General features: G+C 47.8%; 5 protein-coding genes and 1 pseudogene across 6 annotated transcripts; 5 read left to right on the plus strand and 1 right to left on the minus strand.

Moving 5' to 3' along the window:
• Positions 1-30,943: 30,943 nt before the first annotated feature.
• Positions 30,944-31,354, plus strand: LOC120652061. The gene has a single exon (XM_039929760.1). The coding sequence runs from the start codon at positions 30,944-30,946 to the stop codon at positions 31,352-31,354; it is 411 nt and encodes a 136-aa protein (XP_039785694.1).
• Positions 31,355-35,181: 3,827 nt separating this feature from the next.
• On the plus strand, positions 35,182-37,210 carry LOC120675175 (anthocyanidin reductase ((2S)-flavan-3-ol-forming)-like). Its single transcript, XM_039956315.1, has 6 exons — positions 35,182-35,525; positions 35,679-35,845; positions 35,923-36,123; positions 36,207-36,366; positions 36,441-36,660; positions 36,762-37,210. Exons 1-6 carry the CDS (start codon positions 35,399-35,401, stop codon positions 36,907-36,909), a joined length of 1,023 nt encoding a protein of 340 aa, XP_039812249.1. The 5' UTR covers positions 35,182-35,398; the 3' UTR covers positions 36,910-37,210.
• An 11,085-nt stretch (positions 37,211-48,295) lies between these two features.
• On the plus strand, positions 48,296-52,865 carry LOC120675267 (annotated as a pseudogene).
• Positions 52,866-55,731: 2,866 nt separating this feature from the next.
• Positions 55,732-57,623, plus strand: LOC120675567 (anthocyanidin reductase ((2S)-flavan-3-ol-forming)-like). Its single transcript, XM_039956797.1, has 6 exons — positions 55,732-56,003; positions 56,083-56,249; positions 56,322-56,513; positions 56,666-56,843; positions 56,952-57,174; positions 57,261-57,623. The coding sequence occupies exons 1-6, from the start codon at positions 55,880-55,882 to the stop codon at positions 57,406-57,408; spliced, it is 1,032 nt and encodes a 343-aa protein (XP_039812731.1). The 5' UTR covers positions 55,732-55,879; the 3' UTR covers positions 57,409-57,623.
• A 147-nt stretch (positions 57,624-57,770) lies between these two features.
• LOC120675328 (calcium and calcium/calmodulin-dependent serine/threonine-protein kinase) lies at positions 57,771-61,953 on the minus strand. 2 transcript variants are annotated; one of them, XM_039956620.1, is made up of 8 exons: positions 61,811-61,953; positions 60,460-61,184; positions 60,321-60,375; positions 59,472-59,582; positions 59,145-59,377; positions 58,502-58,709; positions 58,306-58,365; positions 57,803-58,205 (listed from the first exon to the last, which is right to left on the minus strand). In XM_039956620.1, exons 2-8 carry the CDS (start codon positions 61,155-61,157, stop codon positions 58,026-58,028), a joined length of 1,545 nt encoding a protein of 514 aa, XP_039812554.1. In that variant the 5' UTR covers positions 61,158-61,184; positions 61,811-61,953; the 3' UTR covers positions 57,803-58,025. The 2 variants fall into 2 exon arrangements, with proteins under 2 accessions (XP_039812485.1, XP_039812554.1); XM_039956551.1 differs by having other exon boundaries at positions 57,771-58,205; positions 60,460-61,931.
• Positions 61,954-81,908: 19,955 nt separating this feature from the next.
• Positions 81,909-83,825, plus strand: LOC120675466 (anthocyanidin reductase ((2S)-flavan-3-ol-forming)-like). The gene is made up of 5 exons (XM_039956701.1): positions 81,909-82,259; positions 82,361-82,527; positions 82,659-82,859; positions 82,943-83,319; positions 83,415-83,825. Exons 1-5 carry the CDS (start codon positions 82,124-82,126, stop codon positions 83,560-83,562), a joined length of 1,029 nt encoding a protein of 342 aa, XP_039812635.1. The 5' UTR covers positions 81,909-82,123; the 3' UTR covers positions 83,563-83,825.
• Positions 83,826-136,256: the final 52,431 nt, after the last annotated feature.

Below are 136,256 nucleotides of genomic sequence, written 5' to 3' on the forward strand. Positions count from 1 at the left end.
GCACGACAGGGGTGAGTCACCAGAGCCTCCAGGCACCCGGGTGTTCAGCCGGGAGATTCGAACCGCGCCTTTTCCCCCGCGCTTCCGACAACCCAACACCCTCGTCAAATACTCGGGCAAGACTGATCCTGCAGTCTGGCTTAACGACTACCGCCTAGCATGCCAGCTAGGCGGCGCGACGGAGGACGCGGCCATCATCCGCAACCTTCCTCTCCATCTTGCTGACGCCACACGAACGTGGCTCGAGCACCTTCCTGCGGATCAGATCCACAACTGGGTCGATTTGGTCCACATCTTCGTGGGCAATTTCCAGGGCACGTATGTTCGCCCTGGGAACTCTTGGGACCTCAAAGGGTGTCGCCAAAAGCCCCGCGAGTCCCTGCGTGACTACGTGCGACGCTTCTCCAAGCAGTGCACCGAGCTCCCCAGCGTCACCCACGTCGAGGTCATTAACGCTTTCCTCGAGGGTACGACGTGCAGGAACTTGGTGCATGAGCTTGCGAGAAGCCGACCCGTTAACACCAATGAGTTGTTCGACGCTGCCACCAACTACGCCGCCGGCGAGGAAGCGGTTGGTGCCATCTTCGACGACAAATCGAGCAAGCGCAAAGACGATGCGCCCGCGGAGGGCGGCAGCGTCAAACCCAATGCCCCCGCCAAGAAACTGAAGAGGGGGAAGAAGGGAAAGAAGCCGGTCCCACCAAGCCAGCGCGGGTCAAGACAGGCAGGGGACTCCGAGGAGGCCTTTGCAGCTGCCCCAGACCGCAAGGGACCTCGAGGCCCCCCTCGAGGCGGTGGTGGCTAGTTCGACGACATGCTTAAGAAGCCGTGTCCTTACCACAAGGGCCCGGTCAACCATACCCTCGAGCAGTGCGAGATGCTCAAGAAATACTACAACCGCGTCGCGCATCGCGACGAGGACAAGAAGAAGGATGCTGGTGACAAAGGTGGAGATGACGAGTTCCCCCCAGTGGAGAACGCCTTCTTCATCTTTGGCGGAACAACGACGAATATGACTTCTCGGCAGCGCAAGCGTGAGCGCCGCGAAGTCTTTTCCGTTACCAAAGCCACGCCATCCTACCTCAACTGGTCGAAGGATACCATCGCCTTTGGCCGCGAGGACCACCCCGACTACGTCCCGCATCCGGGACGGTATCCGCTCGTTGTCGATCCCATCATCGGCAACACTCGCTTCTCCAAGGTGCTCATGGACGGAGGCAGCAGCCTCAACATCATGTACGCCCCTACCTTGGAGCTCATGGGGATCGGACTGGACAAGCTTCGCCCCAACAAGTCGCCATTCCATGGCGTTGCGCCGGGGAAGCGAGTCCAACCCCTCGGCCAGATCGATCTGCCTGTATGCTTCGGCACGGCCGCCAACTTCCGCAAGGAGGTTCTTACTTTCGAGGTGGTGGGATTTCGAGGGTCCTATCATGCCATCCTTGGTCGTCCTTGCTACGCCAAGTTTATGGCTGTCCCCAACTACACCTACCTCAAGCTCAAAATGCCGGGTCCGAAGGGCGTCATCACCATCGGCTCTTCGTTCGAGCACGCCTACGAGTGCGACGTCGAGTGCGTTGAGCGTGCGGATGCTCAAGCGGAGGATGAGGCCCTCGCAGCCACCCTCGACAAAATGGCGAGCGAGGCCTTAGACTCCACGCACCGACACGCCGGGAGCTTCGAGCCCGCCGAGGGTATCAAGAAAGTACCCCTCGACCCAAGCCACTCCGACGACAAGGTGTTGCAGATCGGCGCCACCCTCGATGACAAATAGGAAGTGGTGCTCGTCGATTTCCTCCGCGCCAACGCAGATATCTTTGCGTGGAGCCCCTCGGACATGCCTGGCATACCGAGGGAGGTCGCCGAGCACTCTCTTGATGTCCGACCCAACTCCAAGCCGGTGAAGCAGCGCCTAAGACGCTTCGACGAGCTCAAGCGCCGGGCAATCGGCGAGGAGTTGCAGAAACTTCTGGCGGCCGGATTCATCAAAGAGATATTCCATCCCGAGTGGCTAGCTAACCCAGTATTAGTGAAGAAAAAGAGTGGAAACTGGAGGATGTGTGTGGACTACACTAGTCTAAATAAGACATGTCCGAAGGTTCCCTTTCCCTTGCCACGAATTGATCAGATTGTAGATACTACTGCGGGATGTGAGCTCTTATCCTTTCTTGATGCTTACTCCGGTTACCACCAAATAAAGATGAAAGAGTCCGACCAGCTCGCGACTTCTTTTATCACACCTTTTGGCATGTACTGCTACGTTACGATGCCCTTTGGCCTCAGAAACGCCGGAGCTACCTATCAACGGTGTATGCTCCACGTTTTCGGTGACCATCTCGGGCGGAGCGTAGAGGCATATGTCGATGACATCGTTGTAAAATCCAGGAAGGCGGACGACCTGGTTGCCGATCTCAGGATCGCATTCGATTGCCTACGGGCCAAAGGGGTAAAACTTAACCCCGAGAAGTGCGTATTCGGGGTGCCTCGAGGCATGCTCTTGGGTTTCATCGTCTCCCAGCGGGGCATTGAACCCAACCCTGACAAAGTCTCGGCCATCACTCGGATGGGACCGATCCGAGACTTGAAGGGGGTACAGAGGGTCATGGGATGCCTAGCGTCCCTTAGCCGTTTCATCTCGCGTCTCGGTGAGAAAGGCTTACCCCTGTATCGACTCTTGAGGAAAACCGAGCACTTCACGTGGACCCCCGAAGCTCAAGAAGCCCTCGAAAGGCTGAAGGCATCGCTCACTCATGCTCCCATTCTTACGCCACCTACGGACGGCGAGCCCCTCTATCTGTACGTAGCTACGACGACCCAAGTGGTCAGCGCGGTGATCGTGGTTGAAAGACAAGAGGAGGGTCAGGCTCTGCCCGTCCAGCGGCCGGTGTACTATATCAGCGAGGTGTTGTCCGAAACCAAGACACGCTATCCGCAGATTCAGAAGCTGCTCTACACAGTAGTGCTAGCTCGACGCAAGTTGCGCCACTACTTCGAGGCTCACCCCGTCACCGTTGTCTCGTCTTTCCCCTTGGGAGAGATAGCCCGCAACCGGGAAGCCGAGGGTAGAATTGCCAAATGGTCTGTGGAGCTGATGGGAGAGACCCTCGCCTACGCCCCCCGCAGAGCGATCAAGTCCCAAATCTTGGCTGACTTCGTGGCTGAGTGGACGGACACTCAGCTACCCCCAGCACAAATCCAGGGCGAATGCTGGATTATGTACTTCGACGGGTCGGTGATGAAAACTGGCGCCGGTGCCGGCCTCCTATTCATCTCACCCCTCGGAGAACACATACGGTACGTGATCTGCTTGCATTTCCCTGCTTCGAACAATATGGCGGAGTATGAGGCCCTCCTCGGTGGCCTCCGCATCGCCATCGAGCTCGGCGTCAAATGCCTCGACGCGCGCGGTGACTCTCAGCTTGTCGTCGACCAAGTAATGAAAGAGTCCAGCTGTCACGACCCGAAGATGGAGGCATACTGCAACGCGGTGCGCCGCCTCGAAGACAAATTCGACGGTCTCGAGCTCAATCATGTCCCGCGCAAGTACAACGAGGATGCCGACGAACTGGCCAAGATAGCCTCGGGGCGGACCACTGTCCCCCCGAATATCTTCGCCCGCGACATCGCCAAGCCCTCCGCCGAATTCAAGGACCCGCCGGAGCCGGGCCCCTCGTCCACCGGGTCCCCCGGCGGGAACCCCCCGGCGGACGGGGTCGAGCCCATGGACATTGACTTTGGGACCACCTCTGCGGACGAGGCCGAAGCAATGGAAGTCGACGAGGCCCCCACCTCGCGAGACTGGCGCGTCCAGTACCTTGACTGGATGATTCGAGGGATCTTACCCTCGAACCGTGCTCAGGCACGGCGCCTCGCCAGGAGGGCCAAGTCCTTCGCTCTAATCGACAATGAGCTACACAGGCGCAGTCCCTCGGGCGTCTTGCAGCGATGCATCCCCCTCCCCGAGGGCAAGGAGCTGATCCGCGACATCCACGCTGGCATCTGCGGCCATCACGCCGCGCCACGTACCCTCGTGGGCAACGCGTTTCGGCAAGGATTTTACTGGCCCACCGCGGTCGCCGACGGCACCGACGTCGTGCGGACCTGCGAGGGTTGCCAGTTCTATGCTCGAAAAACACATCTTCCGGCTAATGCTCTGCAGACCATCCCCAACACGTGGCCGTTCGCCGTGTGGGGGCTGGACCTCGTCGGTCCGCTGAAGAAGGCGCCCGGGGGCTTCACCCACTTGCTGGTGGCGGTTGACAAGTTCTCCAAATGGATCGAGGCTCGACCCATCGGCAAGATCAAATCCGAGCAAGCAGTCCAATTCTTCACCGACATCGTCTTCAGGTTCGGGGTCCCGAACTCGATCATCACCGACAACGGCACCCAGTTCACAGGCAAGAAGTTCTTGGCGTTCTGTGACAGCTTCCACATACGTGTGGACTGGTCGGCTGTGGCACACCCACAGACGAATGGGCAAGTGGAGCGTGCCAATGGCATGATCCTCCAAGGACTAAAGCCAAGAATCTTCAACAAGCTGAACAAGTTCGACCGGAGGTGGCTCACGGAGCTACCCTCGATCATCTGGAGCCTGAGGACGACCCCGAGCAGAGCCACGGGCTTTTCTCCGTTCTTCCTGGTCCATGGTGCCGAGGCTATCCTCCCCACTGACTTGGAGTACGGATCGCCGAGGCTCAGGGCATATCAAGAGCAACGAAACCAGCGAGCTCGCGAAGACTCGCTGGACCAAGTGGACGAGGCTCGAGACATGGCGCTCCTCCACTCTGCGCGCTACCAGCAGTCCTTGCGAAGGTATCAAGCGCAGAGGGTCCGGCGCCGAGACCTCAACGAAGGGGACTTGGTGCTAAGGCTTCGACAAGACAACAGGGGCCGCCACAAGCTCTCACCTCCATGGGAAGGACCGTACATAACAATTTAATTTAATTAGTGGATTAGCTGAATTAGATTTGGTGCTTTAGAACACTGGTTTAGTATTACAATTTGAGTACTATTACAGACTTTTTCAAATAAAATAATTATACATTAGAATAGAATTATGACAGTACTTTATTGATATTGCAGTATAAGACAATAGAATTATGACAGTACCTATATTTTCACGCATCGATTTGGTATACGATATGTGCATTACTTAAATCATTGTTTTTTTATTTGGCGCACCACACAATAGCGCCAATGTCTTCGTCAGGATCAACCTATATTCCGTGGAGCAAGTGTAAAGCCACCGTACCCGAAGGAATTGATGTGCCAATGTGCTTCTGCGGTTCGTTATGCAAGTTCATGCAATCTGAGGTTTTAGGAGATGACTACGGCATGAGGTTCTTTATGTGTGAGAACTACGAATATGATCCACCTAAGCGATACAGCAAAGACCGGGCCAAGGTAGCAGGAGAACATATGCTATTTTTCTCTGTGACCTAACATTGAGTTATGATTCTAACTTGTGTTGGACAAAGTCTCCTCCGCCTCTTTGTGATTTTATGCAGTGGTTCGACACCGTGCAGTCGCAGCAGGCAAAGGACATTGTGGAACAAAAAGCAAGGTGGGCTGCAGAACGTTGGCGCCGAATGAAGCACGAGGAACAGCAAGAGGAGAAGCGCAAGAAAGAGCAAGAAGAGATCCGCAAGAGGATTGAGGAGGTGGATCGTAAGGCGGCGGCCGAACGTGAAGCTGACAGGGAGAGAAAGCGAGAGAGGGCACGCCGTGCGAAGGAAGCCGGGGCCGAAGCAATTAGGAAGGGCAAATATCCTAGGTGCATTCAGTAGAGTAGTACCATGTAATCCCGGCATTTTACATTCCATAAGGCATGGTAGGTTTAGATGCAACAAGAAATTATCTTGTCGCGTGCACATGCCACTGCAATTAGTTGTTTATGTTTTAAGTTGAGAGCTTAACTTTGTGTGTTGTAGCCTTTACCATTAATTTGTAGTTGTAGCTGGGAGTCTATGAAATCTTTTTCACTTGTCTTTAATATTTTAGGAGCTTTTCATGTCACTAGAATACTAAAAAACACACATTTTATTAATATAACGATAAGAATTAAAAACTAAGAAATACATCGGGGTCTGCTGCTAAAAAGCACACATTTTCATGTCACTAGAATACTAAAAAGCATTCGGAGACCTCACCCGCCGACGATGATGACGACTACACGCTCGAATAGCTCAAAATAGGAACCATAGTGTATCTAGCTGCGAATACGAGATCACAGGTTGCCACTGCTCAGCACAACGATCACGGGTTTCAAATAGCAGTGCTCTTCCACCATTTCAAATAGATGTGACAAGACGGCAACCACACCAGCTCACCTTCAAAGCAGTCTCTCTAGCGAGGACGACGGACCTGTCATTCTACAGCGAAGGTCTGTGGCGTGTAGTGGGGAAGGCGGCATCTAGGCGCGATCGACCGAGCGGCAGCAATGCAGTGCTGTGAGTCTGCATGCACAGAGATGCATCGAGTAGTCATTTCGAGCATCGAATCTAGCCTTTTCAGTGTTAGGTCAGCTAGCCTCTTCACTGTGTTGTCATGTAGGTTTTTTAGGTGCATTTACACTCCACACTCTGGGTATTAGACCTTTGTGCGCCTATAAATACTCCCAAGTTTGTGAACTCCCAGCACAACTCAAACACCAAACCTCATTGTATACCCAATGTCTGGAGGTGGGTCTAGCGGGAAGAATTACTATGGTTTTGAGAAAGGAAAAGGGGGAAGAAAGGGAGACCCCATAATTTGGGAGGGGCCTCTTGGACCTGATTCCTTTCCGGAACCAGTGTTTGAGTTTCCGCCACAGCACAAGAGTGAATTTACCAATAAAACTCCTCTTCGTCAATACGATAATCGTAGAGAACCGTGGCCAAAATGCAGACATGGTGCGGACTGCTTAGTGCAGATGTGCACCGACGGGATGGATGGCGGTCGGCGTTTCTTTAAATGTCCACACGCATGGGTAATACTCGGTTGTTTCATTTCTTTATCTTCAATGAGACACCTTACATGAAATTTGTTTTGCAGTCTTCCGATGCTCCAGAAAACTGTGGTTTTACTAAGTGGGTAGATCCTGCACCAATTGATTCTGTTCAGGAGTTCATCGAGTACCTCCAGATAAAAATCTTTGATCTGGAATGCAAGGTGAACCATTACGAGGAAGTGAGCGAGGGTAACAAAAACGACGAAGTTGATGATACCAGCAATGCAGCCGGTTCACAGGATGAACCATGCACTATTCCTTACTGCAACTGCCCTTGTCACAAGAAGAAGGGCCCTGCGCCTCCGGCACCACCGCCTGCACCACCTGCAATGGGTGGATACTGCGGAGAAGGCTCAACGCAGTTTGCTACGTGGGGGTACGGCTACTAGGACTTCCCTAGTGCTAGTGACATGCTGCATCGCTGTGTTTGTTCTGTTTTTTTTTAAATTACCTAAGGCATGTTAGGTTAGTCCAGAATCTGTTTACCGTAGTTTGTAATGGTTTCTGACATGCCACTGCATGTGTGATGTGTTTTTCATTATCGTTGTATTATGATGTAAAATTTGGTGGTTCACATTACGTAATGCATTTCTTAGTTCTTATTTCTTATTTGTGTGATGTTTATTTGTAATGAGATAGCTGTGGACCACTTATTTATAGACTTCAACGTTCGTCACTGATCACTCTCGTATTTTTCATTACATACAATAGATGGTATGTTTATACTTCGATGCTCCATTACGACTAAGTACGATTCAAACTCGACATTATGTACATGTCCAGTGAATGCAAGTTAGGTACGAGACATACAAACAAGCATAATACAACATTAACAATGCTAAATGCGAATACATCTTAAACCGATGAACATCATATGTTATAGATCATGGCATGAAATCATCTAGGTCGTCATCCCAGTTGACAGATGGTGGTGCTGCAAGTGGTGTAGTATGGCTCGACGAACCTCTTGGCTTTCCCTTTCTCTCTTTTCTGGATCTACGTTCATGTACAGGGGGAGGAACATCATGTGTTGGAGGCCATGGTTTGGGGGGCATGAAGTCATCCATGTCGTCATCCCAGTTAACACAAGTTTGTGCTGCAGGTGGTGCAACATGACTTGACGAACCTCTTGCCTTTCCCTTTGTCTCCTTTCTGATTCTAGGTTCATGTACAGGGGGAGGAACATCATGTGTTGGAGGCCATGGTTTGAGGGGCATGAAGTCATCCATGTCGTCATCCCAGTTAACACAAGTTGGTGGTTGAGGTGCTGAAGCATGACTCGACGAACCTCCGGGCATCTGTTCTTGCGCAGGCCAAGTACTATCACCCGAAGATTTTATCCGCCTCCTTCGTCTAGTTTGCGGCATAAGTCCACCACCGAAGATACATACCAATTTACGGAAATTTGGTATCGTTTTGTTAATCAACTCCGTGTCCTCGGGGTAATCCTAACATATAATTAAAAAACAATGTTACTGTTTCATAAATATGGATTCGAAATGACGGACGGGATTAGAACTGAATGAGAGTTACCTTAATGTGCATCTCATACACCTCTGGCCGCATCCATATCTTACAAAAACTTTGTAAGAATCCAATGATATTAGGATGATTTGCTAGTTCACATACTCTCATGTATATCTTCCGACGTTCTAGCAGGTGTCCCATTACATCTTACGTCGTAATACCTCGAAATAATGTGAAATCTTTAAACTCTACTACTTTGGACAACACCATCTCTATCGTACCATCCGCTAACGGATCCAACTTCTTATTGATAACAAGATGGGTCATGATATCAAGTATTATACTAGATTTTTCTTCGGTCCATGAAAATCCTCCACAATTTGAGGCAGTCATTGCCTTATGCTGCAATATCAATAAGGTACTGTCATAATTCTATTCTAATGTATAATTATTTTATTTGAAAAAGTCTGTAATAGTACTCAAATTATAATACTAAACCAGTGTTCTAAAGCACCAAATCTAATTCAGCTAATCCACTAATTAAATTAAATTGTTATACAATATCAATGGATTCATACGGAAGTTACCTGTAGATCAGGAGTACGCAATTCGGCAGAGCTTCGCCGCTTTTCTTCTCCTCACCCCTCTCTTTTTTCCTGAATTTTTAGGCTCAAATGACAAAGAGAATGGCGGCGAATGGCGGCCAAGGCTTAAATAGAAGGGAAGGCCCCTGTCGCCCCCCCAACGGGTGACAGGCCCCTGTCGCCCCTGGGGTGGGCGACAGGGGCCTGTCGCCCGTTGGGGGGGCGACAGGCCCCCTCTTTTTTTTTTCTCCAGGGACTTTGTTGCAAATTTGAAGAAGAAAAAAAATTACATTTGAGCCCTGTCGCCCCCCATAGGGGGCCGGGGTATATTTTTTAAATTTTCGAAAACGGACATATATTTTTGAAATTTTAATTTTTTTTAAATATAAAAAAGAAAAAACCGCTGCCAGCTTCCCTAGCCGATGCTTCCTTCAAAGCCCATCAGTTGGCCCATGACCAATAGCTCAGCTCTTTTCTCACTGTTTGTTTACTGACACAAAACAGTTGACGGGCTTTTATTATTTTTAATATTTTCTTAATCATTTTTTACAAAAATAATAACCCAATTTTTTTTTACAGAAATAGCCCCCGGCGCCCTGGGCGGGGGCGCCAGATCCTATTTGCAAATGGGTCCAATTCAAAACAGTAAACTTGTAAAATCGATATAAATTCGTAGAAAAATTAGAAAAATGCAAATCCAAATGTTCTGAGTTTGTAGTGAATAGATATACAATTTTTGTTACATGGACTTTTCTATTTGACCACTGGTTTTTGAGTTATTTAAAATGCAAGTTAAATACACCCTAAATTATTTGGTCCAGTTGTGCTTAACTAAAAATTATCAAACTTTTTCTATAGATTTTAGAGACTAAATAAAGGCTAATGTAAAGGTTTCAGCCCTTAGAACATAGTATATCTATTGGAATAAACAATACACCTAAATTAAGCATATTTAAATATCTATTTTTAATACTAATCTAGGAGCAAGTACTGGGTCTACATATTTTACACAAGGCTAGATGCATAACATGTAGTTCACTGGCAAAAGGTGACATGCAGATAGTAAGTGTAACTTGAGTTCTAATTTAGGGTGTATTTAACTTGCATTTTAAATAACTCCAGTGGTCAAATACAAAAGTCCATGTAACAAAAATTGTAGATCTATTCACTATAAACTCAGAACATTTAGATTTGAATTTTTTTATTTTTCTACGAATTTATATCGATTTTACAAGTTTACTATTTTGAATCGGACCCATTTGCAAATAAAATTTTTGCAAATAGATCCTGACGCCATGGGCGGGGGCGCCAGGGCCAGGGGGCTATTTCTGTAAAAAAAATTTGACTATTATTTTTATAAAAAATGATTAAAAAATATTAAAAATAAAAAGCCCAGTTGACGAGCCCTGGCCGTTCGAGCCCACGCGGCCCGGCGAAACGCACCACGGATCCAGGTAGGCTGGTCGGGGAGGCAACGCGTCTGGTTGCGTGGGCTCGATGGACCGAGGCGCGCCGCGCCGCGATGTGAAATGGACCGTGCGCGTGGCCCGCCGGCGATTGGCGGCGATTTTTTTATTTTTATATTTTCATTTTTTATAAAAATATATTTTCGTTTTCGAAATTTACAAGAATATACCCCGGCCGCCCAGCTGCCAGGCAGCCGGCACCTGGTCGCCCCGCTGCCGGGCGGCAGGGGCTTATCTGTAAAAATTTTCGTAAAAAAATTGCGTTCCGGTCCCTGGAGGACCGGTCGCCCGGCAGCGGGGCGGCCGGTCCAGGCTAGCTGGTTCTTCAATATTTCCAGAGGACGGAAAGAGCTCGTGTTTCATCTGCCTGCTGGTTTGATCGTGACAGGCTCACTGCTCTCTCTCTCCACCGAGCAAATCCGCACCTACTCTCCTTTTTCCACGCCAAGCACAGCAGAGCAATCAATTAGCAGCAGCTCTCTCTCTCTTCTCTCTCATGCATGCACACTCACGCACTGGCAAAAGCTCTCTCTTCTCTCTCACTCATGCACACTCATGCATGCACACTCATGCACACTCTCTTCTCTCCCGTCTAGGAAGAACTCGTGTTTCATCTGCCTGCTGGTCTGATCGTGACAGTGAGGAACAGAGGTGGCGGCGGCTTGAGAGGAGGCACATGGCGTGAGGAGCAGGAGCCCAGGCTGCTGGCGGTGGTGTGGTTGGGGAAAAAGAAATAACTGGGGGCATTAAAGAGGAGCTCTGGCTGCTACTTGTGCTATGTGCCAGTGCGTGAGTGTGCATGCATGCATGAGAGAGAAGAGAGAGAGAGCTGCTGCTACTAATTGATTGCTCTGCTGTGTTTGGCGTGGAAAAAGGAGAGCATGTGCTGATTTGCTCGGTGGAGAGAGAGCAGTGAGCCTGTCACAATCAGACCAGCAGGCAGATGAAACACGAGCTCTTCCCGTCCTCTGAAAATATTGAAGAACCAGCTAGCCTGGACCGGCAGCCCAGCTGCCGGGCGACCGGTCCTTTAGGGACCGGAACGCAATTTTTTTACAAAAATTTTTACAGATAAGTCCCTGTCGCCCGGCAGCGGGGCAACCAGGTGCCGGCCGCCCAGCAGCTGAGCGGCCGCGGTATATTTCTGTAAATTTCGAAAATGAAAATATATTTTTGTAAAAAACAAAAATAAAAAAATAAAAAACCCGCTTGCTCAGAGCAAGCGTGGAGCGGTCCGAGGGGTACAGGTAGAGTAGGGGAGGAATGGTCCGGCAGGCACATGCCTCCGCCGCTGGCAAGTTGTTGAGATTACTTGTTAAAAAGCTTGCAAATAATAGTTAAGTACTTATAGTGTGATGAAGCATTAGCAAGAGATGTAGAGAATGTGTTTACCTGAGGCCCTTATCCAGTCCTGAAGGCACACTAGAGCTTCCACAGTTTCTGGTGTCATTCGACTTCGAAAATCTGAAAGTAATCTTGACCCTGTACTGAACGCAGATTCAGATGCCACGGTGGATGCAGGAACTGCTAATATATCTCTCACCATACGACTTAGTGTAGGGTATTCAGCTGAATTCATTTGCCACCATGCGAGGATATTGAACTGATCACTTCGACGAATTGGTACCTTTGACAAGTATGACTCCAGTTCCAAAGAAGCCTCACCTCCAGATTGGGCTCTAACTGTAACATGTCGGTCCCAAGTAGCCAAAGGATAGGATCATGATCAGTGGCTACCATTTCAACATCAACCCCTTGTGACATAGGATCTGAACCATTACCATTCAATTTGAGGTATTCATTGAACAGCCCTTGGATCACATTTTTTATTTTAGTGATCATTCCTATAGCTTCATTCCCAAACTCTAGATCAAATCGAAACTCAAGGTAATTGAGCTTGAATTGGGGGTCTAAAACCACAGGAATACACAGATCTAGCCATGATACCTTCCAGTACTTGTCAAATTTTGTCTTCATGTATTTCAGCATAGTGCGCATCTCAGATTCCTCTTCAAAGGTCTGCTGATCCAAGGTCAACTTCACTTTCAACATTTCATGAAGGTACAAGTTAGCAGTAGGGTACTTTGTGCCTGATATCACATTGGTAGCTTGACACCTTAAGCAGCCTACAAACAGTGGCAGCATTGTCCCATTCCTCATGTGATGGGTTGAAGGTGTAGTTTGGATCTTGAATGGCCAAAGAGTTAAACACCAGACGAAATTCTTTTGCTGTATCAAGCATCATGTAGGTGGAATTCCAGCGAGTGCTGACATCAAGTGTTGGACGTTTTCCAGATGAGATGCCTAGTTGTGCAACAATTTCTTCAAACTTTTCCTTTCTAGCTGGGGAGCTTCAGATGTATTTTACAGACTCACGTATCTTGCTGATAATTGGGTTGAGAAATTCCAGTCTCTGGGGAGCTTCGGATGTATTTTACAGACTCACGTATCTTGCTGATAATTGGGTTGAGAAATTCCAGTCCTGCTTGACAGGTCAAATTTGTGACATGAGCACCACAATGTTGGCAGAACAGCCTGCCACCACAAAATAACATATTCTTGTTCAGCAAATGGGCCTTTAACAGCTTCATCATTGCACCATTGTTGGATGCATTGTCAAGAGTCACAGCAAAGAGTTTATCTTCAATATTCCACTCCCTTATGAACTTCACCATGGTATTGAACATAGCAACACCAGTGTGGGGCGTCTCCATGGCTGTAAATTTCACTATTCTCTTTTGTGGCTTCCAGTCATCATCAACAAAGTGAGCTGTGATGCAGATGTAGCCCACCATCCTATTTGACGTCCATAGGTCTGTTGTCAAAGACACCTTGGATTTACACTTCTTGAAAAATACTTGCAGATCCCTTTTCTCCTTCACAAATTCTTTCAGACAATCATTGTGTATTGTTTTTCTACTGACCATCTTGAAGTTTGGATTTAGACTCGAAACAAACCTTCTAAACCCAACATATTCCACCAGTGAGAATGGTAACTCATGTAACAAAATCATCATCATGAGTTCGAAACGAGATTGAGCTTGATTGAAAGTCCAAGTCCCTAATGCAACTCCATCAGGGGTCATGATAGAGGCATTTAATTTACCAACAACTCTAACAGCCTTCTTCCTTTCAATGCATCTCTTCAAGTGCTTACGCAGAGAGCTTGTTCCATGTTTGCGCTCAGCACAAATATTCCTTGCACAATGTTTGCATTTAGCTGCGACTACGAGTCCATCAACACGGATAGGATCATATTCTTTCCATACTTTGGACAGAAACTTTCTCCCTAGCTCAGAAAATGAGCCCATGTCAACTCCTTGTTCCCCATCAAAATAGACTTGTTCATCCTCTTCCTACTCATCTTCTTCTTCCTCTTCCTCTTCATCAGAGCTATCGTCTTCTTCATCCTCTTCTTCATAGTCAGCATCTTCTTCTTCTTCTTCATCTCGCATTTCAATATCATGGTATGATGATGAAAGAATGACATAAGAGTTAGCTAGGTAGTAGCATATGCTCTCAGCAACCTGACAATAAGTAATTAAAATATGGCATCGCAGAATCATGTTGCAAATAAAATTTAATTTCCTTTTTAGTGAAATTAATTTATATGTTTAGGACAGTAGTACAATTACACAACATGGTACAATTATTGATAGTGATGACTGATGAGAATGGGAAGGAGACTTTCCAATCAAAAATGAAAAATATGGCATCGCAGAATCATGTTGCAAAATGCAAATACAATTTAATTTCATGTTTAGTGAAATTAATTTATATGTTTGGGACAGTGGTACAATTACACAACAGGGTACAATTATTGATGGTGATGAGAATGGGAAGGAGACTTTCCAATCAAAAATAAAAAATATGGCATCGCAGAATCATGTTGCAAAATGCAAATACAATTTAATTTAGACTAAAAATGCTTACCAAGAAAGGCTTTGCAATTGTATACTGATGAAGGAGATAACACTGGTGGTGCTTGTACTGGAAACTTTGTTGTCCTTGACCCTGTTACCTTGGTTATCAATGATAAGAGACGCCCTTGGGACCCTTCTTGAGCTTCTCCTTCCTCTTCCATGTTTCTGATACATGTACGTTTAAATAATAGATAAGAATGCATCAAAATGAAAAAACATATTGTAGCCAAATTCACAGTTAAGCATAAACTAAGTAAAATAGCTGCAGCCTCCAGCCTATTCACACATATAGCAGCGCAAAATTTGGAACTAAAAAATATTTTTTTAAAAGGAGAAGCAATACGCACATATAAGCTATCTGCCATGCACATAGCGAATAGAAAAGTACATATATAAAAGAAAAGGCAGAACTGCTTAATAGTAACATACTGCTAATTATTTCCTTGTGCCAAAATAAGTAGATGAGATAAACACCATAAAATACGATAACAGCATAAGATAAATATTACAATCTGCATTGATGCTAGATGCAATCACAATGCGAATAGTGTCCATACAGTAGAGGGTAATAAATAAAATGTTTCAGTACCCTCGCGAGTGCACATTGGGCAGTGCTATGTGTAACATTAGATGACATTCTCAGTCTGCTAGCTTGAGCAATGCAGCGAGACCTAGGTACGGAAGGAAAAAGGGTAGGGACCAGGGTGTGGCTAGCCGACTCCTGACTAGGATTAGTATCGCCGACTAGTAAGCATGAGAGCAACGTAGATTTTTTTAAAGTATATATTGCATTAAAGAGATAATAAAAACAACAAACAAATGCATAAAAGACAGTATATAATACGATTATCATCCCTGCGCAAAAGTGCAAAGCCTCTTTTTTTATATAACAGTGCAAAGCCTCTTGGCTAAACTAAACAGTGATGGCAATGGCAATGGCAAGTGCAGACCTCTGCACAGCAATCGGCAATGGGGCTTAGCCTCCTCGTGAACTCCTGCTATTGGGCTTGGCCACATCTGCTGGGCTACATGCTTGGCTGGCTTAGCCTACTTGATTAATCTATCAATAGCAGGATATACGGTTCATTTTCTTGGCTTCTTCGGATGGCACCGGCATAAAGACTCTAGTGCAGACTGCAGAGCCGTCCATGGCCAACGAACAGAACGAACTGGACAGAGAAGAAGAGGTGGGTATCGACTCAAGGTTAGCTGGGGCGCGCAGCTGCCCCATCATGCCGTAGGGGTGGCTCCGCCTCTAGATCTAACCTACGACCGCTCTGCTCCAGATTTGAGACAAATCGCAAAACTACATCGTTGGGGACACACCGCGCTCTTGTTCTTGCGCTAGAACAAGAAGGGGACCCAATCATAGATAACCTAGAACAAGAACAAGAAGGAACCAGAAAGGGAGAAAGGAAACGGTACCTGGAAATCCGGAGCAGGAAGGCGAAGGCGAAGTCGAGGTGAAGAGTAGATGCCGCTGGGGGAGTGGCGGCTCGTCGGCAGGAAGGCGAAGCCGGCGGCGGCGCGTGGCGCTTCTGTCGCGACCTTGCGGCTCGGGACTGCGGGAGACTAGTAGACTACTGGGAGAGGAAGGAGGACGAGGGATGGTCGACCCGTCTTACCCGATGGGTCAAGGGTCCGGCTCTATTGGCCCATTAACTGTTTGAGGCCAATCCATGCGGCCCATTAACCTCGTTTTCATGGGTTGGGCCAATTTTCCAATGGGGCGACCCGGACCATTCCCATCGCTACATGCCGCCGCCGGCAAAGTAGGGGATGGGATGGCAGGTGAGGTCTGGCGGCCTACTCGTAGTGAAGGAGGGGATATTATGGGAGGCATTGGGTGAGTTCGTCAGGTGTATGCCGTCGACAACAAAGTAGGGGAAGGGATGGAAGGCGTGATCTAGAAAGCTGCTGATAGCGATGGAGGAGAACTGGACAATGGAGGGGGCTAGGGGGCCAAGCACCCCCTATAAACCAAAACTTTACACTAAAAAGTTTAAAATTCAAATAAAATTTAAAAATTTTGCACTATTGGACCCCCCTAAAAATGAAATTTTCGAGTTTCTGGCTCCGCCACTAAAAGGGAGGCGTGGGTTGGCAGTAGAGCAGGTAAGGGAAAGGGAGGCATTGTCCGATGAGCGTGGGTTATCGGTGGGCGGCGCTCAAGTGGAGGCATGTGGCTAGCAGGGAGAGAAGTAGGGGGAGAGAAAGAGTGGAGAAGGTGCTAGTAAGTGGGCCCTATATAGTAGAGGTGCCACATAGAATATCTTGGCACACCACATAATTTTAACGGGTTGTGTTCATACCCGTTTAGACCTAGATGACACAGAAACGTTAAGGTAGCCCAAAATGCATTTCATAACTTGGGGGACCTATAACTTGTAAATTGCTATATGTACATACATGCATAAATATATATTATACATACGGCATAAATGTGACACCTCAGATGTCAGTACCCTTAAACACCATCACTGTACCTCACTAAACTTAAAAAAAAAAGGGGGGAAATTTATTCATAAAGAAGGAGTCAAATAAAAGTCAAAGTGAATAAAAGAAATTAAAGGAGAAAGGAAAAAGAATGAAAAGCTACTCAAATTTCAAGTCAAAAAGATGCACAAAATTTTTGTTGGCTCATGAAAGATACTTCAATTTACATGTGCTCAATTGAACTTCAGCCAAAAATCAATCAAAAACAGAATAAAACCAAAGTCCTTTTGTGCAAGATTGCAAATTTACAAACAGTTCAAAATGTGAGTTTCAAATGAAAATTTGCATAACACGAAAGTTGTAGATCTTGAAAAGTTATGCAAGATTGGTACTCAACACTTTTTCATTTGAGCCCTCAAAATAGGAGATATTTTTAGATTACCGATAGGTCCCTGGATTTTCAGAAATCACAAATAGGCCCTCACCTTCATCTCTCTCTCCTCCCGTTACTCTGTTTCGCGCCGCCCGCCGTACGCCGCCGGTGGACTTCGTACGCCGCCGGTGGACTTCGTCCACCGCGCGCCCGCGGCCAAATGGACCCGGGGGAAACTCCTCAGCGCCACCTGGCCCGCCCCTTGGCACCTCCTCACGCGCACACGCGTCCCAGACGCCTCCCCGAGCCGTCACGCCACCCCCGCCATGCGCAGCGCCGCCCGCTCGCCCACTAGCCCGCCGTCGAGCCGCCCAAGGCCAAATCGACTGCCCCCAGTCGCTACTTCCCTCGCCCAGGAGCTCCTTGGCCTATAAGAACCCCCAGAGCTCCACCATCGCGCGCCTTCTCCTCTTTCTTCCTCCTCCCGCCGCTCCGCCATGGCCGGCGAGATCTAGCTCGCGCGGACCGGCCACCACAGCCCTACATTGTCCCATCCAACCACCGCAGCAGCTTCTCCACCTTCCAGTTGAGCTCCACGCGCGCGGAATCGAGCCCAATCCCTCTCCCGACGCCGTTCCCCTTCTGCGCCGCCACCGGCGAGCTCGGGCTCACCGCGGACCGGCCAGCCCAGAGGGAGTCCGTGCACAACAGCTACCCCAGGCGCATCCTCAAGCTCACGCGGTGCTCGTGCGCGCCCTGTTCCCCTACCCCGAGCCCTCCTTCACCTCCAACGCCGACGAACCGAACAACCGCTCCGCCATTGACGCCGACGAGCCCGATTCCGTGCGCCAAACACTCGAACGCCGACCAGGGTAGGTGTTTCTCGATCCTAACTCACCCACGTGCCTCCCCGTGGCAGCCCCGGTAAGCCCTACCTAGCAGAACACCACCGGCAAGATGCCACGACGGAGAAGGCCGGCGAAGGGCCCGGTTGTAATTTCTTTTTTTCGTTTAAGGGTGTTTTTGCAAGTATTCCAGTGTATACCAGTGAACTTCTAAAATACAGAACAAATTATAGAAAAATCATAAAAATGCAAACTCAATGGATCTGGAATCCTTGTAACAAGATCTACAAATTTTGTAACAGTCACATCTGCAGGAACTCAACCAATTTTAATCTGGGAAAAAGACTAAGAAAACCACCTTATGCATGTTCAGGAAGTTCTACTCAGCAAATGACCTTGATTTTTGGATATGTAATCACTAATGGAATATTAAGATCACAGTAAAAATATGACACCCAACCAAAATAGATATCATGTTGGAACAATCAAGATTCTCTAATTTGTTGCTAGCTTTCTCGATTTAATACTGGAAAATATGCGCATGATCTTGCTCTGGAATTTTTACTGCATGCACGTGCAACTGAAACCCTGTTAATATATAAATTTCAGATTTATTAGAGTTCATTTGCTATATACCATGATTTATGCTTGTTTAATCAACTTAATTCTTCATATATAGTTCTTATGCTCAGAAAAATCTATGTTTATTTCTGAAGTCTCTTTTTAGCTCTATGTTCCTGTCTAAAAATTTTGAGATGCAGTTAATGAGTTTTGCTTTGGTGAATAATCATGCTTAGCATCTTATGGTTAGTTTTACCATTTTTGTTCTGAGTAAAATACACCATATCTGATCTTGATATTTTGACATATTCTTGTGTAGAGTATGATCTGTCTTTAATAAAAAGTTCACATGCTTTACTGGTCATTTGAACTGTGAGAAATTTATGCTAACTTATGTTAAATTAATTGCATAACTAATATATCTGGTGGTTATAAAGCTCGTTAATTTTTATGGAGTATGTTTAGCTCATTAATAGGCTCTGGTAAAAATTTGAGAACCATATCCCTAGTAAAACTTTCTGTAGAATTAATCTTTGTAAATGGCTTGCTGTTTTTATTCTTTTTGTCACCTCTGCTGTATAAGTGTATAAAATCTGGAAAAATTTCAGTACTGAGTTTATGCTATAAAGTTGCTCTCGTAAAATTTGTAGCACCAGAACCCATGTAAAACGTTCAGAACAAAAAGATGAAGTAGCTAGGGTGATCTACTTACATGAATGGTTATGGTTTTTGCTTTATGGTTAATTGCTGAAATTTGTACCATGAATGCTTAAGTTGGATCTGTGTTACTTGAGTTTTTTACCACTAGCTCATGAGTAGAGTTGTTATTATGAAATAATGAAAGCATGCTATGGGTTAAATTTGAGAAGGAAAACCAAAACCGTCACTCCTTCATGAAGAAACATAATTGTGGTTACTACTCTATAAACGACTGCCCATGAAATGAAATGTTGAAATCATCACTAAATTAACTTTTGTTGAACTACAACTTTATCGTGAAGGAAAGAAATCGTTAACCATGGATAACTCATAAATTTTGCATTGCATATAGAAACGGGTAATCTCGCGAACGGGGACTACGAATTGGTGCCCGCGGACTCTCGTGTGGATCAGGAGGTCAATTTGAATTGTGCTAACTTGTCTAAAGACCTGGGCCAAGCCCCAGAGGCTTTTCTGCCTGACAGTGCCCAAGAAGGCAAGCCCCGGTGCATTATGCCTTATTTTCCAAGTTATTATTCATTTATCTATTTATGATGTATTGTAATAGTTTCTTTCTGCATTTAAGTTTTCTAGGCGTTGATCGAAAACCTTAGACACATGATCCCTAGGAACCTATGTGTGATACCGGATCTTTTATTCGACTAGTTGCCATGCTAAATAGGTACGGTAGAAGTCGAGTGGTTTCCTGCCTCTCGCGAGCAAATAGGAGTTGTACTGACTTTAAATTCCTGTTGAAATGTAAGGACAACGGGCGGGGTTGTGTAGTTGTGATGCCCCGCTGGTGTAGTCAAAAATGGCTAAGGTCGCGGTGTATGGCTCATTTCGTTAAGCGTTTGAAAGTACTAGCCACATATCGAGAAATATGGTAATCGGAAAGCTTAAGTATCTGATTGGACCGGCGAGTGGAACGATCTCGCATCCTCCTGGTAGAAGTAGGGTTTATATTTTGTCGCGACGTGCAGGTGCAGAGTGGTCGGACTCTGTAGTCGGGGAGGGTGCCCCGGATCCACGGACTGGAAAGAAAGGGGAACTGTAGCGTGGGCGGGAGCGAAGTCGATCCCCATGCGTGTGGTCTAGGTTCCCCTGGCCAGGTTGAAATTCGATTCGGAATCGTCCGCCTCTCACGGCAAGAGATTGCTTAAAGTTTTCGGTCACATAGAGTAACAAGTGGAACATGATGATGATAATACTACTGGCTGATTAAATGGTTGCTCTACCATATTTGTGTAGAGTTAGTTGCAAATTTAGAATGGTTAATCCAACTAGAACATGGCTAAGTAAAACCTGAAAGTAAGGATCAACATTTAGTGGTATTTTGGCAAAACAAACCCCACCAACCAAAAAGCCTTGCATGTCTAGTTATCGGACTATGTTATGTCCGGAGACGGGTCAGTCTTGCTGAGTATTAGTATACTCAGCCTTGCTTGTGGCACTGTTTTTCAGGTACTAACTTTGAAGATCTCTTCGCGAGTCTTACTTGGCCGTGCACCTTGCCTCCGGGTTGGTCTGTTGAGTGGGATGGTCCTTCAGCTGGTGTTGATCACCCTCCCGCTGAGTGACGCTTTCGTACGGGTTTATCGATGCGTCACATATTTCGCTAGTTATCTTTTAATGCTTCCGCTGAACAATGAAACTTGAATAATTTGAGTAGATGGAACTCTGTAGTACTTTACTATTCTGAACATGGTTTGTAATAAATTTTCCTTTCCGCTGCAAACTCTGAGATGTTTGAAATGTTCTGTGTTGTAATCTCTGGGCTCACCTTCGTGTGAGTGTTGTCTGCTGATCCTGGAATAGCGTGGCTTTATCGAGGCTTCACTCGAGGAACTACCGGTGAGTGCCAATTTGGGTCAGAGTTGCTTAGCAACAAATATCAGTACACCCGGGCCCAGTAGTTTTGGGTGGTTCCGCCACAACTGGCATCAGAGCTCGCAGACAGCCTACCAGAGATGACAGCCTCGGTTTTCAAAACAACAAATTAAAACTTGACTTCAAAACTACTAAAGTTTTCTTTGAAAGAGTTTAGGATCTCCAAGGACAAGTTTAGGACGTAAAGCCCTAGGGGATCTTATGGGTATAATCAGGTGGCTTATATTGTATGGCTAACTTCCAGCACATTACTTTTCAGTATTTAAATTCTGCAACTACATCGTCGCCGCGGAGGTATGCTTACTCAGTCAGCTGAGAGAGTCTGACCTTCCCGTCGGTGATGCAGGCCGAACGCTGGAGCTCAAGCAGTGGCCTACTTGAGCTGCTGCCCATATACCAACTTCGGTTGAATATATGGGGAGTAATGGTTCGAAATTGGAATTCAATTCCCCGTCAAAGACGGTACTCAGTCAATACGTTGTTTCGATGACGTATGCTTAACGTTGTCCATAAGGCGGTAATTGTATGGATGCCGGTTCTATAGTGATCGGTAATGTATGGGAACGCTTTCGTGAGTGTTGGCACGGAAGGTTCAACCTATATATTGTCAATTTTCTGCAGGTATGCTAACTCGAAATCGAATTCTAGGCTATCTAGCTATATCGAGTAACTATACAGTGAGAGACGTAATATGTATGCCACCAAAGTCATTGCGTAAGACCAAGGTTACTTGGCAATTCTTTTTCTTGGTGAGGACAGATAGGTTCTGCATTCATTCTCAAAAAGGGTAACAAAGAAATCTTCGATAGAAATTGCAATCAAATCAGCTAAAACCCTATCTTAAGGAGTATCAAGGTAGTTTGCAAATTGGTTTCCACGAATTTTAACCCTCTGTTAAATATTCAAATCAACTTGGGGTAGTAATACGAAATGATGTTTCCTAAGTTATCAAACTACTGTAAAAGTTTGAAATTTTTTGAAGCCTTCTAGTCTGGATTTTGTGATTTTATATCAACCCTGTGTAGAACCGTCAACTCTGAACAGTCTGTGCAAACTGAAAATTTTCGACCTTCCTAAGTTGTTCAAATGAAAAATCGTTCAATATGAAAGTTGTAGAAAACTAATTAATGAACTTACCATAAAAATTTGAATAATTGTAGACAACTAGTTTGAGAGTTATGGTCAAAATACACCCTCTCTGGACACCCAGTTTTTCTGGTTGACGTCACTCTGAAAACCTAAGCATATCACCCCCTTAGAGTCTGAATTGATCTTAGTGTTGACTAGATGAATTGTTCCTGGTTATCTTAGGGAGCTTGTGTAAATTTTTGAGAATTTGAAGCAAATTATCTATCGTTTTGGCAATTTCTTTCACTGTCCAGAGTTAGTAGTTCTTGTTACCATCAGCTGATCCATCAGTCTTTTGTTGGGACAGATGGAAGAGCTGCTGGTCGTTGACGCGCAGGGGCACGTGCACTCCGCTTACCTGCACTGGGACGGGTTTCCCCGCCATCTTTGGGAGCTTTTGAGTGCAGCCGGTTACCTCCAGCCACCGGTTTACGATGGCCACGGGTTTGTGGAGGACGGAGTTCGTCGCTGCAGTGTGACGATGGTGATCCCGCAGCACCCGCTCAACAGGTGGGATCCGATCGTGACTCAGGTGGTCGGTCACTACCTGCTGGACACTTGGGAACTTACCGCCATGAGGGCGATGACCACTTTTTGCTCTTCGCACTCTCTGGAGGTGGTTCTGACCGCGTTCGGGTTGTTCCCTGCACCTGACCCGGCAGACCCGCTTTGGCTCGACCGGATGGCACACGTGGACATGGTCGCTACCCTTGACCCGGTCGGGGCACTTCGGACGACAGCGATGTGCTTGGACGGTCTTTACAAACTTCACACTTACCAGAGTTACGTCGTCGCTCAGTTGGTGGAACACGCTCAGGCCTTGCACCTGGCGGTCCAGCTGAGAGATGGGTAGCTTCAGGAGGCTAGTACCGAGCTCGAGAGCAGGGCTACTCTTATCGCCCAGCTCCACGACCAGGTTCACGAGCTTCAGGACATGGTGATGGATCGTGACACTACGATCAACTTTTTGGAGGACCAGTTCCACGACCTGCAGCTTGAGTTGGACAAGGCCCAGGGGCAGCTCCACGCGATACAGCACGCGCAGGATGCCCTTCACGCACCCCCCGACGAGATGCAGGTGGACGATGAGGACGAGCCCCAGGAGATCGAGGGCGTTTCAGAGATGGACTCCGAGGACCAGGCGCCGCAGCCCGCACCGGTTGAGGTTCACACTCCCGCGGCGAGTGAGGCATCGGTCAACATGTAGACCGAGGCGCGGTTTTCTAGCTTTTGTAGACTCCTCTTAGTGTAGCCTACTTTTGGATCATGGCTACTAGGCTAACTTAGAGTTGAGTAACCCCCTTAGTATTGATGTTAGAAGTAACCAAGTAGAAATGAGAGGATGATGTAATGAACCTCAAATGCTACTAATGTGAAATATCGGTGATCTGTGAAAAGCTGAATGCAGCAGCTAGTTCAAATTTTTATCCTCCTTTCCCCTCTGATTTAGCTCCTGAGTTGAATACCAAAGTTGTTTCAAATTTCATCATGAAGATACTCACAAAATTTCAGCTCAAATGGATCAGTATCGCAGGATATAATCACAAAATACAGAAGCTCTGTTTTCTGTAAAACAGAAAAACCAGAGGAGGAGTAAATGAATTTTTCGACTAACCTAATTTTGGAATCTGACTTTGTGATGACTACCAAAGTTGTAGATCATGAAATTATATATCTGCTGTAAAAGTTTCAAGTTTATATCATGTACATAACTCCAGTTATGAGCGTTTTCGTATCACTGGTTTTGCTGCACAACATGATTAAATCGATTTCCATTACTTCCATGTCATTTTGAGTTGTAAATTCCATTTGAAATGATGATAATGTTGAGTCTAATGCAAAAGTACTCACATTTCAGATGGTTGGATCAACTCGAGGCACCCCTAGTGGTTTTGGAGCCGGGGGGAATGGCGATCCACCTCCACCTCCTCCACCAGTGGGTATCGCGGAGGTTCTTGCCGCCCAGACGGAAATTTTGCGACAGTTGGTTCAAGCTCAGCAACAACCGCAAGGTGGACATCATGCTCATCACGCACAAGAAGCGAGCTACCAAGATTTCCTCAGTACTCAGCCTCCGCTGTTCAATAAAGCGGATGAGCCTCTGGACGCGGACGCTTGGATTCGCACAATCGAGTCCAAGTTTTCTCTATTGACTACTCCTTGTTCCGAAGCGAACAAGACTCGCTACGCCGCGCAGCAGCTTCACGGATCAGCTCGTATGTGGTGGGATCATTACCACGGGATGCTACCGGCTGATCATGTGGTGAATTGGAATGAGTTCAAATTGGCTTTTCGAGATCATCATATTCCAGCTGGACTTCTTGACCGTAAGTTCAACGAGTTCTTGGCTTTAACTCAGGACACTCGTACCGTGGTGCAGTATGCCCAAGTATTCCATCAATTGTGTCAGTATGCTGGACATCACGCGGATACCGACGCTAAGAAGCGTGAACGCTTCCGTCGAGGCCTTAGCACCAAGTTACAAGAAAGGCTAAATCTTGTCCGGGCGGACTCTTTCAATGAATTGGTGAATATGGCTATCTCTCAGGAGGACCTTATTTCTGCACACCGCGCTGAAAAGAAGCGCAAGGCACCTGCTGGACCCTCGAGTGCCTCTGCGCCGAGGTATCGTATTGTGCAAAATAACTCACCCGCACCCTCTCAGAAGGCCCCTCAGCCAGGGCGTTGGATTATTCGGCCTCCTCAACAGCAGCAGCAGACTTGATTCGAGTTTCCTCAGCAAGCTCGATTTGCACCTCAGCAGCAGCAGAACGGCCCTAGACCGAATACTCAACCAGCCGCTCGCCCTGATAATAATAACTGCTGTTTCAGATGCGGGAGTCCAGATCACTTTGCCAAGATGTGCCCCCAGGCGGGACAACCTCAAGGGCAGGCTTCTCGTGAAAATGATCAGAACAAGGGCAAGAGGCAAACCATTCAAGTCAGGCAGGGCCGACTTAACTTCACCAGCCTTGCTGACCTTCCTGAGGGAGCACCAATCATGTCGGGTACATTCTCTATAAACCAACACCCCACCGTTATCTTATTCGATTCTGGTGCATCTCATAGCTTCATTAGTTCTAAATTTGGAGCAAGGGTTGGGTTAGATTTTCGTCACACAAAAGGGTCATTTATGATATCTACTCCGGGTGGTAAAGTTGCATCAAACCAAATCGTTCGTAATGCGCCATTTAGTTTGGGTAGTAAAACTGTTCCTACCACTTTAATCTTGTTGCCACTAGAAGGTATGGACATTATTCTGGGAATGGATTGGATGAAAAGACATGGGGTAATGTTAGATATCTCTTCCCGAGCTGTTGAAATAAATTCTCCAACTCATGGTCATTCGGTTCTATATTTACCTCATCACCAATGCAACAACTCTTATGCCTATGCAATGAAAGATATTCATCTCGAAGATATTCCGGTAGTCCGTGAATATACAGATGTGTTTCCGGATGATTTACCTGGTATGCCGCCAGACCGGGATATCGAATTTGTCATTGAACTTCAGCATGGTACAACACCTATTTCAAAAAGGCCGTACCGAATGCCGCCTAAAGAATTAGCCGAATTAAAGATCCAGCTGCAAGAACTTCTAGACAAGGGTTATATTCGCCCGAGTGCTTCACCTTGGGGTTGTCCAGCATTGTTCGTAAAGAAGAAGGATGACAATCTGAGGTTGTGTGTTGACTACCGGCCTCTCAATGCGGTGACCATCAAAAATAAATATCCACTTCTCCGCATTGATGTACTGTTTGATCAGTTGGCTGGAGCAAAGATCTTCTCCAAGATTGATCTTCGTTCGGGGTATCATCAAATTAAAATCCGGCCTTGTGATATTCCCAAGACCGCTTTCTCAACCAGATATGGCCTCTATGAATACTTGGTTATGTCTTTCGGTCTCACCAATGCTCCGGCTTATTTCATGTATCTCATGAACTCGGTTTTCATGCCGGAACTTGACAAGTTTGTCGTGGTTTTCATCGATGACATTCTGATCTATTCCAAGAATGAGGCAGAACATGAACAACACCTGCGTATTGTTCTTCAGCGTCTCAGAGATCATAAGCTGTACGCAAAATTCTCCAAGTGTGAATTCTGGCTGGACACAGTCAAGTTTCTGGGTCACACTATATCCAGTGAAGGCATCTCAGTTGATACCAGCAAGGTACAAGAAGTGATGGACTGGAAACCTCCTACTTCAGTTCATCAGATCCGCAGTTTTCTCGGCTTGGCGGGGTATTACCACAGATTTATTCCAGACTTCTCTAGAATTGCTAAGCCCATGACAGAGCTACTAAGGAAGGATGTCAAGTTTAAATGGAATGCGAAGTGCGATGAAGCATTCCATACATTAAGAGCACATCTAACCACTGCACCAATCTTGGCTCAACCTGACAACAATAAACCCTACGACGTTTATTGTGATGCTTCAGGTACTGGTCTTGGTTGTGTTCTAATGCAAGACAATCGGGTTATAGCATATGCTTCCCGAGCTCTTCGGCCACACGAGCTAAATTATCCCACTCATGATCTTGAGCTAGCCGCAGTTATTCATGCTCTCAAGCTTTGGAGACATTATCTTATGGGCACTCATTGCAATATTTATACTGACCATAAGAGTCTTAAATACATTTTCACTCAAAGTGAGCTGAATATGAGGCAACGAAGATGGCTGGAATTAATCAAAGATTATGACCTGGAAGTTCATTATCATCCAGGCAAGGCTAATGTTGTAGCCGATGCGCTCAGTCGCAAGGTTCACTGCAATTGCCTTTTTGTGGAGTCGTATAATGACACATTATGTGCTGAAATGCAAAAACTGAAATTGGAAATCATCCCTCAGGGCTTGTTGAATCATATTTCGGTGGAACCGACACTCTATGACAAGGTCATCATGGCCCAATTACACGACAAAAGTGTTGGTATCATCAAGCAGAAAGTATTAGAAGGTGAAAATAAATACAAGTGTTTTCGAGTGGACCATAAAGGAATTTTGTGATTCGAGGATCGCCTAGTCGTTCCAAAGAATCATGAGCTGTGGAAACAAATCCTGGACGAAGCACATCTCTCTAAATTCTCTATTCATCCGGGTAGCACCAAGTTGTACCAAGATCTAAAATAAAATTTTTGGTGGACTCGCATGAAGAGAGAGATTGCCAAATATGTCGCAGTGTGACACCTGTCAGAGAGTGAAAGCTAGTCACTTGAAGGTTGCTGGAACTCTCCAACCGCTGCCAATTCCGTCTTGGAAATGGGAAGATATCAGCATGGACTTCATAGTGGGCTTACCAAATACTTCTCAGCATCATGATTCCATTTGGGTCATTGTTGATAGGCTCACAAAGACCGCTCATTTTATTCCAGTGCATACTGAATATCGAGCCAAGAAATATGCTGAAATCTATATCGATCGGATAGTCTGTCTACAAGGTATACCCAAGACAATTATCTCGGATCGTGGTCCTCAGTTTGTGGCAAGGTTTTGGGAGCAACTCCAAGAAGCTCTCGGAACCAAATTAATTCGAAGCTCAGCTTACCATCCACAGACGGACGGACAGACCGAAAGGGTGAATCAAATTCTTGAGGATATGCTTCGATCATGTGTCATCCATTATGACAAGCACTGGGACAAATGTTTATCATTGGCTAAGTTTTCTTATAACAACAGCTATCAGGCCAGTCTGAAGATGGCACCATTCGAGGCCTTGTATGGTCGACGGTGTCGAACTCCTTTGAGTTGGTCCCAGACTGGAGAACGTCAAATATTTGGACCCGAATTAGTGGTCGAGGCTGAGGAGAAAGTAAAAATAGTACAAGCAAATCTCCGAGCAGCCCAGTCTCGGCAAAAGAGTTATTTTGATAAAAGAAGGGATCCTTTGAAGTTCATGGTTGGTGACCACGTCTATTTACGAGTGTCCCCAACTCGAGGCGTTCAACGTTTCGGAGTCAAAGGTAAGCTCGCACCTCGCTATGTCGGGCCATATTAAATCATTGAAGAATGTGGACCCGTGGCTTATCGTTTGCAACTTCCTTCACGACTCGCTGCCGTCCATAATGTTTTCCACATATCCCAACTCAAGAAATGTGTTCGAGTTCCTACGGAAATCATCAACCAGCAAGAAATTTTAATGGAGCCCGATCTCTCTTATACCGAATATCCACTCAGAATTCTGGATCAAAAAGAGAGAGGTACTCGTCGAAAGGTGGTAAAAATGTATAAAATTCAGTGGTCTCATCACACTGAAGAAGAAGCCACCTGGAAGACGGAAGAATATCTTAATCGACATTATCCGGGTTTTCTTAGCTCCACCTTAGGTATATCACTTCCCTATCTAAATTTCAATCATCCAATCTCGGGGCGAGATTCTTTTTAAGGGGGGTAGGCTGTGACACATCAGGTGTCAGTACCCTTAAACACCATCACTGTACCTCACTAAACTTAAAAGAAAAGGGGGGAAATTTATTCATAAAGAAGGAGTCAAATAAAAGTCAAAGTGAATAAAAGAAATTAAAGGAGAAAGGAAAAAGAATGAAAAGCTACTCAGATTTCAAGTCAAAAAGATGCACAAATTTTTTGTTGGCTCATGAAAGGTACTTCAATTGACATGTGCTCAATTGAACTTTAGCCAAAAATCAATCAAAACAGAATAAAATCAAAGTCCTTTTGTGCAAGATTGCAAATTTACAAACAGTTCAAAATGTGAGTTTCAAATGAAAATTTGCATAACACGAAAGTTGTAGATCTTGAAAAGTTATGCAAGATTGGTACTCAACACTTTTTCATTTGAGCCCTCAAAATAGGAGATATTTTTAGATTACCGATATTTCCCTGGATTTTCAGAAATCACAAATAGGCCCTCACCTTCATCTCTCTCTCCTCCCGTTACTCTGTTTCGCGCCGCCTGCCGTACGCCGCCGGTGGACTTCGTACGTCGCCGGTGGACTATAGCGTGGGTGGGAGCGAAGTCGATCCCCATGCGTGTGGTCTAGGTTCCCCTGGCTAGGTTGAAATTCGATTCAGAATCGTCCGCCTCTCACGGCATGAGATTGCTTAAAATTTTCGGTCACACAGAGTAACAAGTGGAACATGATGATGATAATACTACTAGCTGATTAAATGGTTGCTCTATCATGTTTGTGTAGAGTTAGTTGCAAATTTAGAATGGTTAATCCAACTAGAACATGGCTAAGTAAAACCTGAAAGTAAGGATCAATATTTAGTGGCATTTTGGCAAAACAAACCCCACCAACCAAAAAGTCTTGCATGTCTAGTTATCGGACTATGTTATGTCCGGAGACGGGTCAGTCTTGCTGAGTATTAGTATACTCAGCCTTACTTATGGCACTGTTTTTCAAGTACTAACTTTGAAGATCTCTTCGCGAGTCTTACTTGGGCGTGCACCTTGCCTCCGGGTTGGTCTGTTGAGTGGGATGGTCCTTCAGCTGGTGCTGATCACCCTCCCGCTGAGTGACGCTTTCGTACGGACTTATCGATGCGTCATGTATTTCGCTAGTTATCTTTTGATGCTTCCGCTGAACAATGAAACTTGAATAATTTGAGTAGATGGAACTCTGTAGTACTTTACTATTCTGAACATGGTTTGTAATAAATTTTCCTTTCCGCTGCAAACTCTGAGATGTTTGAAATGTTCTGTGTTGTAATCTCTGGGCTCACCTTCGTGTGAGTGTTGTCTGCTGATCCTGGAATAGCGTGGCTTTTATCGAGGCTTCACTCGAGGAACTACCGGTGAGTGCCAATTCGGGTCAGAGTTGCTTAGCAACAAAGATCAGTGCACTCGGGCCCAGTAGTTTTGGGTGGTTCCGCCACAATAAATTGTTATTTATAAAATGAAAAACAAGTTTCTACTTAGTTTATTCAAACTTACTACTATATATTCAATATAAGTCGACAAGCGTAAAAAAACTTGAAAATATATTATATATGGATTTTATCTCGTAGATCTTGTTGTAAAAAAATAATAATGCAAACCAATTTAGAAAATAAATGCACAATTAAGGAGTTATGTTTATTTTTATAAAAGTATATTCAACTTTTTTTGCGATGACATCAGCGCGGATGTCATGCGAGAGTGGCGCTTTCAACTTGCTGATACAGCCGAACAGAGGACACAACGGCCATCATTTTCTTTCACTTTTGTCAATCCTCGCCGAACAGAGGATACAGCGTCTAGCAACGAAGAGTCAATTCCCTACGAGCCATCGAAAAAGTTTGTCGTTCCAAAACTGCCATTAAAATTTTCGTTCTGCCCTAACTGCCATTGGGTGATTTTTACCGTGACCTATGTGCCACTACCGTTTGTTTTTCGGCTAACGGCGGCCACCAGAATGCTAAAGTGACTATAATACCCTTGCCTCAACTTGACCCTTCTCCTTCCCGTCGGCGCCGCCCACCCCCATCTCCTCCCCGCGACACGCCGCCGCCTCTCGCCCTCAGAGGCAGATCGGGACGACTTGCCTCCTGTAGTGAGTGTCGTCTTCCCCGGTGGCCGGTTCAGCGTTGCGTGTTCGGTCGGGTTGGGGTTGGGGGTCGAGCATCCCCACTGCGAGTCGTCGGCGATGGCGTCCGCCTCCCTCCCGGCTCCCGCGCTCGGCCGCGCCGCGCCCCTGAAGGCCTTCGACTACAGCCGCACGGGCGTGCGCGGCCTCGTGGAGTCCAGCGTCTCCTCCGTCCAGGAGCTCTTCCGCCACCCAGACCCCTACGGCTCGCTCTCGCTCGCGTCGGCTGCCCGCAGCTGGGGCTTCTTCCACCTCGTCAACCACCAGCACGCGCTCCCCAACCCCGTCCCCGCAGCGAACTACGACTACCCCGCGCGCGCCCTCGCCGCAGTGCGCGCCTTCAACGAGCTAGTGGACGGCGGAGCGTGCGCCGCTCTACGGCCGCCGCGGACGGCGCGGGCCTTTGTGAGTTGTCCCCTGAAGAGCGGCGTGAAGAGGGCAGGAAGTCCGGGAACTTGGGCATGGTCATAACGCGGACGGCGGCAGGCAGGTGGCCATGACGCGAATGGCGCCCGCGGCGGCGTGCTCTGCCACCAGCCACTGCCCACTCCCAGATCCACGAGAAGGCCCTGTCGCGACCTCTTGCGGCCTCGGCGCCTGACGGCGCATCGGCTTTACGGCAGCGGCGCGGTGGCCTCGGCACCCGTTCGCGCGTCTGAGAGGCGGCACGCGCCCAGCGGCCGCCTGCACGCATGTGCGATGCCTCGCGGCGGCGTCGGTGCACGCTCGGTCGTCCGCCTCGGGTCAACCCAGCCATTCGCAGTGGCTCGCGGCTGCCTCGGCTCTCGCACTCGCGCCTGCTCCTGCTCGCGGGGAAGCCTTGGACGCTCCGCCACCGTTGGCCGCGCGCGACGGCTGCCCCTCGTCCAGCCGCGAACAACGGCGCTCCAGACGGCCGCACGCGATGCCCGCCCGCCCCGCCAGCACGCTCCCGCCGCTGCCGCGGCTGCGGCCACGCCACCCGCAGCGGCACAGGCGAGGCGCGGAGCTGGCACAGGCATGGGGTGAGGCCATCCGCGGCAGCGCGGGGCGAGGCCGACCGCGAGTTCGGTGGAGGTGATGACTGATGACAACGAGCGTGCGCTAGCCCATGCGCACCGTGAAGATAGGGACGTACCGCTCCCGGAGATCGCACACCACGTACAAGGGGCGCCGCTGTAAGATCAGCTGTCCGGTCCCCAACGCTCGGAATGAGCAACGCCATGGCCCAGGCCATTTTCACGGGGAAGCTTGGATGGTCAACTGTTCTGTTGGCCGTTAAAAAAAATCACGGTGATGGCACATAGGTCCCAGTAAAATTCATTAGGTGGCAGTTAGGGCAGAACGCAAATTTTAGTGGCAGTTTTGGAAGGACAAAAATTTTTAATGGCTCACAGGGAATTGACTCAGCAACGAAAGCAGGGTCGTGCGCTTCGACTCCGAGCGACTCATCGCGCACTGTCTCTTTCCATCATTTTCTTTCACTTTTGTGCATTCTTCAAAAAACAAAATCTAGACAACTTCGTGATAGATACATGTGCCATGGAATACATAGTTTACATTACGCTCAATCGTTTGTTATTTCTCAGTTTTTTTAACGATCTTCATAGGCACTGTCTCGTACTCTTATCGTGACGCATGGCACAGAGCCCGTACATTACTGTTCATGGGCGGCAATTTTCCACTATCAGATCATCAAGTACAAAGTTTCTAAGAAAGTCAACTACACCCATCTAATGATATGATGAGCGTCATTTTTTTGTGTGTGAAAGGTGCCAGGACCTCTGCCTAATCAATTTACAAGATCACGGGAGTTGTTGTGATGACACGATTTTAAAAACTTTAGTAGAGAAATTCTACATATTTTCAGAGAGTCAAATAGTATAAGGTCATGTTTGGATCAGCTAAAAATCAGTTACTAAATATTGGCTAGTATTAGTTACACTGAATTCAATTAGAGATAATAGATTTACACATATTGATTGATTAGCTACCCGATGCTGTTAGATTCAAACCAGCTCAGTTCCAATAATTTCTAGTAGCTAATGATTAGCTTTGTGTATCTAAACATGCCCTAGGGCTATTCCTAATTATTGTATCATTGTCACAATATCCAAAGTTTGCATGACATACGGTGCTGTAAATTAAGATCCAACTACTCCCACGCACAATTTCATATATTGTTTCTCACACAATAATTAAATGTTAGGTGTACGTAAGAGAATGAATTGTGGACCACTTAGACGGTTTAGATTTTAATGCCTATGATTCCATGCATAGGTGTCATCTTCCTTAAGGTACAACTTTTTTCTCTTTCCTCACACATCAGAAAAATACTTACGTGAAATACATTAAATGTATATATTACTATGCACTGGGAATAGCCTAGGCAAGGTGTTGAACAATCATACTACCTCCAAATTCTAGGCCACTTTAGTTTTGTTCTAAGCAAATAATTAAATACGCAATCAAAATATGTTTTATGATAATAAATGAAACCAGTTCTGTGACAATATAATTTATATACTAATAAAGAGACTATATTTCCATCCCCTTGGGCCCACCTAGTCCATTTTCACTCTATTACCGTCACTACCGGAAACCTCGTTTTTGCCGTGTGCGCCAAGATTTACCGAGTGCAAATTCACGGGCACACGGCAAACATAAATTTTGCCGAGTGTGCTCAAGAAAACACACGGCAAAATTAAAGCACACGGCAAAGTCATGCTTTGCCGTGTGTTTTTTTTTTTTGGCACACGGTAAAGAATACTTTGCCGTGTGCTTTTTTGTGGCACACGGCAAAGCTAAACTTTGTCGTGTGTTTTATTTTGGCACACGACAAAGTAATAAATTTTTTTTGTCTTCTCACCTCGAAACTTTTTCTACACTTCACATACAACATGTGGTACTCCATGTTAAAATTTGATACATTTTTGTATTTATTTGTTATATTTAACTAATTAATTACATTTCAAGCAATTTTTTGAATCAAGTCAAATTTGAACTGTAAGTGATTCAAATAATAGAATAAAATAATTAAAAAATGATATTCATGTTATTTAACATAGTTTGAGGCCTTACCTATCAAATGAAAAGAAATTGCAAACATCTTGTCCAGAAAATACGATCACAAATTGTGCTTGAATGATTTTAAAATTCTAAAAAAATCAATTGAAGTCTGAAAATTATGAGATTTGTCAATATCTCATGAAATCATATGTGGAGGTTGCGGTAAAAATTTGAGTGGGTTTCGCAATTTTGTCACGTATGATGCTTACAATTGGAAACATCTGCGAAGAATCAGAGAGTTGAGAAGGATGCGGTTAGGTTTGGAGTGGAAGTGACGATCAAATATGGGTTTGACTTCAAAAAATTTTCTATAGCCAATAGACAATATATATTGTTTCGTGTAAAATTTTGGTAATTTTTTGGAACCACTTGATAATTTTAATGTATCAAGTGCAATTATAGAATTTATATAAATTGAATTTTGATCTATAACTGCATAAGATAATGCAATAATATGAGTAGAAGAATTAAATATATATAGTTGAGTGAATTTGATAAGTATATTCAAAGTGCATGTTAATCAATTTGGAAGAATAAAAGAAGAAGGAAACAAAAAGAACAAAAATAGAAGGAAACAAAAAAATAAAAAAAGGTTTGCCGTGTGCCAGATCAAGGCAGGCTTTGCCGTGTGCCCCAGATCTGGCACACGGCAAAGTGAACTTCAAATTTCATAAATAATCTCGGATGAAGAAACTTCCAAAACGAAAGTTGTAGATCTCAAAAAGTTATGAAACTTTGTAGTTGACAGCTTTTTAATTTGAATTCGTTTAGGGTCTCAAACAAGCAATTTAGACTCGGTTTAGTATAGTATATGGGGAAAGAAAATAAAGTATAGACACAAGATGGTTAGATGTGAGGGGGAGGTCGCGGGTTCGAAACCCGTCGACCGCGTTGTGCACGAAAATTGGTTGCGAGTTGTGACTTTGGTGGAATGGGCTGTGCCTGACCGGTGGGGTCCTCTTCGAATTAATTTTTTATTTTCTATTTTTAAAATCAATTTTCTGAAAACATTTATGCTGTGTGTTTTTTACACTCGGCAAACTCTTTGCCGTGTGCCCGATAAATGGCACACGGCAAAGGTCCTATTTGCCGACACATATTTGCCGTGTGTCTTTTGCCGTGTGCAACACACGGCAAAAGATTTGCCGTGGGTATTTTGGCCCAAAGAATCCGTTTCCCGTAGTGCGTACCTGTGGAATTCTAAAAGAACTAAAACCTGTGGAATTTTTATCCGCAGCACGAAAAGTACGCAGCCAGCCGGTTGCCCACGGTTGAGTTCGTGGGCGGTGGGCGCGCCAACAAAGCCGTCAAACGCCAGCGGCAGACCGGCAGTCGATCTTTGTGTGTAGTGTGTATAAACGAGGCCTCCAGATCGACAGTCAGATAAGCTCGAGTTCCGGTGTGCTAGTGAGCGAGCCCCCTTCTCCTTGTAAGCACACACCGCTAGCTGGCACCATATCTCCGGCGATGTCGGCGTCGTCGGACAAGAAGAAGACGGCGTGCGTGACGGGAGGGAGCGGGTACATCGGCTCGGCGCTGATCAAGATGCTGCTGGAGAAGGGCTACGCCGTGAAGACGACGGTCAGGAACCCCGGTTCGATCACTTGACGATCCCCTTTCACCTCAGTTTTTCGTTGGCTGGTCCTTTTCCTGGGCAGGGCAGGAGAAAATATCTTTTGACTGCAGTTCCAAGAATCTGAAGGCTGTAACTTGTGAGATCTGACTCTGGACTCCGATCCCAATCCAGATGACGTGGCCAAGAACTCGCACCTCAAGGAGTTGCAGGCACTTGGCCCCCTGGAGGTCCTCCGCGCCGACCTGGGCGAACAAGGCAGCTTTGACGAAGCCGTTGCCGGCTGCGACTACGCCTTCCTCGTCGCTGCTCCGATGAACGTCCGAACAAAGGATCCTCAGGTTTAGCATAAACACCGCAGCTAGTCTAGTCGAATGCTGTTCTGTTCATCACCTGCTGTTCAATTGCGCGATGGCAGAAGGAGCTGGTCGAGGCCGCCGTCCATGGAACTCTGAACGTCATGAGGTCGTGCGTGAGAGCCGGGACTGTGAAGCGCGTGGTCCTAACCTCTTCGGCGGCCGCGGTCGCCACCAGGCCGTTGGAAGGCGACGGGCACGTGCTGGACGAGGACTCCTGGTCCGACGTCGAGTACATCACGGCCAACAAGTCTCCCTTTTGGGTATGTTCAGTACGTCAGTTCTGCATCCCATCTGAATTTTCTTATGCCGAAACGGAATGCCGTGGTCATCTGCGATGCCGTAGGCGTACCCGGTGTCCAAGGTGTTGCTGGAGAAAGAGGCGTCCAGGTTCGCGCAGGAGCACGGCGTCAGCCTCGTCACCATCTGCCCCGTCGTCGTCCTCGGCGCGGCGCCCGCCAGAAAGGCCGACGCGAGCGTTCCGGCCATGCTCTCCCTGCTATCCGGTGAGGAGATTGAAGCGCCAAGAAGTTCCCATGGCTCGTGCGTATCTGACCTGTTAATTCTGCATCATTTTCAGGCGACCAGGCAGCGTTCGGCGTGGTGAAAGCCATCGAGGCGACCACCGGCTGTGTGCCGCTGGTTCACGTCGACGACCTCTGCCGCGCCGAGATATTCCTCGCTGAGGAGACGGCGGCCGCGGGGAGGTACAACTGCGGCAGCCTCAACACGACCATCGTCGAGATCGCCCGTTTCCTGGCACACAAGTATCCACAGTACAACGTGAACACAGATAATCTGTAAGAGGATGGGTCTCAGTCTTTCAGAGCTGTGAATTTGTGTTTGCAACGTTGCACTGACCACTGATGAACGAACGATTGTTTGTCTGCACTTTTCGCAGCCCCGGCGATTTGCTTGAGAAACCGAGAGTGTGCCTCTCGTCAGAGAAGCTCGTCGGTCAAGGCTTCGAGTTCAAGTACAAGACTCTGGATGAGATTTACGACAACGTCGTCGAGTACGGCAAGGCTCTTGGCCTTCTGCCCAACTGATGTGATGTGATGCTCCTCTCTGCAGAATAAATCTCTTTTACCGCACGTAAGCACAACGCCTGAACCCTAGCGGTTAATTCCATCTGTATGAGAGCATGGCTTATAGAGGCAGCTGAAGGCTTTATACTACTGCCATGTCATATAGAACCAATCTGAATGTGTCATTAAAAATCTGAATGTGTAGGTGTGCACTATGTATTATTATGAAACCGGTTCCGCTGGCTTAGGCCATTCCTAGTGGAGGTTTTATTGGGATTTTATTCTCATTAAATGAGGTGACACATGAGCAGGCTTGATGACAGGCAATGCATTTATAAAGAAAGAGATAGAGAGAGTTTCATGAGAGGAGAGAAGGTTTCATCAAGATGAAACTTAGGATGCACTGGTACCTAGACAAAATCTGATATGGCACTCTTGGTACTTGTGCAATGAAACCCTGCACTGTGAATGTCTTTACTGTAGTGGGACTTGCGGCCGTTGTTACGCGAGACTTGGCTATATGTTAGGGACCATGTTTCGATGCAATACTGCAGTGGAGACTCGTCCGTATTATCACATCCTTCTAGCTTTATTGTAAGACTAGGCTCACCAGGGCGCCCATCCAACCCTATCCATCCACCATTCCAACTACCACCCTCTCTGTCTACAGTGCCGCAAAGTGTATGTGCGCTCCTTTTAGACACATTGGTGAGCCTAGTCTAACCAATACATTATACATGGATATGGATATCAAGGTGTTTCATTTTTTTGGATAAAATAACCAAAATACACATATAAAGATGCTTTGAAGTGTCCCTAGAATATTCCATTAGTATTTTGGTAGGGGTAATATATGAAAAGTGTTTCAGAAAACATGAAGTGTTAAGTATTTAGAACCAAATAAAGTGGTTAGAATCGACGGATATTTGGAAGCGAAGGTTAGTAGTAAGATGATCTGATGGTGGGTGGCCGTTGTTCAGCTTAATTAAAAAAAACGTCTGTCAAAAAATGCTCCTATAGCGAGTCAGAATCTCAATAAATATATGCGCTACCCACCATGACATTATCAAAAATCAATTAAATTAAACCTCTAAATTTACATATAATTTCCCATCATACAATGAACGATCAATTCAAGTGACCCCATAAATTTACATATAAATCATCTATCATGCCATTATAAAGATGAATTAAATTAACACCTAAATTTGCACATAGCTACCCATCATGTTAGTGCTAAAAATAAATCAAAATGACCCCTTAAATTTGCATATAAATTATCCACCATGCCATTATGGAAGATCGATTAAAGTAGCCTCAAAATTTGTATATAAATTACCACTGTGCCTTTAGGAATGATCGATTAAAATAAGACCCATAAAATTACATGTAAATTAGTTATCGGGTCATTATAAATGATGAATTAAAGCAACATTTAATTTTACATATAAATTATCCATTATATAAGTGAATGATGAATTAAAGTAACCCATCGCCTCACAGCCAAGGAACAGGAGGACCCACTCGCCTCACCAGCTCAAGTCGTCCTAGGCTCCTACTAGCACTTTGGCCCGAGTGATCTGCTGCGCGCAGCCGGAGTGGGAGGGCGATTTTTTCTTTTTTATATTTTAAAAAAATAAAATTTCAAAAATATGTAGCCATTTTAAGAAATTGCAAAACTAGACCCCTGTCGCCTAGGGGGGGCGACCGGACCCTTGTCGCCCAGCCAGGGGGCGACAAGACCTGTTTGCAAAAAAATTTGGCAAACAGGTCCCTGGGCAGCGGCGCGCGTGGACTCAGCGGCAAAGGGGCCGGTCGCCCCCCCACCCACGGGCGACAGTGTCCCCCCTTCTATATAAGCCCTCCACTCCATTCTCTGCTCATTTGAGCCCAAAAATTCCACCAAAAATCCAGAAAAAAAGAGAGGGGTGAGGAGAAGGGAAGCGGCGAAACCCTGCCGGATTGCGCACTTGTGATCTGCAGGTAATTACTTTTAACTTATGTATTTTTCCATTGCTATTATAGAATAATTTAAGTATGAGTTTGAGGATACCTTAGTAATTAGTGCTATAGTAGAATTGTAAACTTATAATGACAATACGTTATTGATATTGCAGCATAAGGCAATGGCTGCCTCCAATTCTGGAGGATTTTCATGGACCGAAGAAAAATCTAGTATAATACTTGATATCATGACACATCTTGTAATCAGTAAGAAGTTGGATCCATTAGCGGATGGGACGATAGAGATGGTATTGTCCAAAGTAGTAGAGTTTAAAGATTTTTCATTGTTTCGAGGTATTACAATGCAAAATGTAAAGGGACACCTGCTAGAACGTCGAAAGATATACATGAGAGTATGTGAACTAGCGAATCATGCTAATGTCATTGGATTCTTACAGAGCTCTTGTAAGATATGGATGCGGCTAGAGGTGTATGAGATGCATATTAAGGTAACTCTCATTCAATTCTAATCCCGTCCGTTATTTGGAATCTATATTTATGAAATAGTAAAATCGTTGTGTAATTATATGCTAGTATTACCCCGAGTATACGTAGTTGATTAACAAATCGATACCAAATTTTCATAAATTGGTATGTATCTTCGGTGGACTTATGCCGTAAACTAGACGAAGGAGGTGGAGAAGATCTTCGGGTGATAGTACTTGGTCTCCGCAAGAACAGATGACCGGAGGTTCGTCAAGTCATGCTGCCGCACCTGAAGCACCAACTTGTGTTAGCTGGGATGACGACATGGATGACTTCATGCCCCCTAAATAATGGCCTCCAACACATGATGTTCCTCCCCCTGTACATGAACCTAGAACCAGAAAAGAGAGAAAGGGAAAGGCAAGAGGTTCGTCAACTCATGCTGTAGCACCTGAAGCACCAACTTGTGTTAACTGGGATAACGACATGGATGACTTCATGCCCCCCAAACCATGGCCTCCAACACATGATGTTCCTCCCCCCTGTACATGAACCTAGAACCAGAAAAGAGAGAAAGGGAAAGGCGAGAGGTTCGTCAAGGCATACTACACCACATGCAACACCACCATCTGTCAACTGGGATGATGACCTAGATGATTTCATTCCATGATTTATAACATATGATGTTCGTCGGTCTAGATTGTCCCCAAAAGATTGTCTAAGATGTATTCGCATTTAGTATTGTTAATGTTGTATTATGCTTGTATGTATGTCTCGTACCTAACTTGCATTGGCTCCCACATGGCCGTGTGGCTAATTAAACCGCTAAAGTGAGGCATATTGCATCTATAGTCTTTTTGTTGTTGCATTTTGTGTTCATTGGTATAAGTTTGTTGGTTCGTTTCGAACCTTTGTTTCAGTCACTGGACATGTACATGATGTCGAGTTTGAATCGTAGTTAGTCGTAATGGAGCATCGAAGTATAAACATACCATCTATCATACGAAATGGATAATACGAGAGAGATACAAACAAGCATAAACAGACGCGAACGTTGAAGTGTATAAATAAGCGGTCCACAGATATCTCATTACAAATAAACATAAGAGATACAAACATCGGATATGTGCGTCTAACTTGGACATGCGCCCAGGACCTCTGCACATCGAATAGGTAAAATTAAGAGTGCGCTAATGCATCGTATAACAATGCATAACAAAAGTAGATTTGTTGCGAACGTACCTGACGCCAGTTCTAGAGAGTTTCCATAGTGGGCCTGTCGTCCTCTTCGTCGCCGTACATGGCCTCGTGGTAAGGCTCGTGGCTGACGATGGGCCGACCAACGGCTAGCCTCTCGTACGACCAAAGCTGTAGGAGTAGTGGGCACCCCGACAGGATAGCGTCCGCATGTGTCTTCCTGCAGCCGTCGCAGAGTCCACGGTAAGTTGATGCAAGTACCACCGAACGCCAGCTGTAGGGCGGTACATCCTCGTCCGCATCCGCAATCTCCCGTGCGTACGGAAGGAGAATCCTATCGACCGAGTTGCCATGAGTGTTGTTGAACATGATGTAACCAAACAACTGGTCACACTGTACTCGTCGGCATCCGCAGGCAACAGGGTAGGCTGCATAAACAAATAAGATTAATGGTTTCAACTCACAATGCAATATATGAATTGTAAAAATTAAACATAAATATGAATTGGATACGTACTGCAAACTGTAGCAACCAGGTCTTGGAAGGACCTGCTGCTCGCGGGTGCGGGTTGATCGGACCTGCTGCTTCGACGCGCTGAACCAGAGCAAAACGGGCCTCTAGGTCATCTTTCCACGAAGCCGCCACCACACGCAGACCTACAGCCTCCCCGACGATAGGGAGGCCGAGGAGGTAGGCCACGTCCTGCAGTGTTGGAGCCATCTCCCCACACGGGAGGTGGAACGTGTGTATCTCCGGCCTCCATCTGTCAACGAGCGCCGTCAGAAGGGATCGGTCGAGCTGAACAAGCCCCCCCTCGACAAGACGGCCTAGAGTCAGTAGATCGGACTCACGTAACCTGCAATAAACAAAAATATCGAAATAAAAGAAGAATAATGAATACATAAGTGATAAACAATAATATTTCAGTACATACCTGTTAACCCAATCGTGGTGTATAGAGATTTGCTCCCCAGGTGGACGAGGATGTAGCACTTCGAGGGCTCGGTGCTCAACTGCTGCAAAGAAAGACATGTGGCTCGATTTGATAACTGAGTCTAGTAAGGAGTCCATACCTACATTCAAAAATATAATAAGTGTTCGAAACCTATAGGTACATATATGTTTCATACAAACTGGACGCACGATTATTACATATTACAGATAGGTTCGATACAAACTCAACGCACGATTAGTACCTAGGCAAACTCCACACTGTTCGATCATGACACTGAGTGCCTTCCACGAGCAATTCTCGCCGATGGTGGTCTGAAGGTAGGAGGTGCTCCATCTCTGGGATTTCCGGAAGGACATGCGTCAGCAACATCGTTGTAAAGATCGATGGACCAAGAGGGGGGGTGAATTGTGCCTTTTTCAAATTTCTAAAATAAAATAAAGCAACTGTAAGGATCACCGGGGTGTCCGACCCTAGAGGGGGAGGGGTGAATAGGGTCGCTAATCGCTTTTCTATCCTAGGGCTCAATCTAATTGCATAAGATAAACCTAACACGTCCTACACATGCTAGTTATGACTAAGGTTTATCTATGCAACTCTCTACTTACCCCTAAAAACTTGCAACCTATAGCCAATCCTAATCAAACTAACTAGGAAAGTAAAGGCACACAAGAAAGAGTAAATGCGGAAACATAATAAGGTAAGTAAAGAGGTAAGTGCAAGAGGGATGCAAACTCCCGAGTAGACACGATCATGTAACGTGGTTCGGCACAAACGCCTACGTCCACGGGACACCGAGGCTCTTCCGATCACCGTCTTGCACTACGCCACCAAGGCGATGCCGGCAAGCAAAGGCAAGTGCACACAAGACACCGAGTCTAGTGCACCGCCACCGTCTCTCTCGGTCACCCGGCCGAAATCCACTATGGAGCTTCTCCACCAAGGAGGGGGCCTCCTCTTCCCCCGCACAAAGTGTCGTTGCCACTCCACACCAAGACGGAGGGTCACACGACGGATCACAAGTTGCTTGCCACAGCAAGACTTCTCTCAAGGGAGCTCTCGCAAGAACTAATCCCTAAACAAGCACTAAGCACTCTCACAAGTGTGCTTAAGCCTATATGATGTACAATGAAGCTCTATGGTGGTTGGAGATGTTCTTGGGTGTGTTTGGGATGTTCAGCAACTCCAGCACACTTCAAATGGACGGGGTGAGGCATATATATAGGCCACCAAGTCTTGTAGCCGTTGCTCCAACGGTTAGCTGAAAATCTGCGTATCACCGGAAGAACCGATGCCTCTTGGTGGGGTAGCGTCGGTTCATCCGGTCACTCACAACATGAAGTAGCCGTTGAAGTCCTGACAGCTGATGCAGAGACCACCGGTTGAACCGATGCAATGCACCGATGCCTCACCGGTTCAACCGGTGCTGAAAGAATCTTCTCCTGGATGCTGACGTCATTACACCGGTGGTATGCACCGATGCACCGTCGGTTGAACCGGTGCTGAAGAAACTTCTTCTGGGCACTTGACATCGTCTCTGGTACAAAGGACGGCCATTGCACCGATGCCCTATTTTGGACCGTCGGTTCAACCGGTGCCTATAGGCTGACTTGGCTTCGATTCCCTTCTGCACCAAAGTATCAAGGCGTCGGTTCTTCCGACTACCATCGGATGCTCCGATGCCCTGGCGTCGGTTCTTCCGGTGCTCCTGAATCGAAGAGCTTTCAGGGCGCTGCCCTGAGACCCGTAGGGGCAGTCCATCGGGCCTTGCTACGCCTATCTTCTCTTTCTCTTTGTCATCACTTGAACCTAAAAGCCTGAGAATGATCATCTTAACAATCATATTAGTCCAAGTGTTGTGTTGTCATTCGATCACCAAAATCACTCGAAATGGCATCAATGGTGCCATGTTCGTTACAGCAACCTTATCTATGCAATACTAGTAATGCTCAATTCACCAACCGGCTAACTAAGCAACCTACACAAGCTATAAAGGATACAACAAGATATAAAGCTAAGCAAGGTAGAGCTAAGTTATGATCTCTAGGGTCAAGCACATGAACAAATTGCATGAAAGTAAGTGCTTAAATGTAAAGAGTGGGCAAGAGACGACCGGATTTTTTTTCCCGTGGTGTTGATGTGTTGGCACACACCCCTAATGCACGTTGTGACACTCACTAAGAGTCTTGTCACCTCCCAAGTCACCGAGACGAGGGTGCTCACTAAGAGTCTCCGTTCACCATCCCGGCGTGGTGGAGCTCAAGCCACGTACAATCTTCTTCGGGCTCCCACAATCAACTTTGCAAGCTCCGCAAGAAACACCTCAATCACCAAGATCGCCTAGGTGATGCCAATCACCAAGAGTAACAAGCTAGGGCTTTCACTTGAGCAAGAACCGATCACCAAGAACGGATGCACACAAGCTTCTCACTACTCAAGTCCTTAGCCTTGCTTCTTGGATGATTGAATGATCAAATGAGTGGAATGGGAAGCTCAAGGTGGCTCTCAATAATAGAATGAGTGTATGAGTGTTGCCTGGTATCAAGAGACTATAAAATGACCCATTGGAGGGGTATATATAGGTAGCTCACGCGGATAGAGCCGTTGGAGAAAAACTGCCAGAAAAAGTACTCAACGCCAGTTAATCCGACGGCCCTCCAAAAGTCATCGTCGGTTCAACCGATGAATGTAAACTGCCCATTTGAAAAACTAGCCGTTACAGCTCGGGCAATTTAACCGACGTATCATCGGTTTAACCGGTGAGTGTAGTTGTCCACTGATCAACTGAAAAACTAACTCTCTGGACAACTGCACCGACGCTAACTCAAATCCATCGTCGGTTTAACCGGTGAGTATAAGCTTAGAAATCCCTAGAAAACCAACATTCTGGACAACTGCACCGACATTAATTTCAAATATCGTCGGTTTAACCGGTGTACTCAGTGTCCATGCTTCAGTGACAGCGTTTAACCGACGTATAGAAACTTGAAGGCGTCAGTTAAACCGGTGATAAGACTTTTTCCTAATTTTGTCTGTTTTGATTTGAGTCTTGAATGAAATCCATCTTTGCTTGAGATATGAGTTGAGTAGCACTTGTTTGAGCTTCCAAGAACCTGAGTGACCAATGTGTGCATCCATTTATTGGTTGACCATGTCCATGCTCAAATTACTTGGCCTTAACCTCTCTTAATAGTGCGACCTCTACAAATCTATAAAACCTATACTAACCTAAGTGTCCTTCTCAACCTTGCGACACTTAGGACTAGAAAGATCCTTAGTCTTGTTATATATTTGAGTTGAATACTGAGATCGCCTTTTTGAATAATGAAATTTAGGGGCCTCTTTAACATATGATCCAATGAGCGATAAGATTTCATTAAGCTGCACAAACTCATTAGTCACAATAATGGTTGTCATTAATCACCGAAACATACCTTGAGGGCCTAGATGCTTTCAATCATGAAGTGCATTCTGAGGACACTTCTTGTAGTTGTAACCCAATGCTCCACATTGGCTGCAACGCTTTTGTGCCTTGCTTGCCTCGGACTCGTCCATACCATTCCGAATACGACGTGTCTGACGGCGGCCTTTGCCTTTCTTAGTGGCTGGATCAGGAATAAACTTCTTAGCCTCATTGTCCTGAATGAAAGGTCCCACTATTCCAATCCCGTATATCTCATATCCCCAGGTGGATACAGCTGCTTCTTTGCTGAAGTAAGGTGAAACAAATACTCCTGGCTGCAATCCAGACTCTGCACATGCCGCAATGACGTGCGAGCAGGGCAAATGCAATAACTTTAGCTTCATGCAGGAGCAGAAGGCATTGCCATCTGCTCTAATCAAAGTTTCTTGTACCACCCTATCTCTACGGATACCACGACCAGTTCTATCCTTGCATAGAAACTCAAATCTATGCTCCATTGTACCTATCGATATGACGCGGTGCAGTTTGGCCTTTGCTATTTTTTGTTGCATATATTGTGTCTCTCTTGAGCAAAACTGAATTTGAGGATTGTTGATGTTTATGCTGGCAGTCATGTAGCACTCTCTGAAATACTTCATGCACCCATACATGATAAACTCAACAATTCCCACAAGAGGGAAAGCACGACAACAATGCATAATCATATTAAAACACTCTGCATGGTTTGTTGTCTGAATACCATACCTCATTCCGTTAGTATCATAAATGAATGACCATTTTTCCTTAGGTGCACCTCGAATTCAGTGTGAAAATGGCTTCTCAATTGAATCCCTGGCCTCTGCAGACTGACTCATGCTGGTTCCTGCTGCCCTTGCCTTCACTTTCTCTGCAGTCAACTGATCAAGCATCTGCCATAAAGCATTAAATTTCCTTTGTTGATTCTGGGTGCACAACCTCTTAAACATGTTCTTAAGATCCTTGTTCTTGAAGTGGTCATAGAAGTTTGCACCCATATGCCTAATGCACCACCTGTTTTGGATATCGGGCCATAATGGAGGCGTTGTCGTAGTTCCGCGTTGCAATTTCAGTATTGCTTGTAGCAGACCTGCATGCCTATCACTAATAAGTCATACATCTGGATGTGCAGCAACAACATGAACCTTCACTCGTTCAAGGAACCAATGCCAACTGTCTAAGTTCTCATTCTCAATAAATGCAAATGCGAGCGGAATTATTTGATTGTTGCAATCTACCCCGATTGCGGTGAGTATCTGACATTTATACCATCCAGTCAGAAATGTGCCATCAATACATATCACCGGAAGACAATACTGAAATGCCCTAATACAGGCACCTAGGCAAAAGAAGGCTCATTACAGAATGCTTTGTCCCGTAGTCACGGCTGGTACGAGGTATGTGTCATAAAAGCTTTCAGGATTTCTAGCAGCAACCTGGGATAACATACGAGGTAGGTTATCATATGATGCCTCGTATATGCCGAACCGCATCTCGAACACCTTTTATTTAGCCCGCCATGCCTTCAAATAACTAATGCTGTACTAGTAAGTTTGCTCAATGTGTCGAACAATCAATTTTAGCTCATAATTTAGGTTGTCCATAATCAACCCATATATTTGCTTTGCAACAAAGTCGCATGATATATTGTGATGCGATAGCTGAACTTCTGACAGCAAACAAGTGTGCTCTGTCACAATGGAACATTTCCAGTTCGACTTCCATCTACCCTTGAATGCATGTACTCACCATGGGCATCCATCATTCACACACTTCACCTCATATTCTTTACTACCAGACTTCACGACTCTAAATTCTCGCTTCAATGATATTGCCCACTGTATTACAACATCTTTTACGGCTTCAATGTTTGGATATGTTGCACCTTGCACTACCTCATTCCCTCTGTACTCCCAGTCCTGATGTCGTACGTCTTCTACGACATCATTGCCAAAACCATGCTCCTTCCACTCTTTTGGCAATGAGTACTGCTCGTCATCAGATGAGCCCTCATGTGCTTCCATCTCCATTGCGGCTTCATCTTCTGCCTCCATCTCGTCCACGATGCTATGTATCCTCTCTCCCTCATCAGCAAGGCCCTGTGGTCTGATGTTTTGGTTCTCTATCTCTTCTGACTCGTCTTGCTCAACATAGTTTGTCTCTTTTTGAATACTCGGAGTTGCTTGATCTGCACCATCTCTTTGAATACTCGGAGTTGCTTGATCTGCACCATGTTGGATTTCATTTCGTATCGTCTCCCGAGTTTGAACAAGAATTGCCAGAGGCCACCCACGCTCTACAGCTGCTTACATGTACTTCTGTCAGTCATCAGTGCTGTGTATCATCATCAATTCCCATAAATCACCTTCTACCTCCTAATTCACAAGAGCATGGATGGTCATCACATGTGTCTCCGGATCAACACGGAACCCATGCTGCAGACACTTATATATGGAGCCAAAACTCCTCTCCAGAGGTTTATCTATGGCGCTAGATGTGCACTTAAAGGCAGAAAGGTCTACTCCATTTGGTCCATACAAAACATTGTAGTTATCAAAAAATACTTGAAACTGCATCTTGCTCGACATATCTGTACATCACCGAATACTTATCGAGTCATACTCTTTACTTCACTACATTATTCAATAATCCGTACAAACTAAGTATGGATTTTAACTATAACATATAAGTATTCATAACTACGTGATGACACACAAATTCTATACTGCATATCTGAAATTCTATTCTAAATCATAACTAATTTATAAACACGTCTCTAATAGTACTGCAATTATAATAATAAACGCGTAGTCTTAAATTCCTAAATTAATTTACTACTACGTAACTAAGGTATCCTTAAACTCCTACTTAAATGGTTCTACTATAGCACTAATTAAATTAAATTACTCTACAATAGCAATAGAAAAATAGATAAGTTAAAAGTAATTACCTGCAGATCACAAGTGCGCAATCCGGCAGAGCTTCGCCGCTTCCCTTCTCCTCACCCCTCTCTTTTTTTCTGGATTTTTGGTGGAATTTTTGGGCTCAAATGAGGAGGGAATGGGGGTGGGGGCTTATATAGAGGGGGACCCTGTCGCCCGTTGGGGGGGGGGGGGGGGGCGACCGGCCCCCCTGCCGCCGAGTCCACGCGCACCGCTGCCTAGGGACCTATTTGCAAAAAAAAAATTGCAAACAAGTCATGTCGCCCCCTGGTTGGGCGACAGGGGGCTTGTCGCCCCTCCCATGGACGACAGGGGCCTACTTTTGCAATTTCTTAAAACATCTATATATTTTTGAAATTTTGTTTTTTTTAATATAAAAAAGAAAAAATCGCGAGTCGGAGGTTGTGAAGGCTGGGCCGGCGAACCGCATCCGAGCCCGCGTGGGCATGAGCAGCCAGTTGGGCCGGTCTTGGCGGTCTCACGCATTGTAATGGGCCAAGTCGCAACCAAAACCATGTGATAATATGGGCATCAGGTGTAAGCAAAACCCTGGATGGAGTATGTTGTATAAAAATAAAAAAAATCATACTCTCTTCGTCTCAAATTATATTTTCTCTTAAGCTATCCTTCTATCCATCCATGTCATCTGAATGTCGAATCTATAAAGCATACAAAACACAGCCACAGAAAAATGAATAAATAAATCTATTCAAAACATGAAGAACTATAACTAAGCACGGAGTGTTTAAACGAACACAAATATTTTGCCCGTAGCGACTCACGTGCATCTTTTCCGGTGATTAATCAAACTAGTTATAGGCGACATCATTGGCCCATATGGATTATTTGCTTGTTGCTTTGTAGTCTGTGAATTAAGCTGTTTTCCTTGCTTGCTTGGGCTAGCCCGTGAAGATAAAAAGGACCGATGCCTAAGAGAGGGGTGAATTAGGATTTCTAAAAATTAAGGCTCACTAAAAACTACAACTACTAAGCAAAACCTATGCAAGAAAAACTAGCTATGTACACTATGGTTTTGCTAAGTGTTGTTACTTCTACCGTGGCCAAGTTTTGAAACCTAATTCCTCCTAGACACTAACCTATCAAGCTAGTCTAGGAAAGTAAGCACACAATTGCAAGAAAGTAAATGCGGAAGCTAAAGGGATAGGTGGAGAATGCAAACTCCCCTATAACGATGTCGGCGATGGCACATGAAGAAGACACGGCGATGTTTTTCCCGAGGTTTGGGGAGACTCACGGTCTCTACCCTCTACGTCCTCGTTGGTGCTGCACAAAGGGCTTTGCTCTCGCCTAGTCCTCAAAGGAATACGGCCTCGCCCACGCAAGGGTAGAGGATGACAAAGTGACTTCCGCGGAAGTCAAATAACCCCAGTCGGGTCTCCGGATATCCCCGGTACACACCCACCCGAACCTATCTCTCGCGTAGCCCTCCACAGACTATGGCCTCGCCCACGCAAGGGTAGAGGGTGGATAGGCCGTTGGGGTCTTTCGAGTCCTTCTCACGGAGCTACCCCGCCGTCTCCACTATGGGAAGCTTCGGCCAACTAGCCGAGGGCCTTCCTCCCTCTCACAAGAAGGTGGCGGCCACTCCACACTCCGGAGGGTCTCGCAAGACTACAACTGCACTTGATACAAAGACGTGCACGCAGGCACGGGGCTAGACAAATAGGCCTAAGCCAAGATGCTAACAAGCTCTCGTTATGCCGGGATGTGTCTATTTGCTCATATGGTGGTTGGGCTCACAAATGTGGTTGCTACACTTCAAATGGGCATGGAAATGTGTCTCAACACTTGTGCTAGGCTCAGGAGTCACCAACTACTTAGTGGAGGCCGGGCAAGGGGGTATTTATAGCCTAAGCCACAAAACTAGCCGTTGGGAGCTTTCTGCACATTTCTGTGTGATCACCGGACGTTTTCACCAGACCGTCCGGTGTGCAGTCCCAACTAGCCATTGAGTCGACCGTTGCAGTGCAATTTTGACCGTTGGATCACAGGACGATATTATATCGTCCGGTGCTCGTTTGAGCACAGGTCTTCATGCTTGCGAAGTCCACTGTCTATATCGTCCGGTGCTCACCGGACGATATTATATCGTCCCGTGAGTTCAGCCATCGGCATGTTCAGCGCTCCCCGCTGTCTATATCGTCCGATGCTCACCGGACAATATCACCGGACCGTCCGGTGCCTGTAAACTGCACGGGGTCTTGAGTCTTTAGCTTCAGGGCTTCTTCTTCTCTCCTGTTCACTCGACGGGGCTTCTCCGGACCTCTTGGTGCCCCAAAAGACGGCCCGCTGTCCGGTCAGCGGGACCGCCGAGTCAGGGCATCGGCTACGGACTTTGATGAAGTCTTGATCTTCTCTTGTGATCTTTTAGACCTTCTTTGAGGTGTTTGTTCCCTAAATCCATCTCTTTCATTCTGGGACTTTATCAAAAACACTTACACACTAGTATTAGTCCCATGGCACGTGTTGTCAATTCAACCACCAAAACCACAATAGAAAACTAAGCACAAGACTTAGGGCCTATTTTCCTTACAGCCCGGACAGCTCTCCTAAAAAACAAGGATTGACTTGCTCATCGAAGAAGCAAGGCTGGCAAAGCCAGCAAACGAACCATATATTTTCTTTACTAAATTGGCGAAAACTCGGTATGTTTTTTCAACGACAAAGCTAAAGTAGCCTTTGACTATATTTCTATCTCCTCGGCCCCACCTAGTCTATTTTCAGTCTGCTACGTAAAATCTGTGGAATTTTATCTGCCACCTACTTCATGTTTGCCTAGAGCAAAGTAACCGGTCAAATACCAGCGGTACGCCGGCAGGCCCGGCACGCGGCACCGATTGCCTTTTTGAATGCGTGCGCGCGCGCTGTCAGTTCAGGTGTGTATAAAACGAGGCCTCCCGAGTCCCGATCGATAATAACCACAGACACCTGGTGAATCTCAGATAAACTCGAGTTCCGGTGTGCTAGAGGGTGAGCGAGCAGATCCGGCGATGTCGGCGGCTGCGGGCAAAAAAAAAAAAAAAAAAACTCGGCCGGGTGGGGAAAGACCGCCCCACCGGTATTAAGCTAAGAAGAAGCATCGGCTTTCCCAACCGAGAAAATCCCCGAACCACATCCCCGCCCTGACACTGGGAACCGTAACCCCTGGGAATTACCTGGGCCATACACGGTCCTCAGGCCGACCTGGGCCGGCTCTTAACCAATGTTTTGGCACACGGGACCGGCGAGGGGATTTTTTTAACCACAGCCTGAAATTCGCTCCCACGGGGATTTGAAGTCAGGACATGTAGAGTGCCGCTCGAGTGTCTTAACCGCTAGGGTAAGCACCCTTTGGCGGCGGCTGCGGGCAAGAGGAAGACGGCGTGCGTGACCGGAGGGAGCGGGTACATCGGCTCGGCGCTGATCAAGATGCTGCTGGAGAATGGGTTCGCCGACACGCCGTGAAGACGACGGTCAGGAACCCCGGTTCGATCACTCGACGATCCCCTTTCACCCCGGTTGCCGGTTCGATCTTTTGACTGATGTACCAAGAATCTGAACGCTGTAACTTGTGATCTCTCCCATCGCAGATGACAAGGCCAAGAACTCGCACCTCAAGGAGATGCAGGCAGTTGGCCCCCTGCAGATCCTCCGCGCCGACCTGGATGAAGAAGCAGCTTTGACGAAGCTGTTGCCGGCTGCGACTACGCCTTCCTTGTCGCTGCTCCGATGAACATCCGATCAAAGGATCCTGAGGTGCATAAAAGTCGCGCGCATGCTGTTTGTCTTTGGTGACCGCGCGCATATGTTCTGTTCTGTTCATGTTCATCACTTGCTGCTCGATTTGGCGATGGCAGAAGGAGCTGGTCGAGGCCGCCGTCCGGGGAACTCTGAACGTCATGAGGTCGTGCGTGAGAGCAGGGACGGTGAAGCGCGTGGTCCTAACCTCTTCGGCGGCCGCGGTCGCCACCAGGCCGCTGGCAGGCGACGGGCACGTCCTGGACGAGGACTCCTGGTCCGACGTCGAGCACCTCATGGCCACCAAGCCTCCTTTCTGGGTATGTCCCTGGGGCGCACACGCATAGCATGTTCAGTTCATCAGTTCTGCACCCTTTCCTACCTCGTGTCCGTTTGCTGACGGCGCGCCGTGGTCATCTGCGCCGCCACAGGGGTACCCGGTCTCCAAGGTGTTGCTAGAGAAGGAGGCGTCCAGGTTCGCGCAGGAGCACGGCCTCAGCCTCGTCACCCTCTGCCCCGTCGCCGTCGTGGGCGAAGCGCCGGCCGGAAAGGCCGACTCGAGCGTCCCAGCCATCCTCTCCTTGCTATCCGGTGAGGAGATCATCGAAGCGCCAAGAAGTCCCCATGATATTTGATATAATTCCTTGCCTTGTTCATGGCTCGTGCGTATGTGTCCTATTAATTCTGTGCATCGTGTTCAGGCGACCAGGCAGCGTTCAGCGTGCTGAAAACCATCGAGATGAGCACCGGCTGTGTGGCGCTGGTTCACATCGAAGACCTCTGCTGCGCCGAGATATTCCTCGCCGAGGAGGCGGCAGCCGCTGGGAGGTACAACTGCGCCAGCCTCAACACGACCATCGTCGAGATCGCCCGTTTCCTGGCAGCCAAGTATCCTCAGTTCAACGTCAACACAGATAACCTGTAAGAGAAACCGAGAAACCTGATCTGAAAATTGAGTTTGAAAGTTTTAAACTGTTGCACTGATGGACGATCGATCGTTTGCCTGCACTTGGCAGCCCCGGCGACGTGCTTGAGAAACCGAGAGTGCTCCTCTCTTCAGCGAAGCTCGTCAGGGAAGGGTTCGTGTTCGAGTACAAGACTCTGGATGAGATATACGACAACGTCATCGAGTACGGCAAGGCTCTGGGAATTCTGCCCAACTGACTGCGATGTGATGCTCCTCGCTGCTTTTCGGTCGGCGACAATAAGGATTCAGAAAACAAAACACAAAGCGTTTGCAGAATAAATTTGTGCTGCACATTAGCTGAATGCCTGAACCCTTTCGGTTCAGTCGATTTGTATAAAGCTAGGCAGTGGCCAGTGTCATCAATAATCTAAATGTGTACTACTATGTATTATTATATCCTCCTAGCTTTATTATCGATAACCAACCTCCATTTCACAACAGTTGGGTTTTTTTTTGGATAAAAAATATCAAAATACCCCTATAAAGATTATTTGAAGTGTTCCCTTGGTATTTTGGGAAGAATGTTTCAGAAAACATGAAGTGTCAAGTATTTAGAATCAAATAAAGTTGTTAAAACTGACAATTTTTTTTTGAAGCATTAACTGACAGATATTTGGAGGCGAAGGTTAGTAGTTGGATGGCGGGTCGCAGGCTCGCAACTGGGCAGCTATTAAAAAAAAACTAGTCTGTTAGAACATGCTCTTATAAGAGTCAGAATCTTAAAAAATAAAACAAATATATGTACTACAAGCTTATAGATAAATTTAGTACCTAAGACTAATCAAAACTAACATTTGTGTTCATGAGATTTCTATATATTATTAAATGGTAAAAGTGGGTAATTTAGAAATATAGGCACACATTGTATGTGTCGATTCTTATTTAGGTAATTTGAATGTACATCTGAGAGGTCAAGTCTGTTTATTTTTAATAATGATATGGATGGGTAATTACATGCAAACTTAAGGCTACAAATAGATTAAATATTAAAACGGAAATTGATAATTTAGATTAAATTAAAATATATTTTATAGGAAAAAGTCTACATCACCCCTGACCTATCATGGCCAGTCTACTTAACCCCCTTACCTATAAAACCGGATATTCTACCCCCTGAATTATCTAAAACCATGTAAATAACCCCCTAGGGTTTATAGGTGGTTTTGCTTACGTGGCATTACACATGGATAGTGATGTGGCAAATATATATTTTAGAGTCCATTTCACCTCCTAAACTATTGGTAATCGTTTGTATAACCCCTCATTATATAAACAGGTATTTATTCTTTAAGTACACAATATCAACTAAATCATCACATACTTATAATGGTTTTTATATTTATTATAGATATGAAGCCCGTACCTTTTTTCATATCTTTACACAAAGTTGAAAAGTTAACTTTTTTTAATTGTGTTTCTAGATAAATATTTATTCTAATTCATTTGCTATTTAGTATGGCGCTTTTGACTGAGATTCTAACACTTTTCCCCTAGTCATCTGTGCACCATCTTAGAGTGGCTTGACAACTTAATATCACAATGATTCCATTTTGAATTCTCATCTCACATGTGCTCTACACCACAAAATAATATAAAAACCGCCATATATAGGGGATTATTTATATCGCAATGAGTACTGGAGGGGCTTAATCTCTATTTTATTAGGTGAGGGGGTTATATAGCCGAGTATCAGTTGTTTAGGGGGTGAAACATGACTTTGCCATGTCACAGCCCCAATGTAGTGCCATATAGGCAAAACCACTTATAAAACCACCCTAGGGGTTATTTACACGGTTTTAGATAGTTTAGGGGGTAGAATATCCGGTTTTATAGGTGAGGGGGTTAAGTAGACTGACTATAATAGATCAGGGGGTAATGTAGAATTTTTCCATATTTCATACTGACGGAGTGTGTGTCTGTTTAGATATTGGAATAGTTTTAACTGTGAGAGGCTACTAGGTGTTTCTGTTTTTTGAGAATTTTAAAGATTTTTCTAGCATTATGATTATTGATATGAAGGTTCAATTGGAGATCTTAAATTAGTAATAGTAAGATTAAATATGCATGCGCCTAGCTTTATCATCTAGTCAAGCAACCATGCCGGATAGCAAATTTTAATTATTTCAAAGGAGACATAAGTATTTAAAGATATGTGGATAAAATTGAGGACCAAGCTAATCAATACTGTAGCGCTTTCGTTTCCTCACTCATAAGAGCGCTGTTATTCTTTCTTTATTTCACATACATTTTTATTCTTTCATTCGTTATTTGGATTTTTTTATTTACTTTCGTTTTTGTTTCCATTTTCCCCTACGTTAAACATATTATTCTTTTATTTAGTGTTCCCATTGCCCGCTGTCTTTTTCTCCAATGTTCCATATCAGGTGCGCTAATTTTATCCTCTTTTTAGCTCATAGGCGAAGTGTATATTTGTTGCCCCAAGCAATGATAAATTATCAAGCAAAAGTATATACTCCCAGTTGTTTTTAAAACAAAATCTGCAGTTTCATGATAAAATTGTACATCCGAAAAAAAGCTTAATATGCTAAGCAAGGTCTTGTTTTAAACCACTCGTTGCAAGAAACATAATAATTGAATCTATTTTTTTTTTAGAAGTAGAGTTGCATATAAATTTAACTGTTGGTTTGGAAACCATGACTTTTGAAGTTACAACTATGCTAATGTGAATTGATTGATGTTATGCACACATACTCCCTCCGTCCTAATTTATATATCGTTTGACCCTTTTTTTACATCAAATTTGACTTTCTCATCTCATTCAAAAATTGATATAATCATCATTTATTTTTATTGTGATTTAGTTTAGCATATACTATAATTTAACTATGATTTTAATTTTTCTATATTTAACAATTTTTTTAATAAAACAAGTCAGTCAATTTTAGTATTAAAAAGTTAAACAATCTATAAACTGGGATGGAGGGAGTAAGTACAATGAAGCAGCATGCCCATGCCCAATATGAGGAAGCGCAAATAATTGGGCCGAATATAAAGTTATAATCTGAAGAATGAGGAAGGAACTTCCGCAGCTAGACTTGACGACTTGCGATGCGAGATTGTGAGATGCGACTGGCCTGTGTAAGTGTAACCGCTCCCGGCGAAAAAAAAAACACAACGACCTCTGAACAAAATCACCTTGTCTTGCACTCAAAAAAATCACCTTGTCTTGTCGACAGTTCGAAAAGAAATAAAAAAAGGGAATCGCCTTCTTGACGTTTGCCAATCGCCAACCACCGTCTTGCTGAAAATTTTGCTAAAAGCGAGCGAGTGAATCCTCGTCTTTCCGGCCCTTTGTTGACCGGCGATGTCGGGCGGCGACAAGCAGACGACGGCGTGCGTGACCGGCGGGAACGGGTACATCGCCTCCGCCCTCATCAAGACGCTGCTGCACAAGGGCTACGCCGTGAAGACGACGGTCAGGAACCGCGGTTCGATTTCTTGCCGACGACCCATTCCCGCGAGAATCTGAACTCTTTTTACTGTATCTGAATCCCTCTCCCGGCCCAGATGACATGGCCAAGAACTCGCACCTCGAGGACTTGCAGGCAATCGGCCCCCTGCAGGTCCTCCGCGCCGACCTGGATGAAGACGGCAGCTTTGACGAAGCCGTCGCCGGCTGCGACTACGCCTTCCTCGTCGCTGCTCCGATGAACCTCAAATCGGAGAATCCTGAGGTGCATAAACGGACTCAAAATCACAGCTACTTGTACTGCCAATTTTCAGTTTACTGAGTTTTGCGATGGCAGAAAGAGCTGATCGAGGCCGCCGTCCGTGGAACCCTGAACGTCTTGAGGTCGTGCGTGAAAGCGGGCACCGTGAAGCGCGTGGTCCTGACCTCGTCGGCGGCCGCCGTCTCCACCAGGCCGCAGCTGCAAGGCGACGGCCACGAGCTGGACGAGGAGTCCTGGTCCGACGTCGACTACCTCACTGCCAACAAGACTGGCCTCTGTGTACGCTCGCGGCTCGCACACCACCACCACACCCTGACACCCGCATAGGTTCAGTTCATCAGACATCATTCAGTTCTGCTAGCTGCACTGTACATTCTGAAACGGAATGATGTGTCCATTTTGCTGATGGCGCGCCGTGCTCATCTGCGCCGCCGCAGGCGTACCCGGTCTCCAAGGTGCTCGTGGAGAAGGAGGCGTCCAGGTTCGCGCAGGAGCACGGCATGAGCCTGGTCACCGTCTGTCCCCCCGTCGTCGTCGGCGCGTCACCGGCCAGAAGGAACCACACCAGCGTTCCCGCCAACCTCTCTTTGCTATCCGGTGAGAAGCAGAATAATTTTCTGTCGAAGCGCCAAGCCAGAAGCCACCCACCATCCATGAGACCATGATACGTGCGCAAGTGTCCTGGTAATTCTGCGTCATTTTCAGGTGACCAGGCAGCGTTCGCGGTGCTGAAAGCCATCGAGAGGGACACCGGCTGTATGCCGCTGGTACACGTGGACGACCTCTGCCGCGCCGAGGTGTTCGTCGCTGAGGCGGCGGCGGCGGCCGCGGGGAGGTACATCTGCTGCAGCCTCAACACGACCATCGTCGACATCGCCCGTTTCCTGGCACACAAGTATCCACAGTACAATGTGAACACAAAAAATCTGTAAGAGGATGGGTTTCAGAGCTGTGAAGTCTTGCACCTCAGTTTGCACTGAATACTGACGAACGATCTTCGCCTGCACTTGGCAGCTCCGTCGAGGTGCTTGAGAAACCCAGAGTGTGCCTCTCGTCAGCAAAGCTCATCAGGGAAGGGTTTCAGTACAAGTACAGGACCCTGGATGAGATATACGTCGACTTCGTGGAGTACGGGAAGGCTCTGGGCATTCTGCCCAACTGATGTGTGATGCTCCTCCTCTGCTTTTCGGTCGGTGGTAATCAGGATTCAGAACACCAAAACCATGTGGCTGCAGAATAAATCTCGGTTCGTTCAGTTTGTATAAAACTAGAGATGTGGCCAGTGTCAAGAAATAATTGTCGCAACAAAAGACTTGTACAGATTGAAACAGCAAGACCTAAATTCCGCCATTTCAACCCTCTCACTCGCAGACTGTTCTTTACGGGCTTAGTATAACTGTAGATCTCTGTCATGTCGCCCGTTGCACGTACAAAACATCAACAAAAGTTAGTAGCAATTACGCATTCAGAGTGCAACACAACGTATCCGTTATCAACACATAATAGCTAAAAGGTAACCGTATGTGCCTACCCAAACCAAAGCATTGTTCTGATGATGCATTCCGCATGCGCCTTTATGGCAAACATGTAAAAAAGAAGTAGCAAGACGTTTTGCATCATCTCTGTTCTGTTCATTGATAGTAGTTTATCTCAATCTATTACTCCCTCCCTCCCCTTTTCATCAAAACTACTTGACCTGATACAATCGAAAAAGACGAAGAAAGAAGTAAAAGCACGTTCTCAGCAGGAGGCTGGCTAATGACAGATTACAGTGTCGCTCTACTGCCCCGGCCGTAGGGAGGAGAGGACAACGTCCTGGAGGGAGCTGTCCTTCTGCATCGCGGCCTTGAACTCATCCAAGGTCACCTTGCCATCACCATTGGCATCCATCTCGTCGAATATCTCATCCAGCTTCCCAGGCTCCGTGATGTCAGTGGGGAGGCACTCCTCTGGCAGCGCCTGGAGCGGGCCCACAAACAAACAGCATCAGAGGTTACATACAGCTTCTGTCAATTCTCTGGCCCAAAATCAAAGAGCACAACAAAGACTTGGCGCTTACTCTCAGCATCGCCGCCAGCTCTTCCTTGCTGATGCAGCCTGACCGGTCGGCATCATACATCTGATTGAGATGTTATTTCAACAAGGGCATTTGTTATGGATAATTACGAGACACTGATTCGTATGCAACAGCGTGTTCTGTTCTGTCCAGCAATCTATACTTATTGCTAATAAAGGGTGCGCTTTGAGTTATTTACCTGGAAGCAGAGCTGGAGTGCGTCGCCGCCGCGAGAGTTCCTCAGGCTAGATAGTCCACAAAGGATCTCCCTCATGTCGACTGTGCCATCACGGTTGTTGTCAAACAGGTCAAACACGCGTGGGGCTAGAGGGATCAGAGGGTCCATTTTCATCGCCTTTAGAACCTGCTCAAACTCTGCCAGTGTGGCGTTCTCTCCGTCAGCGCATCTGCAGCAGGAGATCAGAATCAAGTTCTTCACTAACAATTAGCATAACATACCGAGTGTCCTACAAAAAAGGTTTCAGAACTATGCAGATTTTTACCAAGGACTCTTATTGTTGGAATTTTCAGGCGAAGAAAAGAATAATGCAAGTTCATTATGATTAAATACCCTTTCAATGGGAATGCGCTATCATTTTCATAGTACAGCTTCTGAACTATCATAACTTGATATAAGGACATGCCTAGCATAATTGCAATGCACTTCCCTTGAAAAGTACATTATTCTAATGCTTCGAACTGATTTAGGAGGATATATGGATGTAAGATACATTTTTGAGCAGCTATAATCTTCAGCCTCATCTTATTGATAAATGAGAATGCCAGAATCAAAATTCAAGTAATAAATAAGATCAAGATAAAAATTCCTTATACGTACTCACATTCGTGCAAAATTAACCCGCAGATTGTCTAGCTCTTCTGAGCTAAGGTCATGGGTTCCTAAAAGGTTCCTCAGCCTTTTTGTCCTCAATGCCACCTTGCTGCTAAGGACACTGGCAATGGCTGCTGCCCGCAATTTCCTTCTAGCATTGAACTTCTGCAGTTTTGAGACGACCTCTGCATCCATGAGATCTTGCTTTGCGCAGTCTCCTATCACCCAAGGGTGCCGCAGAAGCTGGTTCAAAATGATACATGGTACGTGAGTTAAGTAAAGTTGTATGTCATTCAAATTTGCCAATATGGAGGGGGGGAGGGAGCATGAGACAGACATCACTTGCTGTTGGCCTCTTGTAAGGTTCAACAGAAAGAAGACTGGAAATCAGATCTTTAGCTGATGAAGATATAGTTTTCCATGTATGATCCTGAAAACTGAATTCGCCCTGAGAAAAGAATGATAAACACACAATGTCAGAGAAAGGCCTCATGCTACATTCTGTTGATTTTGAAACCTCGCTTTTTCAAGAACAAATGATCCATTTGCTTTTCGAGAGACATCTGGCACAGTGTTCATCTAAACTCATGTACTCCACATATTTTTTCCCTCAGCAATTGGTTGGAATTTTGCGAGCTATGCACTAAGAAATTATTTAATACCCAGGGTAAAAGGAAAGCCTATTAGGTACTGATTTAACATCTCAATGGGAGTTTAGCCATAGAAATGTGACAAATGGCAGGACAAACTAAAATTTAAGTGCCAACAGCTACCACAAGAAGATAATTCAGAGCTGATTGACAGGCCTGTTACCATGCCATATGACATTTGCTCCAAGCCAGCTGATGACAGGTTCAAAGTCATGCCTACGTTATCTAGTGCCTCCTAGGTAACCTTTCCTTTTAAATGTCATTTAGGATGAAGGAGCATATAAAAGGTAGTCTATTGATATAACAGTGAAATGATTCTGGTTTTGCTTTCGAATTAAAAGATTTTTTTAAGAAATTGATTTAACTCCCATTTCCATTAGAAGGGAGCCAATATGTACCATATTGTTGGAGACTCAGCAGGTTGTAGAACTGATCACAAGATGTTTTTTTTAAAATGATAATCAAGGTATTTCCAAACACCAATGAACTCAAATATAGTAGCACTGTATCCAGAGGTTATCTACAAAAGGACTTACTTGCAGGATCCTTTGCTGCTTTTCTCGATTGGTTGCAGCATGAAATGGTGGGCATCTGAAATACACAATATAAAATCCCTCAAACCTTGAACAAGATATCAAAACAAAGAGAATCACAAGCACAGGTGCTCAAACATACCCAGATAAAAGGATATACAAAATGACCCCAACAGACCACATATCACTTGCAGCCGAAACATCCTGCCTTGAGAGCGCTTCTGGTGAAACATAATCTATAGACCCAAACAGAGTCACAATCGGGTCACTAAAATCTTCAACAGAACTCAAACCAAAATCCATGATCTTCAGCGTGGAATCTTCATTCTTTTCAGAGAACAAGCAGTTCTCTGGCTTCAAGTCCCTGTGTATGATGTTTGCCTTATGAAGAGCCTCCAGCCCCCTAGCAATCTGGCGAACGACAGCGGCGGCATCAAACTCCGAGTACCGGGCGCGACCAACGATCCTATCAAACAGCTCACCACCAGAGCAGAGCTCGAGGATCAGGTGCACGCCATGCGCGTCCTCATACACGTCATGCAGGCCGATGACGTTGGGATGTGGCGCGACGCTCTCCACTATCCTCCTCATAACGAGAATCTCGTTGGTGAGCAGAGCATCGGAGATGGATACCTGCTTCCACATTGGAAGGCTACTCTTTGACCCTTGCTGTGAGGCCCCCATCATGGCCGGGCCAAGCCTGCGCAAGGTCTTTATGGCAACCTGGGTCTTCCCTCCCGACTTGCTCACACCCTTCCTCACAATCGAGAACCCTCCTCGGCCAAGGACATCAGCAACTTCATAGTCATCGGACAGCTTTCTGCTCTCAGTCTTGGACATTTCCCCGCAGCAAGTTTATGCAAGGAGCTGAATACTAGCAGTATCAGGTGCTGAATTGCTGACTGATGAGAGGCCACAGAAAATGGAAAACTAGTAGTACGCCAGCAAAGCAACAACCTTTTTGCTTTGGACAAGAGGAAATTAGAGTGGCAAGCGCTGGATGAACAGCAAATAGACCATAACAAGGAGAAAGATTGAGAAAGAGCAGGACAGGAACTGGGTGTAGCAGTTGGTAGTAGAAAGGGGCGTAGGAACAAAATGAGGGAGTAGAGGGCATATTGTAAATATAGAGGAAAGTGACATGTGGAACAACCAACACAATGGAATAAACCCATAGAGGGTTTTGTTTATGTGCTGATGGCAAGATGACAAGAATTAAACAAATGGGTGGTTTGGTTGCTACGGCTCAAGGGCGGCCTTGAATTGGTCTTCACTCGGTGAGGCTAATTAAGTTTAACACTGAGCCAATCATGTGCATAAGAAAGACTGAGTCAATTGCTCAAGGATTGGGATAGGCACATGAGGCTGTCTTATGCTAGTGATCGATCTAAAGCCGACGCCGACGAGGGGAGAGGGGTGCGTTTCGATGGGCAGATCAGGCCGTAGCACCGGCGGGCGCAGAGCGACGAGACCGACGAGGGGTGCGGTCGTACCTGTCGCACGCGCCGCTCTACAGAGTTCCGCATTCGCCGAGCTCGAGCGGCAGCCGCCGCTCAACGCCGCCGCCGTTGAGTCGCCCCCGTCCATGGAGTGGCCCGGCCTGCACTGCAATCCGCGACGCGCTTGGGGATAACGAACGGGCATCGCCGTCCATCACGCATCCTACGGTAGGGTCGCAACCAACGATGACAAGCGAACAAACGCTGTGCGGGGCGGCCCATAAACGCAGCTCAATTCAGCCCATTTGCAGATATTTTTTTTGGTAATGACTATATAACAGCCGGCCGTTTTTTTGTCCGATGGAATGGCCAATTCGATCCACCGTCCATCGTCCATCCAACGAGCCGATCCAATGTTTCGCCATTTGCACGCGGCGCTCGGCCCCTGACAGTCTAGTCCCACCTTATAGAAACCAGAGGGAAATTTATTGAAAACATCGGGTCGCGCGCCTGTTCATTTCTTCTACTCATCTTCTCTCTCTAGGTTTTCTCTCTCTCCTCCATCTGCTCTCGCACCCATCGGCGATTTTGACCGTGCGCATCTGGACACGTAGCGGGGAATCGGCGCGGGGTTGAAGTGGAGATCATACCCAGGTGAGTGTTTCCTCCCGTGCAGTATCATTTTCGATCCACGGCGGTTGATCCAGGATTTCGTTGTGTTTTTTTTGGTTGAGGTCATCGCCTCGAGCAGCAGGAATCCGGAGGGGTGGAGGGGGCGGGGGAGGAGTGCAGGAAATGCAGATCAGATAGGTGAGTTCATCCCCATCCCGCGCACCCCTGAATCTCTCTACAAGTCGTCTATGATTTTGGGGCTTTTTTGGTGATCTGCAGCAGCAGCATCTCGTGGCTCGGAATCTGGCAGAGCAGAATCAGAATTGAGGTTAGCGATCCCACATACCTCTCCCTTCCTATAGCTGAAATCCCCGTCCCCCTTTTTGTCTCTGATTTTTGCTGTGGTTTTTGGTTGCAAGGAGACATCAACATCTCCCCACGCGCTCTGCCTGTGCTCCTCTGCAATCTGGTGGGGGAAAGCACAGGGTCAGGTGAGGGGTCTTTTTTTTTGTGCGATGTGTTCTTCTAGACCCCTTCCCCCTTGTTCATACGTGGTTTTTGCTCAGATTTCTAACACATGAAGGTTTTGTTGCGGTCTCTGCCAGAGAAAAAAATTGCACACGAGTGAGTCAAACTGACCCCATCCCATTTTTTTGGTAGCTTAGATATATGTGTTTTTTTAGTCACTAGGTTCATGCCCGTGCGTTGCTACGGGCAGAAAAAAATAACCGCAGCACAAAGATTATTCACCAAAATAGCAATGTTATGTAACATTGTCAACCAAGCATGAACAAATAACACAAACGCATAATTAAAACGGTGCCATAAATATAGTTTCTCCATTGTGCATTTATGAAAAGAAAGTGCTTAAGGCATACATAATTTGTGCAGGATGCTTAATTGAAACTATTTCATCCCCATACAAAATTTCTTTTGTCTGGTACCTGATAATTTCAGCTAAGTCTACTTAAACAACGGCGGGCAAGTACTCAAACCAGAGGCGGAGCCAATGGTGGGTCTGGAGGGGCTCCAGCCTCTCCTACCGCCATTGGACTCATGGAGTTCCTCCTAAGCCTCTTCTACAATTTTTGTCATAGATGCACTGCGAGGTTAAAGTTATCTATAAGTGGAAATAAGCCCCTCCTAAGAATTATGCTGGATTCGCCAAACTATTCTCCTTGTATTTGCTTTGGCATTTATTCATTGAGATCAGAAATAATGTGCCAATGATCCTATCAGTGGACTGTTTGTAAACAGAGCACCTTTTTTATCTTCCAGAAAAAAAACAAAGATGCTTTTAGCATTTATCAGTTGTGAAACTGTCTGGATTGAAGGAAAAGCAATACCTGTTCAACCAGACATAATTAATCCGAAGATACAGATTGTTTCAAGTGATTTCTCCAAATTAAAGTAAAAAAACATGAAACCACTTATCTAATCCAGTTGACCAGCAGAATCCCATCACCAAATAAGAAAGAGGATCACAAATCGAGAAGCATTTCAGCTAGCAGTGGATAGCTGTAGGCAACAAATAAGTGTGTATTCAAAACATGGAGGTCTAGACTCAATCAACTAAACTGAACAACTCAAGAGAGCAGGGGAAAAAGTCATTGTCGCCAGAAAGATTTTGTACCTTCGAGGGGCCTCTTTTTTGGGACAAACCATCACCTTTTTTTTCCAAATGCGGTAGCAGCCTGCTGCTGTCTTGTGGGATTCAGCATCACATTTCTTCAAGATCAGAAAATTGCTCAACATCACTGTGTAACATAGCCAGCGAGTATTCCCATATCCCATGAGATAGTTGAAACGAAGGAATACATGAGTAAATACATGCATGCAGAAAGCACCATACATGTGCAAATATAGAAAAGCTAAAACCTTGGGTAGAGAAAGGTTGTCCTCTCTGTGTCGTTCATGTAGCTATTCAGCAATTGCGGGTGATATTCCAGTTTCTACGGAATATCAACTCCCTTATCTCTTCATTTGACATTCTTTTGTGCTCAAAGTCAAATTGCACTTTTTTGATTGGCTGACAGGATGGCTCTCTTTCAACCCTGGCAAGACCTTTGAAGTATGGATCACGCAATGCCTGACACAAAAGGGTATTTAAAGAACCTCACAAACACTTAGGATTACCAAGTAAGGTTGCAAGCAACATCACATGCCCAATTTCATAGAGGAAAATGAACTGAGGCAGTAGAAAAAATTAATGTAGCAGAGCACCAAAGGATTACCTCTTCTGCAGTTGAACGTCCTTTGGGTCAAATGCTAATAGCTTTTCTAACAGTTTAAGTGCCAAAAGATCTGCATTGGGAATCTTCTGAGAAAATGGAATCTTCTCAGAAAATTTCTAGCACATGAAGGTTTTGTTGCGGTCTCTGCCAGAGAAAAAAATTGCACACGAGTGAGTCAAACTGACCCCATCCCATTTTTTTTGGTAGCTTAGATATAGGTGTTTTTTTAGTCACTAGGTTCATGCCCGTGCGTTGCTACGGGCAGAAAAAAAAATAACCACAGCACAAAGATTATTCACCAAAATAGCAATGTTATGTAACATTGTCAACCAAGCATGAACAAATAACACAAACGCATAATTAAAACGGTGCCATAAATATAGTTTCTCCATTGTGCATTTATGAAAAGAAAGTGCTTAAGGCATACATAATTTGTGCAGGACGCTTAATTGAAACTATTTCATCCCCATACAAAATTTCTTTTGTCTGGTACCTGACAATTTCAGCTAGGTCTACTTAAACAACGGCGGGCAAGTACTCAAACCAGAGGCGGATCCAATGGTGGGTCTGGAGGGGCTCCAGCCTCTCCTACCGCCATTGGACTCATGGAGCTCCTCCTAAGCCTCTTCTACAATTTTTGTCATAGATGCACTGCGAGGTTAAAGTTATCTATAAGTGGAAATAAGCCCCTCCTAAGAATTATGCTGGATTCGCCAAACTATTCTCCTTGTATTTGCTTTGGCATTTATTCATTGAGATCAGAAATAATGTGCCAATGATCCTATCAGTGGACTGTTTGTAAATAGAGCACCTTTTTTATCTTCAGAAAAAAACAAAGATGCTTTTAGCATTTATCAGTTGTGAAACTGCCTGGATTGAAGGAAAAGCAATACCTGTTCAACCAGACATAATTAATCCGAAGATACAGATTGTTTCAAGTGATTTCTCCAAATTAAAGTAAAAAAACATGAAACCACTTATCTAATCCAGTTGACCAGCAGAATCCCATCACCAAATAAGAAAGAGGATCACGAATCGAGAAGCATTTCAGCTAGCAGTGGATAGCTGTAGGCAACAAATAAGTGTGTATTCAAAACATGGAGGTCTAGACTCAATCAACTAAACTGAACAACTCAAGAGAGCAGGGGAAAAAGTCATTGTCGCCAGAAAGATTTTGTACCTTCGAGGGGCCTCTTTTTTGGGACAAACCATCACCCTTTTTTTTCCAGATGCGGTAGCAGCCTGCTGCTGTCTTGTGGGATTCAGCATCACATTTCTTCAAGATCAGAAAATTGCTCAACATCACTGTGTAACATAGCCAGCGAGTATTCCCATATCCCATGAGATAGTTGAAACGAAGGAATACATGAGTAAATACATGCATGCAGAAAGCGCCATACATGTGCAAATATAGAAAAGCTAAAACCTTGGGTAGAGAAAGGTTGTCCTCTCTGTGTCGTTCATGTAGCTATTCAGCAATTGCGGGTGATATTCCAGTTTCTACGGAATATCAACTCCCTTATCTCTTCATTTGACATTCTTTTGTGCTCAAAGTCAAATTGCACTTTTTTGATTGGCTGACAGGATGGCTCTCTTTCAACCCTGGCAAGACCTTTGAAGTATGGATCACGCAATGCCTGACACAAAAGGGTATTTAAAGAACCTCACAAACACTTAGGATTACCAAGTAAGGTTGCAAGCAACATCACAGGCCCAATTTCATAGAGGAAAATGAACTGAGGCAGTAGAAAAAATTAATGTAGCAGAGCACCAAAGGATTACCTCTTCTGCAGTTGAACGTCCTTTGGGTCAAACGCTAATAGCTTTTCCAATAGTTTAAGTGCCAAAAGATCTGCATTGGGAATCTTCTGAGAAAATGGAACTGGGTCTTTCTTTCTCATGCTGCTCAAGTACCTTCTTGCTTTCTCATTCCGAACTTGAAAAGGAATTAAAAAATGAAATATAGAACAACAAAGACAAGCATTTATATCTCCACCTAAATATATACAGAGTTATTTAACAAGACAATGGTGAAATGTAGTAACATGCCACGATAGAACTCATTGTCAAAGGGGGGGGGGAATAATATGCTCAAAGAATCCTAATTGCTAACTGAATTCCTCTGTCAATATAGTGAGCATTTGTATGATATAACTATAGGGCTCACCATGGAGAAGGAGGATCCAAAAAGCTCGGGATCTTTGTATCTTGTTGCAACATAATCCTGCATGGCATATGTATCAAATTCGATATCCATTATCATTCAATCCAATAAACAAAAGAACAGACCCCCCCCCCTACATACCATCCCAAATACTGTTATTGGGGTATCTATGAATGCAACTCGTGCTAGTCCAAAGTGACATATTTTCAGTTTGTAGTTAGAGTTCGCTAAAATATTCTTGGGCTTCAGGTCATCATGATAAACATTAGCTGCAATTATTGAAGGTCAGTGTCAGCTCAAATGATGGCTATGGACATAAAATACAATATGCAGTCAACAACTACCCAAATCGACTAATCCAAAGCATAATAACAACATGAAACAGTTATTGAACAATGAAGCAACAGAGCTTCAACAATCCATTTAGCGTTAGTAAGCTCATCGCAGGTGCTCCCAGCCCTGAAGCCCGAGTACCTCAGTTCCCCAGCAGGATCAATAGATTGACGAGAACCAGATTGAACCACTTGACAAATTAATAGATTGACGATAACCTAGCACAGGTCGCAGGAGGCTAGAAGAGGCAGGGGGAGTGACCGACGTAGTTGGTGTCAGGCGCGTCGCCGCCGATGCGAAGGAGCTCGATGAGGTCGTAGAACTGGCCGTGGATGTTACCTCAGATAGTGATGACGTGCCAGCGGTCCTCCGACACAATGTGACGACGGATGCCGGAACTGCGCGGCAGCGCGATGTGGCGGCTCATCGTGGCGACATCAGGCAGTGGACGGAGTGCGGATTAGCAGCGACCACCGTCTCGACGGGAGGACGGATGTCGGGAACTGTGCGGCGGCGCGATGTGTTACACGACATCTGGATTGGAGGGCGGAGCAGGGTTCTAGCAATTCAAAAATCAAAACAGGTTAGCTGCGGCGCCCCCTCCGGGATTGATTTTGGCCAATGATCAGCAGATCAGGGTGTGGATGGGACAACGGTGCTTACAGACCAGAGTTCGACGAGCCAATGGTGCAGTCCGGCGGTAGCGGCGTCGATGGACTGGTGGTGCAGGTAGTCGGGTCCGGCGGCGGCGGTGGTCCAAGGAGGCAGACTCGACGTGGTGTTTGGGTTTTAGACGGTGATGGCGAGGGGGAAATGCGAATGGGCGAGGCCGCGCACGGGGCCGGGGAGGAGGACGCGCACGGCGGTGGGCGGAGGACGGCGCGCGCAGCGATGGGAGAGGCGGCAACGGACGGGATCGAGATCCTGTTTTTTTTTAACGGAGGTCGCGGGATAGGTGGACGGGGTGGGGCGGATGGACGAAAACCAAATGACGAAGGACGAAAGACCGACTGCTGAATTTTTTGTCACTCTTAGCCTTTTTTTAGTAGTAGAGAAATCTGTTTTTTGGACATTTTGGCAGTAATTTTATTGGGGGATGGTTTAGGGAAGTAGAGGTTGTTTCAACATTTGCTGGTTGATTTTCGTATCCACCAGCAGAGATTTTAGTAGAAGTGCAGGGGGAGTGGGCTCAAATCCTCTGCATCGGGTCGGGGGGGGGGGGGTGAAAGGGCAGGGGCGTCAGACCATTTCGGAGACCCCCTTGAACATGATCTTCATTTTTACTTCATTTTCTTCACATTTTTACCCCACCTTCCAATCCACCTTAGTGTTTTCTTTATGTTTCAGCATATGTTGGTTGCGAATTTGAGGCCCTGGAGATGACACCGTCTTTTGCTGCTAGCTGGAAGGTGAGTCAAGCAGACGTCCCCACCTTTTCTCCAGTCTAGTATATGAAATGATATGTCTAGTTCCTCTCGCTGCTAGTGGGTGGCTTTTTATTGGGGGAACATCAGCACTTAGCACATGAAATGGAAGCTTCTACATAATCTTTAGCTTTCGACGTTGTGTTAGTTTTTCATAGCACAGACAAAGGCAGCTTACTGATGAAGAACACATTTCAAACAGTGTTCTTTCTAAATGGTTTTTACATAATATATTCATATTGGTGTGGGTGGCGGTGATAAGACTAATCTTAGCTTAATAATGCTTCTTTTTAAATTGGTAGGACATTTTTGCATATGTAGAATCATACACTTGTTTTTTTCTCGAAAATAACCTCGCATAATGTGATTTCACCTACTTCTGCGATACAAATAATAACCTTGCACACACCCACTAGCAGTAAAACATTTTTCTGGGCAACTTGCAGTTTCTGTTTTTTGTTTAAGAAATATTGATTACGATGACAACTACACTTTTTTACCCGCAATTATGCATATTCCTTGTAGCATTTCTATAGCTTCTGATAAGCAATTTTCAGTTTCCTTTTAGATTAAATTTGCATTCATCCATCTCTTTTACCGAGTTTATTTTTTCTGCATAGTCTTTGGCTTTTTGCATTTCTGCATGGAAGATAGTTTTTATCTTGCATTCCTCAAACTGGTTGCATGCATGTTCATAATTAGCACTCTAATAAATTTCAATAGGGATTTTAATACTATCCAACTAGCATTTAAAATGTTCACAAGAACCAATTTAGAAAAGTTTCTGCTTTTTGCTGATTAGTACATAAGCATTGTATGCAACTTATGCTAAACTAGCATTTTTATAAAACTTATAAGCATTTATAGGTAGGAATTAAGCAACAATATTATTACAGATGGGCAATAATATAGTTTCCAATAAGCATTTACACTATATGTAACAACAAAAATATCAACACTAGGTAAACATTTAGGCAATTTATATGTAGGAATTAGGGAATAATATAATTACAGATGGGCATGGACAAGCTCATCTGTTTGTGTCTGGTTTGCGGGTTAGTTGTACAACTAGGCATGGACAAGCTCACACAAGGCTTGAATTGGTGGATTTGCTGGCTATTAATACTGATTCAATTCCTTGTATTGCTATTAGCTATCCTCATCAATTTAGGTGATTTTGCTGGTTATTAATAGTGATTCAATTTTTTGTTTTGTTGGTTATCCATCTTCATCAATTTAGGCAATTTTCTGGTTATTCATACTGATTCAATTCCTTGTTTTGGTGTCATAGCAGACTCACACAAATCTGATGATAGTGTTGGTCCATACTGTTTTGGTGCTAGAGAATAAGGCCTGAAGATTTATATTGTATGAATTTTAGGAGGCATTTAAATTCTATTTACATATTATTTTAAATATTCCTTGCTTATTTCTCTATGCATTTTTGGAGCAGTGTGACTTGGTTGACCTACAAATCTTACACTCATTCCTCGTTGCCTGGGCATTCATCCCCTTAGATATCACATTTTCCCTTTTTTTGCCATTTGACTATCGATCGTGGTAGGTTGTGTATGTTTGATGATGTAGTTGCACGACCAGTGCAATTAGGTTAGTTGGGTTATCAAAAATTATAGTTGAGATATCACCAATATGACATGCCTAGAGGTGCATCTGATTAGTTATTGAACTTTATAAGGCTGTTAGAAAGTAATACTAGATATGAGAGTAGGCAATTAAATGTACTTCATTAGGTAATAATGTTGTTCTGGATTAGCAAATTATGTAATTATTTGAGGCAATAATACGATTCTTGATTAGGTAATAATATGATCAGAAATTTTAAGCAATGTTATGTTTCTGAATTAGCAAAAAATATGATAATGTGGGTCATATAGAACTAGCAATGTTTGTTACTAGAGGTATTTAGCCTTTGATGATATTTACTCCTAATACTAACTGCATTTACTATTCTTTCACTAATCTGTGTTTTCTTTTCTCATTTCAATCACAAAAAAATGGAGTTTGGAACTTGAAACCTGATTTTCCTTTTCTTTTTGTCTGCAAGATTCCTCAACAAATCAGCACTATAACCCGCCATGTAGCTGTAAGGCTCCCATCATTGTATTTTTTTTGGGTGCCAAGGTGAGCTTTCCTCTGCCTCTCACCTTTGTGCTCCCACCACTGTCCTGTAAGTATCAGCAATATAAGTCATTTTAAAAGGCAATAATGTGTTTCTAAACAGGCTGATCAGTGTTTCTTGGTCAGTCAATTATGCATATTCTTTTTCTTCCCGATTTCTTACTTAACCAGCATCGAAATCCCTAATGAATGTATTTTTTGCATTTAATCAGGTCTACAACATTTCATTATACATACGGGGATGGAGGGCAATGAGGTGTATCAACCCATCAGTTCGGAAACTTCAACACACGTTGTTTAGTTTGTCCATCAAAAGCAACTTTTCAACACACGTTGTTTAGTTTGTCCTTCAAAAGCAACTTTTCAGCATCACAACAGATCTGTCCTGAGGCAATGTGTGTTTGTGCTAATAGGATTTTGTAGTTCTTTCTTGTGAGATGCATGCGTATCACAACAGAGTCATGAAAATTTAATATTTGCCTGTGATGTAGTTTTTTAGTCAAGAAATGAGGGAGAGGCAAATCTATGTGTAAATAGACTCCTGTAAACTAAATTGATATGCTTATGACATTTTACAGTTTGGTATAATATGTATGTATTCTGAATAAAATTATATATTCTATCCATACAGTGTTTTCTATTTAGGAATCACCAGTGTAGTTTTTTTTCCAAAAAAAAAGCAGATAAAAATGTGATACCCCGATTGCCAAAAAGGGGATAGGCCGTACGGCCGGCCTAATTTACGGCCGGCCCATGTCCTTTTTTTAAGCCCAATAAGCTAATTTAGTTGGCAAAATTCCCATCATCATCGATCCCCAATTCCCCATTCTTAACGTCGCCTAGCTGTCATGGACTCTGGTACAAAGCATTCTTAAACGCCCACGCGGTCGTTAAGGACGTGAAGTGATCATTAACCCACTGATCGATCAACCACCTTTAATTCTACTGATTGCTCCGCAGTCCTAAAAAAACCCCTGCGTGTTTTTCATGGGCAAGCTAGCTGTTCAGTTGAACTCCTACCGAACCTGGTCGACGACGTTATGTCACCGCGTCGTCGTCTACCTGCCGCTGCCGCCTGCCGGCGGAAGGCCCTTGTTTGAAAAAGACTTTTCTTTTAGGTCTCCTAGGGCCCATGATGATTAACCCAAATGTTACTTACTGTATTTTATTAACTCAAAAAAAATTACCGTATTTTATTTCGGATTGAAACAAAATGCAGTAACATTTGGGTTAATAAATGCATTGGTACGAAGCACAGCCGCATCCAGGCTGCCACGCACACGGTCCAGCAAATACGAGCCATAGTACAGGCTCAGCCAGCGAACTGCGAATACGAGCACTAGTACAGCCGGCGCGCCAACTGGATTCGCCGACAGAGTCAGCTGTCAGTGCTTTTGTTTTGTTTTTTTCCCTCTTCATCAAAGCAAGCAATTGGTTTTCAAACGCATTTTATATTGCTCAGCAATAATGACGTCAACTAATAATTACTGATTATATTTCTGATCAGTAACCCAAGTGATTGGTGGCTATAATCAGGATCTTTCTGAAAGAAGAACAGGAAATGTATTTTAGGGCGTGATTGGTTATTTGCACTATTCCTAGCCTGGGTAGGAGACATGCATGGTCAGCCCAAGCCAGGCTTATGCTGGAATTTTTGCCTTTGTTTGGATGGCTGCATTAGTACTCGGGTTGTATTGGTGGAGCTGGACTTTGGTTGTTTGGTTGCCTGCTTATGGCCATTCCCTTTCTCCAAACTTTCCTTCTGTTCATCCCGAGCTCAAGCAGAATCCCCATCGGCGGCCAAAATCCGATCTAACTCCGGCCATATCTCTCCAGTCCCTCGCACACATAGCACTATAACATCCCTAGCTCACTCCATGGCACATTCACCCTCCAACTCAGCCGCTCCCTTGCCGTGAATTTCAGATCATGTGGCGCCATTGCCGCCCAAGCCGAGCTCCACCCCCCACCGATGCTGGACACCTCCGGCCCTTGTCCTTGTTATCCAACCCCTCAAACGGAACTCTGGTGAGCTCCTGCTTCTCGTGGCTTTGCTAGCTTGTGACGTTCGCCACCATAGCACCGGGAACTCAACCGTGCCATGCGCTGCGGAGCAGGTGCTACCCAAGTTGGCCGCGGCACACGCGCCACCGCGGCGCCGTCCTCCGGCTTTGGCTGGGCACCGCCACCTCCTAGCTTCGTGGTGGGGAGTGGCGGGCGGCACTGCGCGGTGGCGGTGTCGACGTGGTAGTAGCCCCGGCGCTTGCGGTACGTGAGTTGCGACGGCTGCGGGCGATGATGGTGTTGGTGAACGAGCGGGACGAGAACGCGGTGGGCTAACGGTGGCCAGACGGGGCTCAATGCAGCCTGCATAACCTGAGATGGAGCTCAAATGCATCTCCCACAATGCAGGCCGTACCACACCTTTTGCATGGCTAAGGATTCTATTCACCCATCAAAACAAATCGAATCTGCACTATACAAGCCTGGCTAGCCCCTAATGCACCCTACCAATCACACCCTTAGGGAGCCAAGAAACGCAAAAGAAAAAAATCATAGTGTTTTTTCATATTTTAACTGAAGCCAAGAAATGTGTTCCTCCATCGTTGCTTTCAAATTAGTATTACTTTTTGTGACACTGATCATCAGTTCACCCACAACTTGACAAGTGTTTCGTTCTTCCGACAAGTCTCGGTGAGCTCCGTAACCCTGAACCAAGTGGGTGTCGACACCTAATTTGCTCACGGCAGGATCGTTATCCTTGGCGCTATTCCCAAATGCCAACTACTCAAAAAGTGAAAAGCACCCCCAAAACTAAAGCAAACAGGTTGATGCATCTGACGAAGACGTGCCAAATCTTACCGCCGGCTTGCATAAAGTTTGGTGTGTTGCTAATGAGAATCTATTTATCCCTTCGTTGATTCTTCAAAAAAATCTACGTGTTTAACCAAAACAAGGGCAGCTTTTTCAAAAATATATGAGAACAAAGATGATTGCTCTAGGAATATAGTTTGGTGTTTGAAGATTCTTGGCCAATCGATTTCATCACCAGCGATGGCTCATCAGAACATTTCAAATCGATCAGTACCTCACAAAAAGGGAGGCATATTCTTGGACCATGAAACTGACATGGTGCAAGGACAAATTCCTTTGCAAATTAAAAAAAAGACGTCATTGCTCTCCTAAATAAAGATAAAGCACAGTCTAAAAACTCCAGGGTTCAGCCGCCACTTCAACTTCTTTATTCAGTTTAGCGGCGCTGTTCAATCCAGGCATCGTGTATAGCTAATGATGCCAATGGTTGGATACTTACGATTAACACGCGCGGCAACTCCAGTCGTCCACAATCACAAGAACGTACCACTTCTCACCAACAGACATCACCCGAGAAGGACCGACAGTGTCCATGTGTAGCAACTCTCCAGGGTGAGAGGTCATCACCTGATTAACAGGCGGATGTGAAGTGGCAATCATTTTCCCGCGGCGACACGGATGGCAAACAAGGTCCTTTTCAAACTTCAATTTGGGCAATCCTCGGATCAGGCCAAGTGAGCTCAGTCTCGACAACAAGTCAAAGCTCAAATGTCCAAGTCTCCTATGCCACTTCCACAGATCAGAAGAAGGACCAGCCATCAAGCAATGAGAAGGGCCAAAAGGAGTTCCAGAGAAGTCAACCAAGGAAACCCGATCGCGAGGTGTAATCCGGCAAACCAAATCTCCCCTGGAATCCAAAACACGCGAACAACCCTCCTTGAAGCGAATCTCAACCCCCTCATCAAGAAGTTGCGAAACAGAGAGCAAATTAAAACCAAGATTCGAAACCAAAGCAACTTCTCTCAGGGTAAAGCGATCAAAAACTCGAACAGCGCCAAGTCCACGTACCTTTCCTCTTCCATTATCCCCGAACACAATGTACTCCTTTGAGCGCATCGGGGTGAGGCTGGAGATCATTTCCGGTCATGTGGCGCGAACAACCGGAGTCCATGATCCACCTATTCTCCAAGCCTCCGACCTGCACATCAGTAGTGAGACAAAGGGTGAGCAAATGTCTCAACACTGGGGTTAGCAAAGTGAGAAGCAAACCAGTGTCGAGCCATTTGCTCTGCAGAAGGGTTAGCAAAATCAGATAAAGCGTATCCCCTGTCCCGTCTACCGCGTGACTAACGAACACCACCGCGAGGAAAGCGTGGAGCCTCAAGACCTCCTCCAAAGCCTCGGTCCCGTGGTCCATAGCCGTGCTGAAAACGACCATGAGCACGACCGGCAAAGCGACCACCCGCTGGAGCATGGTAACCACCACCGTCTCCTTGACCTCCACCTACACGGCGCGCCCTAGCATCTTGCCTACCACCACGCCGAGAAGGACCATGCACCCGAGCAGAGTACATGTCCCCGTTCCGTCTCTCCTGCTCTCCCCTCACAGTCCGCTTCCTCCTGAAGCAAAACTCCTCCAGGTGACCTTCCCTGTCACAGAACTCGCAGTGGTACCTCACCTCACGCTTGGGAGGTGGAGGCCTAGCCTGCGGACGGGGAGGAGCAGCCCTCTTCTTCTGGGCAACCTGGGCTGTGGCAGCAGGGAGCGTGTCGAGGGGATTCCTCAGTGCATTGGGCTTTGGAACCCAAACCTGCTTCTGCGGAGGTGCTTTCGGTGGTTCTTTAAGCACACCATCCGCGGGGTCAACAAGCGAAGGCTGCGTGCTCGTGCTAGCAGTGTTTCCAGCAGCCTTGCCAATCTTACCATACAACCTGTCAAAGTCTAACTTCGTGTATGTGTAACCGACCCCAAACCCATCACCACGCTTGAACTGCTTAATCATCATGTCCAACTGCGGCTCACTGCTAGAAACCCAACTCAGAATCGCCCTAAGTTATGTGTTCTCATTCTCCAAGTTGACTTTCTCTACCGCAAGATTATCCAAATCAAAGATTAAACCAGGGCAAACAGAGCAGTCAATAGGTGGGCTAGACTCTATGACCTTAGTCTTTCCAAAAGACTTGATCAAAGCGTTCTTCTCCTCTAGCTCCAACCTAAGCGTGGGACAAAGCTTACAAGCGCCAAGCAAAGCAGGCCTAGATCTAAGTTCCTCTAGTTCACAAACAACAGTAGCAAACTTGGACTGCAAAGAAGCTAGATCAGACTTGAAGATAGGACACTCATCGCATTCAAGCACATCACTAACAATGGGAGCATCCTTGACAAGTTCAAGCTCATGCTTGGCCTTGGCTAGCTCGTGAGACACGTCAGAAAGCGAAATCTTAGCAACATCTAAGTTCGCGACGTTCTCATCATGCTTGGCACGGAGAGCAACAAGATCATTCATGTGAGATATGCAGCCAGCGCACTCATCCTCACTAGATTTCTCCCTAGCACAAGGCAGCTCAGCCCTAAGCTTTCTACGCTCTCTAGCTGCTTCCTTAAGCAGCCTCTTATGGTTGTCGAGAGCGGCGTATAACTCCCTAACCTCTGTATCAAGCAGGTCGATCGTGGAGTTTACCTCTGAATTGCTCTCGGATCTAGGAGAAGAGCCGGAGTGCGTCGGTGTAGCATGTCCACCCGAAGACGCACGAGCACCATCGGCTTCGCCCGCCATGGTGCAGAAGCTCTTGCGCCGACCGGCCGCCAAGCAAAGGCCGATGAAGCCCGTGGCTTCCTTGTCCCGCTTCTTCTTCTTCTTCTTGTCGTCGTCGTCGGAGGTCGGTGAAGAAGAGCGGTCGGTGTCGGAGCTCTTGTCAAGGTCGTTGAGCTGCGCCAGGAAGGCCTTCTCCCGCTTCTTGGCCTTGTACTGGAAGTGCTTCTTGAGCGACTCCTTGTCGAAGCGTCCTCCCCGGTCACGACTGCGGTGCTTGTGGCGCCGATGCTCCTTGTTGGAGCCTCCCTCGTCGCGGTCGCGGTGGCGGTAGTAGTCGAAGGAGTTGTTCTGGCCACCGCTGGACTTCTTGGGGCAATCGGCGATGAAGTGGTTCAGATCGCCGCAGTTGTAGCACCCGGGGTTCTTCTTCCTCTGCCTGTTGTGGTAGATACGCTGGAACTTGCTGATGAGGAGGCACAAGTCGTCGTCGCCCAGCGTCTCCAGCTGCTCATCTGAAACAGAAGGCAAAGAGGCAAGAGAAAAGCCAAGAGTAGAGTTAGTGTTAGAGCTCGATCCACCACCTGGGCCAGTCACAAGAGCGACGCTCTTAGAAGGAGGGGCACCATTGAGCTTGGCTCATGTCTGGTTATCCACCTCCGTGGCCTTGAGCTTGCTGAAAAGCTCGTTCACGGTCAGAGTCTCATAGCCTGTAGACTCAATGATCGTGTTCACCTTGAGATCCCACACAGAGCGGTCAAGTGCGTAGAGCAACTTGAGAGCCTTCTCGTGCTCTGTGTACTCAAGGGCACCAGCAGATCTGTTCGCATTGACTTTGTTCACAATCGACTGAAAACGACTGAACATCAAGTCAATGCTCTCACCCGGCTCCTGTGTGAAGTTCTCGTACTCACGCCGGTGAGTCTCGAATAGTCTGGTCTTCACCTGAGGTGTACCCTCGTGGTAGTTTTCAAGGCACGTCCAAATTTTGTGGGCTTCCTGAAAACCCTGGACGCGTGAGAACTCCGCACGAGAAACGCCAGCGAACAAGGCATTGACGGCCTTGGCGTTAGCCTCGTGCTGGGTCACCTGAAGAGGTGTGGTCCGAACAGCCAGCACCTCGTAAAGCTGGTTCGTGGTAATCTCCCAGACATCGGCTCCCATGCTCTACAGGAAGGCTCTCATGTGAACCTTCCAGTAGGCATAGTCCTTCCACCAATTGAGGGACCGAAACTGGCGACCAGAGGGGGGGGGGTGAATGGGAGCCGATCAAAATTTCTTTCGAAATCTGAAACGTCGGCCTATGTCCCAAAATCACTGCAAGCCCTCGAACCTAGGTCAGCGAGAATAGCTATGGACAAGCTATCTCGAAGCAGAAGACCCAGGTCGCAGCGCGGAAGCAAAGCGATTCGAAACGCAGAAATGGACTGCAGAGACTGGTCGGACCGGTTGCACAGACCGGTCAGACCGGTCGGGCTAGGAATTCAAATTCCAGACCGGTCAGACCGGTTACTCAGACCGGTCGCTCCCAGACAGCCCACCAACAAAGCTCTAAATGTCAAATCTTGAGTAAATGAAGTCCAAATCCAACCAAACTTGGAGGAAAGCTTCATAACTACCCCGTAAACATATCCCCAAAAGATCTCACCCAAAAGATTCACGGATCGAGAGAAATCGAGGAAAGATCAAAGAGGATTGGGGTTTTCTCAAGAACACAAAATCGCCAATTCGTGAGAACTCATGATTCCAGGGGGTTTGGAACTAGGTTATATGCATAGGAATCGTTCCAAAGAGTTCATCAAACCACAAAATCAAGGGTTGTTCTCCTCCAAACAAAGAACACACTAAAAGAGGAGAATTGAAACCAAAACGCAAGAGAGAAGTGGAGGACGAGATGCTCAACACACACAAGTGAATTGCAAACAAATTTCATCCATTAATTCTCAGAGGAATTCACCTATACAACAGCTAGAGCCATCCGTCCATCATCCACCCACTATATTGAAGAGAATAGCTATAATCTAAACTCTCTTTGCGTTGGAGTCCTTGGCCCTAACCTAGAGCAGGGGCAGGGAGAAGGAAAAACACAGAGAAAACAAAAGATCAAGAGACTCACCTAGCCACGGGCTGGTGGGGGGTATTTATACCCGGCTGCTGCGGCCAGACCGGTCAGACCGGTCGGGTCTACAGCAGCCTGCTGTACACCCTCGATCGACGGCGGAGCTTCTTTCTTCGACTCGAAGTCTTTGCTGCGATGCCGCCACATCGACGAAGTACCGGTCCGCGGTTTTGGAGGGTCCGCGAAACCCGGGTAGGTGGCCGGTTTTGAGAAAACCGCCAAAACCTCACGCGCGGGAAGATTCCCATTTCCACGCCGTGACCCTAGACGCCGTTCCAGCGTCGGCCTTCTGACTGCCCTAGACGCCGCCCGATGCCCGTCACCTCCTCGCCCGCAGCGAGGCCCCAGACGCCGTCGACGCCCATCGCCTCCGCCAGTCCCGAAACCGACGCCCGTCACCTCCACGACTTGGCGTCTTCAACCGCCGTCCGCCTCCTTGGTTTTGTGGCGCAAACCAAGAAACCCGCCTTCCGTCGCCGCTTGCGCCTTCGATCCAGGAGTGGACGCCACAGCTGCCGCCCGGCCTGAGCTCCGGTCCCGGCTGCCCTTCACCGCCATCCACCGCACGGTACATCAGCCACAGCACCTCCACGGCAGCTCTCCGTCGACACCTGACGCCCGTGTACCTGCAATCCAAAGACCAAACGCACGATCACACCGCACGGTTGACAATTCACTCATCACAGGCAGGGTAGAGTACTCACATTCCTCACTTTTTCACCTCATGACAGCTGAAACATGTACAGCAACTCCAAGAGCTAACACATTTCAACTGTTGGTCTCTGTTGCAGGTAATTATTATATGATCCATGTTCGTCTGCTTAACCTAGGTGCTAAGTAATGAGTTACTATATATTTTTTGCTCTAGAATTTTAGGTACGTTGCTTGTAAACAAAGTATCAGCTCGTCTAATCCAATAGCTATCGCCTTGTCTTCCTATGCCATTGTTACTTTAGCAGTAAGCAGAGTTTTTGGCTTTAGAGTTTGTCTGCTTATGTTCTGATTGAAGTTTCAGAACATAAAAGCACACCGCTTTCCTATCACACTCTTGCTGATGCTCAAATTGATAGCACCATATGAACTACTTCTACATACTATTTCTTATAAAGTTGGTTCTAGCTTAGGTTTAGTTTGCATGCTTATTTTATCTAAAAATTCTCCAAACAGGTATTTTGTGTTAAAAAATAGATGCATCTAAATTCAAGTTGAAGAGGACTCCTCTCTGGAAGATCAAAGTCAAATAGGGACTACCTAATTAACCTATACGAGCAAAGTCTGCCACCAGTTGATCCAAAAATTAAAGTGAAGCACACATGAAAACTACTGCACTAGAGGTGGAGAACGACAAACCTAACAATACTGCAGCGCCACCAAACAGTGGTCCATCCCATGGGCGAATCGCATCCTGCACTGCACCGCACAGCAACCACGACGGCCTCATCGCCACCCGTAACCATAGGAACTTGTGTCCTGCAACGGCCTGAAGCCCTGAATGAGATAAGAGCACCAATAGCAGCATGGAAACTGTGAAGCAGGGACAAAAGCATCTATCTGTATCGAGCCAGATCACACCTTGGAGTCTGAAAACGATAAGCTCCATCCGGAGGATCACACGCACGTAGGTTAGGTAGGATATGCGTGTAGATGCTCAGTATGATTGCACTTGTGCGTTCCTACTTTGTGTAGGAAACGATGTCATTCCAAAATTATTGTGGCCCGGATGAACTTTGTGATCGGAAACTGGTTCGTCCCCTCTTATCCACATTGTATGGCAATGGTGTTTTTTTTTTCGCAAACCATTTTTCTCCTCCCCTGAAAGAAAATATTTCTCTTGCACTTTTAAAATTGGCAGAAACGAAAATTTGCTGTCATGTATGATCATGAAACACGAATATTCAGTGTTCATGTTCTTTTTTTTTGGCGGGTATGTTCTTGTTGGTCCGAACAAAGATAGGGCGTTCTTTGTTAGCGTTCCATGCAAGCTACCCGCTCAACCGCCCCATACAAATGGAATTTGCGCATTTTAAAAAAGGCTCATCTAGCCAGAAGCCCAGAATATGTACCTTTTAATGTTGGAATATGTTCTCGGCAAGATGCGAATATATATGGCAAAAGAAAAGGCCCACTCAGTTTTCTATATAAGAGCTTGGTAGAAAGGTATGTCGCAGGACAAAATGCTGTTAGATATGCTGGCCAAGTCAGATATGCTGTTAGCTGATTCTTTCAGAATTGCTGTGCACTGGCATTTCACAGGAATAAAAACTGAAGTTGATGAGTTTACTGTGAAATCGCCTACGGAGGTCCCTGTGACATAAAAACCGGTTGAAGTGATATATTCTATTGATGAGAATTATTCCTTTTTTCTAAAAGGAAAAAGTCCATATTACTCCCCTTAAATATTGTTAAAGTTCGGATAACCCCTTAAATTATCTCTTAGTTCAATTTACTCTCTAAACTGTATCATTTGGTCCACCCATGCTCGAACCACAGGTTCAGCATGCTGGTGCTCACGGAGTAAAAAAAAAAGGCCACTCGCTATGCTATTTAAACAGGAAATGTGTGGTCCATGACAGTTGCATCGTCATACGCGGGCGCAGGCGTGCCCTCATCGTCAGTGGCATATCCTAGGTAGCTGGGGTTTGTGGCCTTTTCTTGACCCTGTGGAAGAGAAAACTTCTATCTTTCATGTCAAACCTTAGGGGATTCCCCAGGGGTCGGGTTTTTATGTCATCTAGTCCAATTTACCCTATAACAATTTATATCTTTTATTTGTCCATACACAAGTAAAGTCTTGAGTTAAAATTTTGCAAGATAATTGCGGACATCATAACGCATTTTAGAAAAATATTTAAAGGATTTTTCATCATTATTTTTATAGGGTGTTTAATAATAAATTAACCCTTATGATACAAAAATATGGAAAAAATAATGATGAAAAATTTATAATAGTGACATATATTGTGATGCTCACCACAACCCTGCAAAATCTTAAATTAAGATTACACTTTTATGTGGATAAATTGAAAAGACAAATTATATTACTAGGTAAATTGGATCAAACGATATAGTTTAGCAGTCAAATTGAACCAAAAGATAGTTAAGAGGATTATTAGGACTTTGACCACGCTTGAGGGCAGTATAATTTAAACTTTTTCCTTTCTAAAAACTATTATTTTCTTATATAAAATGGTTTGCGCAGGTTGACAGGCGTGACAGTGACATTAAAATTAAATAGGTTAAATGGTATTCGCCTGGCAACAATTTGGTGGTTATAGCAAATGATGATCAGGAGATAAGATCGGCGGCGGGCCAGCGATGGTGACTCAACTGAAGATGTAGGAGGGGTAACTATTTTGGTACACACTCAATCATCATGTGCTCATGTATAACCGCAAGGCTCTTGCAGAATCTAATTAAAAAAATAAACAAGAGAAAATGGCCAAATTGCCCCACGAACACCGCGGGAGAAGATGCGGCCCAGCGTGCTCCTGGGCCGGGCCAGCGATGGTGACTCAACTGATGATCAGGAGATAAGATCGGGCACCGTTTGGCTGGGATCCATAGTGTGTGCGACACGTTGCCTTTTGACTATCTAGCTCCTGCTGCAGAGACGACCGGCCGGCCGATTGAGAGCACATGTAGAGCTAGTGCGTGGGCGTGGCTGCCTGTGCATATAAGTAAGGCACGTTCCTCTCGACAGGTGTGGCGACGAACCATTGCTCTATGGACGACACTATACTAGCAGCTCTCCTTGCCGAGCTAGAGAAATAAGAAGATGGCTTCGGCGGCGGCAGGTGAGGAGAGGAAGAAGACGGCGTGCGTGACCGGAGGGAACGGGTACATCGCCTCGCTGCTCATCAAGATGCTGCTGGAGGAGGGCTACGCCGTGAAGACGACGGTCAGGCATCCCGGTTCGTTCCGTTCCATTCCATCGGTTTAATTTGCTTGCTCCATCTGCATGCTCCTGATCTTCCTGCGCGATGATTCTGAATTGATCGTATCATCCCCACAGAGGACAAGGAGAGCAACTCCCACCTGGAGGACCTGCAGAAGCTCGGCAGCTTGGAGGTCTTCCGCGCCGACCTGAGCGAAGAGGGCAGCTACGACGACGCCGTTGCCGGCTGCGACTACGCCTTCCTGCTCGCCGCGCCGGTCAACTACACCTCCAAGAACCCCGAGGTACCGTGCCAGTGCACTCTGCGGCAAGCACGCAGACTGGCAGGCGTCGTCGACGTCGATCGCCTTGTTGCCGGCCACTCGGTCGATCGTCTTAATACTCCATGTTTATTCTCACGACGTACGGCGTGCAGACAGAGCTGATCGAGCTGGGCGTCCAAGGCACTCTCAACGTCATGCGCTCCTGCGTGAAGGCCGGCACGGTGAAGCGCGTCGTCCTCACCTCATCGACGGCCGCCGTCTCCAGCAGGCCGCTGGAGGGCAACGGCAACGTGCTGGGCGAGGACTCCTGGTCCGATGTCGACTACCTCACAGCCAAGAGGACCGGCCTCTGGGTGGGTACCTCTCGATCTAGCTCCTGTACTTCTGAATTGGAATGCCGTTTATTTTGGTCCACTGACTTGACGTTGCCCGGCAGGCGTACCCGGTGTCCAAGGTGCTGATCGAGAGGGCGGCGACCGAGTTCGCGGCGGAGAACGGTGTGAGCCTGGTGACCCTGTGCCCGTCCGTCACGGTGGGCGAGGCGCCGGACCGGCAGGTGTACACCACCGTCCCCGCCATCCTGTCGCTGCTGTCCGGCGACGAGGAGGAGCTCAGCGTGCTCAAGGGTATCGAGAGGGCCTCCGGGTCGGTTCCGCTGGTGCACGTGGAGGACGTCTGCCGTGCCGATATCTTCGCCGCCGAGACGGCCGCCGACGGGCGGTACATCGTGAACGGCCTCGACACGACCATCGCCGACATGGCACGGTTCCTGGCGGACAAGTACCCGCAGTACAACGTCGACACCAATAACCTGTAAGATCTAAGACGACGACTCCATGCATCGCCCTGCATATGCTTTCTGATCATGCATGATCCGTATGATACCATGACCACCCTGCTGCCTGCAGCTCCGGCGATGTCCTTGAGAAGCCGATAGCGCTGCTGCCGTCCACGAAGCTGGAGAAGGAAGGGTTTGAGTTCAAGTACAAGATGCTGGAGAAGTTGTACGAGAACATGGTCGAGTACGGCAAGGAGCTGGGAATCCTTACCAACTGATCGATCTCCTTGTGTGCGTGCGCGCGCGCGTGCGCGCTTTTTGGATCGGCCCATCAAGTACCCGCGAAATCAACTACCTTTGCCACGTCAGAAAGCCAAAAAAAGCTAATTGCGTGTGGTTTGAGTGTGTACCTCTCTCCATCTCTCTCGCAAAGTTTGGATGTACTACTGCTCCTGTGTGTTCCGGCCCTTCGAAATGTAAGATAAGATCAACAATTTTATCTATTGATCGTCCAAAAAAACACATTAGGGGTTTTGTTGCATCGGCAAGCTCGAACTGCAGCAGCTGCACCTTCATGGGAGGTCCTACACTTGGAGCAACGAACGAGCCCACCCGACGCTGGTTCGTCTCGATAGAGCCTTGGTGTCGATGGAATGGGAAGAGCTGCCTACTTGCAAGCGTTGGCCTCGGATGCTTCGGATCAAACACCGCTGCTCCTGCAAACCAACTTCGGCATCTTGCGCAAGCCGAGGTTTCATTTTGAATGCTTCTGGTCTAAGCTCGACGGATGCTGAACCTGATCAGAGACCTTGGGTACACGACTACCGACCTGCTGTCCTCTCTTGATGCTCAATTCTCTGTAGGAGAGGTGTGGTCGACGATTAAAGAGCTGCCTAGTGATCGAGCGCCGGGACCTGAGGGTTTCACCGGTGCATTTTACAAAGCCGCCACGGCTTCAGCATCCTCAACAATGGTTTAATTGTTCTGCTGCCAAAGAGCAGCGATGCAATCCAACCGTCAGACTTCAGAACGATTGCCCTGATTCATAGTTTTGGCAAACTAGTCTCCAAGCCTCTAGCTAATCGGCTTGCCCCGCTGTTGCCCGGACTGGTCTCCTGCAACCAAACGGCATTTGTTCGTGGTCGAGCGCTGCATGACAGTTACAAGTTTGTTCAAGCTGCTGCAGTTTTATTTAGAGATAAAGAAACTGCCGGTTGTGTTGCTCAAGACGCGTCGCGCCGCTCCTCCGCCAGCCCGTCTCCGCGCCGCTCGTTTCTCCTCATGCGGTGATGGCGCGGTTCCGGCGCCGACGCCCCTCCTTGGCCTCGGCCCACCCTCACGCTGGTAGCTGACTAGCTTCAGCAGACCATGGCCACGACGAGGATAATGGCTACGGCGTGCTCCAGCAGCGGTGCCCACCCGCAGCTGGAACGTTGACGATAGCGGCGTGGCCTGCCCCGCTGCGCGGCGGCGGCCAGCCCGGCAATGGCAGCTGTGCTCGCCCGGGCGAGCTCGACAGCGTCACCCCCGTGCGCGGTGGCGGCGCCTGCCTACGACGCGCCGTGCTCACGCCTGCGCGGCCGCGGCGGACACCACTCCACAGCCTGGGCGTGCGCCTCATAGGCCGACGACAACTGCGGCACCGTGCAGTCGGGTCTGGCGATCTGACCTGACGCCGACCGCTTTTGCTGCGCCTATGTTCCTCCGCGGCGATCCCCAACCAGGGCCAGCTCATGGTTGGCGCAGAAGGACCAAAAAACGCTAAACCGGCCAAAAACTTGAACGTGGTCCAACAGCCCACTGCTGGTGACACCGAAGCTTCGGCTATGCCTGAACCAAGCCCCGCTTGCGGCCCTCAAGAGACTGCTAAGATCGGCCCTGAGAATCTGCATGTTCCTTCTGACACCAATCCTGAGTCACACGGGACTACGTCCGAAGTGAATCGGATAATGGGCTCGATGATTGGCAGCGGCGGCCCTTCGGACATCTTGAGCTCACTTGGATCTGAGCTTGTAAATTTTGTGGCAAAGCATACTCGTCCTATAGAAACTGCTGTTAAACCCGTAAGAATTATTCGGCCGTTTGATATGTTCGACGACGTTGACTCCACAGGGGCATCTCCCGAGCATACCCTTGATGCTGGGATGAAAATTGCAGAATGCAAAACTGCTTGGGAAGAAGCAACTGATGACCTAAAGAAGATGAAAAACGACACAGCTGCTGCTGGTTCTTCCAAGGGTGCTAAGGAAGTTATGCTTGACTCCGGCACCGATGCTAGGCGCTCCAGCTTTTTCCGTATGCTATCTAACGAGGATGCTGACAAAGAGGAAAGTGCTCGGCTGCGCGGCAAGCTTGGCTATGAGGAGACATGCACCATATTTGGTGGTGAGTCTGCCAACTCCATGAACTGCCTAAGGATGGGCTTGGAAGACTATTTTGCTTCCCCGAAGTTGAGAAACAAGTGTTGTCTCTTCGGAGTGAAGATTTGGCCAACCACCTGAGTGTTGCGTGTATGAAGGTACAATTTTTCAAAGCATTAGCACTGTTTTTTAATTTTGTCTCTGAAAGATAAGACTGTACTAACTCTCTCTCTTGACTTGACAATATGCTTGCTTCTGCAGAGTTTTCTTCTTGCAAATAGCCTTCCCAACCACTTACAGTTCGAAGGCCGTAAGAAAGACGAAAAGATCCTTTCTCTTGAGAACACCGTCAGAACCCTCAAAGAGGAATTTTGCAACAGGAGAAGGAGAAACATCACAAAGCTTCTCAAGAATTATCTGATGAGATCATTGCCCAATGAACTATTGCAAAATCTCTCGAAGATCAGAATGCTTCGATGCTAACTACCCTAGATGCAGAAAAAGCTTTGGTTCGGGAGCTTACTCAAACGCTTGAACTAGAAAAGAAGAAGCATCAAGATGTCATCAACATGTCTGAAGCTTGGAGAAAGGAAGCAGACGACCTTCGAAGTCGAGCTGCTGATCAAGACGAAGAACTGAATGCACTTCGGACTGAGCTGAACAATCTGAAGAAATCTCAAGCTGAGGAAAACAAAACTATTTTCGGCAAAGCTTCCGAATGTGTTTCACTAATTAATCTTGTTTCGGAAAACACCAGAGTGCGTGCCAATCCTCGAACATTTTCCGAAGGTGATATTGCTGGTTCTTTGGACTGGATCAGAGAGGAAGCAACTTCTCTTCCAAGTCTTACGACTTCGTACGGCGGATACTGCGCATTAGCTGGAGCGAGAGCTATTGCTTTATCACTTGAGGCTCACGGATGCGATCACGTTGTTCGGGCTGGTACTCCATCGTACCCACTTTGCGACCCGGACAAGGTTTTTCAAGACAGCCGTGTTGCTAAAAACATCGGGCGACGAGTATACCGCTTGCTATGGCAGCGTGGTCTTGACGCCGTTGTTGCCAACAAGATTCGTGATTGCTTGAGAGAGGTACTCCTGCTTTGAGTTGTTCAGGATCTAACATTTTTTGATATTGAACCCTTTTTTACCTGAAAACTTATATAATTGGTTGTCTTTTCCTCTCTTTTTTTAGAGCGAAGAGAAGCAGGTTCAAGCTCGGTCTTCTCGCGGTACTGAAGTTGCGGCTGGGAATACTTCTCAGCCATCTGGTGCTTCCGCCGAAAGACAAGCGCCACTTGCTGCGGCGCAACCTACGGATCAAACGCGGTATACCGAAGCTATTACCCAGACACCGGAGGTGTAACTTCGAAGCTTTGAGTTCTAGGCTAGTTGGTAGTTTTTGCACCTCTGCAGTCTACGACATGTGTTAAGATTTGGTCGTGCAGAGGGAGTATGTAATTAACTTGAAATCAATGTCACAACACTAATGGCTGTGTGTCACACCCGGTTTATAAAAGGACATAAACCGAGCAATCATATACGTGCCAGGATCAAGTCACACGTATATACAACAGAATGAACAATATATCACAGCACATATCACGTAAAAAATATAATAGAGCGAGTACGAATGTTATTTATTACATTAATGAAAAATGTCTGATACAGAGGAAAGCGGAAGCGTAAAACATATACGAAGTCTCTCGGAAGCTGGGCACCACAGGGACGTCGACTGGGAGACGAATGACTAGAAGTCCTCGTACTCCTGGTAGCTCCGGGTGAACTCCTCCGCGTCGGCAGGAACTGAGCAGCAGTAGGGTGTCCCCAAAGAGAACAAGAGGAAAAGAGTAGAGTAGGCAAGAGTGAGTACACAACTTGTACTCAACAATTATAACACAAACTATGAGGCTCTAAGGTTGGCTGACTCAACTGCATTAGCTTTTAATCTTGTCAAAATTTTATTAAAGCTAATTACAACAAGTGGATGATTTACCATAAACCCAGTTACATAGAAATTAATCAAAATTAATTATGAACTACTGAGAACCAAACCGAAACCACCAAAGTAACCCCACTAATCAAAAGGAGGATCCGGCCCACTCATGACCGTGAGCACGGCTAGTATACCAGTTTTACATTCTGCAGAGGTTGCACATCTTTACCCACAAGTCGTGGGCTACGCTAGTTGTTCATCACACTTCCTTATGTGAGATGGGTAGCAAGCACACTACGAGGCCGTTACAAAGAATCTCGTTGGTAAGGAGTAACCGCGAGGGTTGGATCGGCGATGATGGGGCCCACCTCACGGGGGTACAAGACACGGAGCACAGACCAAGCCGGAGGAGCAGGGACCATTGAAGCTTTCCACCCTTGCCCCGTAGGCAAGTTACTCCAAACCAAAAAGACCTAATTAGTAAGCCAAGACCGTCCCATTACAGTCTTGTGGTTGCGCGGTTGTCCCAAGTTGTCGCTCTAATGAAGTACGGTCCTTATGGAGAGTAGCTAGCACAAAGCACAGTGCGAGCCCCCTAAACCAAGTTTCTAGAAAAACCAATTTTTAACGAGACGTGAGCCACTCAAGCGGCCACTCCCAGAATTAAGTTGCATATACCATTAATCAAATTTATTAAAAAGGACCAAGTGTGTTATAGCGCAGCAACCTAGCACAACTAACCAAAATGCAACCCAAGGGATATATATATAAGGTAATAAAGTGGCTAGAAAAGTCCTTATAGGCATACAATATTAAAATGCAGTATGAAAATGTATTTAAAAGTGATGGGTGTTGTTCATGTTATACTTGCCTTTCTCAAAGTTCTCCTGCTGCTCAAACTGCTCTGAAGACGGTGGCTGCTCCGGGTACTGGTATTCATCCGAAGGATCAACGTCTACTCACGATCGCAATGCCAAAACAAGTCCAGCACATATACATACATGCAAACAAAGACAAAAACTAAGAAACAGTACAACAATACATACAAACAGTAAACAAAACTAAGCTAAGACTATTCTATGCATTACAACGATCGTGTGGACGTAAAGAACGCCTAAAACGGAGCTAGAACGCGAAAACTAGACCTAAAACAAGATCTAGGGGCTTTTCTGCGAGAAAAACTAAGTTTCTAGGGGCTTTCTACAAAAACCAGGGACCTATACATAATTAAAGGGTAGACATAGGGGGTAGCGTGCAAAAAGACCAAGGGCGACGGCCTGGTGGACTGCGGGTTCCATTTTAAAAAAGTTCAGGGTCTAAAACGTAAAAACAGGGGCAGTTTTAGAATTATTTTTCAACTAGCATGGACTGCGGGTTTATTTCGGAAAAGACTGAGGGCTCTTTAGCAAAAAGGCTAGGCCGAACCGGTATCTTCGGATCTCGGCCGTTGGATCACGATTGCGCGATCCAGATTGAACCGGTACACAGCTCTAATCTTGGGCGTCTATCTGGGATCGAACGGCGCAGGGTGATCGGGTGCACAGGATGCGGCGGCGCCGTCGCCGGGAGTCCTTTCCGCGGTGGCGCGCTCTCCGGTGTTTGCCAGAACAGCGATCTAGGCTTCGATTTGGCTCGGATTTATGTCAAGGAGCATCGGCGTGATACGTGTAACCCACCTGTGCACTCAGGTCGGGGGATAAGCGTTTGGTCGGGGCTCGCCACGGCGAGGTGCGGCACTGGCTCGCCGGCGAACTGCGTTTACGCAGTTCTAGCCTAGGTTTGGCTCGGGTCTTGGCACTGGAATGTTGCGCGCGACATTACGAATCTACTCAAGTGTTCGGGTCGGCCTACAGCGCAGCGGAGGGCACGACGGCGAAGCTGCGGCGGAGCAGGGAGGCTCTGAGTCGCCGGTGTGCTGCGAACACACAGTACCGAGCCCGATAAGGGCTGGGATCTGCACTGGAAGCACCAGCACGGCAAGGGGAAAAATATCCGTGGGCTCTGATTGGGACAATGGCGAGCGGAACAGGGCCTCCGCTATGGCGCGGCGGCGCTGCCAAACAACGGCGAGGAATCCTCGCACGCGCAGATGGAGAAGGAAGGGGAACAGAGCCGTGCGATGTTGGTGCCGAATGGCAGCGCAGCGTCGGAATTGCGGTGGCGTAGGGGCGGCTCGACGAAGCTCCTCCGCCGGAATTCTTGTTTGCAGTGGGGTCGATGTCGGGGAAGACGAGTCTAGCGATGCTCCTAACCCCGAGGCGAAGCTCGGTGTTAGCTTGCGGTGGCGGAGGCGCGGTGGAGCGGCCGGACCATGCTGGCACAGTGCGTCTACTCAGGCGCTGAAAACACGGGCGGCGCTCCTAGGGTTTGGTGGTGGCTGCAGGGTGGAGGTTGGGGTTCCAGAGGTGCAGGGCGCTATTTATAGGGCGGCTCAGGCAATCCTGGGCGTGCGTGCCCAGGGAACAAATCACGGCGAGATTCCTGGCCGGTTTCTGTTGCACGAGCGGAGGACGCGGGAGGAGGAGGGCGAAGCTGACTGCGCGGGATCGAGCCGTCCGTGGGGCAAGAGGGAAGGAGCTGGGCTCGGGCTGGACTTGGTTGTTGGGCTGCTGGGCTGCTTCCTGGTTTTGGTTTCCTCTCCTGTTTCTTTCTCTTTTCTTTTCTTTTTCTGGTTTTCAAACTTCACTCAAACTATTGAATTCAAACATGAATTTGAATTCAACCCTAGCACTCAAACAAATAAAACAATGCACCAGCATGAATGCAACACAAAATTTTAAACTTAGACAAATTTTAATTACTTGTGGAACGAAAATTAGATTAAATGCAAGACTAAACATAATAAACTTTAGAAAATTAAATAAAGCCAATTAAATTTATTATTAAAGCTGAAATTTAAATTAGGGTGTTACACTGTGTTCCTGCGCAGGTGTCGGGTACCATGATAAGGGGCACCCTAATCAGAGGACTAAAATTGCCCTAAAAACGTAAACGCATGCTGGGCAACTAGGCCCACGAAGGCTTGCAGCCACCTTCCAATCTGGAAGAAAGGAAAGGACTCAAAGAAGCCCAACACGTGGCCCACGTACGCAGTGCGGCCCATCCGCACCCCCCTCGAACCCGCGGGGTGATCTCCGCCTCGCTCGAGGGCTCCCCACCGAAGCCCTCGACCATGCCCTGCGCCTCCGCCTCGCTCGAGGGTAGCGAGCCTGCCCTTGAGAAAGCGGATCGTCTACGCCCTAAGGAGCTGAGTAGCCGGACCCCTGGGTCCGACTCCATCTCACCAGACCAACAATACCGGACCCGCTTCCCGCTCAGGGACGGGTCCGGTGTCACCACGTGTACCAGAGGTGTAAATGCTCAGCACCTGTGGCCGCGGACTCGGACCCCCGCAGATGGGTCCGGAACCTCCACGTGCCTATCCGGATCCCCATGAGCTCTCGGCTCAGCTAGCTGCTCGGGAGGGGTCCGAACCCGCCACGTGTCATGCATACACGGGCGCGGGCACAAGCCTTCCGCTGGAAGCTCCCTCACCCACCCGTATTAAGTGCGAGTGGTTGAGGCGTTCTCTTCTGATACCGGGCAAAGCCACCCCTCGACAGAAAGGACAAACGGTCCTTCCACTCACCCGCCCGCCGTACGGAGGCATTAATTTCAGCCACTCCTCCACAACGCCTAGGTCTGACGGCGCCAGGCCACCATACCCCCATAGTGGCTGTGACCAGAGTCTTGTCCGCCAACTCCAGTCAGTGCTCTGCCATTCCGGACGCTGTGACGACACTGTGGGAACCTGCGACGCAGTGCAAGACGTGCTCGGCAGTGCTCCAGCTACTATGCTGCCAACTCCCCACGCCTTTTTTGTACTTTCCCTTCCGCGGAGCCCCCGAACGGCATGGGCACGACTCTCGGAAGCGACTCCGGCCTTGACCAGGACAAGACCCTGGCCTGCAGGACCTTCGGAACGCCGCCATGCCGCCCGCTGGATCTTGATCCACGACCTCGCGGCACCCCCATTTGGCAGCTCGTACCCTGACTCCTCGGATGAGGGGTACGTCTTTGTACACGAACGCGTCGCCCCGGACTTCTCCGGAGTTCGCGATCGCGAAGCACTCCTGGCGTTCCAGGCTGCGGCAGACTACTGCTTCGCTTGCTCCGACGACTCCAGCGAGGAGGACTACGATATCGCCCGGAAGTTCTCCATGGTCGAGCTGGCGGAGCGGGGCAATGACGCGGCAAATGACATGGCGGACTCACCGACGAACTGACCAGTTGAGCCACCGACGAACTCCGCTATTCCCAGAGCAGCTACTCCGACGAACCACGCCCAAAACTAACGTTTGGAACATTCAGGCTAAGCTACGTCGCTTCTATCCTTGAAAGTCCAAACCCTTTTGTACCCCGTTTGTACTCGTATTTCTCGGAATAATAAAGGAGTACAATTTACTTATTTATTTTCTGGGAACCTTCCGAATCCTCGGGGGCTCGGATGCGCACGAACACTAAGGTACGCTCGGCTTTACCCTCGGCAAAGCCAAGCCTCCCTCGAGGGCTACTACGGGGGTAGCCCCCCCGAACGTCCCCAAAGCATCGCCACCATTTTTCGAAAAAATTTCGTATCTAAGATTCTTGTATACTTTGAAAAATTGATGCGAAGCGTAAGCGACTACGATACGGGGCCGGCCGAGTCGCGGGACCGCCTATGCCTCCGGGATACGGCATCTCCACTCACCACCCTACGCCTAAGTTGCTTATGAACGCAAAATTCCTCATAGAAATTTATCTAAGTCACATACGAGAGCACAAAAACTTAGTAACAAAAACGGCGCGCACGAACGCACAAGGCCTCGAGTGGCCAACACTGTTGGTTTACATTAATCTGTCTTCTCGCATAGAAACATGTTCAAGGTAAATTGCTAATCCGACTTCATGGGCTCTACGAGCCACCGACTTTCTACAGGTCCTCCTCTCCGTCGCGTGTACCCTCGAGGGCCACCCTCGGGGGCTACACCGTCGAAGGCCACCCTCGGGGGCTACAAGCCGGCGAAGAAAAACGGCGAAGTCCTCACCAATTCTTGGAACATACAGCAGCTACGCCGCTTTTATCCTTAGAGTTCCAAGCTATTTGTGCATCGTTTGTACTCGCATTTACGATTTCTCGAAACAATAAAGGAGTATGCTCTACTTTTTTATTTTTTGGGAACTTTCCGGACCCTCGAGTGCTCGGAAGCGCACGAACACTGAGGTACGCCTGGCTTTACCCTCGGCAAAGCCAATTCTCCCTCGGGGGCTACTACGGGGGGAACCCCCGAACGTCCCCAAAAAATCGCCAACATTTTTTCGAAAAATTTCCGTATCTAAGTTTCTCGTATACTTGGGAAAAACGGACACGAGGCATAAGAAACTACGGTACGAGGCTGGCCGAGTTGTGGGTCCGCCTACGCCTCCGGGATACGGCACCCCCCTCACCACCTCACGCCTAAGTCGTTTATGAACACGAAATTCCTCACAGAAGTTTACCAAAGTCGCGTACGAGAACACGGAAAAAGAGTAAAGAAAACGAGGGCTCGAACGCATAAGGCCTCGATGGGCCACACTGTCGATTTATAATTACCAATGTCTTACATCTACAAGTACTATTATGATGAAGTACTAACTCATTACATGGGCTCCGAGGCCCAGACTACCTACAGGTTATCATCCTCTCCTTGCGGATCTTCTGCAGCATCGAACTCGGCTATGGGGGGGGGGATGTCGGCTATGCGAACTCTTCGGCGGCGGCGGCGTCATCCATGATGGTCGATGCAGCATCTGCATCAGCGTCGGTTGGGACGACGTACCCCGACGACACCCTCTGGAGGTCCATGATGTAGTGCGTCGAGGCCACGGCGAGGGCTCGCAGGACACCAAGGCGGAAGGTGCTCCTGGCGTGCTCGGCAATCCGACCACCTATCGCTCACAGGCGGCTGATCACCGAGCTACCAGAGATGGCGCCCTCCCCTCGAGCTCCTGGCACACGCTCATAGTGGTCTGCTCCAGGTCCGTATATTCAGCCTGCGCCGCCATGAGCGCGGTGCTGACTGCCTCCTTCGCCGCAGTCTCGTCCGCCACTCTCTGCCTCAGCTCTGGTCAAAGGAACCAAGATAAGCTGCGATGAATTAGGATCCGACAACAGCGAAATCTCGAGCACTCACCCGTGATATTCTTTTGCGCTTCCGCCTGCTGGACTCGAATGGCCCCTTCGAGCGAGGACAAGGAGTCCTCCTTCTCCTTGAGGGCGGCCTCCGTGTTCTGGATGGCCACCTCCTTTTTCTCAAGGGCTTTGCCATTTTCCTCGAGGGTCCCGGAGAGCGTGGCGATGGTCGCCTTCTCACGTTGGAGCTCGGCCTCCTTGCCTTGGAGCTCGGCCTCCTTGTGCTGGAGCTCGACCTCCATCTGCTCGAGTACCGTCCTCACATGCTGCAGCTCAGCAGTCCACGCCTCGGCCTTCTGAGCCTTCTGCTCCGCCGCGGCCCTTTGGATGTCACGCTCGCCGGTGGTTCGCCCCAACTCTTCCTCTAGCACCTGCTGACGCGCCCCCAGATCTGTCATCTTGGTGTTGGCGTCGATGTTCTTCAGCACCAAGTCGGCATTGTGCTGCCCAAGCCAGCACATTTGGGAGTACAGCCGGTTCAGCTCGTCGCACTTTTTGCGCGAGATGTCCCTCAGTCGCTGCAAGTGGAAGAGCGTGAATGAAACGAACAAAATCAAGGCCAAATACTAACGATTCCGGGGAGAGAGCCACCTACCTGGCTGATCTGGAAATCCGTTGTTCTATTAAGCTCTAAGGCGCGGTCGAGGTGGCCCAGAATCTGAGAGCCGGCCTCGAACTGCGCCTTCCAGACGGCTTGCTCCTCCTGCTCGCTGCGGAGAAACTCCAGAGGGACCCCGGACTGGACGATCACCTCGGGACGGGGCCCCTCGGACATCCCCGCATTGAGTACCTCCTCGGAGGCCGACGTGAACTCGGCAATCCGGTCGGCGGCGCTGGCAGCAGCAGCAGCAGGGTCGATGTCCCTCGAGTCCTCGTACTCCTCGCTGCTCTCTGGTAGTTGCACCACCGGCACCACGTTCTCCGGCGCTGCTTGCGCCGTCACCGCCGCAACAACCCCGTCGTCCCGGGCCCCCGCAGGCTCCGGGACGCAGGTTTCCTCCTCTGCCGGTGCCCCGGGCGCCGACTCCTCCTCCGTGACACCCTCGACCCCAGCCCTCGGGGGCTCGAGGACAAGGGTCTCCACCCCTATTTGGCTGGCGGGGCATTCCTGCGCGCCCCTACCAGTTTCTCCTTCTCCTGCGACCAGCCGAGCCGCGCTATCCGCGTCGCCCCGACCGGCCTCGACCTCGACGTCCGGCCGGGTGGCGTCATTTGCGCCGCCCCGGCCGACCTCCCCCTCGGCTTCAGCCTGAGTGGCCATTATAGCGCCGCCTGGGCCGGCGTCGCCCCTGCTCTCCCTCGCTCGAGCCTGTTGGGCCTTCTGGGCCCCTCGAGCCATCACCTCCTGGAGCTTTGCGGCCTCCGGCACAATGTCCGTGACGGGCAGGGGCTGCGGTGCCGTGTGCGGTGTGGTACGCGCCCCGGTCTTGAGGGCCTTGGTCGGCGCAAGCGGGGCTGCATCCCTGGCGATGGCCCAGGAGCTTGTAATCGGGGAGGAAACGCTGAAGTCAGTAGGATTAGGGGGCCAATTAAATGATTGCGAAGAAAAAAATCAAAATCACTTACCCTGATCGGGTGCTTATGCTGCGCTTGCCCGAGCCGCTCCTTCGGGCCCGCGGCACACTAACACCTCTCGATGACTGACCCGAGGGCGTCATCCTCAGATCGGCCTCGAGCCTCGAGGCTGTCTGTGCGCACGTCTCTGCGCTCGCCGCGGACCCGTCGCCACCCGTCGATAGCATGGGTGCGGGTGTCCTCCTACCCGTCGCCGGTGGAGACGACCTCTGTCCTGTCGTGGGTGTAGACGACCTCTCGCCTGCTGCCGGCGTGGTCGACCTTCGTCCCGCCGCTGGCGTGGGCGATCTCCGTTCCACCCCTACGAGGGGCGGATTCACCAACGACCCTGGCGTGAGCCTCGCGTCACCCAGCGTCACGGGCACATCCTCATCGCCAGCTCCTCGAAAGACCGGCGGGGAACCCGCGCCTGTCGTCGCCTCGTCGTCATCCGAGAAGTTGATCTCGGCATCCGAGGAGAACTCCTCCTCCTCGGTGGACTCGGGCGTAGTGGGCCATGGCTTCCCCTCCGCGTGCGAAATTTTGCACGCCTTATCGTGCTTTTCCTTCCTCTTCCTCTTCCTGGCGGCGGCCGCCTCAGCCGCGTCCTTCTGCTTCTTCACCGCCTCTGCGTGCAGGCGGTTGACTTCGCGTTCCTCTGGGACCGGAGGCCTCGAGGTGTAGCCCCTGCGGCTCAACCCCTGCGAAAGGCAACCAAGTCAGAATCAGGAGTGGGGAGAGGAGAAGCACAAATCGGCAATGAATTGAAGCTGGAACTTACCACAGAAAGGTACCCCACCTCGGGGCGCATCTTGATCTTCCAAAGATCCTTGGGGTTGTCAGGGAACTCCGCCACTGCGTTTCTCATCCTCCGGGCAGCGACATCATGGGGGAGCAACACGAGCGACGTCCTCGAGCCCGAGGCACGGGCCTCGTGGGTGAGGTCGAAAATCGGCAGGCTCCTTTCCGTGAGAGGAATCACCCTCTGCCGGTGAAAGTTCGCGATGACAGCTGCCGCCGTCAACCCCTTTCTCGCCAGGTGCCGCAACGCCTCGGTGAGAACTTCGAGCCTGGCCTGATGCACTGGGGGCGATACCTCCCAGTCCCACTTCTCCGGCCTCTCCCGGAGCACCTTATTGGTGAACACCGGGAGCCGATTGCCGAAGTTGCGCAGGTAAAACCACCCTCGAGTCCACTCGGCGTTGTTCGTCGTCAACCTATTGGGGATGTACATACTCCTCCAGGTTGGGCGCAAGTGGAGCATTAGACTGCCAGTGCGGGCGAACCTCTTCGGCTGGCCCTGCACGTTCTCGATGAAGAGCTCTCCGCGGAACAAGTGGATCCATAGATCCCAGGTCGCCTCGATCCCCAGATACCCCTCGCAGACAGCAACGAAGACCGCCACCTGCGAGATGGAGTTGGGGCCGAAGTTGTGCAGCTCCACCCCGTAGTACTCGCACAACGCCCCCATGAATCTGCTGACGGGGACGCTGAATCCCCGCTCGTGGAGTCGCACGAGACTCACGACATAGCCCTCGGGGGGATTCGGTTCGCTCTCCTCTGGCCGTGGGGGGATCCACGCCGGCCGCTCCGAGTTGATGGCAGCTGCCTGTCATCGACCAGCTGCTCCAAAACCACCTCGGTGGCGGTGGACTTCCCCCATGACAACGGCTCCTGGACATCCAACATTGCTTCGAACTGCTGGGGGTGCGGGAAGGCAAGCTTTACGGTGGCTAAGGTGCGCTCTCGCTCTCTCTCCTTCTTCCTCCTCTCGCTCTCGGCTCTAGGCTCAGGATGCAGGGGAGGCGGAAAAGGCTGGGGGAAGACGAAGGCAGAATGGCCAGGTGAGCCCAAACAATCCCCCCTTCCCTGTTTTTATCCATCAAAACGGGCGGATTCGCCGCCGTGGCCTGAATCCGCCGCATTCAGTGCGGTAGATTTTGCTGTCGCTGATGGCTGGGCCCCACGACCGCGGAGTCTCCCACTCGCGCACTTGGCAATAATTACGGCGCAGTAACCGATGGGTGCGGTGCAACTATAGCACTGTTCTATCCGTCAGCCGCTGCCCACGTCTCTTCGCCTACCTAAGGCAGCCGCCTGAAAAGGTGCGCCCGCACTGCACCGCACGTACTGGGCCACGTCGCCCACGACCAGCGACTCCGTGCCGTTTGCGAACCGTGACGGAATATTCCTTTAGGGGGCTCTTCACCCTAGAAGGAACCTCATTCTGAGGCCTTACTGATCAGGGGTTCGAAGCCTGGCCCGTTGAGGATTCGACAAGCGCCCCAGATCACTAGAGTCAGGGACTGCATGGATGTGCCATACAAGCTACCCTCGAATGCGGAGTTTGAGACATCATACGCACTGTTCAAGGACAGTCGAGGGTGCCTAGCAGGGGGATACCATCGAGGGAGAGCATCGAGCCCTCGGACCCTATCGAACGGGTCTGAGCCCCACCTAGAGAACCTTTGCGAGCGCTTTATGTGATGTGTCCACGGACCACGAGCCGACCCTTATCGAATGGGGCACGAACATCCACTTGAACCATCCGATAACAGCTCACTGAAGCAGCCATAGCTCACGGCCCGGGCATGGGTAGCATGGTGGGCTTCACCCCTCCTCCCTGCGGAAGGGCGACGAGGGTCGTAATAAAAGTCGAGGGTCCCCTGGACGCCTTCACGCAGGCTGGGGCTCGGGGGCTCCTCGCACACCGTGGCTCAGACCACACCCTCGAATGGGTCGGCAACCGTCGATTACGAAGTTCCACGTGTTCAACCAAAACCCCCACCCTTAACGCGGGCCTGCCAGATAGTTCTGCAGGACTCTAGGTCACCGTGCCAGCAAGAAAAATGCCGAGGCCGGCTGAAAGGAGTGCCAATGCCGGTTGAAAAAGATGCTGGATGGCCACCTCAGTAAAGCAACCAAGCAGGGCGACATTTATAGCCCTTGGACGAGTGCAAACACTCCTCCAAGGCCTCAGGGGCTACACCCGCGGGTGCGCTGACGCGTCCCCACGGAGGAAACTTCACACATTTGAGGACCAAAATCCTCTGTAGGGGTGATGCTCACCCTTACACCCTCGATCATCCTCTCTGCGAAGGAGAAGGAGACTTCATTGCTCTTTACAAACAAAGATTACAAAGGGTTACCGGCTCGAAGCCGTCGAAAAGTACAAACGCGTTGCCACCTATGTGGCAATTTTCCCTATCTTGGGGAGGAGCGAACGCCGAAGAAGAGCATCGAGTCCTTGGCCGACATCGCGACCAGGCTGCTCCGGATTGCGAGGAGTGGCCCCCAGACCGCACGGGTCCGGCGGGATGCCCTCCTCGCAAGCTTTCTTCTAGCGTCTCCTCCACCGAAGACCTTGCAGGGGGTCAAGCTGGCAGATGGCACCCTCTACCCCCATCTCCCCGAGAGCGACATTGTCGCCAAGAGGGACGATGCGAAGAACGGCCACCAAACCTAGCACCGACGCCATGGTCAGGCGTCTCAACGCCCTTCAGGCTGAGGGACATAGCAGAGGCAGGACCCCTCGAGCCCAATGTTCTTCTGCTAATCCCACTGAAGCCGAGGGATGGTGAGTGCGCCCTCTCCAGCTTTCCCCCGCCGCTCGCAAGCATTCTTCTAGCATCAAAGCCTAAAGAAGCCAGGCCACCCCGTCCGGGGGACGACCGTGAAAGGCAATGGGGGGCATTACTAGACTTAGGCGATGCTAGAAGTAAGAGCAGGGAAGTTGGAGAGGAAAGGGAGTCCCACGATCCCTATTTATAGCTGCATCGGGCGCCAAGCTTTGAGCCTGTCGCAAGGTGAAGGCTTGGACCGCCCGTGACGGTGCGGCACCCCACGAGCAAAAGATGCCCTCGGTTACCGTGTCGAGACGTGACCAAACAACACAAAGGCGAGCCCCTGGATGCTGAGCAGCCCAGCATCGGCGCTGACCGACTGCCCTCAAACGGCGCGTCGTAAGGCGACCAGGGAAAGCAGGGCTGAGATCCTGAACGCTGGACAGCGCGGCAATAGCACCAGCTGCAGAGCAACAGGCGCCATCATGGCCCTGGCCTGCTTAGCGCGCTGACGTGACTCGCCACCCGAATAAGACAAGAAGGCGCGCGCACCTCGGAGCACCTTTTCCAGGTGCACTACCCCGACCGACGAGTTGTCGCATCCACCAGGCCAGCATCCAGATGCGTCTGGCGGGAGCGCAGCACCAATCGATCACATCAATGGGTAAATTTGCAGAAATACCCTTTGGCCGAATCCCCTGACTCGACCAAAGGCTCGGGGGCTACTGTCGGGTACCATGATTAAGGGCACCCTAATGAGGGGACTAAAATCGCCCTAAAAATGTAAACGCATGCTAGGCAACCGGGCCCACGAAGGCCTGCAGCCACCATCCAATCTGGAAGAAAGGAAAAGACTCAAGGAAGCCCAACACGTGGCCCACGTACGCAGTGCGGCCCATCCGCACCCCCCTCGAACCCGTGGGGTGATCTCCACCTCGCTCGAGAGCTCCCCGCCGAAGCCCTCGACCGCGCCCCGTGCCTCCGCCTCGCTCGAGGGTAGCGAGCCTGCCTCGAGAAAGCGGATCGTCTACGCCCTAAGGAGCTGAGTAGCCGGACCCCAGGGGTCCGACTCCATCTCACCGGACCAACGATCCCGGACCCGCTTCCTGCTCGGGGACGGGTCCTGTGTCACCACGTGTCCCAGAGGTGGAAATGCTCAGCACCTGTGGCCGCGGATGGGTCCGGGACCTCCACGTGCCTATCCGGACCCCCATGAGCTCTCGGCTCAGCTAGCTGCTCGGGAGGGGTCCGGAGCCGCCACGTGTCACGCGGACGCGGGCGCGGGCACAAGCCTTCCGCTGGAAGCTCCCTCACCCACCCGTATTAAGTGCGAGTGGTTGAGGCATGCTCTTCTGATGCCGGGCAAAGCCACCCCTCGACAGAAAGGACAAACGGTCCTTCTACTCACCCGTCCGCCGTACGGAGGCATTAATGCCAACCACTCCTCCACAGCGCCTGGGTCGGACGGTGCCAGGCCGCCATCCCCCACAATGGCTGTGACCGGAGTCTTTTCCACCAACTCCGATCACTGCTCTGCCATTCTGGATGCTGTGAAGACACTGTGGGAACCTGCAACGCAGTGCAAGACGTGCTCGGCACTGCTCCAGCTACTATGCTGCCAACTCCCCATGCCTTTTTCGTATTTTCCCTTCCGCGGAGCCCCCGAACGGCATGGGCACGACTCTCGGAAGCGACTCCGGCCTTGACCAGGACAAGACCCTGGCCTGCAGGACCTTCGGAACACCGCCACACCGCCCGCTGGAGCCGCCAGGACGCCGGCGCGATCCTCGCAAGACCAAGGACGAAACACAGGACAACTGCCACGCCCAGCGCCATACCCCACAATGTACTTCTCACAGTGCTCGACCACTGCACCCCCGCGATTCGGGGAAAGGACGACGACTTTCATGACCCCCTGTGCATGTACACCGTCCCTCCTTGTGTCTATAAAAGGAGGAGGCGAGCGTTCGCTTAGGGGGGTCGGCCCATTCGGTAGGACACAACGCTTTGCACTACTATCAGAGCACATATGCTCCTCTAAACCCCGATATTGGCACTCGCCTCAATCAACTCCTCCTCTAGCAAAGACTTGGGAGCTTCCCTCCCTCTCTCCCCTCGCTTGTACCCCCTACTACAAGCACCCCCGGTGCAAGATAGTACAGTGCTCTCGCACAGCCCTTTGCTGGACGTACGGCCCCACGGCGGGAACCAGGATAAACCCGTGCATTACTGTATTGCCTCTTGCATCAACATCTGGGACGAGGAACACGCAGCATCATCACTGGTTGGGTCCGGACCGTCGGGTCAGGGCACCGACAGCAGGTTACTGAAGATGTAACCCCCATTATGATGAATTTTCAAGACTTTTGGGTTTCTGGTTCTAATTGGGAGCGATTTCATAATAAGTTTCCCACGTGCACCTTTTCCGATTTTTGGTGGTGGAAACTTGAACGCTATGATCTCCGAAGCACGAGAGTTAGAATTTTTTTCAAAAATTTCTACAGTGACAAAGATAAACACCATTGCGTTATGGTTGATCGGAACACCTGTCGTGAAATTAATTTGATGCAACACGGAGTGTTTGAAGCCCCGCAAGGCCTACTGGAGCCAAGCCGGAGCCTGTTAAAGAAGGTTACATCGGTCCTTTAGAATATGCATTTCGTTCTCCCAGCCCCTCAGGCGCTGGGAAAGAAATAGTATGCATTGAAGATGATCTTGCTTCGGATCTATCTGAGTTTTTAGAGTCTAAGCAGATTAGCGCTTGTTATGCTCCGCGTTTTTTGGAGATTTTATCATCCTATAGTAGGGATGTTTTAGATGCATATAGCAAGGATGGCGAAACCATGCCCTTCGAAGAGTTTACTGCCTTTGCTGATGTAATTTTAGACAATGCGGTTGGGGTTGTACTAGAGGAAATGTCTGTACATATGGCTCGAAACCTTATGCAGAAATAGACTTTGATAATGAATGTAATTTACAACTTCAAACGAGACTTTACTTTTGGATTGAAGTGAGCTGAAAAACTTACACATGACAACAATATTATAGAAACATGAATACCGCGATGGTCCTGATGTGCTTTGTTTCAAAGCAACACCTATGCAGAGGACCACATAGAACTTCTAACGGGTTATGTGTTATAACCCCCATGAATCCATGCATTGGCGATGCCGTCGCCTGTTGTCTTGATGACTTTCTTCTTGACGAATTGAGACAACACTTGTAGTGAAGCGACGCGACCGCATTAGAAGATCGTGAGAAACTTCGTTAGAAGCATCTCCCGATCTGATATAGCTTTAGGGATAACCTGATGTGCGAAGGAATTAGAAGAATCTCCTAATCTGAAATGATCTGAGGCTTGGTTTTCCGAATGGCCAGCCGAAGAAGGGCCTTGCTCTCTTTCAATTCCATGGTTTGTTCTTTGTTATGTTGATGCTGAACAACGATACACACAACCTCTATTTATAGCCCTTGCTGCTGGTTTTCTGGGGTCTTCCAGGAAGACACCCGAAACACTTAATAAATGTGCTCGGGCCTACTCTTTTTGTATTTTTGATCTGCTACTCAGGTAGGCTTGATGATTGATCTGAGATTTATATGATATAATATTCTTCACGTGATTCGCGCCTCTATGATTGCGTCTCTGGCCGTAACTGGGGATATTGGCCTTTTCTGCAAAGTATTCTAAGTATTTTGTCTACTTGCTGATCTGCTTTAATCAAAGTGTGGCTTGCCTTTTCATGCCATATTAAAATTTTGCACCTACCGCGCGTGATTTTTGCATTTTTCAGTTAGCGATATCCTTCGGATTTTTCTGAAAGCAAGGTTCGAAGTTTCGCTATTGACTTTAATGCTTCGTCTCTATGACTTGGGATTGACAATGTTTTGGAAGAACAATACCCAATAGTTTGTATATGAATTGAATCACTGCGGCCTTGACCGACTTTTGTGATTTATAGTGCCGCATTTTTGCACGCCGAAGGTCACCTTTTTGAATGCACACTTTTTTGCGTGTTTATACAACCCGAAGGTTTTCCACTCCAAATATGAGACATCATTGGGGAAATAGTTTCTCATTGATTTTGAAGCTTGATTACATGCGACTGCCCCGTTAAAAAACCTTACACCCCTCATTGCTTCGGGGCTTCCCCTGTAAGGAAAAAGGGTGCAGCGCCTTTTCCTACTTCATGTAAAAAGTAAAAAGATGTAAAAAACTTATGTTTACAAGTAGTACCGCCGAAGATCGTTTATATTCCACGACCTCGGCACTTCTTTTCCTGTCATGTCTTCAAGTCGATAGGAGCATGTTCTGTTTGATTCTTTGACGAGGAATGGGCCATCCCATTTGCTTTGCAACTTACCTGCTGATTCGGCATTGACTATCCTTCGAAGCACAAAATTTCCAGGCTCAATGGCCTTAAGTTTAACTTTCCTGTCTCTCCATTTTTTAGTCTCTGACTGATACCTTCGTATATTGTCAACTGCCTCAAGTCTCTTTGACTCCAATGCATCTTTGCCTGTTGCTTGTTCACCTTGATCATCTTCAGATTTGCATGTTCTAAGATATTTGTATTTTAGTTCTTCGGGGGTCATTGCTTCTTCTCCATATAGCAGCTTAAATGGGGTGAAACCCGTGGCCCTAGATACAGAGGTGTTGTGGCTCCAGACAACACTTGTCATTTCATCAATCCACTTCCCTTTTGGAAGCCCCACCAACTTCTTTGATATACTGTCCAGGATTATACCATTTGCTCTTTCAACAGCGCCATTTGATTGCGGGTGACGAACCGAAGCAAAATGGAGCCTAGTTCCGATATGAGCACAAAATTTTCTGAACGAATCAGCATCGAACTATGTCCCATTGTCAACCGTTAGAATTTTCGGAACACCAAAGCGACAAACTATGTTTTGCCAGAAAAACTTTTGAACTGTGATCGACGTGATCGTCGTTAGTGATGTCGCTTCGACCACTTGGTAAAATATTCAACTGCTACCACTCCATATTTTAAATTTCCTTGAGCTGTTGGCATCGGGCCAATCAAATCCATACCCCATCTCTGTAGAGGCCAAGTTGGTTCAATGAGCTGAGTATGCGAAGCTGGTTGGTTCTGATGCTTCGCCATTTTTTGGCAATTGTGACAAATGCGAACTGTTTCCTCGGCATCTGCTGCTGCCTTCGGCCAATAGAAACCCTTTCTGAACACCTTTCCTAGTAATTTTCTTGGCCCTAGATGTGCTCCGCACATTCCTTCATGAATTTCTTTCATAAGTTCTTTTCCTTCGTCTCTTGAGATACACTTGAGCAGAGGTGCACACACTCCTTCTTTGTATAACTCATTTCCGATCAGCTTGTATTGTCTAGTTCGTTGACTCATTCTATTGAGCCATGTTTCGTCTTCACTTTGATCAGTGTTACTGAGGTATGATATTATTTCTATTCTCCAATCTTCACTCGCCACTGGTGAAATTGATAAAATTGCTCTTTCTTGTAATTCAACCGAAGGTGGTCTCAGCACTTCGAAGAACACATCGGGCGGAAATGGATCCCCCTGCGAAGCTGTACGGGCTAGGGCATCTGCTTCACTATTGTCATTTCTGTGTATCTTCTTGACAGTGAACCCTTCGAAATATGTTTCCATCCTTCTTATTGCAAGCAGGTACTTTTGCAATCTTTCTTCTTTGGCCTTTGATTCCTTCTCAATATATTCAGATATGACCTGAGAATCAGACATGAGTACTGCCCTTTTTACTCCCAAAGCTCTTAGCTTTCTCAACCCCAACATTATAGCTTCGTACTCGGCAACATTGTTTGTGCTTGAAAATTCTAATCGCACTGCAAATGCTGATTTGCTGATTTTATTCCTGAATGCGACCGAAGCACCACTGATGCTCCAGGCCCCATTGCGGCATATGAGCCATCACAATGAACTTTCCAAATCTTGTCTTCAGGAGGTATTTCTATATGATCTTTTGCTGGGGTCCACTCGGCCACAAAATCTGCCAACACTTGCGACTAGATAGACGTACGATGTACAAAATCGATGACATATTCATTTAATTCTGCTGCCCATTTTCCTATTCTTCCACTCGCCTCTTTGTTTCGAAGAACATCTCTTAAAGGCATAGATGACGGCACTATGATATTGAAAGCTTGAAAGTAGTGCCGAAGCTTCCTAGAAGCCATGACAACAACATATATGACCTTCTCGATTTCTAAATAGTTCATTTTCGTAACTGTGAGTGCTTCGGATACATAGTAGACTGGCCATTGCTTCTTTTGACCTTCAACCTCTTTTTCTTGCACCAGCGCAGCGCTTGGTACTGCTGGTGCCGCGGAGACATATAGCAACAACGGGACTCCTTGCTCTGGTGATGACAGGGTTGTTAGATGTACCAAATACTGCTTTAAGTATTCAAACGTTTTTTGCTGTTTTCCCCCCAAGCGAATGGATTAGTGCCCCTTAATACTTCGAAGAACGGCAAACTTCTTTCTACTGATCTGGAGATGTATCTGTTGAGAGATGCCAGTCGACCGGTTAGCTTTTGGATTGATTTTTTTGGATTTTGGAGGTTCCATTCCAAGTATGGCCTCGATTTTTGTTGGGTTGGCTTCTATTCCTTTTGACGAAACTAGGCACCCCAGAAATTTCCCCTTGGCAATTGCAAAGATACTTTTTTCAGGGTTTAACTTCAAACCCGCCTTTCTGAAATTTGCAAACATTTCTGCCAGATCCGCTATATGATCTTCCTTTTTATGCTTCGAACAATCATGTCATCAACATATGTTAACACATTTCTTCCCAATTGATTTGCTACTACCTTCGAAGTCATTCTGTTGAATGTTCCCCAGCGTTTTTTAATCCTTCAGGCATTCTGACGTAAAAGTATGTTCTAGAAGGTGTGACAAAACTTGTTTTCGGCTCATCCTCTCTTCGAAGCCAGATTTGATGATACCCGGAATATGCATCCAAAAGACTCGTCATTTCTGAACTTGCTGCAGTATCCACAAGACTATCAATGCGTGGAAGAGGAAACTCATCTTTCGGACACGCCTTTTTGAGATCTGTGAAGTCTATGCACATGCGCCACTTTCCACTTGGCTTTCGCACCATTACTACATTTACTAACCATTCGGGGTATTCAATGGGTCTGATGACCCCAGCATCAAGCAACCTGTTTACTTCGGACTTGGCACCTTCGGCTCTATCTTCTGACATTTTTCTCAACCTTTGCTTCTTCGGCTTAATTGAAGAGTCCACATTCAGAGCATGCTCTATTATACTTCGGCCTATGTCACACAAATCTTTTGCTGACCACGCAAAAACGTCTCTATTAGACTGCAGAAAAGCTTTTATTTTAACTTCTTCTTCTTCGGACAACTGTGATCCTATTAACACGGTTTGATCTGGCCTGTTTTCATCAAGAATCAACTGCTTTGGTTTCTCCATTGCTTCTGCCTTTTCCTGTAACACAGGCTTTACTTGAACTTCGGACTTTTCTTCTTCAAAACTGTGTATTTTTTTGTCCCCTGGGCACCAACTCCCCTCAGCTCTGCGAGCACTCTCCTGATTACCAAATACTGAAATTACTCCTTTGTATGCCGGGATTTTCATCACCAGATACAAAACATCTTCAAAATTGTTCAGAGTTCCTCTTCCCAAGATCGCATTGTAAGGATAGTTTACATCTACCACATCAAAAGTAATGAATTCTGTCCTTGGATTCGTGATTTCTCCGATGGACACCTGCAATGACACTTTGCCCAGGGCTTCAATTTTTCTTCCTCCAAAACCACACAAAGGACTTGTGGCTGGTTCCAAGATCATGTCGCCAAGGTTCATTTGTCGGAAAGCTTTTGTCATTAGAATATCAGCGGAACTGCCATTATCTATCAGGACATCATGTATTATGTATCCTCTGATGTTACAATCAATCACCATTGCATCGTTATGTGGGTAGTCTTTTAGCCGAATATCGCTTTGATCGAAAGTAATAGGAACATGGGACCATTTGGTTTTGATGTATGGCCCTTGTACTCCAAGATGATGAACCCTTCTGAAATGTTCTTTCTTTTGTCTTTTGGTTTCTGGTTCCAAAGTTGAACCTCCCATGATTGGGAATATGTTCTTCGAAGCTGGGACCAACGCATTTACTGATTTTGCTTCAGCAGTTTCTTCTTCTTTTACTTTCTCTTGAAAAGGCTGTTGCTGCAAAGGCATTATTGAATAACTGTGCGAAGCTTGAGGTTGATATTGATTCGAAGAACTTGCGGACCACTGTTGTTGAGGTGGTGGTCCTGGTGGAGGTGGGGGTAGTGCTTGCTGTTGAGGATATGCTATTGCTGGATACTGACCCGAAGGTATCTGTTGTAAAGGTTGTGGTTGATTGTATGCAAATGGTCGCTGCTCACCCGAAGGTGGTGGGGGAAGAGCCTGTCTCTGGTTGTATGTCAAAGCATGAATATTTGGGATTGCGTAATTTATCGGGCAAAACTGCTGCGATTGACTTGCTTCTTTAGCAACTGACTGAGGTAACTGGTCCTTCAGCTCTTTTTGTTTTTCTTGAACGTACTTACAATATTTGCTTGTGTGACCTTTATCTTTTCCACAAATAACACAGTAAGGCTTCTTCTGATCTCTTTCCCCCGATCCTCTTCCTTCGAAGTGTCTTCCACCGCTAACACCTCTGAAGCTATTTCCTCCATGAAATGGTCTTGAATCTTGTTTTGTGTAACACCCTGAAATTTATTTCAGCAATTTTCAATAAATTTAATTGGAGCTATCTAATTTCCTAGGATTTATTCTTGCTTAGGCTTGCATTTAAATTTATTTTATTTTATAAGTAATTAAAATTTATTGTAGATTCAACATGTTGATGCATTCATGCGGGTGCATAGTTCTTTTTGTTTGAGTGTTTAAAGTTTTGAATTCAAATTTATTTGAATTCAAATTGAGTTAGTTTAGTTTGAAAATAGAAAAGAAAAACGAAAACGAAAACAGAAAAAAAAAAACCAGCCCAACCCGCTCAGCCGCTCGGCCCGCTCCTCTCCCCTCTCTTTTCCTCAGCCCGCTCTGCATCCCCGGCCCAGCACACCGTTGCCGCGGACCAGCGCTCGTTTCCCTCTACCCTACCAGCCCACCCGAGCTCTCTCCTCCGCGCGCGCCACTAACAGGCAGGCCCCGCCTGTCAGGGCCTCTTTTCCACCGCTCGTGCTCCTCTGCCCTCTCTCGCTGACACCCAGGGCCCACTCGCCAGGGTCGTCTCCTTCCTCCACCCCTCCTCTATTCCGTTCCGCAGCCCGCCCTGCTCCGCCCGAGTTTCCCGCCGCGCAGTGGCCCCGCCCGAGCCCGAAGGCCACGAGCCCACTTGCAGGACCCCTCTGCCCCCACTCCCGGCGCTCGCGACGCGGACACCGAACTCCCCACGCCAAATTCGGATCCGCTCGGGGATCGGTTGCGGGACTCCGCATGCGTCGCATTTATCCGTGGCCCGCCTGCCGAGGATCCTCCGCGACCTTTATTTACCCGCTGCTCGCGTCCATAAACCCTATCCCCAGCGCAGCCACCCCAAACCCTAGCTTTGCCGCCGCCGCCGCCATTGCCGAGCTCGAGCTCGTCGTGCCGCGCGTTGACCCGCTGTACCGCCACCTCTTCCTTGATGACGGCGTGCCTGGGAGCTTCGTGTGGTGGTAAGCAACCGATCCGCCCCCTTTTCCCCCTTTCTACGCCTCCACGCTCGCGCGAATCGCTCGCCGGCGTAGGCCGATCCGCCCCGCCGCCGTCCCTATGCGCCGCCGTGCTACAACCCCGCACTGAGCACGGGGTCGAGTTCGCGACATCGCGCGCGTCACCCCGGCTCAGGAATCGGGACGAATAGGGCCCTGGAGGTCCGATTCGCCGAACTCCGGCGACCCCGCCGCCGGGCGCCGCCGCGCGCCACCGTTTACGCCGCCCAACACACCCTTTCTCCCTGGCCGCCCGATCTCGGACCAGCGGTCCAGATTAGATCCACCGGTCAATCAGGGGACGCTACGCGCCCCTATGTAAACCCAGTCAGCACGGGCCCTTTTGTCAGTGTGACGTGGCTGCCACATCACGGCCACGTGGGTGCCACGTCAGCGACACGTCAGCAGCAACTAGTGAAACCCGCGTTCAATCCTACCCGTTAGATCTAGATCCAACGCTCAGGATTCACCCGAGCTTGAGTCAACCAGTCGGATAACGGTCAACTATGGCATTTTTTCTAAAGAGCCCCTGCAGTTTCCAGTAATCAACCCGCAGTCCTGGTTAGTTTAAAAGTATTTACGTATGGGTCCTATTTTTCACGTTTCGGCTCCTGATCTTTTACAAAATCGTACCCACCGTCCCTGGATGTGTGGTTTTGCAGGCGGACCCCTAGATTTAAGGTTTAATTGCGATAAGGCCCCTAGTTTTTGCTCCAGAGCCCCTGGAACTTCAGTTTTCTTACAAATAGGTCCCTGGTTACTGTTTTAGCCATATCTTTATCGTTTTAAATCTGTTTTAGTTGGTTTTCATGCTCACACGATTGTAACAATGCGTAGAATAGTTTTATACCAGTTTTGTGATCTATTTTATTGTATTGGTGTACTGTTTTCTTATTGTTGTTCTTTGTTGCATGTATGTTTGCGTATGTGGACTTTTGTTTGTCGCTGCGTTCATGAGTAGACACGGAGCCGTTGCAGTTCGAGGAGCCTACTTCTGGTGTGACTGAGTAGCCGGAGGATTTCGAGGAAGGCAAGTATAACATGAACGTCCTATCATTTTAAATACAATTTCATACTGCATTTAATTTTGTTATGCCTATAAGGATTTATCTAACCACTTTAGTATCCTTATATTTATACCTTGGGTTGCATTTGGTTAGTTGTGCTAGGTGCTGCACTCTCACACATATTTATGGTCCTTTTTAATTAATTTTGACTAATGGTCTTATGCAACTTAATTCTAAGCATTGCCCTCTGTGCTGTGTGCTTGAGTGGTTTACGTCTCTTTAAAATATGTTTTTATAGAAACTTGGTTCAGGGGGCTGCACTGTGCTTAGTGCTTGTGCTAGCCACTCTCCATAAGGACCGTACGTCATTAGAGCGACAACCTGGGACAACCGCACAACCACAAGACTGGGATGGGGCGGTCTTGGCTTACTAATTAGTTCTTTTTGGTTCGGGAGTAATTTACCTGCGTGGGCAAGAGGGGTGGTGATCTACTACGGCCCTCGGACTATGTGGGCTGACTGTGCTGTGTGCTTGTTCCCCAGCTAGCCTTGCTCCGTAGTAGTGATCCGGAAACCTTAGCGGTTACACCTAACCAACGGGATTCTTTGTAATGGCCTCGTAGTGCGCTTGCTAGTCATCTCACCTAAGGAATTGTGATGAACTCCTAGCGTAGCTCACGACTTGTGGGTAAAGATGTGCAACCTCGACAGAGTGTACAACTGGTATACTAGCCGTGCTCACAGTTATAAGCAGCCCAGATCCTCCTTTTGATTAGATGGGTTTTGGTGGTTTTGGTTTAGTTTAGTTCCAAATTAATTCTGATTAATTATTTATGTAACTTTCTGAGTTTATGGTAATTTACTCATCTGTAGTAAATAGTTTTAATAAAATTTGCCAAAATAAAAGCTTATGTAGTCGAGTCATCCAACATTAGAGCCTCATGGTTTATGTTATACTTGTTGAGTACAAGTTGTGTACTCACACTTGCTTTCTCTACTCCTTTTGTTCCTCTATTGGGATTCTTTTCGACGCTGCTCAGTACCTGAAGACACGGAGGACTATATCACGGAGTTTGATGACTTCTAGGCGTTCGTTCACCAGTTGACGTCCCTGTGGTGCTCTTCATAGTTATGTTTACGCTTCCGCATTTGTATTAGACATTTTGTCATTTGTGTAATAATAAATTCATATTCGTTATTTAACTCTTTTATTCGTGACATGTGTTGTGATATCTTGATAATTCTAGTATATATATGCGAGACTTGATCCTGGCGCATATATATGTTACTCGGTCTATGTTTTGTGGGATCGGATGTTACAGAGTTGGTATCAGAGCCGTGTCGACTGTAGGACGAAAGCCTAGTTAGAACTGGCCGAATTTAAGGACTTCTCCTCTCCTCTCCTGCCCTGCTTGTTGAAAAATTTGAAATTAATTTCCTTGCTTTTATATATATACATTCCTTGACTTCTGCAAATTTTGATCTCCTCAGCTTGCCTTGTTCTTTCTTATAGAAATATGCTCGAACTTGCATTTACTTCCACGGAGTTTGGCCATCTTATTCTGACTGACCTCATAAGATTAGGATACCTTCATCTTACTTCGCTAGTATGCTTCCGACGAGTTGTGTTAGTCGAGTTGTATGCTAAACTTGACTAAGTTGTAAATTTTGTATGTTTGTTATTATGCTACACGTTTGATTTGGACTTTTGATTGATTGCATAGTTTAGTTGTTAAACTTGCTCAAATTTAAATCAGCTCTTAAATTAATACTTGAATTAAAATAATAAAATCGAGTTAGATCGTCGGGGGTAAAAATTTATACTCTGTTCTTTCTGCTTTATCATTCCAGAATTTCCTTTCGATCCTATTTAATATCTTTCGCTCATAAATCCTTTGTTTCAAATCAGATGGTGACCACCAGGAGCACCGGTTCGGGTTCAGGACAGCCGAACCAGGGTTCGGGGCAGCCATTGCCCAACCCACCACTCTTGACTCCGGAGCAATACTTCCAGCTCCAGATGCAGATGATGGAGACCCTGAACAATATTGTTCAAGCTTTGCAGCAGGCCCACGCTCAGCCGCCACCTCCACCACCTCAGCACTTCCACGACAGGCGTGCGGACTTTCTGAGAGGTCAGCCACCGATGTTCTCTCACACGGCTGATCCACTTCAAGCCGACGACTGGCTTCGCACAGTGGGACGCCAGTTGGACGTTGCCTAGTGCGACGATCGGGATCGAGTTTTGTATGCAGTAGGACAGCTGCGAGGGTCTGCACTCGACTGGTGGGAGTCTTACCCAGTTTGCGACCGCGAGGCCCTCACTTGGGTCCAGTTCCGGGAGCGCTTTAGGAGCCACCACGTTCCCGCTGGAGTTATGAAGACGAAGCGTAAGGAGTTTCTTACGCTTAAGCAGGTAAAACAAGGCAGAATTTCCTTCAACGACTCCTTTGAAGTCACATCACTCCATCTATTTTCATGATCTGAGAAAATACCTTGTTATTCAATATGTATCGTTGTATCCTTGTTCCTTCTATTTCAGGGAGTTATGACGGTGATAGAGTACCGTGATCGCTTCCTCCAGCTCGCTCGCTACGCCCCTGCCGATGTCGCTGATGACAGCGAGAAGCAAGAGCACTTCTGGGATGGTCTGAACGACCATATTCAGTATGCGCTACTGAACTTCCGCTTTCTCGACTTCAACGAGCTGGTTGATGCTGCCCTCAACACGGAGCGCAAGCCGCCGTGAGATGGAGGACAAGAAGAGGAAGCTCGCTCCAGCTGCATCCGGCAGCAACACTCGACCCCGCTACCAGCACCAGCAGCAGCAGATGGGCCAGAGCCAGAGGTTCCAGGCTCCACCAACTCACCCCGCACTTTCGGCTCCACGACAGGGAGTCCCAGCTCCTCCTGCAGGCTCGCAGGCGCCACCTTCCACTGGGCGCGTGTGCTTCAAGTGCGGCGACCCGGGGCACTATGCCAACGCCTGCCCACAGAGGGCTTTGCCTGCTCCGCAGGGGCAGAGGCCCGGTCTTCCTCAGCAGCAGCAGGGATGCCCAGTTCCCAAGGCACCAGCACAGGGCAAAGTGAACCACGTGATGGCCGAGTCAGCAGCCGAGGCTCCTAACGTGGTTGTCGGTACGTTCATGGTTAATTCACATCCTGCTACAGTTCTTTTCAATACGGGTGCTACTCATTCTTTCATTACCAAGTCATATGCCGAACAGCACCATATACCAGTTACTTGTTTGAGGACACCTATGATAGTCACCACCCCTAGAGGCAAGATACATACCTGCTCTATATACTCCAGGGTTAGTATCATCATAAGGGGGTAGAGTTCCGCACTGGACTGATCGTCATCGACTCAGTGGGTATCGATGTGATATTGGGCATGGAGACCATTACCAGATGGGGCGTTCGAATTGATTGTGCTCGGAGGACAGTTTACTTGGCAGCATCCGATGGTCAGCAGGTCATGGTCAGTGCTTAAGAGCCTTCTGGTTTTCTGCATCAGATGGAGGCACGACCCACGGACGGTATTCGCGTGGTGTCCGAATTCCCAGATGTCTTTTCGGATGAGTTGCCAGGTATGCCACCAGATCGTGATATTGTGTTCTCTATAGATCTACTGCCTGGCACAGCTCCTATTTCTAAGCGCCCCTACCGCATGGCACCGATAGAGCATGAAGAAGTTAAGAAAACTATAGATGAGTTGCTAGCCAAGGGCTATATTCGCCGTAGTTTCTCTCCTTGGGCTTTCCCTGCCTTGCTGGTAGAGAAGAAGGATGGCGCGAAGAGGATGTGCGTCGATTATCGGGATTTGAATGCAGTTACTATCAAGAACAAGCATCCATTGCCCCGCATTGAGGATCTTTTTGATCAGCTTTAGGGTGCTTGTGTGTTTTCGAAGATTGATCTGCGTTCGGGTTATCATCAGCTGAAGATTCGTCCCAAGGATATTCCAAAGATGGCATTCACTTGCAAGTATGGACTCTATGAGTACACGATCATGTCTTTCGGCTTGACCAATGCCCCGGCTTTCTTTATGCATCTGATGAATAAGGTGTTCATGGATTATCTGGATACATTCGTGGTGATTTTCATCGATGATATTCTAGTGTATTCCAAGTCGGAGGCAGATCATGAGGTGCATCTGAAGTTAGTTCTGCAGAGACTGAGAGAGCACAAGCTGTATGCCAAATTCAGCAAGTGCGAATTTTGGATTGACGAGGTTTAGTTCATCGGTCATATCATCTCGAAGGGGGGCATAGCAGTTGATCCTAGCAAGGTGAAGGATGTGCTCGATTGGAAGGTACCGCAGAATGTGAAGGCAATCCGATCTTTCTTGGGTTTAGCAGGATATTATCGGAGGTTCATTGACAATTTCTCCAAGATTGCGAGGCTAATGACTTCTTTGCTAGAGAAGGGTGCAGATTTCGTATGGACCGATGAGCGACAACCAGCCTTCGATGAGTTGAAGAAGAGGTTGACCACAGCACCAGTCCTTACTCTGCCTGATCAGAGTAAGAGGTTCACCGTATATTGCGATGCCTCGAGAGATGGTCTGGGATGTGTTCTGATGCAGGAGAGCAGAGTGATCGCGTATGCCTCTCGGCAGTTATGCAAGCATGCATTGAATTATCTGACTCATGATCTGGAGCTAGCAGCAGCGGTGCACGCATTGAAGATTTGGAGGCATTACCTTTTCGGGCAGAGATGTGACATTTATACAGATCACAAGAGCCTCAAGTATATATTCACGCAGAATGAGCTGAATATGCGGCAGCGCAGATGGTTAGAATTGGTCAAGGACTACGATCTAGAGATTCATTACCATCCAGGTAAGGCTAATGTCGTGGCAGATGCTCTGAGTCGGAAGAGTTATGCCAACACGGCCGTAGCTTTTCAGATGCCGCAGGAGTTATGCGAGGAGTTCGAGAAGCTGAGTTTGGCTTTCGTGCATCAGACTTCGGGTGTATCAGTCGAAGCCAAACCCACTTTGGAGGCAGAGATCAGACGGCACCAGAGCCAGGATGAGAAGCTTCAGGAGATCCGAGAGTTGCTCAGAGCAGGGCGAGCACCTCATTTCAGAGAGGACGAGCAGGGTACGTTGTGGTACAAGACTCGGATTTGTGTACCTGATGCACATGATCTTCGGAAGTTGATTCTGAGTGAGGCCCATGATACAGCATATTCTAATCATCCGGGCATCACGAAGATGTATTATGATCTGAAGGAGAGATTCTGGTGGCCCAGTATGAAACGGGTAGTCGCCGAGTACGTGGCTATCTATGATACTTGTCAGCGTGTGAAAGCAGGGCATCAGAGGCCAGCCGGTTTGTTGCAGCCATTGAAGATTCCTGAGTGGAAATGGGAGGAGATCATGATGGATTTCATAGTGGGATTGCCTCGTACTCAACACGGGTACAACTCTATATGGGTAGTAGTGGATCGCCTGACGAAGGTCGCTCACTTCATTCCGGTAAACACTACTTATTTCGGTGTTCGACTTGCGGAGTTGTATATCTCTCGGATAGTGTGTCTGCATGGTGTGCCGAAGAAGATCATATCTGACCGAGGATCGCAGTTCACTTCATGTTTCTGGGAGTAGCTACACGATTCATTGTATACGAAGCTACGCTTCAGTACAGCTTATCATCCTCAGACAGATGGGCAGACAGAGAGAACCAACCAAGTGTTGGAAGACATGTTGCGGGCGTGTGCGATTCAGTATGGTACTAGCTAGGATAAGTGCCTGCCGTATGCGGAGTTCTCGTATAATAACAGTTATCAGGCCAGCCTCCGAAAGTCACCATTCGAGGCATTGTATGGTCGGAATTGCGGAACTCTGTTATTTTGGGATCAGATTGGGGAGCGACAGGTGTTCGGTCCCGATATTGTCCGAGATGCAGAGCAGCAGATGCATATAGTGCGGGAGAATTTGAAGATCGCACAGTCTCGGCAGAAGAGTTATGCGGATGTCCGCAGGAGAGATTTGGCCTTCGAGGTGAATGATTATGTATACCTGAAGGTATCGCCGATGCGGGGAATCCGCAGATTTAACATAAAGGGAAAGCTAGCACCGAGGTACATTGGTCCATTCAGAGTGCTCGAGAAGAAAGGCGAGGTTGCTTATCGCCTGGAGTTGCCTACCAGTCTCTCGGGAGTACACGATGTGTTTCATGTGTCTCAGCTGAAGAGGTGCTTGCGAGTGCCCGAGGAGCAAGCACCATTAGAGGGATTGGATGTGCAGGCAGACCTAACATATACAGAGCATCCGGTGCATATTTTGGAGACATCAGAGCGAGTGACTCGGAATAAAAGAGTCAAGATGTGCTGAGTACAGTGGAGTCACCACAGCGAGGATGAGGCGACTTGGGAGCGAGAAGATGAGTTGAAGGCGGTGTATCCACATCTCTTTGCTAGCCATCCTATTTGAATCTCGGGACGAGATTCTTGTAAGGGGGGTAGGTTTGTAACACCCTGAAATTTATTTCAGCAATTTTCAATAAATTTAATTGGAGCTACCTAGTTTCCAAGGATTTATTCTTGCTTAGGCTTGCATTTAAATTTATTTTATTTTATAAGTAATTAAAATTTATTGTAGATTCAACATGTTGATGCATTCATGCTGGTGCATAGTTCTTTTTGTTTGAGTGTTTAAAGTTTAGAATTCAAATTTATTTGAATTCAAATTGAGTTAGTTTAGTTTGAAAATAGAAAAGAAAAAGGAAAACGAAAACAGAAAAAAAAACCAGCCCAACCCGCTCAGCCGCTCAGCCCGCTCCTCTCCCCTCTCTTTTCCTCAGCCCGCTCCGCATCCCCGACCCAGCCCGCCGATGCCGCGGCCCAGCACTCATTTCCCTCTACCCTACCAGCCCACCCGAGCTCTCTCCTCCGCGCGCGCTACTGACAGGCGGGCCCCACCTGTTAGGGCCTCTTTTCCACCGCGCGCGTGCTCCTCTTCCCTCTCTCGCTGACACCCAGGGCCAGCTCGCCAGGGTCATCTCCTTCCTCCACCCCTCCTCTGTTCCATTCCGCGGCCCGCCCTGCTCCGCTCGAGTTTACCTCCGCGCAGTGGCCCCGCCCGAGCCCGACGGCCACGAGCCCTCTTGCAGGACCCCTCTGCCCCCGCTCCTGGCGCTCGCGACGTAGACACCGAACTCCCCAAGCCAAATTCGGATCCGCTCGGGGATCGGTTGCGGGACTCCGCATGCGTCGCGTTTATCCGTGGCCCACCTGCCGAGGATCCTCCGCGACCTTTATTTACTCGCTGCCCGCGTCCCTAAACCCTATCCCAGCGCAGCCACCCCAAACCCTAGCTTTGCGGCCACCGCCGCCATTGCCGAGCTCGAGCTCGTCGTGCCACGCGTTGACCTGTGTAACACCCTAATTCAAATTTCAGCAATTAATAATAAATTTAATTGGCTTTATCTAATTTTCTAGGATTTAATTTGCTTAGCCTTGCATTTATAATTTATTTTTGCTTCATAAAGTAATTAAAATTTTTCTAGGTTTGAACTTGTTTGTGCATTCATGCTGGTGCATGGTTTTATTTTTGTTGAGTGCTTAGGGTTTGAATTCAAATTTGGTTTGAATTTAATTAGATTTGAGTGTGGTTTGAGTTTGTTTGAAAAAGAAGAAAGGAAAATAAAAGAAAGAAACCCCAAACCTGAAAGCCAGCCCAGAAAGCAACCCAGCCCAGCAGCGGCCCGGCCTCCTCTCCCCTCCCTTCTCCTCTTCCCCGCTCGGCCGCTTCACGCGCACAGCCCAGCGTCCCCTTCCCGCGGCCCAGACTTGCCAGCTCGCTACCCCCCCCCCCCCCCCGCATCGCGCGGCCCTCCTCCCAGTTCGGCCCAGCGCGCTCCCGCTCCCTCCTGGCCCAGCAAAGCGCCCGCTCTCGCGTCCGGCCCGCCTCCCTTCCTTTCCTCGCTCGGCCTGCTTCCACCTATCAGCCACCCGCGTCCCAGCCCGTCCGCGCGGATGCGCCCCGCACCCCTCGCTCCCACCTGGCAGCCCCTGCATGCCCGCCGTCAACTGCGCCTTTCCTTTCCCGTTCACTCACTGACATCCCGACCCACCCTGTCAGAGCCTCCCCTCTCCTTTCTTCCTCCTCGCGCCAGCCCGCGCCCGAGCTCCCCACCGAGCCTTTCCTCGCAACTCTGAGGCCGCACGCACGGGAATTTCTCCCAGGTTTCCGCCACGGGTAAGTCGACCCGCCGCCGCGATTGCTCGCCGCCGGCCATCTCCGAGCCTTCCTGACCCCCTGCACGCGTTCGCAGGAACCCCACGAGGCCGCCAGTGGAGATCCGGAGACCGGAGGAGCACGCCACCGCCCGGACCGCAAGCTCCGTTCCTCGCCGCCGTCGGACCTCGACGTAGACCACGCTCCTTTGCACCCCCGGCCTGTTTCGAGCCTCGGTGAGCACGCCTTGTCTCTCTTGGTCCTTTTGCGCTAGATAGCCTCGCCCGTGGCGCACTCTTTTGCCCAAACCTCGCACGCCGGCGAGCGCCGCCACGCAGGTCCGCCCCCTTGCCGTGGCGAGCCCCGTCCGAGTCCCGAGACGCCTCCCTGTTGCCCTAGGTAGATTACGCACATCGCGTACTCCACCCACGGCCAAACCTCAGGCCGAACCGAGCCTCGGAGCGGCCAATTTGGCCAACTCCGGCGCTACTCCGCCGCGGGAGCTCTGCTCCGGCGACTCGCGCCGCCGCCCCATACGCCCAACCTTTCCTGGCTGCACGATCCAGATCCAACGGTCCGCGTTAACCGAGTCCAGGTCAAATAGGGAAGATACCAGTCAGAGCCGGTCACTTTTGCATAAGAGCCCCTCGGTTTCTTGGTAATCAACCCGCGGTCCGTGATAGTTCAAAAATATTTCCAAAACCGCCCCTGTTTTTATGTTTAGGCCCCTGAGCTTTTTGGATATAGAACCCGACGTCCACCCCTGGCTTTTTCATGCGTTAGCCCCTGGATCTTTTTGGTTTTTGCACAAAGGTCCCTGGTTTTTGCGCAGAAGCCCCAGAACTTAGTTTTTCTTACAGAAAAGCCCCTAGATCTTGTTTTAGGCCTAGTTTTCGCGTTCTAGCTCCGTTTTAGGCGTTCTTTATGTCCACGCGATCGTTGTAACACGTAGAATAGTTCTAGCTTAGTTTTGTTCGCTGTTTTTATGTATTATTGTATTGTTTCTTAGTGTATGCCATTGTTTGCATGTATGTTTATGTTGTGTATTGTCGGTACCCCAGAACTGGGGTACCCTCTCTTGCTGTGTCTAGGCAAGGGCCTTGTAGTTATCCTTGGCTACATCCAAACAGCCGGACCCCTGTGGTCCGGAGTCCTGTTTCTCTCTACAATGGCCCCGGACCTGTCTCACAACTGGGAAAGGTCCGGGAAGCGCCGCGTGTCCCAGGAGAGGCGGGCGCTCAGCCCAACAGCTGGGGCTCCGGACCTCCCGTGGAGCCCGGACCCCCGCGGAAGTCCCGGACCCCTGATGGGGTCCCGGACCACCTGTATAGTAACCGGACCCCTCGCTAAGGGAAGAAGTCGACGCCCTGCCTCGGGGTGGTCCGGAGCCAACACGTGTCTACAAGTATGGACACGTGTACAAGGCCGCTTGGCCTCCATATTAAGCCTCACCCACCACAGCATTCATTGTGGTAGGTGGACGTCCGCATTGATGTAGCAGAAGCCGAGGCGATTCTTTGACTAGGAGGCACTATTGATCGCGTATTACCAAGATAGTTGAGCTGCTGGCGCCGCCCACGCCGCGCCTGCCAGTCTGCCGTAACAGATGGATACGACGGCTCGGCTTCACTCATTATGACGCCTACATAATAGCCTCCACGGGGCACGCCGCAAGCTACGCTCTCCAACGGGCGCCTCGCGGACAAGACCCCCCCTTCGTCAGAGAGGAGCAGGGTATGGATGCATATCGGAGGAAAGATTTGCTACCACTGTAGCCGTTTAATTACTCTACACAGCCACGTTGGGCCCACCTGTCGGGGCATCAACGTCCTATGTATCCGCTCCCCTTGGCCTATAAAAGGGGGGCGACCGCTAGAAGAAAGAGGAGGCTGGGTGAAAGAGAAGGCCCGGCAGAGGATAGATTATACACAACCAAGAACAATATACCTCCCAGTGGACGTAGGGTATTACGCTCCGGCGGCCCGAACCACTCTAAATCGTGTGTTCTTGTGAGGTTCCTCCCAGAGCTAGATCAGCCCAATCGCCAAGGTACTTCCCAGAATCCTCCCTCACTGGGAATAGGCGGGTGCGCTCCGCCACCCGGCAGTGGGTACCCCGCAAATCCCACGACATTTGGCGCCGTCCGTGGGGAGTCAGGCGCAGGTTGGATCTTCGGGCTTCTGGGCCGTGTTTATCCTCTGCAACGACGAACGAGAAGATGAAGGAAGGCAGGGCGTCACCCACGCCACATGCCGTGGCACTGGGGCACCAACGCCCACGGTGCGGTGGCACACGGCAGCGGCGTCTGTTGTGCGTCGCCACGGCAACACCTCAGAGTCGGCGCGGCAGCGCACAGCGGAAGCGCCGCTGGGCGCAGCTACCCCTACGTCGACTCAAGGTTTTCTCTCAAGCAACGGTCATGCTTCCTCTGCGGCGGTATGGCGTCGGCTCAAGGCTTTCTCTCAACATGGAGCCTGGAGCCGACGGCCATCCCGGAGGAAGTTGACCGTGTCGTCGTGTCATCTCCGGCACCGCCCCAGGCTCTTGGTGCTGCTGCAGACAGGACCCCGCTACCAGGCGCGGGGGCCAGGCGCGAGCACCAAGGACAAGCCTGCAAACGACCGCCCTTCTCCACACTCCGTGCTCATCCATACGAGCACACATTCTCCCGCTGCGCCAGGGCGGAAAGCCAGCTCCTGCCGCAGCAGGGGGCGGACGATCGGCTCTCGGTGGCGGACGGCGACGGCAGGGGGCCTCTTCCATTCAAAGCCAAAGAATTTGTCTCATGCTACCCTAGCATGTGATAGCTCTTGGGCAAGGAGGGGTCCCCCGAGCTCCCGAGGTGATGCTAGATGATGCAGTTCAGGCACATCTGGGGCGCCTTCGCCTCCGACGACGATGAAGAATTCAGAAGTGGCCATGCCACTTCCAACACGCTGTATAGCATGCAGCCGTAGGTTACTTCTAAGAAAAGACTAAGAGAGTTCCTCCTTTCTAATAACGTGGCGCCTACGTGTGTGTCCAGAGCGGTCAAGGTCCGACCTTGTAAACCCGACCTCTGGCCCTATCACACAAACAGGCAAAAAGCGGTCCGGAGCGGTGGAGGTCCGACCTCGTAATCCCGACCTCTGATGTATACCGTGACAACCACAATAATAAAGGAGATTTTCTTTCTCAGTTTTACCTAGGCTTCACCCTGATTACATTTATTCGCCTTGGTTTAACTATTCTTTCCTCTTGAACGGAGTTTTCCTTGTTGCTAACAATCCAAGTTAAGTTGCTAGCTTATGGTCAGGTGGGAGCACCCCTTCTAGCTGGAAGGCAGCCCGGACCCCTAAGGATCTGCTCTGGAAAAGTGGTACTCGTATCCTGGGGTAGAGAAGCTCCGCGTAGCTTAGCCTGGAAACGTACCCTAAGTTTACGTACTTCACTACCCTGTTACAAGTGCTCTAGTATCCGAGTTTGCTGTCTTTAGAGGTCCCGGGCTCCCTTCTAGTATAAGGCTTGGTTTCTTTGCACCTTACTATGAGGTTCGGTAACATGCTTCATCAGATCGCCACGGTCGACTCAAGTCCACTCCGGTGGCCCACTCCGGCAGAGACCGCTCGCCACGGTCGACTCAAGTCCACTCCGGTGGCCCGCTCCGGTGGAGACCGCTCGCCACGGTCGACTCAAGTCCACTCCGGTGGCCCGCTCTGGCGGAGACCGCTCGCCACGGTCGACTCAAGTCCACTCCGGTGGCCCGCTCCGGCGGAGACCGCTCGCCACGGTCGACTCAAGTCCACTCCGGTGGCCCGCTCCGGCGGAGGCCGCTCGCCACGGTCGACTCAAGTCCACTCCGGTGGCCCGCTCCGGCGGAGGCCGCTCGCCACGGTCGACTCAAGTCCACTCCGGTGGCCCGCTCCGGCGGAGGCCGCTCGCCACGGTCGACTCAAGTCCACTCCGGTGGCCCGCTCCGGCGGAGACCGCCCGCCACGGTCGCTAAGAGCCAGGTCCGGGAAGTAGTGCTTGCTCCCTGAGCGATCCGAAGTCTGTGTAGCCGCTTAGCTTGGTTCCGTACCCTAAGCCTACACCTTCATCGCCCTGTGGAGAGCACCCTAGTACCTGAACCTGGTAACTGGCATACCGGCCTCAGGGGTCCGGGATGCCCGCTCTCTCCATGAGCACACCAACGCAATCAAGTTGCGTAGGAACACATCACAATGGTGGCCCCACCCGCGGGTTCGTACCTCACCCGAGGTGGGCCCGGGGGCCACTGTCGGTACCCCAGAACTGGGGTACCCTCTCTTGCTGTGTCTAGGCAAGGGCCTTGTAGTTATCCTTGGCTACATTCAAACAGCCGGACCCCTGTGGTCCGGAGTCCTGTTTCTCTCTACAATGGCCCTGGACCTGTCTCACAACTGGGAAAGGTCCGGGAAGCGACGCGTGTCCCAGGAGAGGCGGGCGCTTAGCCCAACAGCTGGGGCTCCGGACCTCCCGTGGAGCCCGGACCCCCGCGGAAGTCCCGGACCCCTGATGGGGTCCCGGACCACCTGTATAGTAACCGGACCCCTCGCTAAGGGAAGAAGTCGACGCCCTGCCTCGGGGTGGTCCGGAGCCAACACGTGTCTACAAGTATGGACACGTGTACAAGGCCGCTTGGCCTCCATATTAAGCCTCACCCACCACAGCATTCATTGTGGTAGGTGGACGTCCGCATTGATGTAGCAGAAGCCGAGGCGATTCTTTGACTAGGAGGCACTATTGATCGCGTATTACCAAGATAGTGGAGCTGCTGGCGTCGCCCACGCCGCGCCTGCCAGTCTGCCGTAACAGATGGATACGACGGCTCGGCTTCGCTCATTATGATGCCTACATAATAGCCTCCACGGGGCACGCCGCAAGCTACGCTCTCCAACGGGCGCCTCGCAGACAAGACCCCCCCTTCGTCAGAGAGGAGCAGGGCATGGATGCATATCGGAGGAAAGATTCGCTACCACTGTAGCCGTTTAATTACTCTACACAGCCACGTTGGGCCCACCTGTCGGGGCATCAACGTCCTATGTATCCGCTCCCCTTGGCCTATAAAAGGGGGGCGACCGCTAGAAGAAAGAGGAGGCTGGGTGAAAGAGAAGGCCCGGCAGAGGATAGATTATACACAACCAAGAACAATACACCTCCCAGTGGACGTAGGGTATTACGCTCCGGCGGCCCGAACCACTCTAAATCGTGTGTTCTTGTGAGGTTCCTCCCAGAGCTAGATCAGCCCAATCGCCAAGGTACTTCCCAGAATCCTCCCTCACTGGGAATAGGCGGGTGCGCTCCGCCACCCGGCAGTGGGTACCCCGCAAATCCCACGACATGTATTGTTTTTGGCCATGTGATCGTGAGTAGACGTTGATCCATCTGAGGAGCCCCAGTACCAGTACCCGGAGTAGCATCAATCTTCAGATCAGTTTGAGCAGCAGCAGGAGCAGCTTGAGGAAGGCAAGTATAACATGAACACCACCTATCACTTTTACATACATTTTCATACTACATTTTAATACTATATGCCTATAAGGATTTTCCTAGCCACTTTATTACCTTATATATATCCCTTGGGTTGCATTTTGGTTAGTTGTGCTAGGTGCCGCGCTATAACACACTTGGTCCTTTTTAATTAATTAGATTAATGGTATATGCAACTTAATTCTGGGAAAAACAACAAAAGGCATTTGAAGACTTAAAGCAATATTTGGTACATCTAACAACTTTGTCATCACCAGAACATGGAGCTCCATTGTTATTATATGCCTCTGCGGCACCAGCGGTAGTAAGCGCTGCGCTGGTGCAAGAAAAAGAAGTTGAAGGCCAAAAGAAATAAAGACCAGTCTATTATGTGTCCGAAGCACTCACGGCTACGAAAATGAACTATTCAGAAATTGAGAAGGTCATATACACTGTTGTCATGGCTTCTAGGAAGCTTCGGCACTATTTTCAAGATTTCAATATCATAGTGCCATCATCCATGCCTTTAAGAGATGTTCTTCAAAACAGAGAAGCAAGCGGAAGAATCAGAAATTGGGCAGCGGAGTTAAATGAGTATGTCATCGATTTCGTACATCGCACATCTATCCAGTCGCAAGCATTGGCAGACTTTGTGGCCGAGTGGACTCCAATAGAAGATCATATAGAACTACCTCCTGAAGACAAGATTTGGCAAGTCCATTGTGATGGCTCATATGCAGCAACAGGGGTTGGAGCAGCAGCGGTGCTTCGATCGCCTTCAGAAATAAAATCAGCATTTGCAGTACGCTTAGAATTTCCAAGCACAAACAATGTGGCCGAATACGAAGCTATAATGTTGGGGTTGAGAAAGCTAAGAGCTTTGGGAGTAAAAAGGGCAGTACTCATGTCCGATTCTCAGGTCATATCCAAACACATCGAGAAGGAATAAAAGGTTAAAGAAGAAAGATTGCAAAAGTACTTACTTGCAATAAGAAGGATGGAAACATACTTCGAAGGGTTTACTGTCAAGAAGATTCATGGAAATGACAATAGTGAAGCAGATGCGCTAGCCCATACTGCTTCGCAGGGGGCTCCATTTCCACCTGATGTGTTCTTCGAAGTATTGAGAGCACCTTCGATTGAACTACAAGAAAGAGCAATTCTATCATTTTCACCAGTGGCGAGTGAAGATTGGAGAACAGAAATCATATCTTACCTCAATAACACTCATCAAGTAAAGATGAAGTATGGCTCAATAGAATGAGTCAACGAGCCAGACAATACAAAGAAGGGGTGTGTGCACCTCTGCTCAAGTGCGTCTCAAGAGATGACAGAAAAGATCTCATGAAAGAAGTTCATGCAGGAATGTGCAGAGCTCATATAGGACCAAGGAAGTTACTGGGAAAGGTGTTCAGAATGGGTTCTATTGGCCAAAGGCAGTGGTAGATGCCGAAGAAACAGTTCGCATTTGTCACAATTGTCAAAAAATGGTGAAGCATCAGAATCAACCAGCTTCGTATACTCAGCTCATTGAACTAACTTGGCCGCTACAGAGATGGGGCATGGACTTGATTGGCCCAATGCCAACAGCTCAAGGAAATTTAAAGTACACAGTGGTAGCAGTTGAATATTTAACCAAGTGGGTCGAAGCAAAACCATTGACAACAATCACATCAGCCATAGTACAAAAGTTCTTCTGGCAAAACATAGTTTGTCGCTTCGGTGTTCCAAAAATTTTAACGGTTGACAATGGGACACAATTCGATGCAGATTCGTTCAGAAAATTTTGTGCTCACATTGGAACTGGGCTCCATTTTGCTTCGGTGCGTCACCCACAGTCAAATGGTGCAGTTGAAAGAGCAAATGGTATAATTCTGGATGGTATATCAAAGAAGTTGGTGGGGCTTCCCAAAGGGAAGTGGATTGATGAAATGACAAGTGTGGTTTGGAGCCACAACACCTCCGTCTCTAGGGCCACGGGTTTCACCCCATTTAAGCTGCTATGTGGAGAAGAAGCAATGACCCCCGAAGAGCTAAAACACAAGTCTCTCAGAATATGTAAAAACGAAGATGATCAAGGTGAGCAAGCAACAGACAAGGACGCAGTCGAATCAAAGAGACTCGAAGCAGTTGACAATATACGAAGGTACCAGTCAGAGACTAAAAAATGGAGAGATAGGAAAGTTAAACTTAAGGCCATTGAGCCTGGAAATTTTGTTCTCCGAAGAGTATCAAATGCCGAAATAGCGGGTAAGTTGCAAAGTAAATGGGATGGTCCATTCCTGGTAAGGGAGTCCAACAGACTAGGTTCGTATCGACTCGAAGATATTTCTAGAAGGGAAGTGCCGAGGTCGTGGAATATAAACGATGTTTGGCGCTACTATCTGTAGAAACAGAATTTTTTTCTTTTTAACTTTTGTACAAATTAGGTAAAGGCACTGCACCCTTTTTCCTTACAGGGGGAACCCCAAAACAATGAGGGGCGTAAGGTTTTTTAACGGGGCAGATGCATGTAATCAGTCTTCGAATCAATGAAGTAAAAAAGTTTCCCCCAAAAAAGAGTTTTCCTTCAGTATGACAAAACTTCAGATTGAACTTTCAGTTCCAATCCAAAGGATATCGTCAAAATATTGGTATTCAATGAGACAATTCAAATCACGCGCGCCAAGAGCATTGTGTATAATATCGAATGTGCAAAAAATGCGCGCTTCGATTCGATGGACCTTCATCGTGCAAACAGGCATGGGGGGCTCAAATCCACAAAAGTCGACCACAGTCGCAGTGGATATGCAAAGAAGTTCCACAAGAAAACTTCAGACGAGATCTACAATTCTTTTTACTAAGCGAGACTTCATTTATATCCCTAAAAGTGGATTTTGATTCCCATTTTTTCCTATAAGAAGTTGTGTTTTAAACAGATATGTAGCCTAACATTGGATTCTCTTTCGCTCACTATTCGATAGTCAAAGTGAATAGTTTTCAGTAGGGTAGCATAATCAATATCTTTTTGCATCGGATCCTCTCAAGTGGGCCATAAAAATTTTCAGAGCCATAATGAAGGAAGCATTGGATATCGATGAAGAATGGCCCACCCACGATGTTTTGTCGTGGCAGAACCACTATAAATAGAGAGCCCCAGAGTGTATTCTTACATACCGGGCAAGCCCATTCAGTCGGATAGGATGCGGTGGAAGTAGCTTTAGTTTTGAGACAGCTTAGAAGGTTAGGGTGCACATCGCCTCAAGTCATTGTTGTCATAGCCAACACATAAACCATGAAGTTCATCATATCAAAAGCCCTGCTTCGAATAGCATGTTTAGAGTATTACAGAATGCTCTCTTCAGGTCATGAAATTGTCCTAAGTTTCTCTAGTGTCAGGTTATTCCTGATCTTTCATCAGGACATGAAATACCCCTAAGAAGGGGTATATAGTCCTGGTAAGGCAACGTCACACCCTTGCCCAGGCTCTTGCCTCACAGAGTTTTGTGAAAAAGAGTTAGTGGCAATGGTATTTGCGTTGCTTTGGTACATTAGCACATGACTCTCTTGCTGCTGTGTGTTGAATGCTTCGGCTAGACACACGCAAGATAGCAAGAGTTTACTTCGGTGTAGCTAAGTTGGCTGTGTACCATTTATGTTGTATTTGCGATTCTGAAAAAAGGGTGGCCCTGTTGTAACAAGTAAAGCTCCCTTCGATCCATCAATAAAAAGTGTCGTTTGTCAGTTATGTTCTATTCGAAAAAGAGGCTATTTTTACGTAGTTCGTAAGAAAAGGCAACCATTGCGGATATCAAAGCAATTGCTATTTCGTATGAAAGCAGGCAGGATGTACGAAGTCTTAAAAACTCATAGTTCTTAAAAATGTCCAAAAGCAACAAAATGTAAAATTACAAACATACAGCAAATAAGTACATTGTTCATCAGTTCATCTTGAAACGTTCCTCCCTAATATAACTTCGGACAAAAGCTTGTCCACGTTCGTACTACCAACAAAGCTAGGAGACGAATAATAATTAGTTAACACGTCCAGTATGAATTCGATGTTGCTTCGGCCATCATAAACGATCAATGCACCGAAGTTCGATGATGGTGCCTGGCACCCAGCAAAAGTCGAGGTCATATATTACAATCATCAAAAAAACAGTCTTTACTTTCAACATTATGACACAAGAAGCTACACCTCCTCTTCTATGGCAGGCTTCGGAGTTTGCGGGTCTTGTTCAGCAATCTTCGGGGTGACTTGCCGCTTGCTGGAAACGGCAGTGTCGTCAGTCATTTGCTTCTCAGTGCGTTTAGCTTCCACCTGCAGCAAAGAGTATATGCAATAAAAAGTTGTCCATCAGAAAATGTTTTCAACCGTAAAAAGAAAAGGAGAGAGAGGTGTTTACAAAAAACTTATGTACCTCTTTGTAACGTTCACGAATCCGTTCAACAACTCTGTCGCTCAAGCCTTTTTCCCATAAATGGGTATAAACACGACGGCCTATGTTTTCGACGTTCTGATTCGGCTCGAAAACCTTGTCCGAAGTGCACAGAGGAAATGACGGAGTCCAGCACGTTGGACGTGAGAACAGCCCTGGTTTGAAAGAGAAGTGGCAAGAGCCATAGCCCCAGCCATGGCGCAGTATCCGCCATACGAAGTTGTGCGGGTAGGAATGGCAGAAACTTCCTTCTTTAGCCACCTCAAAGCGCCGAAGTTGTCTCCTTTGTCAAAATGTTGAGGGCGAGGGCAAGCACCGGTGATGTTAGCAATGCTGTCCACAATATTTGCGCACTCGGAGATTTTGCCGAAAACAAGATCGTCATTTTCTTCTTTAGATTTTTTCAAAGCTGCAAGTTGAGACCGTAGCAAGTCTAGTTCTTTATCTTTCTCCGAAAGTTGAGCTTCAGCCGAAAGGCTAAAATCCTTTTCTCTGCGTAAATCTTCTGATACTTTCGAATGTTCAACTTTCAAAGTATCGATCTCCAACAACAACTTGGCGTTAGTTTCATCAAGATTTTTAACACTTGTACGTTGAGTAATGACTTTGTAAGTAAGGCTTTGCACGATTTTCTCGTGCTCTTCGGTTTTTCGACGAATAACATCGTCGTACTCACGCCCAAGGCTTTTATATCTCCTTTCAAGGTCACTGATCTTGTCGTCGGTAGATCAATGCTCAATTAGCATTCTCTTCGGAAGAATTTTTGCCAAAAGAACCGCCTGCAGAAAAGGTAAAAACACAGCAAATTGTTCATATAGGGAAAAATAATAAAAAGTCAAAACATAGTAACTACAACGAATCCGAAGTACCTTCATACAAGCAGCACCAAGTTGCCCAACCAATGATGCACTGGGCAGAGAGTCAAGCTCTTCTTCAATGTCGGGCAAGCAAAATGACTTGCCAGCTTCCTCTGAAATAAGCACTTTGTCTTTAGTAGATAAGCACTTAACAGATTTGGCGATGTCACCGCCAAAAATGTTACAGCCTTTGCCATATCCAAGTTGCATCGCTTTCTCTTGAAGGCGTTTCCCTTCGGCATCGCTGTCATTCCCAAACAAGCGAACAAGGCCAGCAAGGCTGGGTTCGTGCAAATCAGCCGAGTCGCTTTGTTCAGGTTCGTTGTCATCTGTAGCTTTGTTCTTCAAATCTCTCAAAACTTCAGCAACATTTAAAGAAGCCGATCCCACTTCACCTTTATCCTTCCAATGGCCAGCTTCGGGCGGGTTTTGCGAAATGATGGGATCGTTATCTTTAACACCAGCCAGCGGCTCTTTTCCTTCGGTGTTAGGCGCGGTGGCTTCGGGCATTGCATCTGCAGATTTTTCGTCAAATGCCTTGTCAAAAGGATGAACAATTCTATCGGGGCTCATTGACGAAGCAACAGGAGAGGAGGGCATCCTCACGATCTTGAGTATTTGAGAATCTAAAGGACTCAAAATCGACGATGGCCCGAAGCTCCCAAGAATAGAACCAAAAATCTTGTCAGTCTTCGAAACTAGGCGAGATGACGATATATCAGCAGCAGCCTGAACAGGCAAAGTAGTCTTCGGAGAAGCAAGTGTCTTCGGGGGGCATGGTTTAGATCCTTAAGCTTTTTTGAAGGGTTCGGCTTTGAAGGTTCCTGATGCAATGGATCTTGCTTCGGCTCAAGGGAGTCTGGAACTTTCGCCTTAGCAGGTTTTTTCCCACAAGTTTTGAATCATTGTTTCGGAGCATCTGGAACGGTGGAAATATCTTCGGATTTGCATTTAGAAGAATGGCCCTTTGAGGCGGGAATATTGTCATCAAAGTATCGGTACTCGGGGTAATCGATGCCAAAAGCATCAAAAACTCGATTCACGCGAAGTCTAGGACGATTGCCAAATGCTTGGCGCAGCCGGTTGTACTCTTGTTCCGTGTAGTTACCTAACATTGATTCAACAGCACGCTCAATTTTTACACGCCATTTTTCAGTTGGAGTACGGAATTTGTTCGAAGCCTTAAATCTGTATGGTAGCCGAACAAGCTTCGAAGAATCAACCGTGCCTTCGGGCTGAGGCATGTCAAACTTCGGACGAAGAGGCAACACGCCATAGGCAACAAACTCGTGAGCTAAGCAACTAGAATGAATTTCAGAACAAACAGCGGCATATGTTGCATTGGAGGTAGCAATGTGGCTCGAGTCGCATAGCGGTCGGGTGTAAGCAAAAGAATTCTTGAACGGTCGCATGATACATGGAGAAAAGTATGGCTCCTTTGCAAGATCAACCTTGTAGTAAAACCATTTCTAGGTCCATCCGCTCGTCCACTTGCTCCGATAGGCCCGAACAGGTCTAGGACAATCGTTACGACTTTTAAAGCTGTAACATCCAAAGTTGGGATGTAAACCACTTGATTTGTCAGCCTTCGTCTGGTAATGAAGCTCATGTGAGCGACAGAAATGATCCAAGTTGGGCTTCACACCTTGGCTAGCCATCATCCAAATATATATACTCAAGCGCGAAAAGGCATTGGGAGTTAACTGATGAAAAAAGATCTCAAAGCGCTCAAGTATCTTCAGCACTATCAGATTTAGAGGCATACGAAACCCAGCGGTAAAAAAGCTATCAAACAAAACAATTTCATCTGCTTCGGGCGAAGGAACTGTTTCGTCATTGGGGCGACGACATCTGGAAGGATCTTCAACAAAGTCTAATCTCTGGTATTGCACGAAATCTTCGTCCTTGATGATGGATTTTCCAAAAATAAAATGGCTAGGCTTCTGAGGCGAACGATTTCGTTATCTCCATCATCGCCACCACCATCCAGATCTACGTCCTCATCATCTAAGTCTTCGTCGTCAGGGCGTTGAGCGATGTCATCTAAAGCGTGGGGTGCACCAGCCGAAACTTCTTCATCAGCGGCACTCATAGCTTCTCCTATGGACTCAGCTTCGGATTCTGAACAGATACGTGCAACAGTTTTCACCCGTGCCATCAGAGAGTTGCAAAGGAACATGTGATAAATTTAAAGTCATGAAACAACTAGGCAATAGAATGCTATTGAATGTTGTGAAAAGAACTAACTTCAAGGCAGACAGGACAAGCTTCGAAGCCAGTGGCGGAGCCACATGTCGGGCAAAGTGGGCGGTGGCCCCCCCTTGGTCCAAGCAAATTTTCAATGATGTACTACTTAGCATACTAACAAGAGCTAATACATGCATATGCTATTGTATGACTAGGCAACAAGCTAATAAGCTAATAACTATACTAAGCATTAGGTTGTGTGTTTCACTAGCAAGCTAATATCTATATTTGTTCTTGTATGACTTATTGCTAACAAACTGTAAACTTGGCCCCCCCTTTTATGTGATGCTGGCTCCGCCAACTGTTCGAAGCTTTAACAGGTGCAACAGCGAGCTTCGGAGAAGAGGAATTAGGAGCAGCAAGTCGGCAGCAGATGTGATGCTCCAGCATCTCAAGTGCATTTTCATGTCTCATTTATGCAGCATTCACCATAATGCATCATATCTTGGTAGAATTTTAGAAAAATAATTATAGCTCTTCTGTGGCTGAAACTTTTGCAGTACTCTTATGTAGTATGTCTCTGCAGGTTATAAAAGTTTGAGCTAGAATTTCATTGTCTAAATGTCTGAACTCAGATGCATGTTTTAATTCACAAAATGAGCATGTTTATATCAAGTATGTGCATGGGTGGGTAGGTAAACTCCAAATTCACAAGTCGTTGTCCATAAGTATATGTTGCTCACTGTTATTTACATTTCACATGCATCATATGCATACAAATACATTCCTTTGCACTCATGTTGCATTTTATCATGCATATAGACCCCGCGTGCAAGGAACCATCGAAGAAGGCAGACCCGTTGCCGGAAGAGCCGGGCAACGAGTTGCACCAGGAGCAAGAAGACGACATGTCACTGATTAAAACCGTCCCTGTTTCAAGGGGTTGCCTGGGGCAAAGCCCCACAACCCGGCAAACTAACTTAGTTTAGTTTGTTGGTTTTCTTAAGAACAATCAAAGGTAGGCAGGACCATGATTTCTCCCAGCTAATATAATGTTGTTCGATGATTACGCATCTGCATTAGGTGTTGATTGGAAACATCTGCATTAGACTTCCCGGCTGCCCTGGCCCTAGCACCTATACCTAGAGTTCGTTGGACGAGTGCCTAGAATTGCTAGGTACGAGTAGACACGAGTGAATGGAGTCACTCGTCGCGTAGGTGATTTCAAAACAGAAATCTTACTATTATGGAAATTGTGATATCTGCTTATGATTTAAATGGAGACCGGACGGAGATTTTATGAGTTATTTAATCTTTATGATATTGTGCATTGGACTCCGCCCGAGTCGCATAAGGCCCGTCCGTTGTTCGCCTATTGGTCAGCATAATATTGCTAGGGTGCTTATCCAGGACATGGGCCTGGTGAAAGTCTTACTTGTGCCACCCGAAGCACAGAGACAGGTTCCTGCTGTGACGCCTTGGGGAGCTTGTACTCAAAGGAGGGCTGACCCGGTACGTCGTGGTAACTCTCCTGCGAGGGCACAACCTGGGAACAACGGCGGGATTGAATCGAACTTGGGATGGGACAAGTGGAGATGGGGGAATATATTTGAGGAAAGCCGAGGGTTAGTAAGCATATATCCCCTGGCATTTCTAGTTATTCCCAGGAATTAACAAATCGATTCGAATCGCTGATGCTCACCAGGTGTGAGAATGCCCATGCCTTTGACGTCCAAACGTAGTAATAACTTAAATACTTTATGCTTATAATCATGTTTTCCAATACAACATGCTTGGATGTGTATGATATGCTTTTATGCAAGATACTGATGGATACTCATGCTTTACCTTCATGCAAGTATTTACTTTATGATATAAATGATATTCATGATTAAGGGATAGCAGCTGCCAAATCCTGCTATCCTATGTCAATATATTGTTGTTTAAGAATCAATGGCTAAGGATCCACATGTTTAGTAAGCATGCTTTGCGTCAGCCGTAAACCCGTCCATTAAGTCCTACTGAGTAATTAGTACTCAGGGTTTGCCCCCACTTTTGGCTTACAGGTACTGACGGCATCTGAGTAGCTGCTTGGAGGAGGGTAGTGCCGGTGGGCTCGGTGCTGCTCGCCTTGTTCGTCTCTACATGAAGAAGACTACTTAAGTACTTTGTTTCCGCTGCGAGATGTTTTGAAAACGCTTCCGCTATATTTTGAACATGTATTTGACTACATATATTTGGTTTGTAAACTAAGTCTATCTATCTTATATTTCAACTGCCTGTGATGATGTAACTGTTGTGGCTCCATCGAGGGCTGAATGTGTGTGATGTCGGTATCCTTGGGCGATGGTTACATCGAGTGCCCTCCAGGGTAGCTCGACGGACTACCGGGTTTAGTTCAGCCTAAGTGCACTGCGAGCTAGAGGTGGCAGGTGTGCTTAGTCTGGATTAAGCAGGGCGGTTCAGCCACAGCTGGTATCAAAGCCGATCATACACAGACAACAATTATAACATCAAGTTTTGTTTTATAAAACTACTTTCGAAAACCTTTTCAAGTAGTTTAAAAATGAGAGTATGCGATATGCCCATATTAAGGATGTTAGTGTTATCCAGGTGACATCACTGACATTCTGACCTAGATAGAACTCATATGCATATTCGGTGTTTTGGGAGCAACAGTTCGGCCATAGCTATCCCCAGTACTGGAGGAACGCTATTGGGATTTGCGAACGGTTGTAAACCATGCATTCATGCCCTATAGGAAAAATCTTTAAGGGTGGTGGGCATGCTTTGGGCTTTCATGCCTACCACACTTACATTCGGTTTGGGGATCCACCTTCTTCTCGACAATCCCCAGTATTGGTGGAAAGTCAGGCTTTGAGAAAAGGTGCAAAGGCCCACTCAACGCTGTCCACGCAGCAGTCACGCGTGGATGCCACACTAGGTGGTAATGTATGAGCATGCATTCTTCTGCAGGTACACTAACCACGTGCGAAATTAAGAACGGCTAGAGAACGACTAGTTGCATTAAGGAGAGACGTGCATATATGTCACCGAAGTATCGCTAGTTATACATATTATATTTAGGATGTGTGATGTGAGATCGACTAGGACGAGTCATGCATCATGTATCTTTTGTTATCATTTTGGGGATATTACTAAAAGACAAATGGAATAAATCGTGACTTAAGCATACCTTCTGCACGTTTCACTACATGATTTGTCAATTGTATGCAACAAATACAATTCGCTAATTAAAAGCCTCTCGTATGGAAACAGATGACCGAGAACAACCCAAACGTGCACGGTCAGAAGCAGCCCCTATCCCCGAGCCGGTTCACATGCCCACGGTTCAGGAGAATGGGTGGCGTCATATGAGTTGTCAGGACACTAACATTGAGTGACGTTAGAACCCTTTAGATATGCACCTGAAGACGTATTTCGTAATCAAGTGCAATCTGAAAATGAGTGACGGCCCACAAATTTGAAAGTACACTCCAAGTTTGACCTCAACGTGCAGTCTGAAATTTTTATAGAGCTGCAGCAAAAACTGAAGGTAACTTGAAATCTGGAAGGAACTGAGCCAAGGGTTGAACACAAAACTTGTAGAGAACTTCTGGGTGCACAAATTTGTCAACTGGAGCTTCCTCTGAATGTGCTTAGTTTTAGAGTTATAGTCAGATTCCTCTGAAATTATGGTCTGAACTGAAGCAGCACCAGAAGGAAAAGGGCATTTTGCACACGCTTCGTGAAGGCTTCGATCTAGGAGTTATATACCAAAGTTGTAGAGGAAGATGTGTGTGACAACTTTGCTATATAAAGTTTTGCCTGAAGGTGTTTCGTTTGAGAGTTATAGCTGAAAACATTCAGGTTCAGAAATCTGGACAGATTTGGCATGTGTTGATAAACGGTGAAATTCGACCAAGTTGCAAATTGAACCAAGCAAAACCTTGTATAACAAAGATACAGAGCATAAGACCAGGAACAACTCTTCTAAGGGGGTCGTAACCTAAAAATGCACAGAATTGGAACGGTTTAATTTTTAAACCAGTGGCTGTCCCAGGTTGGGCTAAAGACCTGGGTTCAGTTAGTGAATCTATCTTTGCGCCGTTGTCCCAGTCACCTTGGTAGAAGTGACCTATAAGAAAGATGTAGAGGACTAATCATTGAACAACTTCCGTATTTGGGCTTCCCCCCCAAATCGATCGTTTTGACGCCCATATCGACAAAATTCAGAAGTGCTGTCCTGCATCTAAAGCTGCACACGAGTTCTCCATTTAGCACATGCGATTGTCCAAACCTACAAGATGATGTCTAACACTTTATGTGCAATCAAGTTATTCTGTTCACTTACATGCTTTCATGTATTCAGAATGTATTTATGGTGCTATGATCTTTTTATCACCGCATTGATTGCACTAAAGTTGTTGGACTAATCACATTTGGCCTCATTCATGTGGATGGTTACTCCACCGGAGACGTCTGCACAAGGGGCTGCCCATGGGGCACAATTTCCTCCGGAGTTGGCTGCTCTGGTCGCTCAGCAAGGTCAAATCATCAACATGCTCGCTCAAGAGCAGCAACAGCGCAATCCGCAAGAGATCAGTTATACTGAATTCGCGTCACTACAACCGCCAATCTTCACCACTGCCACGGATCCCTTGGATGCTGATGACTGGCTTCGGATCATCGAGTCCAAGTTCAGTCTACTGCCCCGCCTCACTGAGCAACAGAAGGCTCGCTTCGCGGCACAGTGTCTACATGGTCTCTCGGGAGCCTGGTGTGCTTCCTTCCTGGCAATGCAACCAGCCGGTCACTAGGTCACGTGGGATAAGTTCCAAGCGGCTTTTCGGGCTCATTATCTCCCGCCTAGCCTCATTGAGCTTAAGCAGCGAGAGTTTCGTGCACTTCAACAAGGGAACATGTCGGTACTCGAGTATGTGCAGGCCTTCGTCCGCCTGTCTCAGTACTCCCCTGAAGACATCAACACCGACCCACGTAGGGCTGCCCGTCTGTTGGGTGGATTCGATCCCACTCTGCTGACTCACTTGGGGCGCCGCTACAACAGCTTCACCGAGTTGGTGGATGCCGCCATCGACATGGAGCACCGTCTCCGCGAGGCCCAAGAGGATCAGCGGAGGAAGAGGCTTGCGGCCACACCTTCATCGGGTTCATCTCAGCGGCAGCGGGTTGTGCATCGCCCACCGCAGCATATATGTTACATTGACATGCCCCAGCAACAAGAACAGCACTGTGGGACACAGCACCATCCCTCCTCCAGCAGTGTACCGCCTCATCCACCTGCTCCAGTGCCACTGGCCAAGCCAAGAGCCAGATACCCCTGCTACAACTGCAGGAAGACCGGCCATTTCAGCAAGAATTGTCTTGCCCTTCGGCGAAGTCAGGCACCGGCGCTGGTTAGAGGCAACCAACGCCAGAATAAGAAGAAAGGACCAAAGCGAGATCCAGCCCCAACAGAGGGTCATGTGCACTATACCCACATAGATCAGATTCCAG

The sequence above is a fragment of the Panicum virgatum genome, chromosome 1K (assembly GCF_016808335.1).
Source record: "Panicum virgatum strain AP13 chromosome 1K, P.virgatum_v5, whole genome shotgun sequence".
In the NCBI taxonomy this organism is placed as follows: domain Eukaryota; kingdom Viridiplantae; phylum Streptophyta; class Magnoliopsida; order Poales; family Poaceae; genus Panicum; species Panicum virgatum.

Excerpts from the sequence above, each read along its gene's own strand:
- LOC120652061 (XM_039929760.1), top strand. The coding sequence starts at position 30,944 with ATGGCGTCCGCCTCCCTCCCGGCTCCCGCGCTCGGCCGCGCCGCGCCC.
- LOC120675175 (XM_039956315.1), top strand. The coding sequence starts at position 35,399 with ATGTCGGCGTCGTCGGACAAGAAGAAGACGGCGTGCGTGACGGGAGGG. Across the intron at positions 36,124-36,206 it reads CCAACAAGTCTCCCTTTTGG|GCGTACCCGGTGTCCAAGGT; the intron begins GTATGTTCAGTA and ends GCGATGCCGTAG. Across the intron at positions 36,367-36,440 it reads CATGCTCTCCCTGCTATCCG|GCGACCAGGCAGCGTTCGGC; the intron begins GTGAGGAGATTG and ends CATCATTTTCAG.
- LOC120675567 (XM_039956797.1), top strand. The coding sequence starts at position 55,880 with ATGTCGGGCGGCGACAAGCAGACGACGGCGTGCGTGACCGGCGGGAAC. Across the intron at positions 56,250-56,321 it reads TCAAATCGGAGAATCCTGAG|AAAGAGCTGATCGAGGCCGC; the intron begins GTGCATAAACGG and ends TTGCGATGGCAG. Across the intron at positions 56,844-56,951 it reads CAACCTCTCTTTGCTATCCG|GTGACCAGGCAGCGTTCGCG; the intron begins GTGAGAAGCAGA and ends CGTCATTTTCAG.
- LOC120675328 (XM_039956551.1), bottom strand. The coding sequence starts at position 61,157 with ATGTCCAAGACTGAGAGCAGAAAGCTGTCCGATGACTATGAAGTTGCT. Across the intron at positions 58,366-58,501 it reads CACTCCAGCTCTGCTTCCAG|ATGTATGATGCCGACCGGTC; the intron begins GTAAATAACTCA and ends CATCTCAATCAG. Across the intron at positions 58,206-58,305 it reads AGCTGGCGGCGATGCTGAGA|GCGCTGCCAGAGGAGTGCCT; the intron begins GTAAGCGCCAAG and ends GGCCCGCTCCAG.
- LOC120675466 (XM_039956701.1), top strand. The coding sequence starts at position 82,124 with ATGGCTTCGGCGGCGGCAGGTGAGGAGAGGAAGAAGACGGCGTGCGTG. Across the intron at positions 82,260-82,360 it reads GACGACGGTCAGGCATCCCG|AGGACAAGGAGAGCAACTCC; the intron begins GTTCGTTCCGTT and ends TCATCCCCACAG. Across the intron at positions 82,860-82,942 it reads CCAAGAGGACCGGCCTCTGG|GCGTACCCGGTGTCCAAGGT; the intron begins GTGGGTACCTCT and ends GTTGCCCGGCAG.